General features: G+C 43.8%; 1 protein-coding gene, 1 long non-coding RNA gene and 1 other non-coding gene across 4 annotated transcripts; 1 reads left to right on the top strand and 2 right to left on the bottom strand.

Annotated features, from left to right (window-relative positions):
- Positions 1 to 17,181: 17,181 nt before the first annotated feature.
- TRNAS-GGA (transfer RNA serine (anticodon GGA)) lies at positions 17,182 to 17,253 on the bottom strand. Its single transcript has one exon. It is a non-coding gene; the product is annotated as a tRNA-Ser (tRNA).
- Positions 17,254 to 21,870: 4,617 nt separating this feature from the next.
- On the top strand, positions 21,871 to 38,070 carry LOC135318629 (uncharacterized). Its single transcript, XR_010376909.1, has 3 exons — positions 21,871 to 21,967; positions 31,338 to 31,478; positions 37,660 to 38,070. It is a non-coding gene; the product is annotated as an uncharacterized LOC135318629 (long non-coding RNA).
- Positions 38,071 to 44,413: 6,343 nt separating this feature from the next.
- On the bottom strand, positions 44,414 to 104,540 carry TNFRSF21 (TNF receptor superfamily member 21). Of its 2 annotated transcripts, none has more exons than XM_031434573.2 (6): positions 104,047 to 104,540; positions 83,381 to 84,029; positions 81,339 to 81,836; positions 66,202 to 66,467; positions 47,606 to 47,834; positions 44,414 to 45,864 (listed from the first exon to the last, which is right to left on the bottom strand). In XM_031434573.2, exons 1-6 carry the CDS (start codon positions 104,131 to 104,133, stop codon positions 45,635 to 45,637), a joined length of 1,959 nt encoding a protein of 652 aa, XP_031290433.2. In that variant the 5' UTR covers positions 104,134 to 104,540; the 3' UTR covers positions 44,414 to 45,634. The 2 variants fall into 2 exon arrangements, with proteins under 2 accessions (XP_031290433.2, XP_064332637.1); XM_064476567.1 differs by lacking the exon at positions 104,047 to 104,540 and adding an exon at positions 92,719 to 92,825.
- Positions 104,541 to 130,040: the final 25,500 nt, after the last annotated feature.

Consider the following 130,040-nt stretch of genomic DNA (forward strand, 5'->3'; position numbering starts at 1 on the left):
ACACAAGACGTCAGAGGAGGGAGAAGACCTTTGAGGAGGTTCAAAGATGTCCCAAGAGAGGGTCCTGAATAGAATATTGCAAGAGGCACAGACAATGCAAAGGGGGAAGGTGGCAGTGGGGCCAAGAAAGGGCTCCAGAGGGGGTTAGCTAGAGGCTGGGGATACACAGCACAGGAAAATGAAACTTGGGAGCACGGAGGAGAGCTTCAAATAGAGGATGCGTGGCTGGGAGCCAGACTTGCAAAGTCCAAGCAGCACACCTCTGGCAAGGCAGTTTGGTAAAGCAGAGAGAGTGGGTTTGCAATCAGAGCAACCTTGAACCAGAGTGGTTGAGGAGTCGCTTTCATTGTAAGTTGCGGTGGTAGGTAGGACAAGACACAGAGTTTAAGACAGGGGCTCATGCGACAACCCCCACTTCTCTCAACCCACTTTCTCCTTCCCGTCCTCCTGTGTCCTGTGTTCTTTCACGACCCCCTCCTTTCCACCTGATTTAGTTCTGTGTTCAGTTCTCAAGGTTCAATGTGATGTTTTTTTCCATGAAGCTAAATATATTTAACTTTTTATTGAGGGAAAAAAAAGAACAACATTGAATCCCATGACTAGCCGTCTTGGGTTGGGCTCAGTGCCGTGCCACTGTGCCTTTGTTTGAAGTGGGATAAAAATCCCTGTCTCAAAGGGTAAGAGACATAGCAGTGAGCCTGACAAACGGTGAGATCTTCACACAAACGCAGTCCCTTCCCTTGACCTCCAGATCCTTAGATACACACGCACGCACACCCACATGCACACACAGCTCCCCAATATGCTAGGAAGAGAAAGGAGCCATTCACCATATGCTCCTGTTTCACTTTATCCTTAAGTCAGTTCTGTAGGGGAGTGGAGTACAGGAGATATAAAAGGACACTGAATAAATATTCCAGGTTGAGTTTTTTAAGAAAAACCACTATTGGGAGTAGGAGAAAACAGACATTTTATATGTAACTGGAATTGAGAACATTCTCTGCGGTTAAAGTTAGCAGTCCATGCGTAAGAATGCTGTTAGTAAATTAAGAGTTGCACAGAATGGGGTGGGAAGATCCAGCTCCATGGTAGAGCACTCCAAACACATTTGCATATTGTCTAGCAAGGTGCTGTTTAATAATGCATTAGATGTCTTCAGAATGTGTGGTTATTTCTAATTTCTCATTTATAAGTATATCCATGATTGATGATGGTTGTTTCTTTCATCTTCTTCATTAAGCTAGGAAGGGGTCAGCATCCGGGTAAGATGTAAAAGTCTCTGAGAAATACCTGGATTCAAATCCTGTCTCAATTACCATTTGTCCTTAGTGTCTTCATCTGTAAATGAGCGTATCCATTAGGCCAGGTTGGGAAACCTGCCATGGAAACAAACAAGGCCAGCATCTCCCTGACTTGCTGCTCCATCACTCACATTACACGATCGCTGCAGGTCAGCTTCATCCCCCCTTTGTGGCCATCCCCCCTCTGTGGCCTCAATGGAGCAGCCTCTTTGTGGGCTCTCGCCTGACTCTTAGCAGCGAGGGAGAAGAAAAGGACACAGGGGCTCACATGCTGGCTCTTAAAACTTCTGTTCAGAAGTGCTGCACATCACTTCTGCTCAGATTTCACCACCAGCCAAAACAAGACCTGGCTAACCCAACATCAATGAGGCAGATAAATGTAACCCTTCCAAAGAGGGACAGTAAATATCTTGAGGGAGTCTACAGCCTACCAGAGTAGAAGGTATTAATGAGTTTTGTCAGGATAAACCCATACAACTTCCTAGGCACAGTGCTTAACCATTTTAAAGACTTATTAAATTATTCCATTCAACAAATACCACAGAACACCTGCTATAGGGATATAACATAATGACAGGGGTTCTTAGTTAGGAATTTATTCTAGCCAGGTTAATCCGAAGAACTGAACAATTCATGTGTATTGGCTATCTCCCAGAATCTGCAGGGAGGGCCAGAGAATCTGATTTAGAGGCTACTGACCCGTGAACCACTCCCAGTCCAAGCGTGGGCTTCCACCAGGCAGAGCACACTGCCCCGCAAGGGGCATGAACACAACAGAGTGTCCCGCACGTTGCTGGATGTCTGATGCCGGAGCCTCCACCACTACGGTCCTCTAAAGGCTCGATGCCTTCACCACCATCCCAGCCCTAAGATGCATTTCCCGTGGACCCTGCTTCTTCCTATGGTCGCTCCTCAGTCACTCTCACACAGGCTAGTGTGGCTGCTAGAGCCTGGGAGACTCGCCAGGACTCTAGTTGCAAGGGGAAGGCACACGAGTTCTGCATCCTTTCTTAAAGACGCAGGACTCGTAAATGACGAGAACTGACCACATTTTAAAAGGTGGTTCAAAGCTACTGGATAACCACCTGCATGATAAACATCGACCGACCACACAGGATAAGGAAAAGAGTATAAGGAAAAGGCTTTACCCCTTCGGAGTTTCATAGGTCATAGAGTCAGTAGAGATACTGATATTCATCAGAATTTATTCAAGCATGAACGGAGGAGGAAATGTACACGGTTCTATGAGAGCTTACAATATTCCGGCCTTGACAGGTGGTCAAAGGTTCCCTGAGGAAATGGTAACTGAGCTGAGATCTGAACACGGGGTCCGATAGGGGTTTATCAGACTGAAGGTGAGGAAAGAGAGGAAGAGGCAGAGGGAAGGATCTGGGCAAAGACCCCTCTCAGGAAGGAGCTGGGAACCTCGTGAGGGATTAAAAGAGAAGTCCCCCAGTCAGGTGGGTGGAAATCTTGCAGTGAGAACCCTGGAGAGGCTAGGCAGTGCTGCACATCTGAGAATCTCTCCTTGCCGGGACCCACCCCCTATGGCTGTGATTCAGCTAGTGGACAGGGAAACAGCAGTGTGCATCATACAAGCTCTCCCTGGGGGCTCTGGTGCACAGTCTGGATTTGGAAGCATCAGTCTGGCCAGCATTCCCCTTCAAGTGACTTTTCCCAGGGTTTCAGGAAGGCAGCGAGAGAAAAAGGGTGATCGTTCTTTAAACACCTGCCATTGGCCAAGCACTGCACCTACCGGCTTTACAGAAATGACCTCATAGGTGGGTGTGTTTACACACAAGGGAACTAATTCCCAGCAAGGTTAAGTAACTCGCTCAAGGTCATCCAGATAACGAGGACTAGGAGCAAGCTTCGCGCTCATACCTCTCTGGTTCCAAACCCCATAGTCCTTCCATCACGCTGTGGAGCCAACCCCGGGTTGAGGAAGCAAGGCACCAGGCTTCCCCAAGTGTGGCCCTCAAACCAGCCACATCAGTGAGTTTAACAGGAACCTGTTAGAAATGCAGATTCTCAGACCCCACCCCAGACCCTCTGGGGGTGGCCCCAACGAGTGATGTGAGTCTTACCCAGCCGTCCTGGTGAGCCTGAAACACACCAAAGTTTGGGAACCTGTGCATGGGGCCAAACGTTCTTAAGGGTATTTAATGAAGGACCTCTCAGCCCACATCTACTACCTCCCTTGCCTCTCTTCTCCTTCAAACGGGAACAGCAGTCATAGAAGGGCTTTCTAGGAAGGACCTGGAGCTGCTGCGGTGACTCTGCCATCAGCAGCATCACGGTAAGTTCACACCAGTCCACATGGAACAGGGATGTTCACAGAGGCTCTTGCCCTGATCTGAAAATGGTCCCACAGAGCCTGCCCCAAGGGCCTACTAGGAACAGCCTGTGCTTGTCTCCCCTCCCCTGGAGACCAGAGGCCATAGGAGGGCTATGAAGAGAGACTTCCTGTCCCTTTGTACTTGGCAGAATGTAAAAGAATGGGGGAGTGGATTTAGGGCTCCAAAAAGGGCTGTCACCATCCTTAATAAAGGAAATCCAGCAAGAAGGTCCCTAACTGGGCAGTTCCCCAGGGAAGCACGATCCATCACTTGCTTGTGCATTTTTAAACAATAGTAGCAGCTGAAACTTTCTTTAAAAGAGAGTCGTGGCTGTGGAAATCAAGAGAGTGACATGTGGTCTGTGGGGTGCCTGGAGGAAACAGGAGATGGGGATGCTCGTCAGCCCACCTGGCTCTGCTGATGGAGGGGTTTGGGGCTTTGCAGTTTACCCATGAGACGCTGCCTTCTTCACACCGGCTGGTGCAGCTTCCTCCTTTCTGTCTGCTTCCCCAGCTTCAGCCATCACCCTCACCTGCCAGGGCCCCAAACAAATTGCACGTTTCCCCAAAGTGTCCAGCTCAGGAGGAGTGACCCAGTTTCCTGTCCCCAGAGACGGCATCTGGGAATTGCAGTGTTAGGTCACACTGCCCTTTTGTCATTTGCTCAAGACGTGTGTCAAATGTCAGCTTAGTGCCAGGACAGAGCCCAGGTCTGAGGGCACCCTGGCAACACCAACCGCACACACACGACTTCGGTTCCAAGTCCTAGAGCAGAAGGATGCTGACCCAAGAATCTTCAAACAGGCCATGGCGAAGTTCAGAGGGTTGGCAGAGGAAAAGAGGAGATTAAATAGGAACCAAAAACCATGAATTGCTTCAGTCAGCCATGGTGGGAGGAAAAGGAAAACTCACTCAGTTACGCCCGTGGGACCGGTGTTGTGGCTCTGCTCACTGCAGAGCCTGGCCAGCTCATGAAAACTCACAAGCCTCTTTAATGCTCACAAAAGAAAGAGCGAGAAGAAAAATGTATTTGCTTTTCACTAAGCAGATGCCCCAGGTGGGTGTCAGGTGTGTCTCTTTCTTTTCCTGAAGAACAGGGTTTTTTTGTGATTTGTTTGTTTGTTTTTACCAGATGCTGGTTACAGAGGAAGGACCTGGATTCTCAACAAGTATTTTCTTATAGCAAGGCTTGTATAGCAATGCACCATTTGTGAGTTACAATGCAATGTTCACATGAAGAATGGAAGAGGGAACTAAGTTGATGCTAAACATAAGTAGAATTCTTTCGTGGACTTAATCATCTGCCTGCCTCTGCGTACCCTTAAAAGCTAGTTCACTTACCTCTCACAGGAGATGAAAATGAACAACGAGGTTAAAGAATCTCATCAACATGAATCCAACTCAACATTCTTCCATAAGTGGGGTCCAGAGGCACTGCTCCAATTTCAGTGCTTCCCCCAGCCCACAACTTCATCAGAAGACCTGGGCTATCTCACAGTTAGCTTTTTTCTCCTTTCCCTCTTCCTACCATTTCTTTCTTTCTTTTTTTTTAATTGAAGTATAGTTGATTTGCAATGTTGTGTTAGTTTCTGGTATACAACATAGTGATTCAGAAATGTGTGTGTGCGTGTGTGTATGTATGTATATATGTATATATTCTTTTTCATTATAGGTTATTATAAGCTCTTGAATATAGTTCCCTGTGCTCTACAGTAGGACTTTGTTGTTTATCTGTTTTATATATAGTACTTTATATCTGCTAATCACAAACTCCTAATTTATCTTCTTCCCCTACCCCCTACCCCCTTTCCCCTTTGGCAACCATAAGTTTGTTTTCTATGAGTCTGTTTCTGTTTTGTAAATAAGTTCATTTGTGTCTTTTTTTTTGTAGATTCCACGTATAAGTGATGTTATATGATAGTTGTCTTTCTCTGTCTGACTTACTTCACTTACAATGATAATCTCCAGGTCCATCCATGTGGCTGCAAATGGCATTATTTCATTCTTTTTTTTTGGCTGGGTAGTATTCCATTGTATATATGTCTATACCACACCTTCTTTATCCAATCATCTTACCATTTTTATACAACTAAAATGTAATTTAAATGAAAGCACTATAGATAACATTTCAGTATGTGCATCTCAAAATCAGCACGCAGCCTGTGAGAACCCATGGAAGAAAGGAGGTGCCTATTGTTACCAGGTACCCCATTTCCATCTTGCCTGCTGGTGGGGTGCTTCAGAGCATGATTTTTCCTTTAGCCACTGTGGCTTGCTGCCAGCTACGTCCACCTCTTAATGTAAACCTGTTGCAGCCTCCCTGAGTCACTCAAGTCTCCTTGCCTCCAGGGAAACTCAAAACCTTCTTCCCTCCAAACTCTTCCTGAGTGCATCTCCTTCAGGCTCTGCTTGCTGTCAGCCCTGGCAATTAACCCCATGACAGACGAGGACCAAGGCTGTCCTAAGCCCCACAGCGGAGCTGCAAATAAGCTTTGCCCTCCCTGGTGTCCCGGGTGGAGCTGGCAGCAGTTGCTAACTGCCTAATGTGAAGCCTGCGTTCTAGCTCCAGCATCACCAGTCACAAGCCACTGAGACCTCCTTGCAGAAAATGAGGCCGTGGATCATGTGGTGGGCACACTAGGCTCCACCTCTCCCACCTCCACCCATTTGCTTTCCCTCTCTCAGCTCTAGGGAAATTTGGGGGGTTCATGCTCCTCAAAGTTCACCAACCTCACAGGGTCCTTTGGGGTTTAGGATCCTCTCCGTGGAATCTTCCCTACTAATGAGCACGAGGTGGTGACTACGAATGAGACCAGCCAGGAATGGCAGCAGAGAACATTGCGGTCTTTTCAGTCACTGCCTGTCATGCAGATGTGGGTATGAGCTGCAGATGTGGGTATGCGCTGCAGATGTGGGTATGCGCTGCAGATGTGGGTATGCACTGCAGATGTGGGGATGGGCTGAATGTCTGTGCCCCTCAAAATTTACATGCTGAAGCCCTAACCTCCACCGTGATGGTGTTTAGAGATGGAGCCTGTGGGAGGTAATTAGATTCTGATGAGGTCAAGAGTGGGGCTGCCATGATGGAATTTATGTTCTTGGAAGAAGAGGAAGAGAAACCAGAGTTTCTCTCTCTCTCTCTCTCTCCCTCCCTTCCTAAGTGAGGACAGAGTGAGAAGCCAGATCTGCCAGTACCTTGATCTTGGACCTTCCCAACCTCCAGAACTGTGAGAAATAAACATCTGTTTAAGCTACTCAGTCTACAGTATTTTGTTACAGCAGCTCAAGCAGACAGGCAGATGTCACCCCATCGTGACCATTATTGATTCATTCTTCATAGAAAAGAATAAAAAGAGGCATGGGAAATAAACAACTAACATTTCCCAAGTTCCCAGTATGCGCTATGCTCTGTGTTAGATAATTTAAGTTTTTCCCTTAATTCTCACAACTCTAACATAGCATCTCTCTTGTTTCAGTTTTAGAGATAAGAAAATTGAGCCAGTAAGAGAACAAGTCATCAAAGTTATATAGGTAACATCTAGCAGAATTATCGTTTAAACCCGCAACCCTTGATCTCAAAGTTTCTGCTACGGTAAAATGAAACTTGTGAACAAGATCAGCCTTCTCAGAACACACACAACATCACAAAATGCAGCTAAACCAAGATTTTATCTTTTAAAGTCCAGGGTGTTTGCTTTTGCTTTAGAGTATTTAGAGAAATGTAGAGGATGGTGGCTTTTTTCCTTAAACCAGTTCATTTCATGTAGTCCCTTGTAAAAATAATTTCCTTAGCTGACAAGCCTAGAGATTGAAGCACAGACTTGTCTCATTCATCTTAATATATCCTACAGTAACACCACCAGCAGAATGCGACAGGAAAATCACATTCAGCCTTGGAAGGCCTTAAAATGTGGAGCAAAATGAAGGAAGCACAATTCTCACACTGTCAGGCATGGTTTGTTAGACAAACTTTTCCCGGGCTATAAATGAAAAGCCTGCAGCCAGAAAACACAGGGAATTCCAGAGTCCTCCCCCAAAATTCAGTGTTATCCCTATTTGCATAAATCAGGGATTTTTTAAACAACCGCAACAGCCCAATGTCATGCATTGAATCAATTTCAACACTCTGGGAAGAAAACAGAGAAGGAGGCTTCCTTTCAACTTTTTTCTTTTTTCACTTAAGTGTGTTCTGCCAAGATCTCACAATTCTAGGAATATGGAAGACGGTTTTGCTATACAAACCAACAAACAAAAACACGAATGCTGACTCACTCCAGATCTAAAAAAGCAACAAAGAAATCTTTTACTCCTGGTGAAGAAATCCAAACAGAGAGACTTGAAGGAGACTGAGACAGAAGTATGCCGCCTCTGGGATCTTACGGTGGGTTTTTCTCCCCTTCATCTGTGACATCTTTCTCTCTCCGTGTTCTTCTGTATGACAGATACTCAACACATTAAAGTAAAAACTGCTTTTCCACCACACCTGGAAATTTAGGGGTATAAACTATACCCACTAGGTGGGTTTGAGGTCAGCTGATTGGCTAATACTCAGCTTCTAAGTCCTTGGTACCACGCCAGGTGCTGCAGAAAATAGAGATGTTTAAAAACCGATCCTTAACGCTGAAAGAGTTTCTATATTTTTATGGAAAAAGATGATCACCAATGAGACAAGAATGAGCCAATTAAAATATTCAATGATTACACTTTCTAGCATTACACCTGCAGGTGCTGTAAGGTTTCCGAGTGGAGGGGAATTGATTTAAAGGCTATGGGGAGGCCGAATCGGGCTCATTAAATTCCTTGGCCTCAACCTACTTCTTCCGTAAAGCCAGCTCGGAGCCTGAAAGCATCCCTGCCAGGCCAGCTGGCACATTCCTTTGGTGTTAACTGTAAAGACTCAGACATTCACTGCTCACTCGCTCCCAGTTCACATAAGCAGACATGTGTCGATAAACGACCAGGTGCAAAGTGTTTCCTGTCTTGTGAGGACACAGCCATCACTAAGACACCAGCATTTTTCAGCACTCACCTTCAGTCTTTGGGTGCGGGCTGCTGCAGAGAGCGTGTGCCCACCTCTCTTGAGCCAAGGTAAATATTGCAAAGGGCTGAACGCTGAGGGTATCTGCACACAGCACTCCCAGCAGGTAGAAGAATAGGCTCTTGACAGCTGACGGGGAACATAAGCCGTGCATCACAACACACACTCATCTTTCCTTCATGCCGCCTGCATCCACTACTTTTAAGTTCTGGAAGCATCTCCCCTAGAATTCCAGGGTGGGTTGTGAGTGGTGGGGGGATTCTTTTGAGGAAAGCTTAGAAGAGGATGGTTAGCCCAGAGCACTCTGGCTGGTTTCAGGATCACAACCGAGACTCATTATTTCCTTCCTCTTCAGACATTATAGATTCTTCTGCCTCCTGGCCTCCACTTCTCAGGTCTTGGTGGCTTACTCCATGGCATCACCTATGTCCTCATCCTTGAGGGATCTTGGCCCCAGTCATCCTGCCCTTATCAGACCGGCTGCTGCCCTCTTTTATCAATAAACAAGGGAGTTTCTAGAGGCACCGCAAGGAATTACCTCAAAAGCCATACTTTCTCCTGATAATCAGGGTCAATCTCCCCTGTTGGACTATGACATGAGCTCGCATACACAGCCACCTTTTTTTTTCTTTTTTTTTTCTTCTTTTTTCTCTTTTTTTCTTTTTTCTTTTTTTTTTTTGAACAATATAACATTATTTTATTGATTTATAATCGTTTTACAATGTTGTGTCAAATTCCAGTGTAGAGCACAATTTTTCAGTTATACATGAACATATATATATTCATTGTCACATTTTTTTCTCTGTGAGCTACCATAAGATCTTGTGTATATTTCCCTGTGCTATACAGTATAATCTTGTTTATCTATTCTACAGTTTTGAAATCCCAGTCTGTCCCTTCCCACCTCTGCCCCCTTGGCAACCACAAGTTTGTATTCTCTGTCTGTGAGTCTGTTTCTGTTTTGTATTCATGTTTTGTTTTTTTTATATTCCACAAATGAGCGATCTCATATGGTATTTTTCTTTCTCTTTCTGGCTTACTTCACTTAGAATGACATTCTCCAGGAACATCCATGTTGCTGTAAATGGCATTATGTTGTTGGTTTTTATGGCTGAGTAGTATTCCATTGTATAAATATACCACATCTTCTTTATCCAGTCAGCTATTGATGGACATTTAGGCTGTCTCCATGCAGCCACTTATCTTTGAATCAAGGTTTTTGCCTCATTCGTCAGCTGGTTGTCAGGGATCCTCCGTACGGTGATAGGTATGTGCTGAGAGAGATTCTGTTGCAACAGTCATCCTTATTATCTCCTGTCTGGGCTACTTGCTCAGAAATCTTTCTTGTGCTTTCTGGCCTTGCTCATGCTCCAGCCTTTGCGTGCTACCTCCATCTTGCGATGGATGGTTGTTGGACCCGTCCAACCCTATGGCTTAGTGGGTACAACAGAACTGTGCTCACGATGGACAGTTTTGACTCTGCAATCACTGGTGTCTCACGACCAGTCATTTCCATCACTGACTACCATGGCTCAGTGGCATGCCAGAAGCTATTTTTCAAAAAGGTATGACATTGTTAGAATAGGCATGATCTTGCTCCAAAATCCTAGGGTCTGGGTTGTGATTCTCCTTGGGTGCTTAGCATAACTTCTTTATGGAGTCGTTTCCCACCACTGGGAATGTGTCTAATATCACAGGTCTGCTAGAGCATACGGCCAAATGCCAGGGCCAAATAATGCACAGTAGCCTTGACCTGCTGCAGGGCCCTTTCCTGTGGACCCCAGTCAAAATTGATAACCTTCCATATCACTAGGCTGGAGCATTATTCCATGGTGTGGACTGTGCAGCTTCTCAAACCTCAAGAGACCCATCAGATGTTGAACATCCTTCTTTGTCCCGGGAGGCACAAGAGGAGACAATTTGCCCTTTGCTGCAGAGATGTTTTGGCATACCCTAAACAACCAAACACCTAAAATTTTTACTAATATGGGGTCCCCTAAACTTTCATTGTTTTTTTTTCCCCTATCCTCTGAAGTGAAAGGGGCTTCCAATGAACTAGCATTATTTTTTCATTTGGTCCAATTAGCATGATTCCATCCAAAGAGTGGACAAATGAATGTTCTATGGATTGCCCAGCTGGTCCAGATCTCTGAGAGTTAACACAGCCTTAGAGCAAGACTGTAAATGTATACATTTGTCTATCCCAAGTAAATCTGTAGTGTTCCAGATATATTTTTCTGTCTGGATAGATACAAAAGAATGGGTTGGCCAGACTACATTTCATGAATCTGAGCTATGCTTCTCTGATCTAAAAAAAATGCACTCTGGGAGCAGCTGTAATTAGCATGAGCACTTGCTTGAGCTTGTAGTATCTACAGTCATCCTGCAGGAGCCATCTGGTTTTTTCAGGGCTCACACCGGTGAAATAGATGGAGATAGGATGGGAAAGAATTTCAGGGATGACATTCATTTCTTTCGTTCCCCCAGGATGTAATATTCCTTTTACTTACTGCCCTGCCAGGGGAGAAGGGTGCAATTTCGGAGGTTTTCTTCCATCCAGCCTTCCTGTTATGGTAGCTTTTGGTGCACAGGCTAAGAAACCAATGTCAAGGTTGTGCCTATTACCAAGTACATCATCTCCAGTTATACATCAGGGACCAGAAAAAGGACTCCTGGCTGAGTCCACACTGTAATCCAGACATGGGCTCCATTTTATTTGAACACTCCCTTTTCCCCAGCGCGTGGTTTCCTGAGTAAGGGTTTGTAGATACCTTTGGGGAAGTACCGGAGAAATCATTATCTGCTAATTCATTGCTGTATTGCAGAATCCTTCCTCCTGGGTACCGTCCTCTGCATCAGTCAGTGGGTTCTGGGTTTGCAAACTGTCTCATATCTGGAACTAGGTGAGAGGTCATGACTTCTTGTTGGAACAGTTGCCGTCAGCATTGTAATCATACAAACCTGATTTCTTTGGATCATACAGATTGCTTTCCTTTTTTTTTTTTTTTTTTTTTTTTAATGTTGGTTTCTCTTCCCTTCTTTATTCTGCAGCCAGGGCATACCATAATATGCCACCTATTTTTTTCCTTTTTTCATGGACAAAGTAACATCATATTGTAGCCTGAAACATTTATTTATAATTTTTAAACCATGTCCGACATTTTCTACAGTTTGTCCTTCAGATTCTTTGAAATGCACCAGTCATTTAGACACTTGCAGAACAATCTAAATTCAGAATCCTCTTACACTTTTATAATTTTTCTCCTCAAACGCTTAATCTGAGAACAGTTTTGTTTTGTTTTGTTTTGTTTTTAGGTGTTACCATTTATGATCAATCATTGGAGATGCTGCAGATAACATGGGGGCATAGGAAGACATGTATTTGACCATCCTGTGACCCCAAGGTGAGAAGTTGCACTGAGGGAAGGCCAGACAGTATGGGGGGACCCTGGTCCATTCTTGACGGCTCAGACGAATGTTCTCTTAGGAGCTGCTGCTCCAGCTGAGACTTGCAAGGTGAATATCAGATGGCATCTCACCTAGAGATCCCAGAAAGGGGGTGGCCAAGTCACCAGAGCCTTGTAGGATTGGGTCCTGGTCACCACTGGCAGAGTTGAGTGACCCAGCCCTCCCGTCCTCTCCACTGGAATACCACCAGCTCTGGGACTAACTGATTGGGAAAGGGAGCTGACAATGACTATGGCCTTTACCTGTCATCACAGCCCCCTGTGTGGCATCTGGCAAGCCTGTGCTTCAGTCTCCTGTTCGGAGACTGGGGTTAGAAAAAATGCCGAGCCTGCTTCTTGCCCAGGACTGTCGGAGGAGATGAGTAAGGTGACCCTTTTGAAATAATTCTGAAGGGGATTGACAGCTGAGAGCTCTGTGGACAGTGCTACCTGGGGCTGGCAGAACAGGGTCCTTCAGTGTTCCCAAAGGACCTAGGTGACACATCACAGCATCCACTACAGCTGGTCATTGTGTAAGGAGATGGGATAACTAACGAGGGCTGGGAAGCTGTAGACGGCAGGCTTTCAACAGCTCACCCTGGAAGGCTATGTGTCCAGAAAAGGGCTGTTTGGTTCAGAAAAACTGTGGAATAAGTCGAGGGAAGTTTGCTGAGTCAGAGAGACAGTGAGGTGAGCTGCAGGAAAGTCACTGCGTGGTGATTCAAGAGACAAAGATTTTGGCCTTTTCTTCCTCAACTTCGAAGTAACTGGGAAAGTCACTCTACTTCTCTGTCCCTCAGTCTCCTCATCTGAAAATGAAGGAGGTACCTAGAAGATAACAGAGGAGAAGATTGAAATGACCTCGGTTGTGGCGATGACTCTTTAGATACAACATGAAAGGTATAACCTTACAACGAGATACCTCTGCACACCTATTAGAATGGTATGCATTCAAAGCACCGACAACACCAAATGCTGGTCTGGAGGATGTGGAGCAACAGGAACTCTCACTCATTGCTGGTGGGAGTGCAAAATGGTACAGACCCTTTGGAAGACAGTTTGATGGTTTCTTACAAAGCTAAACAACTACTAGATGATCCAATAATTGTGCTCCTTGGTAACTGACCATGATGAGACCAAACAAGAACAAGGTGAGAATGGGAATTACTTAGGGGTAGAGGAAGAGAGAATTCCAGGAGGAGGAGGAGAAGGAACTAGCCTGGAGTCTCGAGAATGACAGAGTTGAGCAGGGGCCCCAAATGCGGCTGGACAGGCAGATGGGGGCTGGATCATACAGGGCCTCCAAGGTCACATTAAGGCTTTTAGACTTTAGACCAAAAGCAATGGGAAGACCAGGGAAGGTTCTGAGCAAGGTAAGAGGTGATTGCAGCTGCACGATAAACCTCAGCTATTTTAGGAACTTGGCAATTACAGTTGTAATTTGGCCCTGGAATAGATTATCAACAGAGCTGGGGGGAACATTCTCCCGGAATAAATCGAGTTGACAGTTAAGGAAGATAGATAACTTCACATGGGAAAGTTGCATAATAGAGCTCCAGGGGACTGCAAATGAGGTCAGAGTGGGGAAGCTGGACAAAGCAGAGATGTCAGGCTCTTGTCCCTGAGATGGGAGTCTCCGAAGTGGGAAAGGAAAGGTAGACATTTTGCTCCTTTTGTCACAAGCCAAAAGTCTATTTTGAAGGGATATAGGGGGCTTTAAAAAAAATGAAGTATAGTTGATTTCCAATGTTGCATTAATTTCTAATGCACAGCATAGTGATTCAACTATACAAACAAATAAACACATGTTCTTTTCTATATTCTTCTTTCATTGCAGGTGACTACGAGCCATTGAATATAGTTCCCGGTGCTCTACAGTAGGACCTTGTTGTTTATCTACTCTGTGCAGAGTAGGGAGAGCACCTCCTGATGGGAGATTACCTCCTGCATCTTAGGGTCACTAACATGCAGGATAGTAGGATAAATTTTCAAAAGGGGAGGAATGACTATAACAGACAAAAGAACTGCTCCCCAAACATCTGCAAAGGCTTTTTCAGAGACTTCTCCATCACTTCCATAGATGGTTATTTTCCTAGGGCACCAACTGTGCCCAATAGGTGGGCAACTTGTGAGAAAGAGGAATAGAAAAGGAGGTGGTCTTATATGAAAATGAATATATGTATGTATATGCATGACTGGGACGTGATGCTGTACACCACAAATTGACACATTGTAATTGTACTTCAATATTTAAAAAAAGAAAGCAAGAAAGAAAAAGGAAGGGATCTTCATTTTCAACAAATTCTCCAGGAACTTTTTCCTTTTTCTATCCCGTTTCCCCAATCTCAGACTAAACTCTGGGTGACTCCTTTTCTTTTATTTCACAATTTCTGCTACTCGAGGACAAATAATTTCAATGCCGGAGTGGGGAAGCTCATGAAATCCGTCAAAACAGTGGTCAGTGGGGATCATTTTTAAGTGCTTTCTAGTTCCATTTGTGCTTAATAATAACATTAATGTTTATTAAGCACATACTAAATGCCATGCTACTATAGATTTTGTGTTTTATACACGTAATTTTTAGAAAAGTATTATTTCCAATGTTGATTGAATGACTGGTTGAACAATAATTGAATAGTCATCTGGAGGTAATTGGAAACTGGCAATGGAACTATGTGAATGGGTCAATTAAGAGATGAATGAAAGGGTCCTATTAAGTCAAAAAAAAAAAAAAGAAGAAGAAGAAGAAAGAAACTCTGATTGTGCACATTTATCAGGGAATAAATCTGGCTGGGAAAAAAAAAAAACAACAGGGCTATAATCCTCTAATTACCTGTATTGAGGGATCTCTAAATTGGCTTGAAACCCTGAAAACTCAAATACATCCTGCCTTTAGCCAGTTACTAATTTCTTGGATGGGATTATCAAGTGAAAGTTAAATGAACCAACAGAGACACCTGCGTAAATTCAGATCACCTGTAAGAGATCGTTTGCTTGCATCTAATGGGAGCTTAATGGGTAGCTTAGCTACCCGTTAAGAATCCTTTAATTGACTATGACCAGAGCCAGAAATTCTGAACAAACTATGGAAATTGTGACCGCAGTGCACAGGAGAGGATGTGTCTAGGTATGAATAAGGTATTGTTGGAAATTGAAAATTTCATATCTAGTCACATTTCGACCTAAGTCTTCAACTCTAATGTCTTCTTTGGTATTTAGTAGTCCTCATAACTGCCCCTTCTCAACTCCTTTCTTTCCATTCGTTGAACCCAGGGCTAGAAATTAAAGGAGAAAAGCTGAGAATGTGTTGAATGGTAAAGAGAGAAATCACTGACATTCAGGGTATTTGTTGTTTTATCAACCTGGATCCCTGAGCAAAGACCCTCTGTTGACCCAGAGCTGAGAAAGATACAGCTGGTGGCCGCTGTAACTCACTGAGCGTTTAGAGTTGCTCGTTACTGCAGAATAAATCCAGAGCATAGGCCCTCTCCCAGGAGGAGCTCAGTAAATGTTTTGTTTTGTTTTCTTGAACCAGGCACACAGAATTGAAGCATTTGTAATCTTTGGTTCATGAGACAGTATCAGTAGTCATCCACACGTGTCCCTCTTTCATTTTCTATATTCTCTTGAATTTGATTATTTTCATAATGAACATCCACGAACCTCCAACCAGGCCAAGAATGAGAAAATTGTCAACAACCTCATCTCTGTATGTTCCCTTATCCCTACCTCTCCTGAGATGACCTCCACCCTAAATCTTCTGTTTCTCATTTTCTTGCTTAAAAAAGATTAATCTGTTTTATTATATACATATATAGGTAATAGGTAGTATATTGTTTTGGCTTTTGAACTTTATAAAAAGTATATCATACTTCTATACATTCTCCTGGAACTTGCTTTTTTCTGATCAAATTCATCCATATTCCTAAGTACAGCAGTAATTCTTTAATTACTGTATACTAATGCACCATATAAATACCTCAATATTTCATCCATTCTACTGTCATTGACATTTGAGTTGTCTCCAGAGTCTTTGCCATTATGAATGATGCTACTATAATCATTTTTGTGCATGTCTACTGGCACGCAGCTGCAAGAATAATGAGAGAAATAAAAATGAAAACACAATAAGATCATTAGGTATCAAATTATTTGAAATGTCAAGAATTAAAAGGTCTATCAAGATCAAGGGTTGGCGCAATGAGCATCAATAGGATCTCGAATACACTGCTGGTAGGAGTAGAAGCATCAGCACCATTGACAATAACTTGGCACTGTCGTTAAAGATGAGCATCAGCACGCCCTATATCAAAGCTCCATAAACGCTGAATGAACACATAAGTGACTAAGTGATCATTCAGAGAGTTAGTTGAGATACTTTCTACCTCTCTGCATGTTTGCCTCTTATCAGTCCCCTAGTGACTTTTCCACATTCGTGGATTTTCATCCCTGGCCCGCCATTTTCCTTTCTGCCTCATGTCCTGCCCATCATTTAGGTTAACTTGAGTTCCCAAGTGGATGACTCATCCACCATGCTAGCCTCCTCTTTCCATGACATCGGTTATGAGGACTTACTAGCTTAGTAAGTCCAAAGTGCTTAGAACAGTGCCTAGCATAGTGTAAGTGTTATATAAATGTATTTCCTTCAGCATTCCTACAGAATGACTATTGTCTGGTATGTAATTCAAGGATTCTTGGTTCCTTGGCCAAATGTATTTATATTCTCATTTCCATTTCATTTTTATTTGGGGTTTAGGTGTTTGTTTTCCTAACATACTTTTCCAGATTTTCCAGTGGAAATCCCCCCATAGTCAAAGATCAAATTTCCATGAGTTCTGGGTCTACCCAAATCATCCATTATTCAGATAAGTCACATCTCCCCTTCCCTTCCTTTAGAAGGAGAGCTCCACTCTGATGTTATCTGCTCGTTGTCATTACAACACCTAGTATCAATCTGGACTTCACCCCTTGCCTGTCCTTCCCTTAGTGAGCCTCATCTCCCCTTAGAGTTCTTTATTTTTTTTTTTTAATTTTGATTTTAACTTTTCTCCCCCTTATCAGAGGTAGTGGGGATTGAACCTAGGACCTCATGCATTCCAAGCACATGCTCTACCACTGAGCTATACCCCCACCTCTCTCCCCTTAGAGTTCTGACTTTATAAACTGCTTAGGTGTATCAGTCATTTCTACATCCTCCCCTTCAATCCCACTGACACTTGAAACTTACTTACTGACCAATGCTCAGAAAAGTTTACTCTCATCTCGCTCCTTTCCTCTTCAAACTGTCTCAGATTTCTCTATCACTTTGTAGAGCTGTCCCAGTCGTCGAAGGCAGGTTCCTCTATTGAATTTATTATTGATTCCCTTTCTATAGCTTTAAGAGAACTGCTAGAAACTTTCCTTCATCAGGATCAAACATGTGTGAGGTGCTGCTATTTTTGGATGTAAAGCGTGTGCGACTGGCCCTGGAGTTCACCAACTAGAATTCCCTCTAAGCCAGGGAGGACTTGGAGAGCACAGCGGAGGAGATTTACATGAAGTGGCTACCATCCTGATCATGTGAGCCATCAGGAACAGTCTTTCATTCTGATCTCCATCAGGCAGAGGGCATCAAAACAAGCCCACTTCCAGGGGCTGTGAGAGGACCCTGTCCCAACCACCCTGGATATATTACTTGCAGGCTTCTGGGAAAGGGCTTGGAATGGGTTGTAGGGGGTCTCATAACAGTGCCAGGAGGCAGTGTGCTCAGTCAGGAACTGTAGCGTGAACTGGGATGGGCCAGAAAGAGAACAGAAAGAGAGGTGGATGAGAAAGAAGAGTGGGGGATGAGAATCAGATAACAAGGGTTGGAGAGGGGGCACATGCTAGACCACACATGCCTGAGAATCATTGAGTTTCAGAACTGAAGATGGCCTTGGAACCCATCTGGTTTAACCAGCTCACCTTACAGTTAGGAACACTTGGCTCATAGAGGTGAGCGGGCTTGTCCAAGGTCACAGAACTCTCAGCTGGATGGAAAACCCAGTTGTGGGAAGCCAAACTTTCTGTTTATATCAAGAAGTTTATCATAACATGCCAAAGTGCTTGCTATATCGAAAGCTAAAAATGATGTGGGATAATGTACATAATAAGATCATAATACAATAAAATTAACCAAGGGTTAATGTTGTTCTCCTGGTCAAGATACCATTATTATTATATGTAGGCTTTTAGTCATTAGTGACAATTTACTCTAGTGCAAAGAATTAAAGATATTTTTTTTCTTCTGCTCATCTGTATTTTCATTATCATCACATATTTCCTTCACAATGATTGAAAAAAAATGTTTCACCCTTTTGATTTAGAGTTACTGGTCCCCATCGAGTTGTCCAGAAGGAAACAGCGAATTAGGTAGTCTAACATCTTATTTTAAGATATGGAAAACTTGGCAAATTTCTTTTGGTTGCTATTCTTAGGAGAGTACCAATTTAACATTTTGTTTTACAAAGATTCCCAAACACCTTTTCTGCTCTCTAGTTTCCAAAGCTCCAATGCACAGTGATCTAGGAGCCAGAACAAATTCCCATGGGAAAAATCCCTTTATAGGTCAGTCATATTCAAAACACAAGCCTAGGGGGACAAGAAATAAGTTGGGAATTTGGGATTAACAGATACACATCAGTATATATAGATAAACATCGAGGTCTTATTGTGTAGCACAGGGAACTATATTCAGTATCTTGAAATGTTGCAGGAAAGTGTGTGACAGCTCAGTGTTACAGCTCAGTTGTGACAGCAACCTGGATCCAGGCGAGAGACCAAGCAGCACTCGCAGAGTTGGAGACCTCAGGTTTATTACACCAGCGGGCCCAGAGAAGTTAACACTCCAAGCTCTGGACCCCATCTGTAGGTTTACACAGGCCTTTATAGGCTGCCAGTTTACACTTTGTGACATCATATGCAAATAAGGTATAACAAAAATTGACTTAGGAACAAGCTTTGTAGAAATGGATCAATCAGGACGGAGAGAAATAAGCAATCAGGAGTGAGCTCCATGCAAATGAAGTACTACAAATGGACCAATCAGGAGTTAGCTCAGGGGACCAATAGAATTCTAGAGGTAAGTTCCACTTTCCCAGAAGTAAGCCATTTCAGAGGCAAAAAGTGAGATAAAGCCGCTGGGCCAGGGAACCGGATGGTGCTGGCAGGAGAGTAGTGGCCCTGCCTGGGGGTCCTGCCGGCTTTTTTTATGGGGCTTCCCACCTCAGTAATAACTTATTGTGGAAAAGAATCTGAAAAAGAATATATATATGTGTAACTGAATCACTTTGCTGCACACTTGAAACATTGTAAATCAACTATATTTCAATAAAAATAATTTTAAAAAGTCCCACAAACCTAGGAGGATTCTAGAAAGACGGTGTGTTTGGTTTCAGACCACTGCAATAAAGTAAATTACACAATGTTTTGGTCGACCAGAGCATATTTAAAAGTTATGCTTACACTAAACTGTAGTTTATTAAGTGTACAGTAGCATTATGTCTAAAAAATGTACATAGCTTAAATAAAAAATATTTTATTGCTAAAAAATGAGGATAGAGAGAGTTGAGTTTGGAGGGAGACCTGCCTACTGGTGGGAGATCTGAATACATTGTTAACTCTCTTTGTGGCCCTGGACACAGTTCTCAGTGCATCTGTCTGGGCCTCAGTCTCCTCATCTACAAAATGGGGAAGCTGACATCTACGCTATGAGACTGATGTGTGAAGCACCTGGCGTATATAAAGGCTCAGAAGTGGCTGCTTACAGCCAGGCCTCTTGTCCTCTGACTCCATCCTTGCTGACTCCAAAAGCACAGCGGGGAGAAGAGCACTCACATTCGGGAGACAGGGCGCAGGGGGGCCTTGGACAGCCTGGGTGTGGTGTCTGTATTCAGCGGAACACCCTGGGGCATAGAGAGCCTCTTGCTTTCTTTTCCCCAAATCACTTCCCCCACTGGCTTCCTGTGGCTCATACCACCCTAGGGTCATCTTCCTGCCAGCATCCCCACCCCTCCCTGAGGCCTCCCAGGGCAAACATGTCAGCACTTGGTGTTCAGAAACAGTTTTGAGGGCCGTCCGGATGCAGCCAATGACCACAAAAAACATTTGGCCTGGATCCACATTTGGCAATCAGGGAGCACCGGAGGGCATGCAGCTGAGACACAGGATTCAGGCAAAGAAATCCCCTTCGTCCTTTCCTTCTTAATTTGTTCTGTTTGCGGAATGCCATCCATTATTGCTTAATAGTTACATTCATGAACCACTGTCTTCCTGCCGCAAACCTCCCCACACTCAGGCTTTCAACTCTCAGGGCTCCAGGGCAGCTAAGACGTATCCCCAGCCCCATACATCCAAGTGAAGAAGGTAAGTCCTCTAAATCTCAGGTCTAGAAAAATGCTATTGATGTCACAAAAGGCTTTTCTGGTGGTACTAATGATTTTTTGTACTCTGAATGGAGGAAGAATTAGTAGGAAGTACAGTTACTCACAAAGACTCCAAAAATTCTAGCGAAGCCTCTTTATATTGTCACATATTTTTTTTTTACAAACCAAGGATGATGTATTTCTCATGTGAAATTTCCATTAATATATATTCAAATAATTAGAAAGCTTTCTTAATTGTTTGTATAGTCAGTAATGAAAAAGTTACGTTGAAAATCACAAGAACTACAAAATTTTAGTTGAAACACTACATTATTTATTAACCAGTCTCAGAAAAGTTTTCGTTATAGAGGTTAAAAATTAAATAATTTATTTAGATTTTATGTATTAATATTTGACTTCAGAAAAAAAATTATACTTTATCCTTTACTTAAAAAAAAAAAAGAAGAAGAAGAAGGTAAGTCTTCTGGGTTCCAACCCGCTCTGGGTTGTTCAAAGTGTTCATCTGGCTATATTAATGGACACAGAAAGCCAGCCTCCCGTGTGTTGTGAGACCCAAGACTGTGTCCAACCGAGTCTTCCTTGGCCTCCCTCATTCAACTCCTTCCCGTCCCCCCTCTGCACTGTTCAGCCCTATCTGTGTGGCTGCTTTCTGCACTGTCACCTCGGGCTGACCAAGGGTCTCCCGCGCAAATGCCTCTGCAGTAAGGGTCGGCAAAGCTTTTCTGTAAAGGGCTGGATAGTGAATATTTCAGCCTTTATGAACCAAGAAACAACATCAAAGAAGTCATGTAGCTACTTATGCAACCCTTTCAAATGCAATCATTTTTTAAATTTTTATTAATTTCATTTTCTGTTTTCAGAAGGTTCTCTTTGGTTGTCAAATTGGCCTGCTCATTTTCAATAGTCTCTTATTCTTGACTCATCCATTCGATACCATCTTTTCTTTGCTGAGCATATTAAATAAACTTCAATTTATTCCATAATCAATACCCAAATAGCCGAAGCGACTGTCAGCCTGTGTCTGGTGTCTGTTGTTTTTGTTCACTCGAGGCTTTGTTTCCTCAAGCTCCCTGTGATCCTTTTTTAAATCGTGTGCTTCAATTCAATGAAATTTTATATCTGCAAACCTGTGAGGCCCATGATAATGGTGATTCCTTCAGTGAGGATGTGGTTTTTTTCTAGACTGAGAGTAGAACCAACACGGGGCCACAGTAAAACAAAATTATCAACTAGGGTTTTTGAAACTACAGTCAAAGTGTGAATTTGGCAGCAGACCTGCAGAAAGGTTAACTGGTAGTTATAAATTTTCAGCTTTTTCCTCCTGTTCTCTGGAGTCAAGGTTAAGACAGGCAAGTTTACTTTCTAGCCTCTTCAGTGGGGACATGGCATTGCAGAAATTCCTGGTTTCAACTGCCACTCAGGAGATATCCTTTGAGATCAAGGTACATTATCAGAGGGTCTCTGGTCTGACTTCTCATGTCCCCGGACTTTGTCTCAACTAGGCTGTACAGATATTAAAACCAACTCTCTGGGTCACTTGAGGGTAGAAAGATGCCCCAGGAGAGTCTTTACCTTAAACACTCACTTATCTCTTAGCTTCCTCACCAGCTTGTTTATTTTGCCTCTTACTTTCTGATCGGTGTAGTGATGCATTTTGAAAGATTTTTAAAATAGTTTATTTAGAAATTGTAGCTCTGTGTGTGTGTGTGTGTGTGTGTGGTGGTGGTGGTGTTGTAGCTGTTTTAAAGAAGAAAAACTAGGATATCCAGATCACCACGTTACCTCTCGTATGTGTTTTGAAAGCTCTCATCTCCCCCAAAATATGAATTCAATGGTACCAGCATTTGAGATGGTCCCTAGCGGTCCCACCTTCTGGTATAATTCCCTTGCACCTGTATCAAGGATGGTCTGCGTGACCGATAAAATACTGCCAAAGTGATGCGTACAGAGACTCAGTCTTAAAAGGCATTGAGCTTGTTGTTTGCTCCTTCTTACTTCCATCACTTATTCTGGGGGATCCAGCTGCCTTGCTGTGACAACACTCACACATGGAGAGACCTGTGAAACCAAGGCCTCCTGCCAACAGCCACGTAAGTGAGCTTAGAAGCAGAGCCTTCAGCCCCAGTCAAGGCTTCGGATGACACTGCCCCGGCTAATATCTTGATTGCAACCTCATGAGAGATCCCCAGCCAGACCCAACCAGCTATAAGCAGCCCCTGAATTCCTGACCCTGAGGAATTGCATGAGATGCACGCTTATTGTTTAAGGCTGCTAAATTTGGGGAAAACTTACTGCATAGTAGTAAATATCAAATATAAATTCTTTCTGCTCTAGCTGTAACTCCAAAAGTTTAGAAATGTTTCAGAGCAATACATCCAGAAATTCCTCATTCAAATGTGTCTCTGTTCCATGGGTGCATTGATATATTAAGACTTAACCCCAGATTCTCTTGTGTAACTCACCGCCACCCTTCAGACATGCCATGCATGGGTGGGACGGGTGAGTTCTGCAGAAGAGGTGTTGTGATCTGGAGTGAAGACTGCTCTTCAGAGAGGCCTGTTGTTTTGGGGGAACCAGTGTGGGTGATGTGATGACGCAGAGTGTCTAGGGTCTCTGGAGCGCAGACTCTTCCCACGCCGTCACTCAGTGTCTTCTTTTCTTGCAATCCCGCGTGGTCTTCTTGGGTTTTCTAAGTCCTACCCTGTCTTCACATAACTCAACTCTCACCTCAGGGCAATCTTCTGTAACTGAAGTTTCCTTCTCTCTTGTCAGTTCCTGTTGTCCTCACCGTCCACAGAGCTCAGACAGCACAGAGCCTGCACCGCTTACCTTCAAGGCTAGATCTGAAACGTGTAGGCATCCATGTCAGTCCACACCCTAGAAGCCGGCAGAGGACTTGGCACGTAGCCAGCGCTCACACAATGGTGCTGATGATGGCGCACTCTGGGAATGGTTTACCTCCCAAGAAAAGTCAATGATTATTTAGTTTGTAACCTTAAATATATTTTCATCTTCTAGGACTTAACTTCCTCATTGGTAAAAGGAGGGTACACCTAGAGTGGAGTAGTTAAGAAGTTTCCAAGGCCACCAAGTATAGTTACAAAATATGGTCCTTCTACCAAGGGACCCGCAACAGGGGAGGAGCTGGAGGGTGAAATCCAGCAACCACTCCCCTCCCCAAATCTTGTGCCAGCCCAGAGGAAGGAGCACATTTTGTAATTCATCCACCCAGAAGGTGCCATGGGTATCATGCTCAGGGTGTTCAGTGGCTAGCAGGACCTGGAGCACTTCACAGTATAGAGTGGCATGATTTTGCCGGCAGCAACCTACCCCAAAGCACAAGGCCCTGGGCCCTTCTCTTAGATCCTGGGATCATCAAGGAGGCATCAAAGAACCCAGGCAGGGAGCTGGTTCTGTTTCTTGAACAAACATGAGGAAGTGAGTATTGTTTGCTCTTTCCCTGCGTGATTGACTGTACCTGGCTACGAACTTGATTGGGCTTTTGTTCTCTGGCTAGGATTCCTGCAGGTGATCCCATTACTCGCTCAAGACTCCTGTTCATCCTCTCTTTGTGTGTGTGTGTGTGTGTGTGTGTTTCATGCCCATTTGTTCCCTGGTTGAACCAGTTTTCCGTGTTGATACTGAATACATCTGCTTTTAAAACTAAACGCTGCAGAGTGTTTCTGTTTGTGCATACAGAAGGAAGTCAGATAGCTGGGCCTCACAACTGCTCTTGAACGAGCTGCTGATGACCCAGGGCCCTTTGGTTCCACAGCAGGGGGGGGCTCCTTCCCTCCTTTGTAAAGTCTTCCTGCAGCCCATTGGCAGCCCCCTTAAGGCCAGAGAAGATACTCATATTTCCTTAAATTACCAGAACTCTTGGTTATTTACACGTGCATAAACCTAAAACCTACAGGTTTACGCTGTAGCCAAATTTCCAAACCATTGTAACTTGCGGAAATTTGACACATATTCTCAAACTTATCAGACCTTTCTTATTACATCTTTCCATAACAAGGGGGCGGGGAGGCTTCAAGACTGTGGGCGGAATAGAGGGACACGGAGCTCACCCCCTCCCAGAAATACCTCAAAAATACTTCTCCTTGTAGAACAGTTCCCGCATAATATCCACGACAAGAAACAGGCAGGCCAGCGGTATTGAAGCAAAGATCAACTTCAAATGTAGATCATTTTTTAAACATTTTTTGAATTTTTACTTACTCTTTTTGGAAGGGGAGGTAATTACGTTTATTTGTTTATTTTTGGAGGAGGCACTGGGGATTGAACCCAGGACCTCGTGCATGCTGAGCAGGCACTCTGCCACTTGAGCACTTGAGCTATACCCTGCCCCCCAAATGTAGATCATGAATGGCACATGACAATTTTCTTGGAGGGGAAGACTTCCTAAGGTATTCTGAGGGCAAAAGAAAAGCGAATTCAACCTGCGAGATCCTTAGACCAAAATGGAAACAAAAAAGGAGACAAAAGCAATCGAGCCCAGAAGATGGAGCGCCCAGCCTCAGCCTGTTGCCATCCTGGCCTGGAGAAAGATGTAGAGTGAAAATCAACAAAGAAGAAACAAGTCTCTGAAAACTGGGCAACTTGCAGCAAAAGGTTCCCAAAGAAAGCCATGTGAAATCAACTTGGGTGAAAAAAATCACCAATGAGTCTTTTTTTAAGAAGTCTTTTCACACAGCACAGGAGCAGGCCACGCTGCCGCTCCTGCTTCGGCACTATCTGAGCGGTCGTGTCCACGCAGACACAGGTACGCAGAGCACACTTGCACCTAGGATTAATCACAGCAGCCGAGACAAATCATAAGACAGATTTAGGGCCCAAGTTCTACGAGTGGGGATGATGGGGGATCAAATTAGACTGTGTTTGGTCCTTTTGTTTTACATCCTAGTAAACGGGACAAAGAGACAGAATCTAATTGCAATGATTGTCAAAAATAATTAAATCCAAATCTCTGAGGATGGGGTCCAGACATCAGTACGTTGGATGTACGAATTGATTCTAAATGTGCAGCCAGAGTGAGGAACCACTGGCTTTGGGGAAGGAGCCAGAGGGTTGGAGTCAGGAAACTGGGTTTGAATTGCAGTTGGAAGTTACCAGCACTGTGGCCTGAGAGCAAGGTACTAATCTCTTTTATTCTGTTTCCTCATCCACAAAATTGAGAGAACATCTCCCTGATGAGCTCTTGTGCATATTCAATGGGACACTGTAAGCCAAGTGTCTCACCGAGCCTGATAGAGCTCAGGGGCGCCAGGAAAGTCAGGGAGGGCGGGGTTTGCACTTAGCCCAGTACGTCAGACTTGAGTGATCTTGCTAATGGCCACCCATTCAACTGAGCCTGGGTAATCAGGAGATGCCAACATGACTTATCTCTTCTCCCGTCACACACACACACACACACACACACACACACACACACACACAAATACAATACAGCGTGCTCAGTTAAACTGTGATTTCAGTTGAATGACAGAAACATTTTACTGTAAGTATTCCCCACGTAATATTTGGGCCATACTGATACTAAACCAATTTACTGTTTATCTGAAATTCAAACTTAACTGAGTGTCCTGTATTTTATCTGGCAACCCTGCTGTGTAATAGGCTTCATGGCAGAGATTCAAAGTAGAATGCAGAAGGAGAGACAATTCTGGGAACAATTAAAACCAAGGCATAAACAATGCGAAGAGATGGAATGCTTAGATAACGCCCAAGAGAAGGTCACACCTGGTTGTGCGGCTAAGGACAGGCTGTCAGGCGGTATTTGCACTTGACCTTAAAGGGTGAATAGGGCTTGCCTGCATGTGAAGGAGCGGAGATGGCATTTCAGGCCAAGGTAATGGTGTGACAAGGGCGCGGGGGTGGGGAAGGGTCACACTGTACTTCCCTCTGGTTAAGAATAATGGATTGAGCTGGAATCGAAGCCAGGTTTTTCTGTCTCCAGAGTCCGTGCCTGTTACATCCTCCCAGTGAGAGGAGAACTAGGTCTGCTCCGGGTAGAAGCCAGTGACGAGGGTTGGTTGGGAACAGACGTCCAAGTCCCAGAACGCCAGGCTGAGTCCTATGGGGCTTAATTAAGAATAGGAAAGATGTCACCGTCCAAGGACATGACACGCCCAAGCCGTAGCTAACAGTGGGATTCCAGAACCTTTGGGACTGAGGGTCAGGAGAGCAGCGGGTCAGCTGGCCAGAATCTCTCAGTCGCCACCACCCCAAGCCCATACGCTGTGTGGGCATCCCCAGCACCTGGAACTTCGTGTGACTGGGAACCAAGCAAGCCCATGGCATCCTGTTGGCCAAAGCTGCATTTGGCTTCAGCTCCGTAACAGTATTCCAGGCACCATGTCCATGTTGTGCTTGTTTTTACCTCCAAAGCCACAACAGCGTGCATCTCTGTTGTAAGTCAGAAACAGAGAAAAGCAGTTTAACAAGCTCATCCATGATGGCGCCAACTCTGAAAATGCTTTCCTGATGAGGAGCTGGGTCGTGGCAGCAGTAATTTTAACCTTATCTTGGTTGCAAAAGTGCGTCTTCTCAGTCCTGCGGGGGTGGGATTAAGGGAGACTTTGGAGCGGGGGCAGGAGGGCTCCCCCGGCAGAAAAAGTGGATGAATGTGCATTGTGTTATGTCTGCTTGTGGCCGATGACTCATCCAAGGGCACCTGGTCTCTGGGGGCTGCGTGCTCACACAGTTTCTCATCCTGAAGACCAAACCTGCTGGCCACGCAAATGTTCACTGGTTGTTCATCCCTCTGAAGCTCTGGAAAGGGTTCGGGAATTAGCTTATTAATAATCATACCCACAATCTCAATATTGCACATGATCTTAACCTCACTTAAACTGTTTTTACCCTCACCACTCTGCCGCTCAAAGACATCTGTTTAGCAAAACTTGTGGGCATAGAAACGAGAATGATTACTACCCCTGAGTGGAGGGAAGGTTGACTAGTAAGGGGCACAAGGTAATTTGGGGGGACAATGAAAATAGTCAGGTCTTGATTGGGGTGTTGGTTTCAAAGAATATACATTTGTTAAAACTCATCATTTAAGATCTGTGCATTTTACTGTATGTAATTATATCTCAATTTAAAAAACTTTTTCAAATGCCTGCTCCTGCATCCCAGAGCCCATTTTTGCCACATGTCCTTGGAAATCATCTCTCATCCAGAGCCTGAGCCAGCCCTGTGGCCCCAGGAGGTAATTCAGCAAACTCTACATCCCCAGGAAACAATCCAGAAAACGGCTGGTACTGAGAGACCAGTTTCCAAAGTCTGCTATGTAAATCCTTCACAGCATTTCACGTTTTAATTTTTTGTTTTGTGTTTTAACATGCCTTAGGGCAACTGACCCAGGAAGTACAACCGGCCCATTAAGTGCATGATTATACAAAGAGTTCTTAAGTGAGACTGAGTTAGACGGATCTGGTGGTAGATCGTGCCAGCTGCACAGACTAGCTCACTCTTTTACTTCATTCATCAACACAAGTTCAGGTAGCAATGTTCTCAGTTAAAACTATTCATCCTCCAGGTTCCCTTGCAGCTATGGGTGGCATGTGACCCAGTGCTGGCTAACGAGATGTAAGTGAAAGTCTACTGGATGGGAATTTGGGGAAAACTATTGTTTTCCTGATAAAAAAGAATAAAACAGCTGGCAGGTGCCATTTTTCCTTCCGTTCTCCTCTGCCTCCCACTCCCCACCCCCATCTTCTGCCTGGAAACCAGGTAAAATGGCTGCATGGGTACAAATATCTTGGACCATGAAGATGCTAAGGGTGGGAGAGAAGCAGGGAAGAAAGAGACTGTTTCTTTGAGCCGTTGTCCTTGTCTTGGCCTTTCTAACTGTAGTCTCTTCATTACGTGAAAAACAACTCCCTAATTTGGTTAAGCCACTGTGGTTGGAGTTCTTCTATATCCAGCCAAATCCAATTCTGGTCCTTTATGTTTAAACTTTTCAACTTGAAAATACAAGTATAGATGGCCCATGGTGATGTAGAAGATATAAGTCTGAGACACAAGAGTGAAGAAATCTAACAAAGGATGGACTGGACCAGGAGCTGGTTGGGGACAGAGACCACATCTAATTGTTGTTGTTACACCACATGGCGAGCCCAGAGCTGGAGCACAGTATGTGTGTTTAGTTGTCCACACCTGTCTCCCTGACTACAACACTTGATGATGAACTAGCTATTATTAGTCATCTTCAAACCTCTCATAGTTTCTAAGTGCGTTGGGCCATGTTGTCATCCAAATTAAACTCTACTGACTGTTCTCTGTCTTGCAGTGATGTAAGCACACGATCTTTGTTCTTGGAGACAATGGTTTTTAATAGTATCTATAATCCTAGGATTTGCTACAGTCATCTTTAACCTCTCAAAACCTTTCCACTATTATGCACATGCTTCATGTCTTCTAAATTCTTCAAATCATTATCGGATTGATTCTCTGCTGGAAGGAATACTCTACAAACTGACCTTCTGCTTCAAGAACAACCAACTCAACTTTTCAACTCAGAGGACTCAAGTAGCAATTCATTAATGAAGTTGAGTTAATATTCACACATATCTCTTGTTCCAAAGAACAACCTAGGCAATGTTAAACCAAGCCAAAATGGAAAAGTGACATTGAACTTTTGGCTTTCTAAAGACTGAAACCAAAAGAATAAGTCATCTTCTGAAAGTCTAAGCACCTGACGGTTACTTGGATGTGTCTCACTGGAAGAAAGCAAGGACAAGAGAATGATCAATGAACTTATTATGCTGTAGACAGAAAGACTTTCCAAAACTTTCCAAAATTGTAGTAGTTGGGGAAATTAAGATCTACTTAAACTTGTTTGATTCATACAATTGATACACTCCAGCTTTAAAATATTTTAGATTTTCCATTAACCCTAATTTCATAATTCTTCAGCAACAGAATCTGAAACTTTTGTTACCCTTTCCTTCTCAAAGTTCCACCTTTCACCACATTTTAAAGACAAAGCACAGAAATAGCCAACTCATTTCTAGGCCACTTAATACAATTGGGATGAAAGGACAAAGTGCCATTTCTTTAAAAAACAAAATTCTGAAGCAACTAAGGCTAAATGTTAATATCTGACAAAACTGGCTAGTGGCTACCCAGCTGGTTACAATATTTCCTACCCTCCATTCTTTCCTGTTGGTGTGAAATGTTTCATGCCTTCAAAGGAGACGGAAAATATCCAGGTTGTGCAAAATAACTGGAGAATTCAATAATGGAAAGAATTCCTTGTACTCATTCTTAGTCACCCAATTTCTCTACTTGCCCCGTGAGCGCGTGGGTCAGAGTTATTCCTTCAGTTTCCAAGGAAGAAACAAAAATAAGTTAAGAAAGAAACCAAGTGATTCTGGAGTAAGGGTAAGGACAAGCTCGAGTTGGACTTAAAATTCCTGGAGGATCCAAGGATGAGAGGCAGCTGGCAAGTACTGGGTAGACATTCATTTAGCCCTGATTTGAAATAGCAGGGCCATCATCCAAGTATCAGGGCTGCCGGTGCTCATCCACTCAAGGCTGTCTTAGGGTTCCTCGGCGTGCTCACTCAGAACTCAGTCTGCGGCCAACTGACCTTTCTCGGCAGCTGCGCGCACAACCTGGACTCATCTTTCCAGGGACCGGCTGTTCAGCTCCTCCCCCGTGTCCTTGACTGACACCTCCTTTTCTCTCTCAAACATCATCTCCCACTGCCCACGAAGCTCTGCAAATGGGCAAGCCCAGGCTTGTCTCGAACCTACTGTTTCTCACATGCATGTTGGCCCATGTTCTCCGGGGACATCTCCTGTGTCCAGTCCACGTGTCACGTCCTCCCAGCCCTCCCATCTACACTGCGGGGGAAGCCCTAGGAACCTTCCCTGGACCTGTCAGCCGAGGAGACCTTCTGTGGGACTGACAGCCTCTCCTCTCACTGAATAGTTACCACGGAAACCTCTCTGCAGAGCTGGTTACCTGTCTCCCTTAAACAGACTGAAATCTTCCTTCAACCTAAAACCGCAGCCTGCCCTGGTCTGGGACAGCGCCATGGGTCATTCCAGAGTCTTGAGCACCCGAGGCACCCAGCTCCTGTTGACTATTGCTGTTTTGGAGCAAGAAGAGCAGAGAGGGTCTGGTGATTCAAGGAGATGGCCCAGAGCAGAGGGCCCAGGAGATGCTGTGACTTAGGGACCACAAAATCCCATTAAATGTATAAAATTTCTCTTAGTTTTGTCTCAACCAAGGGCCGTTACACAGTGCAGGGGTATTCTAGTGACAAGGGAACAGGTGATACGTTCACTGAAGCTTCTTGAGGGACGTGTAATTCAAAGTCATCCTCTTGGAGGGAGAGGGGTCCGAGTCACAGAAAGCAAACGTGTGTGTGTGTGTGTGTGTGTGTGTGTGTGTGTGTGTGTCTAGGTGTGTGAGCATGTGTGTAACTGTTGCTCTCAGGGGTGGTTTCTGCATGTCAGGGGAGATTCATGTACCCTCATGGGCAGCCACAGCCCTGCTCGGAGCCAGGATTCCACCCCAGCCAGGGCTGAGAACGGGAAGGTCCCCAGGGAACCCTGAAGGCTGGAGCTGTGAAGGACTTAGAGAGCCAGAAACCCAAGCCCCCATTGCACAGTGGAGAAGCAGGGCTGGGAGACAGTGCTGAGCTTGGACCAGGCTCCGGCTGAGCGAGAATTGCCGCTCAGACCCCGCTCCTGACCTGCGCGGGTGGGGCACAGATGCCTGCCGCGAGCCTTCTGCGTCATCTAGAAAACAGTGCCGATGACAAGGACTGGGAGTCATGAGCCTTACCCTCTCATTCAGTCGCTGACCTAGGCTTGGCAGCATACCGTGTCTTTCCAAACTTTGCCCCTGAGGCTGGCAGTGGAATTTCTCCTCGGAGTCTCCATGGGAAGGAGCCAGAGAAAGTTTGAGAAGGTTTAAACGAGAGCAATGGATGAACAGGTAAGAAAAGGGCCACACCCAGAAAAGGAGGACAGGAGCCCAGTCAAAGGGAAGATGAGGTCAACCATGGACACTCATGACAGAGGCCAACTGGAGCAATGTGTGTTCTCCTTTCTGCAGGGGACGAGGGCCAGGCATGTTCTGGGAGTTGCCTCTGGAATCCCTAGCCTGCTGGGTCCTTTGGGTTACGTTACCTGGAAATGTCAGGTGAGGGGGTGGCAGAGAGGCAAAGCTGGGGGTAGGCTGAGTCCCAGAGACACAGAGTCAGGGCCCTGGGCAATTCCAGCTTTCCCAAGGAGGCTGCCATCACACCTGGGAGGCCAAAGCGGGGCCAAGTCTTGGAGTAGGACATGTCCTTCCAGACTTCTCATCAACCTTTGGTCTGAACTTGCCTAAGACCACGACATCCTGTGCCTCAGCCAGCCTAATCCTCCTGAAAAATGCATTCATCTCACCCCTCCCCAGATCAACTCACCCTCCTGGCTCCAGACTGCCTCCTGCTTCAAGTCCCAACGGGCCTTGCCCTGAGCTAGGAACCCCCAGTCCAGCCCTGACTCTCTCTGCATCCTCAGATCCCTCCCGTTCCCACATTCCTATGTTCTTCAAAGCAGCTTCCTCACTCTTCCCGCTCATTCCTAACTCCTTTGCCTTTTCCCCCCTGTCTCTTGCCCAGGAAATCGTGCCTTCTTCTCTCTCTGTTTAAAAATAATCTGCTTCTTCTGGGCATATATATTCGGAGGAAACTCTAATTTGAAAAGATACATGCAACCCAGTGTTCATAGCAGCACTATTTATAATAGCCAAGACATGGAAGCAACCTAAATGTCCATCAACAGACAACTGGATAAAGATGTGGTATATGTATACAATGGAATACTACTCAGCCATAAAAAGGAATAAAGTAATGCCATTTGCAGCAACATGGAGATCATCATACTACGTGAAGCAAGCCAGAAAGAAAAAGAAAAATAACATATAATATCGCTTATATGTGGAATCTAAAAATAAAGCAGGGGGACACAAATGAACTTATTTACAAAACAGAGACAGACTCACAAACATAGAAAACAAACTTATAGTTACTAGAGGGGAAAGGGAGGATTAAATTGGGAGTTTGGGATTCATAGATGTAACTACTATATATAAAATAGATAAACAGGAAACTCCTGCTGTGTAACACAGAGAACTATATTCAGTATCTTGTAAAGGCCTATAATGAAAAAGAATGTGACAAGAATATATATACATATAACTGAATCACTATGCTGTACACCAGAAAGCTTCACAATATTGTAAATCAACTATACCTCGATTAAAAAAAAAAAGAAGAATGATCTGCTTATCCATTGAAGTGCAGCTTAAGCTTACTTCTCCCATGAATCCTTCTTTGCCAAGCCACACTGATCTCTCCTTTCTCAGAATGTCATGGTGACAAGCCAGTGTACCCCCAGGAGTGTAGACCACGTGCTGTGTAGGAAGCCCAGGCTGTCTCTTAGGCAGCAGGATCAAGAGTCAGTGGTCTGACTCCCAGGCGGGGCAGAGTCACACAGGGGCGCCCACTAGTCCACGTGGCATCTTTGTGCCCAGTAGAAGAGATGTCCCCACATACACAGAGCCACACAGCAGCCCTGGTGCGAACCCCTCGTCAGCTGCCCGCTGGCTGTGGGACCCGCGGCAACTGCTTGACTTCTGCTGGCTGCAGTTCCTCATCTCTGAAGTGGAGAGCCTACTGGGTCATTTTAAGAGTCCAGTAAGAAAACTGATAGAAAGTGCTTAGCATTCAAATCCACCGAGCCGTCACTGAATGTTAGCTATGACTGTCAGGCGCCTCCACCACCTCCTTGATGAGCTGTCTCCAGAAAGAGGAAAGGGTGTCAGTAATTTCTTAGGACAGCAAGTGACTTAAGCAGCTGCTTCCTCCTCTTCTTCTTCCTTTGCCATCCCATCACCACATTCCATAACTGGCAACTTCAAAGATCCTAGAACCCACAGTAATGTAGCTGTGGGGGAAAATTACGTCTGAGGAGTAAGAGTAATCAGATTTAGCCTAAGGCAATCCAGGCATCAGGTATACAAGAGAGAGAGAAATTATCCTCCAAAATGGGAGAAGGGGTGTGAGAACATTGTCCCTAAAGAGAATGAGAAGGTACAAGAACAAATGAAGTGGATGTGGAACCCGAGGCGTCATAGGGCTGACTCAGGCATTTCTTAGTGATTAAATGAATTGGCTTCAGGGTCTGACACCCTAAGGTTCAAATCTTCAATTTGGCCCTTACTAGCTGTGTGAGATCAGGCAAAGTACTTAACCTCTCTGTGCCTTAAATTCCCTAAGGATAGAAGGTGAATGAAACCGTATAAGGGAGATAGCATGGCAGCGGTAAGTGTCCCCATATTTGGTGGATAATTAGTATGTAAGAGGCCCTCTGTGGCATCTGCTGAGAGGACAAAGCTATGACCATTTCTCAGCTGTGAGGCCACTGGTAACCCTTACATCTCCCCCAAAATAAATCATCCCTGAACGGAGTCAGGGGTCAGGATAGCCAGGATTCAGGTTGAGGAGGAAGCAGGAAACACAGGGACAGTTACATTTATCCCAGGGAATATCTGATGCCTTGTCAAATATCTGACACATTTCCTGTGAGCATTACATTTTATTGAAGGCATGTATAAACACGCAGTTGGGATACAGTGTAGCTGCTAAATTACTTAACCAGAGCAGCACCCCTGTTCCCCATGAGGATTTATTTTGTATTTTTTTTATTATGAATAATCTATACAAAAGCAGGAAAGCTTAATAAACCACAGTGTACTCATCACCCAGACTCAACAATAATCCACTCATGGCCTGGCTTGTTTCGTGTATATCCCCCTCTCTCCCCATCCAAACCCAAATTATCTTGAGGCAAATCCAAAACACCGTATCATTTCATGATGAGGATTTTTTTTTTAAAAAAAAGGAGGGGAGGGGATTATAGCTCAATGGTAGAGTGTGTGCTTAGCATGCATGAGGTCTGGGGTTCAATTCCCAGTACCTTATTAAAATAAATTTAATTTAATTTTAAAAAGGAAAGGGAGAAGAGACATATACATTTTACATAAATTTTACTTTTCCTAAAACAAGGCATGGGGTACAGCAATGAGGAGCCAGGATGAGCAGAAAGCGATTAAATCTAGTCATTTTTATTTTATTTTATTTTATTTTATTTTTTAGCCTTTTTTTAAAAAGTCCTTTTTAATTGCTTCTCCACCTTACATTTCCCCTGTTTATTCTTTATCATTGTCGTTAGGTATGTTGCCCTGAAATGTGCCGCTTTAAGGCTCTCACTTGAATTTTCTTCATCAACTCCAATTGAATTGGAAACGTGGTTAGCAAAAACCACTTTTTCTTCTTACTGAGTTTAATGTTGTGTGTTCTAGGGCTCCAGATGGCATCTGCCTACTTTCCTACCTCCCTTTCTTCTTAACATCCTGCCTTCCACCCTGACCCATCTCCTAACCTCCTAATAACTTCCCAACTTCCTTTCACTAATCCCACCCACATTTCCTGGGCATGGCTCCCGGCATACAGTAGACAAAATAAAAATGAGATGGGAACACATCGCAGACCATTGGAGGCTGAGAGCTGACAGGGGGTGGTGAGTGCAGCCGAATCTTGAAGTGTAAGAATGAATTACCTCATGAAGGAGGAGGTGGGAGATGGGAGACAGTGGTGGGGCGAGGCAGGGAGATCATTTTCATTTTCAGCAGAGGAAGCAGTCCTTGCCTGACAAGGGTCTATGAAGGAAATTGGGGGCCTATTTGGGGAGCTGCAAAATGTACCGTGTGGCTGGACCAATAAATTTGAGTGGATAAAGGAGAATCATAAGGGCTGAAAATGTAGAATTAAATACAGTCCAGTCCTTGGAGGACAGGACTGATTGTTGGGGTAGGGGGCTCATTGGAACAGGCCTGTGGGAGAAGGAAGTCCCGATATGATGGAGACACAGCTAAGATCCACTCCCAAGCATCTCTTCATCTTCTACAGTGTTTCCTGGGAGAACAAATTCTCCTTAGACTAGCGTAGTTCTTTAATAGTTTCATAAAGACTGGTTCCTTCCCCCAAGATTTTTTCCTTGATATAGAATCTCCATGTCAGACTAGCCATATTATCCAAGGCATGCACTTTTGTTTAATTGCAAACATGTTTCCCCTGAAAATATTTTCAAAACAGAAACTAGATTCGGCCTTATTATTTTTACATATTTCTCTCACTTGAGGCAACAAAAGAAATTCTAATCGGGATGGAAATATGGTAACGTAGATAAATCATTCTTATGCTGGTTGTTTTTGTTAGGTTGACTGTATCTGCAATGCACCTGTGGAAATATATTTGGAGATGTTTACTTCGGTAGCTCAAGAGCTCTTTAATCGTGTAGCTGAGGCTTTGAGTTTGATTTGTAAATTCAAAATGAGACCTACTAGAGCTGCCAGTTGACCACTGAGTTGGAGTGAGTAGACGGTCATTGCCATGGAATGATCTGTTCTGGCTGCCACTGCCCCAATTTGCTTGGCAGTTGAAAAGCCCACACTTTGCACTTGAGTTGTTGCACTTGACTGGTTTTAGAGATCAAGTGCTGGAGGGATGTTTTTAAGTTTCAAGGGTCATGAATTTGAACAGCAGCGAAGTATGCAATGGAGCGCTTTGGAGTGAGAAGTGTAAGTGACCTCTAATGTTCTATTTGCACATTAGTCTAGTCCTTGGACCACAGATACCTGGAGCCACTAAACTTACCATAATTTTTTTCTAAAATAAAGTTAAGCAAACTTCAGGAAGATGACTCGATGACCAGTTTGAGTGGTAGAGGGAAGACTTTGACCATGTTGAGATCTAGCGGCATATTTTATGAGATTTTGATTCTGGGACCACTAAGAATATTGTTCCAGGACCACTCCAGTTCTCCTGCATCCAGACGTGACTTCATTTCTGCTCATTTGTTCCCTCTTGGAATCAGGGGCTCACTCACCTATTTCCCTTATTTGTAGCCCATGGTTTTTTATGCCGATTGTATTATCTTGCTTAGTTGCTGTCCACCCACCTCTCACCCTCATCTATAATGGTAACTGTGTCCCCAACTCCAGGGGAATCTGATCTTAGGAGAAGAGCGGCTATTTGGGGAATATGTGGAGCCTAAAAATCTGTCTTTAAGTTCCCCCACTCTCAGACCGTCACTAGTGGGGTTTCCATCCCTATTTCCACCCTTTGAGGGGCTGCTTGCCCAACCCATGCTGCTGCCCTTCTCAGTACTAACATCCTGTTCTCTGGGCATTGGCTCATCTCCCACCCAACTCCTGCTTGGGGCCACTGGGTTTTAAACTGGGAGGACTTGAAAACTGTCCTAAGTGACCTACAGTTCTAGATCCTGGGGACACACACCCTGTGGAATCCATCCCCATATATCACATCACTGGGCTCCCACATGGACCTTCAGGCTCTGTCTTGACTCAACAGCTCAAGCTGGGCTCATCATCCCACAGCTCCTTCGTCTGTCCCAGCCCCAGCCGGCCTATGACCCTGGACTTGGCTTCTGACCAAGAAGAAGATGAGGGTGAAATCTCTGGCTTTGCCCAAGCCTTGCCTCAGCTATCAGCACCACATTATCACTTTCTAATTGCTTTTCCCTCCTATCAAGTTTCTTTCTTATATGTCCATGCATTGGTCTCTGACCCAGTACTTGACCTGACCGTGGTAACAGTGTCTGCCTTATGCCTCTTGCTTCCTTGGAAGCTTCTTTAGCCACTGGGATATTATCTTACTCTGATAGCTGGCTCAAATGTGCTCAGACCTTCCGAGTCTTAACCAATAGCAGCTGTGAGCTGAGGACTTCTGACCCCAAATCCAGTGTATTTTTTAGGATGCCACAATGGTATGATTTATATCAGTGCCTTCTAGACTCTGCTTTGCAGAAAATTGCTATTCCATGAGACAATAGGCATTTGCAAATACAAATTAATTAGAAGTGTGTATCTGTATATTTCATGATCACATGAATTTAGGAATGTGTTAAACATGTCACTTCATTACATGATTTTTCAGGTCCTCCAATATGCTAAAGAGCATTGTAATACTCAAGGGATGGGGGAGAAGGGCAGAGATGATGCAGCTGTTTTCAAATTTATTGGCTTACAGAGTGTTTTTCTGCAGAATACTCTAAACGTGTTGCCAGAAGCTCCTCAGAACACCATGTGAGAACTGCTGAGTGGTTTAAGATCCATTCTTAGACACTGACCTGGAGCCACCTGAAGAAATTTCCTTCTGACAGAACATCAATGGATCAAGTCTTCATGATCATTAGAATAAAATTAGACCTTTGTCTTACAAATGGAGTAAGAAAAACTTAAACATAAGGCCTGAAACTATAAAACTACTAGAAGAAAAAACACAGTAGAACTTCTTGGCAATGATTTCATGGGTCTGATGCCAAAAGCACAGACAACAGAAGCAGAAAGACACGAGTGGGATGACATCAAACTGACAGGCTTGTGCACAGCAAAGGAAACAAGCAATGGAGAGAAAAGACAACCAGTGGAATGGAAAATAAATATTTGCAAACCATATACCTGGTAAGGGATTCATTTCTAAAACATGTAAGGAACGCCTACAATTCAATAGCAAAAAACCTAATAACCCAATTATAAAATAGGCTAAAGACTTGAACAGACATTTCTCCAAAGAAGATCTATAAGTGGCCAAGAGATATATTAAAAAGATGGGTTAAACTCACTAATCATCAGAGAAATGCAAATCAAAATCACAGTGAGATATCACTGCAAACCTGTTAGGGTGGTTATTATAAAAAAAATTCAAGGGAGACAAAGGTTAACTAGACTTATTGTGGGGATCTTTTTGCAACATATACAAATATTGAATCTTTATGTTGTACACCTGAAACTAATATAATGTATGTCAGTTATACCTCAATAAAAAAAATAGTCAAAAGATAACACATGTTGGTTAGGGTGTGGAGAAAAGGGAACTCTTGTACAGTATCACTGGGAATATAAATTGGTTACAGCCATTATGGAAAACAGTATGGAGATTCCTCAAAAAGGGATAGACGGGATTTCAAAATGTAGAATAGATAAACAAGATTATACCGTATAGCACAGGGAAATATGCACAAGATCTTACGGTAGCTCACAGAGAAGAAAATGTGACAATGAATATATATATGTTCATGTATAACTGAAAAATTGTTCTCTACACTGGAATTTGACACAACATTGTAAAATGCTTGTAAATCAATAAAAAGTGTTTTAAAAAAAAGTTAAAAACTGAACTACCATGTGATCCACTTCTGGGGATTTACCTAAAAGTATTGAATCAGTATCTCAAAGCGATATCAGCACCCCCATGTTCATTGCAGCACTAGTCACAATAACCAAGATATGGAAGCAAACTAAACGTCCACTGACAGATAAATAAACAAATAAAATCTGGTTTATACATACAATGGAATATTGTTTGGACTTAAAGAAAATTTTGCAGTATGTGACAACTCAGATGACCCTTAAGGACGTGATGCTGAGTGAAATAAGCCAGTCAGAGGAAGAAATTAACTGTATGGGGTATTTAAAATAGCCAAATTCATAGAATCAAAAAGTGGAATAGTGGTTGCTAGGGGCCCCAGGGAGGGAGAAAATGGATAGTTACTAAGCTAAGGGCATAAATTTCAGTTAAGCAAGGTAAATCATGTCTAGAGATCTGTCATGTAACATTGTCAGTTATACTGTAGTGGATACTTAACAATTTTTTGAGAGCAGATCTCATGTTAAGTAATAATAAAACATAATAAAAGGAAAAAGAAAAAAATGAAATTATAGCAATTAAATAGAAGTGAGCATCAGAGAGGTAGCCCTTTTCTCAATTTAAAATTCTTACTTATTTGCGTGTCTTCATAACTTTATAAACCCAAGTTTTTCCCACTACAAATGTATCAGAATGACTAACGCACAAATATTGACAATATTAAGGACGGCAAGGATGCAGAGTAACTAGATCTCTAAGACATCACTTTGGAAATACATAACAGTACTACCACTGTGAAAAGTTTGATAGTTTACTATAAAGTTAAACATACACCTACCATACTACCCAACAATCCTACACCTGGGTATTCACCTTAAATAAATGTAACTTATTTCCTCATAAAAACCTGCACACAGGTGTTCATAGCAGCTTTGTTTGCAATAGCTCCAAACTGGAAACAGTCCAAATGTCTTCCAATGCATGAATGGTTCAACAAACAGTGGTACCTCCCTACCATGGGACATTACTCAGCAGTAAAAATTAACAAACTTGATATTCACAGGTATTTGGGGACCATGCTGAATGGAAGAAGAAAAAGAAGCCAATCTCAGAAGGTTATATATTGTATGGTTCCACTTACATAACACTCTTTAAATGACAAAACTGTAGTGATGGAGAGCAGTTGCTAGGGTGGAGGGAAAGTTAGCATTCTAAAGTGGGGTCAGGATGGAGTTTCTCTGTGGTGATGAAACTTCTACATTCTGATTATGGTGGTGGTTATATGAATCAACACATGTGATAAAATTTCATAGTACATACACCAAAAAAAAAGGTGCATGTGAAAACTGATGGGAGCTGAGTAAGATCAGTAGTTTAATAATATTGTATTCATGTCGATATCCTGGTTCTGGTAATATTATGGACCAAAACCTGGTGTGAAAATGGCTATTTTAAGCTTCTAGAGAGAATGGAAACAATTGTCCTAGGACTATTGTTAATGAGCTACCTTTTTGCCTCTTCTCCCTCACCCATAGATTTCCCGTTTGGCATTTCACTGTGGATAAAGCAGTAGGAGAATGAAGACAGGTCAATGCCAGGGCAGGGCAGAAGCATCTCCTTTGGAAGGATGAAGAAGCCCTGAAAGACCCTTTAGAAATCTTTGACCTTCTTCCTCGTGAAGATGTTAATTACGAGTGATTCGTGTATTGAGAAATATAATGTAGCTGCTATGTTCCCCCTTTCTAAACTTCTACGTCTGAATTCCCTCCATTTGAATTTCGTGTTACCCTAAGATCATCTGGGAGCCAAGTCCAGGAAAAGGATCTAAGATCTCCAAGATCGTGGAGGTTGAGGGTGGTGGTGCCATTTCTCCCCAAGAGCAGGGCAAGAGGCTGATTTTCCCTTTGCAGGTTCTGCTGAAATGGCCCTCGCAAAGCTATCACTAATGTTTCCACTCTGGCTCACATCTTTCTTACCTTGGTCTTCATAAGTGTACATTCCCTGGATGTCATAAAAAGTCTAAAAATGATTTTATGTATAATTTTAAAAATTAGTTTAAATTTATTAAATTTTAAAATTCAACAATATATGCCCGTGGCATAAAACCTAAAAGATTCCAAAGAAAAAAAATCATGAAAAGAACACATCCTTCTTCTCTGACAACCCATTCCTCTCCCTAGAGGCAAATTTCTTGTATAGCTTTGTAAAATATTTTATGAATATCAGTATTTTAGAAATAGTAAGACTCCGGCATCCAGATGTGTCTCACACATGCAGCTACTTGAAGTCAAAAAAGGGTGAAAACTTTTTCAGATTTCTAATCCAAGTAATTCTGGCTCCATTCATTCATTTCATTTTCAAGAGAAGACTACAAAAGAGGTCTCTTGGAATAGTGAAAGCGTGCTGGCGGGGACTCAGAGCACAGGGCTCTGCCGGCAGCTAGTTAGATACGGCCCTAACTTCCCACCTGAAAACCACAGGCCCCCTGGATGACGTCCAAGGTTCCTGACAAAAGTAAGGGCCATCATTCTGCTAACAAAAGATCCCATTTACTTTCCTCAAGTTAAAGGTCAAGATAGGTTCCTGCCACATCCACAGGACTGCACAGTGAGATTGATGCCCCAGTGGCCCAGGTGTTGCAAAAAGTCTGAGATTCTATGATATACAGTCAGTGCAAGTTTTATGACTCATTATATCTTATTTCATTTCTTCGAAAATGGCAAACCTTCAAATATATATAGAACCATAAATCAGAATAACATCACTTTCCAAGTGTTCTTGTTTAATCATGCCTTAATAACTTCACTTCCCAAATATTCTTAATCATACCTGATATGTGCAAAGCCACGAAAAATTGATCAGGTGCAGGTGGCTTCATCAATGCAATTAAGTCTTAAGATGTTGCCCCAACTGTGCTTGGGAGTGTATCAATTCTAGCAGTCACATAAAATTTTACAGCCGGATTATGGGCCCTAAAGCAAGTCTGCAGAGTTGAGGGGGACGGGCTGTGGCAAAATCACCACTGGAGCTCCCCAGCTGAACTCCTTGTAAGATTTATCGATCAGATCTGGGGTGAGACTTCAGAAGCACTCTCTTCACATGCTCTTAAATCGGCAGTTGTCCAAGCTGACGACACACTGGCATCTCCTGGGGAGCTTTAAAAAATGCAAATATCTGGGTCCCATTCCTGAGATTCTGACATAATAGGTTTGGGGTTTAGCCTGGACATTGGAGTTCTCCAAGCTCCCTGTAGAGTCTGACCAGGATTGCCTGACTCTGGGAATCTCTTTGGCTTGCCAGAAATTGTTCCCTTCTCTCCTGTGGAATCAGTGACATCTTGTCCCACATCAGCATCACTCTACAGGAAACCAAAGCATCGTCTCAGGCTGTGCGATGTGATCAGGAAGCTGCAAGCATCCACGTCACCCAGGCACCCGGCCCCACAACAACTGAAACAGAATCTGCGCTTTAACAAGATCCCCAAGTGTTTCATTGAAGTTTAAGGAGCACAGCAAAGTGGCCTCAGACTAGGCATTTCTAACAAGCTCCCAGGTGTCGTGCTTCCGCTGGTCCCCCCTCCGCAGTGGCGAGGATCTAAAGAGCTTTCCTCAAAGTGCAGCCCAGTGAGGGCTTCCCGAACAATCGTGTGGGGCTCATTCTCCACTTCCCCACACACCTCCTGGATGGAACTCTCTGGAACTCTGTCTTTATCACAGCCTGCTCACCCCCTGGTGACTCTTACAGGAAGGGCTGAGAAGTGCTAACGTCCGCCTAACTTCTCCCCGGGGTAGGAATCATTCTCCCTTTGGAAAAGCAGCCCCATCTAATTGTTTAAAAGCTCCTCTGCATTTAGCCTAAATTGGCCTAGAGGAGACACTATGACTCCGTAAAGAAACAATTTCTCTTCCTCAGCCCTTCACATGACTGAAGATGGTTATTACCTCCACAGACGTTCATTGTCAGGTTGAGATTTCCCAGCATCGCTCCCGGTCTGTCTCTTACTTCTCCGGTTATCCCCTCAACCCCACACTGAAAACCTCCCAGTTCACCAGATCCCTCAGAGTAAGGCAGCTCCGACCAGAGAAGACCTCCAAGTGAGCACCACAGTATACAAATGAGATTGTCATCAACTCCGACCAGAACATTCTATGTTTTGATAATGCAGCTGGAGGTTGCCTTTTTAAGAAAAGCTATGTATCATGTGAATTCAATATGAAGCTTCTGTTTAACCATTAACTCCTATGTCCCTTTCCCCCGGAACATCAAGAGACGTCACCCCATTCCTCTACTTTCACAAATTTATTGAATGTATCGAGCTTCCCTTATAACCCAGATCAGCTTCATCACTGTCATCTCTGCGCCCGCTGTTTCAGCCTGACAAACGAGTTCTGGTTACTCGTCCTGAACAAACAGTCTTGGATTCAGATTCAAGTCCGATTGCTAAGCACGCCCCTTAGCCTTTAAATAAATAAGCCTGTTTTTCATCTATAAAATGGGCACAATTGTAGTTCCTATTTTATAGGACAGTTATGAAGATTCAATAAAATAATGCAAAAAGCACTTTGTAAATGATAAAGCTATGTAAATGATTAATAAAAGCATCCAAAGCTATGAATAACTTACAAGCTTAATAACCATAATGATGAGTCATGCATTTCTGATGTTGTCAACCCCCACATAAAATAAGTGGCAGGCCTGAAATCCTTTGGAAAAAAAAAAAATCTGTCTCCTCCACCAGCATCTATGACTCATGCTGGTTGGCTTTCCTTTGGTGAAGAGTTTCCGTCTTCTGTCGACAAAAGAGGAAGGGAAACCTGGCCTGAGAATCATAAAACCAAATCCCACGCTGGCTCTCTAGAAACCAGAAAGCCCCTTCCATGTCACTGACATGGGTGTCGGGGTGTTCAGACAGGGTATCTAGTTCCAGTTTCTCACTGAAAGAGGAATTGAAAATTGCTGAGGTTCTGGTTGTCAGAATTCTGGAGAGTCAGGGTTCCCAAGCTAAGGGGGCATGCAATGAAATACAAAATGTCACATAATATAATAGAGATGTAATAAAATACGATGTAGCATATCGCACCAACATAAGACGTTACCCTGCCGTACTGAGAAGAAAGCCCCCATGAAGTTATTTGGGGGCAATGAGGTTTCATATGAAAGCCGGTGAACTTGTATAGATTCCCCCCCACTCCTATATGTTCACAGTTATTTATTGAACGTGTAAGTATCGGGCTTTCCTTGGAACCCAGATCCATTTCATTACTGTGATCTCTGCGTCCGCTGTTTCAACCTGACAAATGAGTGCTGGTTACTCGTCCTGAATACACAGATGGAAACGAGTAAGAACAGACTCCAACTTCTAATCAGCATGTGTACCTCTCCACCTCCAAAATAAGGACCTTCTCAAAAGCAGAAGCCTCAGATTTACCCCCCAAAGACTAGAAAATGCTTAGTCATCTTCAGTGCTTATCAGTCCTTCACCACCAATCTCCAGGTACTTTTCCAAACACAAACTTTTGCCCATGGGCTTCATTTACAGATTAGCATGGCTGAGGTTTTTAGGATACACACTTTTCCAAGAGACTAATCAAAGAGTTAGACTTTGAGCACATGGCTAAGGTAAGAATTAAATACACTCAAACTACTCAAGTAACAAACACCTAATATTTATTAATAAATTAGTACACTTCAAGGCATTTTTCTGATATCAGTCCCTCTCCACTACCCACAAACCCCGCCCACACAAAGGGAGTCCACACCACCTTTGCATTAGAATCTGGCAACCGAGCATTAGGGAGCACGTCGCTAAACAGGAGTGTAGTTGCAAATACATCAGACAAGAGTTCTTAGAGCTGCAGCCATTTTTAATTAAAGTGATTGAATGAAGGAAACCCACTAAGACCAAAGCCTAGAGGGCAGACTGGAACTATCGACTATGTGTGTATAAAAAAACAAGACATCTTTTAAAGCAAAGCTGGGCAAATCCCCTTTGGAAAAAGGTGCCGGTTGTGACCGCCACTCAGTTGCGACTTTCCAAAGTGCAGCAATATGTTCCAGGACAGCTCGATCCCTAAAAGATGAAGTTCAAGTTCGCTGGTGGCCCAGTTGTCAAGCCACTCAAATAGCAAGTCGTGATGGCTTGTGAGGATTTCATGTCTCCAGCCCAGAGCAGATTAGCATAAGAGGAGCACAAGTAATCAAGCATTCTGCACGGTGTCCAGGTGAAAACGTACAATCAGCGACAGTGTGGTCAAGTTTCGGCCATGAATATGAACTATACAACAAGGCATATTAAAAAGATAACTCAAAATCTAATTGTATTACAGTAACTCAACGGGTCTTATACATTGCTTGAACCCTTAAGAAAATTCGTAAATGACAAATAATAAAATAGTAATAATAATTAAAAAAAAAAAGCAGACGTGGATGTTGAGATGTGAAGACCACTTATAGAATTCACAAGATGCCATGACACTTTTAAGACATTAAGAGCCTCGCCCGCACTGCATTTGTGGTATATTAAGTGACTTTAAAGTGCACAGAATGATTTTGAGAATACGTAAGAAGGCAAAGCAAAGAAAATACGGAACCTTAAAAAAAAACCTGTAGTGGTGGATATTCTGCAAAAGTTACATCTTGAAAAGGCTTATAAGCTAACTTCCCAGAAGGGTTTTAGAAAAGAAAGAATGAACGAACTCAAAACACTGGCCATATATTCTGTTAAACACACACACACATTAAACACACACACACACACACACACACACACACACCCACCCCAAAAACAAAAATTAAGAACAAAACAAAAGAGAAAAAACACCACCCTGCCACTAAACTGAGTAAATTTCCAGAGTGCGGTGTCCCTTGAGTTCTACAACAGGTCGGGGAGATGGCTATAAACAGAGTCCAGGAGGGTCTGGCTGGCTTCCTGGCTCTTGACTCCAATAATCTCAAATAGCCGGTCCAGCTTGTCCTCAGCCTGAGGAATCTCTTCAATCACCCGCAGCTCCTCGGGATTCAGAATGTGGAGCATGTCGTCAAAAATAGGCTGCAAGTCGCAGGGGTCCAGGCGGACCTGTCGCAACACTGTGTCCTTCTTTTCTGCAGGGAAGAGAGGGGCGGGAAGGGGGCAGCTGTAAAGGGACTGTATCAGGGGAAGGAGGAGAGCTCAGAGTGACAGCGACCCTCTCCCCAGGCTGTCACTGCCCCACCCCACCAAGGTGAGTGAGTGAACATCCCGGAAATGCTAAACCACCCAGTTGTTTTTACCCACAACGTGCATAAGATAACAAACAAGATTCGCCTAATAGAGATCAGACAAGGATCTGCTGGAATGGGCTGTTGATGTAACTTGACATTTGCTGAGACTTACATGACTTCTCTTACATTCTTCTGCAACTCAGGAGAATGCTGAAATACTTAAACTTAAAAAAAAAAATTCACTACTTTCCCCATCTGTACTGTGTAAGCAAACACATCAGCTCAGCCCTTCCCTTCAAACTTTCCAAGCCAATAATCAGCTTATCTGACTTTCTAATTACGTTGCCGTATTTCAAAACTAAATTGTGAAGAGTAAAAGCTCATAAACAAGAAAACATTGCTTCTTGGGTCACACCTTGCAGTGGGGTGAGGAACTATAACCTTTACTACCATTATAAAATGCTTTCTCTAAAATAAAATACGTAACATAAATTATAAACTAAAATGTAAATCTTTTATAAACATATAGAGGGGAAGGTATAGCTTAGTGGTAGAGCACATGCTTAGCATGCACAAGGTCCTGGGTTCAATCCACAGTGCCTCCTCTATAAATAAATAAAAAACCTAATTACCTCCCCCCACTAAAAAAAAAACAACTAAAAAATTAAGTCACCTAGAAAATATAAAGAAAACAAACAAAACCAAAAAATATAAAATATATAATATATGAAGTATAAAATATAAACATGTAAAATAGAACATATTTTATCCATATATAAAATATAACAACATAAAACAGAACCTTTTCAGTAAAATATAACTGGTATTATGCAAACTAGGAAATTTCGAATAAAAATCTGTCATCAATATGGTGTACATGCTAATTTCCTACCCTGCTATTAAAAACTGCAAGTGGCAAATTATTTACCAGAAGTCCCAATCCACGATGTTTAAAATATTGTTACTTGCAACCAAGCTTAACAGAGTGAACTTTAATCTGCGTCACTAAAACCTATACTCCAGACTCTGAAGATAGCTTATACTCTACAGCCCTGGATTCTGTAAGTCTGGTAAATAATTTGCAAAAAAAAAAAAAACCTGCCAGACTACATGTTATCGGACCTTCCCCAAAACACACGTTTGATAGCATCGTGAGGATAAAGGGTGACCGATACTCCCGGTCCCAGGCTCCCGGCCAGACAGCCGGGGCTGTAAAGATTTTCTAGGCGGGTCCCGACTGGCTAATGACACGGTTCCTCACAGGCCAGCCTCACCTCAGAGTCCAGGGCAAGTTAATCAAATGACCCAACTCCTACTGGAATGGGGAACTGATGGAGGGAGAAATCCCATGGGCTCTAATGGGGGAGGCTTAAGAATGAATGTGGGGGGAGGGATAAGTCAGGAGTCTGGGATTTCAGACACTACTGTATATAAAGTAGATAAACAACAAGGTCCTACTGTGTTGCACAGGGAGCCATATTCAGTAACTTGTGATAACCTACAGTGGAAAAGAATCTGAAAAAGAATACATACACATACCTCTATCTGAGTCACTCTTTTGTACACTTTAAACACTGTGAATCAACAATACTTCAGTAAATTGTTTTAAAAAGAATGAATGTGAGACAGGAGCCACCTGTACCTTTGGTTATAAAGGAGCCGGTCCTGCTCAGGGCCGAGGAGCCGCTGGACGTGGAGTCGCAGCGCAGGAGAGGCTCGGACTCGTCCACGAAGAAGCCCTTGTTCTTGTCGAGTGGGGAGGGCTCCACAGTCAGGAGCGTGGAGTTCTCAAGTTTCGTGTTGGGGCTGGGCATGGGGCTCGGGCCGAGGGGGCTGGGGCTCATCGGGAGGGCCAGCTTGTCCGTTTCCAGCTGTGGACGGCAACAAACAACGTTCAATTACAGACTTTGAAAATTACAGAAACTATAATGGAAAAGAATCTGAACAAGATTATATGTACATTTGTATAACTGAATCACTTTGCTGTACCCCAGGAACTAACACAACACTGTAAATCAACTATACTTCAATAAAAATAAAATAAAAAAGTAAAATAAATTGTTTAAATGATGAAGGAAAAAAATGAAAAAAAAAAAAGAAAGAAAAAGCCCTCCGCAGATGCTATTTTTGGTTTCATTTAATATTTTATAAATTATCCCATTTGACAGTCTATAACATATTATCGCTAGATACACACACACTGTTAAGCTCTACAAAACATACGTGAGGATACGTATGAACATTAAAAATCAGGAGGCATATGCACCAAGCTGTTACCTGACAGGAGTGAAACTGGACAAGGAAGTGAAGAGGCAGATCTCTAACTTAAAATATAATTTTGTATCACTGGAAATGGTCTCAGATAACACCCAGCATTTATCCTCTGTGACGGGTGGAAATATGTGCCCCTCAAAAATTCATGTGTTGAACTTGTAACTCCCTGTGCCTCAGAAGATGACTGTATTTGGAGACAGGGCCTTTAACAAGGCAATGAAGGTAGAGCTGGGCCCTAATACAATATGACTGGTGTCCTCATAGGAAGAAAATGTTAGGACGCAGACACAGAGGGGAGCCATGTGAAGACACAAGGAGAAGCCCAGGAGAATCAACCCTGCGGACACCTTTATCTCCAGCGTCTAGTCTCCAGAGTTGTGAGAAAATAAACTTCTGACTTTTAAGCATCCCACTCTTTTACAGCAGCCTTCGCAAACCAATATGCCCTCCCTTTACACGTAAGGAAACAGACCTAGAGAGGCTAAGTGACTGTCTTCAGTGCACCCAACCAGGAAGAGGCAGAAAGCAGATTAAACCCTACATCTCCTGACTCCCATCTCAAACTAGCTCAGGAAGTAAATCAAACTGCTGGAAAAAAGGAGGACAGGAGAACACCGGAGGCAAAAGCGGCTGGAAGGAGAGGGAGGACCACCTAGCCAGGGGACCGGCTCGTAAGGATGTAGTGGAGACCATGAAGCTTGCATTGTGGGGTGAGGGTCAGAGAGACAATAACAAGAACGCAAACAAATAAGATGGTTACAGGTGGAGAGAGCCAGCTTCATGGCCACTCTGGCTGGTGTGTGGAGACTGGATTTGAGGGAGGCAAGAATCAACATAGAGAGAGCAGTTAGGACGCTGCTACAGTGGCCAGGTGAGGTATAATCACAGTTCGTACCAGGAAGCCCAGTGGAGACGGGCAGAGGTGATCGGTGGTATCACCCCATTGTACAGGTGAAGTGACTAAGGCCCAGGGAGGGCACACAGACCCTGGAGAAAGCCAGTGCTCTACTCAGGTCTGCTGGACACGTCTGCTTGTCCCTGTCCTTTGACACTACATGTCAGGGCTCTGGCAGACACTCATGGCATCTCCTACTGAGTTGACTTTATCTTTTTATTGGCTCTTCTGGGATGGAGGAATAGCTGGAAGCTAGGTGGCCAGATGACACGGGGCAGGGTTCAGGAAGAGACATACACTCCTCTCGGAGCTGTTAATCACCGCTCATTAGAAACCACATGACTCCCCTCATGAGAAGTCAAGCGAAACATTTTCAAGTTCCTCAATCAGACAGACATTGACCCTCATTTCAAAGCATGACGTTGCCCAGTTGTAAAACACACAAAGCAAAGTGCAATTGCCTTTTACAACCTGTAAGGCCTGAGAAATTCTTGCCACCGACTGCAGATTCTGAAGACCTCTGATGACACCATGTCTAATGTTCCAACAGCGCCTTCCCCCATACCCACATCCTGCCTCTGCTTCCTGTGCAAGTTTAAGACTTGGATATCAAGCATTCCCACCAGCCCCTTCTGATCCACAGACAAGTTTTATGGCTTTTAAGATTTTAATTCATTAGACCCAGGCATGTGCCCCTCCTCCCTGAAAATGCACACAGCCATTCAAGCCAATACACATTTTTCATTCACTCCATGAGACAAAGAGCACTTGTCTACACTCTGGTTCTCAGGGACAGTACACTGGGCGACACGGTCAGTCAATATAGTGCCCTGTTCTTGCTTACAAAAGGAATTAATTCCCGCCCACAAATCACATGCTGGCAGACTAAGAAGTCCACCCACCTATTTCCTGAACTCGGTTCAAACCTTTAAATATTTCATTTCCCCCCCTACCTTTGCCAAAGGATCTTATCGGTGGAAAGGAAGGCCATGATGGCCGACATAATTTGGAGAGACAGAATGCTAAAGTGATGCTGTCTTATAATTAACAGTGAGTCAAATGAATGTGAAAATGCCCGTAGGAATGGTTTTAGCATCTCCACCACCATGAGAGCCAGAGACCATCTGACAACCATCTCTCTAGAAAATCCATTCAGCTACTAAGTATAGCTCTCCATCACTATGTAGAGGACACTCAGGAGTGGGTTGCATCCAGGTTTCTCTAAAGTTACTTGCATTTATTTTCTAGAAGAAAAAAAAAATGCTCCTAGAAACTTAGTTCTTTCCTCTCTTTAACTTAATATTGACACCATCCATCAAAATTGGTTTGCAGCCCCGCAACTCAAGCATCGTGTTAGTCGTGATTTCTCTAATGAGTAACTGAAGCCTCAAGATATGTGGATGAAATTAATTGTTTTTTTTAAATTTATTTTTATTTAATTTATTTTTATTTTGTGGTTGTGGGGAGCGGTTAAGTAGGCTTACTTACTTTTTAATGGAGGTAGTGAGAATTAAACCCAGGACCTCATGCATGCCAGGCGGGCACTCTACCACTGAGTTACACCCTTCCTTGCAATTCTTTATTTTATTAGTTCAGAAAAGTTCATGGTTCAGTACTGAGTTCACAGCACGTAAAGAACACATACAATAAGACTTAGATACTAAAAAAGAAGACATGCGCTAAACAAGAAAGTCCGTTAAAAGAGGGTTTTATCCTCTTGAGCATAAACTTATCAAAACATTCACAACATAGATCATGAGTAACTTAGTTTATTCCTGATTCTTCTTTAAGCTTCCCAAGTTCTCTACAGGGACATATTAACTTTTGTAATTAGAAAAACAATAAATTATTTTTAAAAGCTGTCACCACCGAGAAGTATGCTTTCCCTCTCCTCGCTTGCAAATGTTGTGGCCGCAGCAGCTCTTATTTACAGTGGGAGCCAAGGCACAGGGCAGTTGGAAGACCATCCACTTGGCTGAACTCCCCTCTATACTTTTCCCAAGTGTTCACGGGCACAAAAGGACAACACTCCTCCCCAACCTACTTCAGCGAGGCAAATATTAAGACTTGAAAGAGAGGTCTCAGGGAAAAACTTGGCCAGGGAAGGCAAGATATCTGAAGCTCCTTTGGAGAAACTTGAAAAATCAAGTTCTCTTTGTTCTGCAGAGGTGAGCTAACCATGTTAACTTGGGAGACTCACTTGAGAAATAAGGCAGAGAGATGGTAAGACAGACTAAAAAGAGTGGAGGGTGGCAGGGATAAGGAGGGGAGAGCTCTCTGAGCAGCCTCAAACAGCCCGGACCCCTCGTGTGAACTTCAAGAGCAGGCAGCTTACTTTGGCCAACAACGTCCTCCTGATCAGTTTCCATGCCCATACACTTCGTCCTTCCGGATCCTTTATTAGCCTGAACTGATAAGGGAAGAGAGATAAATGGCTCACCTTACTCGATAGCAGCTGAATCACACCTATCGCTCCATGGCTGACCTGACTGCTTTCCTTTCTGATGAGCAGAACCACTGAGTTAGGAACCAGCTGGAACGGATGAGGCAGACAAGGTATGGATTGCGATTTGTGGGCTTGAACATCTCTGGGCTACCGAGATTTGAGTAGCGTTGATGAGAACAATGATTTCAGTTGTATTTGCGTTGTACTGGAATGAGCCAACTTCAGGTGTGTTCTGGAAACCCTCCATTCCTCCCCAAATTGAAGTGCCCACTCTGGGTGCTCAATTCAGTCACAACCTGAAACTGAAGCTCAAAAATACCAACCCCCCCAAAGCACTTCCCTGTTGACTGGCCCTTCCTAGGATGACTCACTGTGGAAGGCTGGAGTATTTCTCCAGCCCCAGGGATGGTGGAGCCATGGATGGTGGACTGATAGTCATGGCAAAGGTGGTGTATGAAGGAAACAGGGTTTGAGACAACTTTGCTCCTCTCCTATGAGGGAGCAGCAGTCCTGAGCATACTCTGCAAACTGCAAGGGGCAGGGGACTCCGGCCTCAGAAGCCTCTTTTCAGCATGAGTTTCATGTTCTTCACAGTCAGCTCCTAAGAATCAAAGTCATGAAAGTCCTGGAACATCGTTGCAAGGGAAAAAAAGAAATCTACCACCAACTAGCTGTGTGGTCGGGGACAGTGGATACACTCACCACTGGCAGAAAACCACACCCCTTTTCAGCCCTGTTTCCTCATTTCTAAAGAAAAAGATTACTCTAGGTCATCCTTCCTCAAATTATGTCTTACATATTGTTTGGCTTATCATACCTGTTTCATGATGCCACCTCCCCACCTGTGGACCCCAATTCCCTTTCTCCCTCCAAGTTACCCCCAATTGGTTCACTCAACTAAGATACCACCGAATTATTTTCAATTACTACCCAATTACAATCTCCCGGTGGTTGCACAATCTGTTTTCATAAAACTAATTAACAACTTTGATGCATCAGTGATCCCCTGAAATGAAGCCTTAATTACCCAGCCCAGATGCCCCTTTGCCAATCTGCTAAAATGGTTCAACTTAACCCCTTGGCTCCTGGCATCACCCATTCAGATTCCACAAGATTCCCTTTCTCTCTGCTCTATCACCAGATATGCCTGATAGACTCAAGAAGAAAGCTCCTTACAATCAAGACACCATTTCAACTGAACTTTCCCTCCAGACCTCATCCAACACTTAGAAAGAAGGAAGAGTTCTTTTGTGACATTTGTGAAAATTTCTATCACTTTAATGATGGTTTTCAAAAACTCATTTGCTAAATTCAGTGGAAACTAATTGCTATTCCATCCGAGTTGACCAGTTTGTTACTCAGATCCAGTAAACAAAAAGGGACTTTAAGAAATAAGCCATCATCAATACTGTGCTAAACGAGTCAGCATGAAATATATGGAATCCAGATGACGTTAAGGTAGCTTTTATTAGCTCCATTTTACAGAAGAGAAAACCGAGACTCTCAGAGGTTTAAGTAACCTCCCTATGGTCACAGAAGCCAGGATTCGAGATCTGGTCTGGTCTAGTTTCCAAGTAATCTTCTTTGCTGAGCCAAGTCACTTCCTTATCTGGACCTACTAAGGTTAGAGAAATTGGCAAACACTGTAAACTCAATATAAGACGTCATCTGGCCACCAGGGGCTGCCCTGGCCCTGCAGCCAGAGTGAAGGGGCCAGAGGCAGGGTCTGCAAGGACCTATAACCCAAAGGCAGATCTTGCATGCTGGCTGGGTGATTGCCCAGAGATAAAGATGAGAGATTATGTAAAAACTTCAACTGGAGCCAATAACTTTGTTTTCTATTTGAAAATATTTCAGATCCCAACAGACCGGTGACTATTTAAAAACAAACAAATTCAATTCCCACTAAAGGTTTATCTCAAAAGAATTACAGTCACAAATAAAGACACAACTACAACTATTTAAGGATGATGTTATTACCTCAAGCTTGTTTCCCGCATCCTCCCAACTGCCTGTGTAATCGAGACAAAACTGGATTTCATGACCTCCAGCAGGTCCATGTAGGTATGTAACACTGGGCTGATAAAAGCAAGCACTAGCCTACTTGCCAGATAAATCTCTCTTCATATCAGAATCTCCACATGATACGGTCCCTACGTTTAGAGAAAAGGAATTCAGATAATAAGAAATGCTATATTGTTCCAGGACTTCAGATCTAAATGAGGATTCAGATAATGAAAGTTACCAGGCCTATCTCCAAAAATGTATCTGAATCTATTCAATTCCTAAGTTCAGATACTAAAGAATACCTGTATACGGTGATTTCTTCTTTAAAAAAATAATTAGAACAAAAACACCACCCCCAACAAAAAGGAGAAAAAGAAGCAGGTTTCCTTAAAGCTCCAGATGATACGAAACAATGACTTCATTTATTCTTCTGAGAGTGAGTTCTTGTTCAAGCCAACCTGAAGTAAGGGGACTTGAAAAGAATAAATCTAAATTGACTCAATAAAAAATTTTGCAAACAAAAAGTAAAAAAAAACTAAGAGAAAAATGAGAAGACGCTGATTCCTAAACCTTTAAAAGAAGGATTATCAGTGGTTAAGAAACTTGGAGGGAAGTCTTGGAAACAGGAACAAGGACTGAAAATATTAACACGCGTATATAGATAAAAGCAAGGACGTCAAAAGAGGAGTAATTACTGAATCTAGGTAGTAGGTTGTGGGTGTCTGCTGTACTGTGTTTTAATTTTTGTTTCCTAAGTCTTCTTTTCAAAATCCAGGAAAAGAAATAAAAAAGAAGGGCTTAGAGCCAAACAACCTTAAGACAAAAATTCCCCAAACTTTTCCTAAGCGTCTGACTGTTTAGTTTTTTGTTGTCCTTCTTTCTTCCTCGTTCTCCTGCCCAGACTACAGGAAACGGAGACAAAGAGGTGCTTCCATTGCATGCTTAGGGGACAGCGCTAACACGTAAATCTACGTTGTCATTGGCAGGTGGGTCTCGGCTGTCTAGATCTCCCTGGGGTCATGGGAGGTCATGGGACAGAGCAGGAACAGGACTTCAGATCTTCAGATCTAACAAGGCCAAGACGTCCCATTCAGCTTCCCTGGGAACCCACTCAAGACCACAGAGGTAACAGAGCTGAGTGAATGCTGACTCTGCACTGCTCAGGGGAGCTGGGGGCTAAACAAACTCCCCGCAGGAGGCTCACAGGATTAACCTGACCAAAAAATGCCAAAACCACTGGGGAATTATTTTAAAAGACACCCCACACCCACCCTAGGTCTGCCCAAGCATAGGATAATTGGAGGGCTTAGTTTCAGCTGCAACTTTACCGAAGACTGTATTTAAATATTAACCGGGGCTAGCTGGCCAGGGTGTGTTTCTCCTTGAAGTACCTCGAGCCCCCATTAAGGCAGCTGCTAGATAGTCTTGTGTGTATGTGTCATCGGCTAATTCTGATCACGTCTAAGAGTTAAGTTTCAAAACTGAATCCCAAAGGCTACCAATCCATCCACGTGTAAACCAGGGTGTTGTTGGTGGCCAGTCCCCGCCATCAGCAAGAAAACTTAAGGCAGGAGGGTGCACAGGGGACAAGCCACAGGAAGTCAGGACAAGTCGGGCTGTGCGAAGTGGCCGAAGCTGGTAAGAACCAGCTGGCTCCGGAGGGCAGAGAGGAGGGCGTGCCCTGCCCGTGCCCTGCCCAGCTGCCTGCGTGTGTCTGCAGGCTGTCCCCACAGGCTGTCCCCGCAGGCTGTCCCCGCTGCTGACATCAGCCCTAAGGCTGCGGCTCTGGGCTGACTCACCGACTAGCTTCCTCAAAAAGGGAAGTGAGGATAGTGGGTCAGGGGCTCCCTGGGTTCAGGGCTGGAGCCCACTCAGTCAGATACACTGCCAGCCCTGCTAAGAGCTCAGCCTCATCCATGCATGAGGAGTTTCCCTAAATGTCACTCAGAGACCTATTAGGAAGCCTTCCCCACCCCCACCCCCACACAACCTTGGACAATTCTAACCATGAAAAGAGGTTGCACGTATCTTACATGCTTGCCTGAAGACAAGAAGGGAGATCAAACTGTATAAAAGGAGGTCTTGTGTGCTCCAGGCTGGCACCTGTGTACTGAAGATAAGACCTACAGAGACCGACTGTACAGTAGCTCCGCCCCGTTCATTGGGGCACATGAATCTTACGGTATTTATCCAGCCAACTCCAGACTAAAGGCTTTAGAACGTTCCAAAAAACAGTTGTGGAGGATGGAAAATAATTTCATAGGAAACTTTCTTGAGGTGAGAAAGCTCAGGCTTATCTTTGTGACTCAAGTTTTCTGAACCTCCCACATTGGATTAAATTAGTGTTATTCCTAAAAGCCTTAGTTGGAATTCTGCCATTCGAATGAGAACATACGTGGCACACAATTCCACAGGTACCAGTGGGGACTTTGAAAACAGGTCTCCCTTACTAACCTGACTTCGGCTACTCAGCTCCCCTCAGAGTGTTAAATTTTACCAACTCCCCGTGTATTCATCCAGTAATAGTCCATCCATACTTACGCCAATTAGTAGGTACAAATAATTCTCCACCCCACCCCAGCTCTTCTTTTTCACCCTTAACAATTTTTTTTTTTAACAACAGGGTGGCACAGTCTAGGTACACACTGTTCTGCACCCTGCCCTTTCCCACTTAAAAACCCTTCTTGAGGTTAGCATGTGAAGAGCTGTCTCACTGGTTTTGACTCGTGCATGCTGTTCCACTGTGTGGATGTTCCCTCACTTACATAACCCGTCCTCTACTGAAGGGCATTTGTGTTGCTTCCACTCTGTTGTGATCCCAAGTGATGCTACAGTGGACACTTGGACTTGCATCATTCTGCACACATGTGGGATGCACGTAAGAACAGATGCAGGACATAGTCCTAGGAGTGGAATGTCAGTGGTCAGCGGACACGTACTGTGGGAGATGAAGCCAGATGGCCCTCCGTGGCTCACGTACACATGGACCAGCGATGGGTGCTGTTCTTAGTCCCTCACGACACAACGATGGTGTCGTACCTTTTCCTCCTTGCCAGTAAAAGAGGTTAAAATTGTATCTCAAATAAATATTTACATGTTTTAAAAGATTGTATCTCAGTGTAGATTTCAATTTGAATTTTCCTTATTCTAAGCAAGGTTAAAAAAAATCTATATACCTTTAAGAGCCCTCAGTATTTCTTTTCAGTGCACTGTCTTGTTCACAGACTAGCTATTTTTTGGATGGTTGGTCTCTTAATTAATTTGCAAAAGCTCTTCATCGTTAAAGGAAATTAACTCTATGAGGCCAATAGCTTCCCCAGTTATTATTTTGTCTTTTGATTTGCATATGGTGTTTTGTGGCTTGTATACTTATTGTTAAGGAGTTGAATATCTTGCATGAATCTTTCTCAGAAGAGCCTTACCTCCTGCTGTGATTATTAAAAACGAAAACAACCTCCCTGTTTTTCCCCAGCACTTTTCTGGTGGTAAGTCATCTTAATGGTTGGTCATTCCAGCCTGTCCCCTGACTCAGCCCAACTGTGGATAAACCAAAATTCCTTCTGAAAAAAAAAAAGGAGGGGGGGAGTCAGGAGTGACAGCTGTCTCTCCCAAGGAAACGGTGACGAATAAGTGTTTAAAGTGTTGAAATTAAATGGTGTACGATAAAACCTACTGCAAGGGGGAGGGTATAGCTCAGTGGTAGAGTGCGTGCTTAGCATGCAAGGTCCTGGGTTTGATCCCCAGTACCTCCATTAAAAATAAGTAAATAAACCTAATATCTACCCTCCAAAAAATAAAAAATAATTTTAAAAAATTTAAAAAAAAAACCCTACTGCTGACCACAGTGTAATTCCTCATCAGTAAGCATACATGCTTTTGGCACTTGGATTATAACAGATCAAGACACAGTCTCAAAATCATAGGACCAAGATGCTAGGACAAAACTTACAGCTACGAAGCTTTATCTGAAGAAGAATTCTGGCTTTAAAACAAAAAAGAAAAAGAAAATATGATCTCCAGCACTGGTGACTGATGGAGAAAACAAGCTTCTTTTCACAATATGGATTCTGATTTCCCTCCCATGCAGTTTTTGAGAAAGCCAAGAAGGGGTGGATTAAAGGGCTGGATATGTCACCAACTAATAGACTCAAGCTTTTCTGAATGTTGAGACACGGTGCCTCAGGAAAAAAAGAAAAACTCACGGCAACTCCTCTACATGGCGGTTTCACAGAAATATATTCTAAAGTTCGGCGCATGTGCGCAGCCTTCCTGTAACACTGCCGGTGTCTTCAGGGATGATCCCGTTTTTGTGTTTGTGTGTGTGTTTATATGCAGTTTTTAAAGGTTACACTCTAAGTACAGTTGTTACACAATATTGGCCATATTCCCCATTATATAATATATCCCTCTAGCCCTGTCTTACACCTTGTAGTTTGTACCTCCCACTCCCCCACTCCTGTATTGCCCCCGCCAACCCCCACTGGTAAGCACTCATTTGTCCTGACTCTGTGAGTCTGCATCTTTTTTCTTACATTCACTAGTTTGTTGTATTTTTTTAGATTCCACCTATGAGCGACATCATACAATATTTGTCTTTCTCTGATTTGTTCCGCTATGCGTAATCCCTCCAAAGTCCATCCACGCTGCTGCAAATGGCAACATGTCCTTCTTTTTTATGGCTGAGCAGTATATACTGTGTGCTTTCATTTAGGATCTCCAGTGCCTGGTGCAGGGCTCAAAATGAAATAGGTGTCCCATTAATGTCTGCTACAGAAATTGCTTGTGTCAAACCATCTCATCTTTTTCTTTTTTTTCTTTTTTAATGGAGATACTGGAGATTGAACCCAGGACCTCGTGTGTGCTAAGCATGCACTCCACCACTTGAGCTATTACCCACCCCCACCCCTAAACCATCTTATCTTTAAAGAATACTTGGGAAAAAAAAAAAAAAGCACGTGTGAGTGTGTGTGTGTTGGGGAGGGGGAGTGTGTCAATACCAGGATCTCAGTCATCTGTGTCCCAGACTTTTCTCCTTATAACCCGTTCACTTCAAGCGCAACTACCGTATTTCATTAATTCCATGGTGCATATTTTTTTTTCACATTTTAGCACCTCTGAAATAGGGATGTATCTTACAACTGTTTTTATTGCTTTCTTAATGGTACCCATAAAAACGGTACATACACAATGTACATGGCATTCAACAAAATACAGCGATATATCTTGATTCTAAAACCTACTGCTGTCTCACAGGACCATGAAGCTTTCTAAATAAAAGCAAACGCAAAGCACCCAGACAGTGCTTGGGACACAACAGATACTCGGCCAACACTGGCTCCCTTTCTCCTTAACGTGCATGTACAGACAGTAGAGTGATGTTGCTCCTGGGTCAAAAACAGGAGAGCGTGGAATTCAAATGCCAACATAGAAAACAGTAGCTAAGATTCCCTGAGCCCCCTAGTACATGTCAGAGGCAGGACTGGGCATTTACAACCATCATTTCTAGCAGACACACCCTGTCTCTAATCTTACCAGATGCTTCTAAGACAGTGAGCAGTTCCAGAAGCCAAAAGTCAAATTGTTGGCTATGTCAGTTCCTTCGATTAGTTCCTGGGGATTCAAAGTTCTAACTCCAGCACTTGACATGAAGTGGGACATTGGAACCTCGTTCCTGTACCTTTAATATTGTAGAACAGTGAGCAGTTCTGATAAGCTTCCTCCTGAAGCAAACAAAACAAGGTGCTAAGTAAAACAGACGTTCTTTGCCAAGTCAAAATTCTGAGATGCCCTTAGCGTGAAAAAGCAGGTGGCTCCCTGGGCAGAAATCAGATGAGAAAATCTTGCAGAAGACCACAGTACAGTCTTGAAAGAAGCTATAGTCTGTTTTTTTAAGAAATGACTTTCCAATGGAAATACATACATGTGTTGTGTGTGTTATTTTCTAGGTCTATTTTGGTGGGATGAGTGTCCCTGCCTTCTGGTGCCATAATTCCTCGTGCACACCTCTATTATAACATTTGCTTATTCCACTGAACTGTCATTATTTGCACTCATGTTTCCATCTCGGTGAGTGAGCTATTGAAAGGCGCACACCTTCCTTCTTTACATAGTACCAGGCACACAGCTGGTGCTTGACAAAAGATGTTGACTTACTGAATGAAACTTTGGAAAATGATAAGTTGAATGGCCGGAAATGTCATTAAAAGTCTAAAGGCTTATTCATACACATGGCTTCTTTGTACACAACCACCACCTTCAACACGAGCATCACTAAATGTACCCGGGCCTCTCGTGTGTCAGTAATCTCTTTACGTCCCCTTCTCACCACCACCCAAGTCCCCCAGAGCCTGCAGTCACACCCTGCAAGTTAAGTCACCTTAAATGACCCTCTGTGCTGTGGGAACACAGCAGAAGGCAGGGCCTTGATACATGCGAGTTTAGCTAACATCTTAAGGCCTTATGACAATAATCCCTATTTCCCAAGAGCCAATCAACTGGCCAATTAAAGACAAAGGCAAATTTGAATAGCCCAAAAGCCAACAGTTAAAGGCACAGCTGGTATTTGCTGCAATTCGCCCCCCACTATATTCCATTTCTGAAAATATCTGATCTCAGTTGGACCATTGATAAAGACAAATGCAGCTGGGAAAGCAAAGGATGAAGCGTCTCTAACAAAGAATCATTCTATCACACAGACATTAAGGAAAACAACAACACTGGCTTCGGGTCCACTAGTTATTATATTACAGCATAGTCTGAATCTAGCTAATCTCATGGAAAGAGGGAGGGAAGGATGAGGGCTGAGATACCCAAATCCCCTGCATGATCAACACCAATTCTTTGCATTTGTGAATCTCTGGTCAAAGGCAGATAGGTAAAGTAACACTTCATATTCTTTTAAATGATTGTGGCTGTTTTTGAATATTATCATTTTTAAATGTACATAAAATTCCTTTTTCCTCCTTTTTTCCAAAATGAAACTAGAAAGGAATGCTGGAAAATTCGTATCACCACTACTTCTGAACCTAGCCAGGAAGCATCACTTTAATGCCTCGCTTTTTCATCCCCTACAGTTTAACAAGTGATTCCCGGATTTCGTTCTGAAACACTTGAATGCCCATTTTAAATAGAAAAATCTGAGTCAGAGAAATCATTTGCCCAAGGTTTCCTATGGAGAAAAAAATCAAGTCCAAGGTGAGGGTATCAAGAAAACAATTGCACTGGGCAAGGCTATCTGAATACACACAATCCTGAAAAGAGAAAATAGAAACTATAAAAGGGAAACCTAGAAATCCGGTTGCTCAATTTAGTGTCCTTTTTCTGACAGCTACTGGGAGAGCGGACCGTTGTCCTCACACGTACCATCACCTCTGTTTCTTTGCTTGAAAAAACATCCCTGGAGGCCCAGGAACACTCACTCAGGCAGTAAGGAATAAATATTTACAATTCGCTGGAATTTCCAGTTCTTGGGCACTGAACTCGGATGGCAACCCTGCGCTCACCCGTCTGCGTGAAGCAGTCTTGGAACTGGCGGTCCGTCCCCACCTGACACCAAGTAACCCTTGGCGCTCAGGATTTGAAGGCTGTTTTACGTGAGTTGGAGCTGCTCAGGAACACTATTCCAGCCCGCCTGCCTCTAGAGCCTGGGAATAACTGCAGCTATTCATGGTAAACATTCACCAAGTGCTTCCTGTGGGTCACGTTCACATTGGACAGGTGCCAATGGTGTTCCCATTCTCTCAGGGAAAAACTGAGGCAAGGAGGCCGAGTAATTGACCATCACATCGCCAGTGTGATACACTGCCTGGACAGGAACTGAACCGGGCACACGTCTCCACCCCGACGTCCCTATTTGGAGCCTCAGCGCTGATGAGTGGTACGTGCAACACTGCCCTCCCCTCCCCTTGTGGATTTACTCCCTTAGATGAAAGATACACACGTTTCTTCCCCTCCGTGGTGAGCCTCCCTGACAGCAATGACTTTGCCTTACCTGTCTTTGCATTGCCCAAAGTGCCCGGTATAGGACTGTGCGTGTAATGTGTTATGCAACAGAATTTTAAAAATAAAACCGCATCCTCTCCTTGGCTGTTTAGCAGGGGGAACTTAAACCCAGGCGAGAAAGTGCTGAAAGAACAATAACCATCCAGCTCAAGCTCGGTTCCCATCTAGCCTTCAAAAACAAAAAGGCAAATCAGGCAATGTATTCACTGGGCATTTTCCAGACAAAGGAAAACAGAGCTTATTGCTGGAAAACAACATGAAGTATTCTTTAGGCCAAAGACAAAGGATCTCGGGTCGAGGTGGAGGCTGCAGGCAGGAGTGAAGAACAACAGAAAAGATCAATAAACAGGTAAATCTATGTGCATCCTGACTGTGTAAAACCATGGTAATTATGCCTTTTGGGGGTTAAGAAATGTATAGCGTCAAAACGTATGACAACAAAAACAGAATGCAAGAGAAGGATTAAGCAGAATTAAAGTCTTTTAAGACGGTTGTATTGTCTGGAAAATAGTAAAAAGGACACATTTATAAAACGGCTCATAACTGAAGTATGCATGTCCTCATCTCTGGGGTATCCATCAAAAGTAAAGTAAAAAATGTATAACAAGTTAATAGGACAGGAAAAGTAGAATAATAAGAATATTTTATTAACCAGAAAGGAAAGGAAGGGAGAGAACAGATTGGATGAATACAAAACAAATAATAACATGGTAGATTTAAACCATTTAAACCAAATATATAAGCAATTACATTAAAATGTAACCTCACTGAAATTCTCCAATTAAATGACAAAAACTATCAGAATAGATTAAAAAAAAAAAACCTTAAATATATGTTACTTACAAGAGACTTTCTTTAAATAAAGCCACAGGAAAAAAAGTCAAAGTGAAAGGATGGGGAAAAAAAGGGAGGAGGGTATATAGCTCAAGTGATAGAGCGTACACTTAGCATGCACAAGGTCCTGGATTCAATCCTCTGTACCTCCTCTAAAAAACATATAAATAAATAAGTAAACCTAATTACTTCCCCCCAAAATTAAAAAAACATAAAAATAAAAATTTGTTTTAAAAAGACGGGGAAGAAAAGAGCTAACATACGATTTGGAAAGCTGTATTAGGGTTTTGCTTTGTTTTTTAAATAGTTTTGGCAAAGTCCCAGTAACTTCCGATGATTGTCCCACTGCTTTGCTACTGGCCCCCAAAAGCTCATACCCTGGAGGGGAAGAATAGGTAAGACTCTGGAAGGCTGGGCTCAGTTTGGATGTTGAACTTCAAAGAAGAGCACACTGAAAAGTCCAGCTCATACCTCAGATAAGGAAAGAGTCAGGCAGGTGAATGGATGAATAAACAGTGGTGCATCCAGACAACAGAATACTATTTAGTGCTGAAAACGAGTCCACTGACAAGTTCTTAGACAGACATGGAGGAAGCTTAAATGCCCAGCACTAAGTCAAAAAAGCCAACTTGAAAAGGCTGCCCACCCTATGATTCCAACCATATGACATTCTGAAAAAGGCAAGACTACATGAGCCAATTAAATGGTTTGTGGTTGACAGTGAAGGGGTGGGTAGGGAGGAAGAGAAAAATAAGTGAAGCGCAGAGGATTTGGGGGGCAGTGAAAATAGCCTGTATGATATTATAATGATGGACATATGTCATTACACATTTGTAAAACCCATAGAATGTCCAACACCAACAGTGAACCCTGAGGTAAACCATGGACTTAGGGTGATTATGTTATGCGTCAGTGCAGGTCTACACTTGGTAAAGAATGTACCATTCTGGTGAGTGACGTTGATAACGTGGGAGGCGACACACATGTGGGAGCAGGGAGTATATGAGAAATCTCTGGAACTCTCCCCTCAATTTTGTCTTAAACCCAAAACTGCTCTAAAAAATCTGTCTTGAAAAAAATTCCAAGAACAGTAGAATAGTACACTAAAAAGTGAATTTTACTATCTAATTTGTTAATGCATAAAATTAAAATTAAAAAGTCAGACTCTGGATGTGTTTAATTAATGGCAGATGAGCCACTATGGTTAATAATGGATGAGATGCTCCTGCCAGAGGTAACTGGAAGGAACACTGGCGTTCGTCCTTTGAGTGGAACACAACATAGGTGTTCTCAGGCTCATGAATAGGAAAAAACATTAACTGCTTTAAACACACACACACACACACGCACACACACACACAGAGTCATTTTTACACATTAAGAGTCCATTAACTCCTGGGGCAAAGTCTCAAGTCACCAGCAGTACCACAATACACACAGAATACAAATCCACCGTAAGATTATGCCCCCCGCGTTCTGATTCTCTTGTTTGACTCAACAAATCTCAGAGATGAACTATGAACAAACTGTGATTAACAAGAGCTGGCAGCCAGAAATCCATGTTCGCTGGCTATTAAAATCAGAGTCAGAGCTGGGTCCACAGCGTTGCTGCACAATGGTGGACAGTACTGAAACACGGAACAAGAAGCTTAGTATGTCCTTCATCATAACAAGGTCTCCATCAAGACACACAGGCTACCCAAGGAGAAAGCTATAGGATGTCTTGATACCACTGTTTCTTACAAAATATATACTAGAATCTTTTTGTATACAGAAGAGATAAAGGGAGGAAAGAACTAAAGGGAACAAGAGTTTGGCACTTGGATATATCCAGAGAAAACTCTATTTGAAAAGGATACATATTCAATAACATGACATTAATATTTATGCATTTTCATTTTCCTATGCTTGTATTTGTTTTTTTCTAATGAGAAAGCTTCTTTTGAACCCTTAACAATAACATCACAATCATCCTTCCACTTTATTAAATATTCCATTGAACCAAACCCTAACATTGCATCAGTTGCATTTTATCTTTCTTGTAGGCTTTATCAAGGAAAGCCAGGGGCTTATTCTCAAGTGTCTAAATCCTTCTTCAAATCTGCTGCTTGCCCTACCAGCTTTTTCCTTTAAAGCCAACACTCCAAGGAAGCACAATAATGTTTTGCCTCTGGAGTCCCTTTGTTTGAACTGCAGCCATTTTATTTAACTGGAGGTCAGACAGCTCCCTTTCCTTTCCCCAAATCCAGCTACTTGAAGCCTTGTTTTTGTTGTGAACCATACTTCATTGAGTCGTTTCTCAAAAAGTCACAAGACACCGTGCCTTTGAATGTTTATCCCTGCATCTATTAGTAAATTTTTTTTCTGAAATTCCACATTTCAAAGAAGTTAAAAATACACCAGGAGCTTGAAAGACTACCTTCAGAGTCAATTAGCACCTATAAATTTTTATCCAGTCACTTAGATAAAAGACTTACCTGATGAATGTTTACTTCAATAATGAAGAAACACAAGACTGTGAGTATACAAAGATAAAAGCACTTGGACTTCCTAAATCTATAAAATTGAGTCCCTTGATATACAAAATTTGGTGCAGAAAGATAGTGGGTTAGAGTTGATGGGGGAAAAAATTTCTCCCTCGCTCTCCCTTGCTCTTTTTAGGCAAGGAGTTTGAACCACTGGAAAATAACACAGGCAGAACGGCCTTTTAAATTTTAAGTGGGTTTTATCAAGTCTCAGCGGTAGCGCTTTTACTTTGGAAATTCGCTGCAAAACTTTAATAGAAGTTTGTGGGAAATGATTCCATAGCCAAATTTGTACCTAATTCATGGCCTTTCAGGGAAGCACGTTATGATTAAGGAAAGGCTACGTAAAACGAGTTACGTCATAACCATGACTACGACTGGAGAACACCTTCAGTGCATCACGCACTGCGTATACTTTATTCCTAGTCTTAATTAATCCTCTAAATGTGGCTTACAAGTGAGATAACAGAGGCAGAGAAAGTTGAAGGAACTTACCCCAGCCATCCAGCTAGTTAAGTGGCTGTCCGACTCCAAAGCCAGGGCTCACTGACCAACAACTATGTATAAACCACACCCCTGGTCCCCCTGGTTTCATCAGAGGTTCTGATTGAACGAGCCCAAGGAGAAACACCAGTCCTGTTACTATTGCCAGCACCACCTGCGTCCTCAGGAGGCAAGATGGAGCCTTCCTAAAACCACATCACAGAAACCATCCTCCGGAGGGGGAAGGGAACGCAAAAGAAAAAGTCTCCTTCTTGCTTCGGTTCAAAGTGCGTCATGCAAAATGAGACTGTAAACTGGGTAGCAAAGAACAGAAGAAGCTGTACAGTCTGACGCCAGAATCTACCCCAAAGACAATGATTCTTAACTTTGCACACTGGAATTCCTACAGAATCTAACACAACCTTGTAAATCAACTGTACTTCAATTAAAAAAATAGACGAGTAGCCTAATTAATCAGTTAATTAAAAAAATACTGATTTCTAAAAATTCTGATTCCTAGTCCTCTCCCTAGAAATTCTAATTTGACTGGCCTACGTGGGGTACAAATATCAGGATTTTTAAAAAGTTTTCGAGATGATTCTAATGGAAAACCACAGAGAAGCACTGCTCCGTAAGAGAGATGCGGGTGTAGGTGGGTGTGTGAATCTAAACGCCTTCCACCAGCTCTTTTTCCTTCTTCCCTATGCCTGGACACACCGAAGCACGGGGCCCTACGGGTCAGTGGGAGAGGCAGCCGGGCCGGGCCGCGTTACCTGGGCCGTATCTTCCATCAGGCCTCGGATCTTGTCCACGACGTCGTTGCGCCGGTGCTGGCGCAGCGCGCTGATGAGCTGGGCCAGGCTGGCCTCGGGGCCGCGGATGGTCCAGTGCTGCAGCGCCGCGTACGCCCGCTCGTGGTCCGCCGTGTAGCCGTTGGAGAACGCGGCCACCTCCCTCTCGCTGGCATTGCACAGAAACTGATAGATATCCTTCCACTGGCTGCCCACTTGGGCTGCTACAAGCTTCAGGATGTCAATACCTGTACCGGAGACAAAATCAAGCCGAAAACAAACACAGGCGTGTGAGGGGAGGTCTCTCTATCAGGCCGCTCCGTCTGCACGAAGTAAAAGCAGCCGGCTTTCTCACGGCTACCATCTGTCGAAAGGATGCAGTGCTTTTAAAAACATTTGGCACACGCAGCTCATCCTGGGGACTAGTTTGGTACTTTCCAGCAAATGCAGAACCAGAAGAAGGAGAAACCTGGAAGTATATAGTAATAAATGTACATAAAATGATTTTTTTTAATAGAGATACTGGGGATTGAACCCAGGACCTCCTGCATGCTAAGTGCTCGCTCTACCACTGAGCTATACCCTCCACCCCGCCAGAGGATGTTTTGAAAGCCAAACCCAAACCACTCAGAGTGATTCCTTTGTTGCTGCTAAAAACAAACGGAAGCAAATAATTTAGAGGCTCCCCAGATTTAGAAAGTGGTGACTTCACAAAATCTAGAAAAAAGTAAGCCACAGGTTAAAACTGCGGGGAGTTTATCCAGCACTGTCGGGGTAAAGGGTGTCCAGAGTTTAGCTATAGTGTCCATTATACCAACTGACGAAGTACCCAGCTGACCCTGCCCAGTGAAGGCATTCCTGAAGAACATCTAACTTCTCAGTCTCTAAGATACAGTGCGTGTGGGGGAAGGAGGGAGGGGTAGATAGCTCAGTGGTAGACCGCATGCCTAGCACTCACAAGGTCCTGGGTTCAATCCCCAGTACCTTCACTGATAATAAAATTCAAGAAATGAAATTCTCTGCTCAACAAGCACTTTTCTGATCTAGTATTCAGTCTCCTAAGTTGACGTGCACAGTTATAACGAAGACAACCACAACATTACAGTACATAAACAATAGCTGTTATCTCCCAGGTATTTCATGAAGGCACTAGCTCATGGAACATCTTTCCAAAGCATTCACATTCCAATTGCTCAGGTAAGGGGACAAAAAAAAAAAAAAAAAAAAAACCACAGAAAATGTAGGCTATTTGCCCAATACCACCAAGGCATGTGGGTTGGGTTTTGAATCCAATGTTCTATATTGTTATTGTGGCTCATCTGCTCCTTGTAAACTCAGCATGGCTCTGCCGTCCCCAGACCTGATGAACAGAGGGGGAAATGCCAAAATCGTAAGCACCTGGGACTCACCCTCCGTGAGGTGAGGGTTTCCCTGAGTGTCACCCTTTAGTGTGTCTTCCTCTTTAAGATGCCTTCTCCGTGCAATGACGCATTGGCTTTGCCCAAATTAATCCATGAGTGCATATATCACATCACAGTAAGAGCTCTGGTGTTTTTTTATCAATAGGTGGATAAGTCTTCATGAGTCAATACTATGGCTTTGGATGAGGCCATACTTACATGCCCAGATACCAGAGTTAGTATAGTTAACAATGTCTTGAAAACATTTATTACTCCAACAACAACAACAACAACAAAATGGAGTCAAGTTCCCAAGTGAAGCTTAGGAGAATAAAAGAGAAGGATAAAGGAGTTTGTTGTGATGGTTAACTGAATTTTTTTGATTTAACTAGAGGTTAGTCAGGAGGAAAAAAAAAAACTTTTTGCTCCAATCCTTTGTTGGGGAAAATATTTATTAAATGAGCTATCAATTTTTGCCTAAGAAAGGAGCACTAGGAATTCCAGAAGTTTCCTTGTAAATGGAGGATTTTGTGGTTCCTCCGTGGAAGCCCCTTCTCTGCTGTGCAATTTTACTGAGACACATGGTGTCTGGAGGACGGCGTGGACCTCCTGAACCAAACCCCTGCAAATGGTTTCAGAAAGGAAGTTCCTGCTTTCTTGTCAGCTGTAAAAGCAGAACGCTACAAATTGAGACATTACTGTACTTCCCACACTGTTTTCCCTGGCAGTGCGAAACATACTTGAACCCGCTGCTTTTTGGTTTTCATAGCAATGTTTAGCCAGATACAGAGCTTTTAATTTCAAGCAAACAGATTCCTAAAAAAAAAAAAAAAAAGCACTCTTTAAAACCCCACAGGTAACTTTTCAGGAGTAAGCCAGCTCTCTGTGGTTGATGTGGTAGATTCTTCCAAACACCAAAAGGCTTGTTAGTCCCTGGATCTTAATTTAGGTCAATTTAACGGAGGCTCACAGCGTCCTGCATGACTGCGCTTTTTTTCTTGTACATGGGACCTTTGCTTACATCTTCGTAGTGCCAGTGACAGTGCGGCTTTGGGCAAACCACTAACTGTCATGTTCGTTTCCTCATTGGTACAATGGAGATACTCACTCCGGGCCCTGGGGAATGGGGCTGATTAACATTTTCTATAGAGTCGATTTATTTTTGGAAGTACCCCATCATTACAAATGCTCCATATACTGGGCACCAAAATTGAAAACTACATGCATTTCTGATGCAAATGCACAGCCTTTATAGAGTAATTACAGCGTTTAAAAGGCTTACGCTTAACAATAACTCCTTCTTCCATAACCCAGTATTTTATACTCTTTTTCAGCCACAAATTTTTCTCCCCAAAAAAGGGAAAAACACAAAGAATGGATACAACGAGATTTTCCTTCAACTAAAATTGACTGGAAGCTAAATTTAAGGCCCACACATCAGGTTTCATCTTGTTCTTTTACTATGTAAACATGGAGTCAACTCCTGGGAACCAGCCAGGGGTCCGCAAGGTTCCTGGCCACTGCCCCCTCCCACTGCAGAGCTGATCAATCTAGAGATGGCAGAGACCCCAGCCTCTCAGCCTAGCACATGATCACAAACCTAGGCAGGAGAAGGGAGGACCAGTCTGAACTAGCCTATGAGTTTGCCCAGACCTGGTCCCCACCACACCACTGCCACCAAAGGGAAAAGAAAACCCTTGTGGAATAGTTCAGGAGTATTTCTTGGGCAGGCACTGTGTGTCCCTGTGTTTGCTGGACTGAAAACTGATGAGATTTTAAGACAAAAGAGTTTATCACCAAGAGAATGAAGGAACACCAATGAAGCACAGGACTGGAAAGTGTTCTCTGTTGAGAAAAAGGTTTGGGGCAAAACTAACCAGTCCAGCTACAGGGAAAAGCAACAGAATGATTAAACTACACTGAGATGCCTGCCTCGCGGGAGGGAGGGAGACGTTACCGGACAGGTGAGCAGAGGGGACGTCAAAGGTCTTCACAAGGTTCCATTTCCTAAGCTGGATGGTGGGGAAATGGGTCTTCTTTTTATTTTATTACTGTATTTGATATTTATTATTCCTTTTAAAACTATGCATATAATATATATATGACTCACTGATATGTGACATGTATGTATATATCCTTTATATATACATACTATTATGTGGGATATATAATTTTTTTTAAGTGTTTAATTTTATTGAGGAGGAACTTCCTGTAGAAAGGTTAGTGACCAGTTCAAGGTGGCCCAGCGAGTTAGTGGTACCTCTGTTGTGGTTAATGGGGGATGTGGTATCGTAGAGGAGCATGATTATGGTCCTAGGACACAGCCATCTAGTCCACGTGTGAATGCACTCTGGGTTGGCCATGATGTCTGTGCTTCTTCCTGGCCTGTTATTACTGACCAAGAAGATGCTGGGTAAGTTTCTCTCTGGGGCTAGCAAGTGTTGTTCTTTCCTTTAAAACTACGGTCCCTTTAAAAAAAAAAAAAAAAGAAGAAAGAAAAAAGGAAGTTTCAGCAAGCTTTTTCTGTACAGGTTAAGACTATATATTTTCAGTTTCTGTTGGAACGTGAAAGCAACCACAGACAACACAAGAGGCCCAGGTGCTACAGCCCCTGTAACTAGCAACTTAGAGAGGCCATAACTAGACGATCAAGTGGCTAAAAGATTTAGAAAAGCATCATGTTTAAAAAAAAACCAAACAAACACAGATACCCTCAAAAATGAAAGTTCCCACCCAATTATAAACCTCAGTGTGAAATGACAGTAAGTGAAATAGGGAACAAATCTCTGCTTGCCAGGATGCCCTGATCATCCGCCCATCAGAGTTCTGAGAATTTTCATCTAGAATGGAGACAGACACTGTGCGGAATTAATCTGACTTGTTTAGCCTAACAGGATGCCAAGTGTCTGTTTTCTTAGGTTGAAAAGCAACACAACCCTCAACTCAGGGAAATGCTGACTGACGGGGCGATGAGCCTAACTTTGCTCTCCTTGTGATGGCAGGTTCTGAAGCTCTGGGGAATGGCTGGGATTTCTAAAGAAGTCACTGAAGGAGCCAAGCCCTCTAAACCAGGGGCTGTACTTGCCGGGAGCTGTGTCTGAGAAGGTGGCCCTGTGTCAAGGGAAGTGACTTGTCACTTCCAAGGTGCAGGTAGTAGGAAGATCATGAACTTGGCAATCACAAGATATGGTTTCAAACTCCATGACTTGTTCGTTGCGCAAGTGACCTCTAAGATTTCAGTGTCCACATGGGTAAAGCGAAAGTACCACCTCTTATCTCATAGGCTGGGTACAGAGATGTATGGGGTCAAGCCAAAAAGCATCATGGTTCTCTTTCCTTGGTCCCCTCCATTTTTGTGTGGACAAGAGTCACTGGGGCAAGGAATCTGAAAGGTGGGAGGAGTTCTGCATACACATTGGTTTTTGCACGATTACAGGTGCTGAACAGTGGAGCCAGGCACCAGCATCCTAGCCTCACTAGCATGTGTCTGAAGGGTCATTACTGCACAAGAGGCATCACCCAAAGAAAGGCACATTGAAAGGACAATGTTGCCCCTCTGTCACACGCAGGGCATCATGACAGCACCCCTCTGGGTGAGCAGACACTGCCCTGATCCACCACGAGGGAGCTCAAGAAAAAAGGCATGAGGTGAGCAGCTGGGCTATCACAGAAGGCAGGGCATTTTCCCGTGCGTTAAAACACCCGAATCAGATCTAACCTGGGCGATAACCCTCCTTTGAGGTTCATTTCTTTTAACACTCACTGTCAAAGCCAGTGTGCAAAAAAAAAAAGGATTCCTCCTCTTTTAATAAGAGCTTGAGTTGACCTTTATAACAAGAGAAGATATTAAAGCTCTTGCCTTTTGGAGATTAATATCTGAAATGAGCACCATCATTAAGAACCCATATTAAAGCCTTCCCCGGAAGGTGCATGAAGGACAGTGATGAGGACGAAGGCCACCTGGAACCCACAACACAGCCCGTTGGGCTTCACGCTGCGTACAGAATGGGTGCAGGGAAGAGATGGATGTGTTTATAGAAGCTTTTTGCTAGTACCGCGTTCTCATCATTTAAAAGGTTCAAGTATTCCCACTGCATCTCCCGTACTTGTTAAACATAATGGCAGTTCTCATTATTCTTTTAGAAAAAAAGAAGTGGAGGGACAAATAATGAGAGAGAACTCCCATGGAGGCAATTAATCCACAAACTCCTCCCAGGACAGACGACTCCACAGTTATCCCCGCGCTGGTTTCTACACAAACACACACAGACACACACACACACACACACACACACACACAGCAGTCTCCCCAGACGTCCATGTGGAAAACAGGACACATGAGCTCAAAAACGCTTTCCTTCTGCCACCACCCTGACCCCCCATCCCAGACATGCTCTTCATCAGCATGTGCTGTGACCTCCGGCTTGCAAACTACAGACACAAGGGCAAAGATGGACACAATGCATAAAACATAGGTCAAGTTTGGAAATCTGATGAAAAGCCTGGCTTGAGCATCCCATGACGTTCTTCCCTGTATAGCAGTCATGTCCTCAGAGATGCCTTTGCTGACCACCTCCTGCCCAAGCCTCATATCTACTCTGATTATCTCCCAGAGCCTAGCACACAATGAAAGTACAAAGAGTATCTGTGAATGAATGAATGAATGAATGAGAGCCTTTTTTGTCATCCTTCCCCTCTTGCCTAACCCTCCCCCCATTTATCATCCGTTAACTGAAGTTACATCCTCTGTAACTGAAGCCCCTGAGAACATGAGGGACCATATGCATCACACCCTTGTCGCTTGGTCCTGCCAGATCCACAGTCTCTACGATAAGGAGAAGGCAGACCCACGGGTGGCCAATGTGGGGAACCTGGGCTTCTGGTGCAGGAACCTAGCAGTTGTGCAAGAGCCCCTCCCTCTGCCGGCGTCCTCTTCCCATTGGTCCACTGTGTCCATCAGGGCCCAGAGCTCACCAGGCAGAGACGTCCCACCCCTCCCTGCGGCGAAACCCTTCTACCGCCGTCTGTCTGGCCTGATAACGTACTAAATGCTCCTAAAAGCAACCAACCCCCACGTCTGGGTGTTTTTTGGGAACCAGCATGTCACAGGATGGTTCAAACACACTGTATCTCCAGTGATCACTCCTCAGGTCATCATGCAGGAAACTGCATCCCAGCACCAGGAACTTGGTTTGCCCCAAGTTAAAAACTCTTTTCTTATTGAGGTGAAAAATGGAAGGAACTGCTTAGTTTTCATTTCAAACCCCTAAAGTCATTTCCAGAGCAGACTGAATCATGGTCTTGTTGAAGGCTCGGTGGGCAATCAGAGCAAGCTCAGACCTCAGGAGCCACCAAAAAGCACCACGCAAAGGTCTCGTGGTTCATGGACGGACTGCTGACCGACGGCAAACTCTATCAAAGTAGGAGACAGTTTTCCAGATGGGAGACATAAATTTCACTGATGCAGTGAGGAAAACTAACCACCTTTTATTTCGTCCCATGGGAGAAAACACACAAAAACCCACAAAGTCAAAAATGCCTCCTCCCTCCTTGTCTTAGTCTGTGTTTGAAGGTGTTTGTTTATTCATTCGACATAGATGGACTGAGCAACACAGCAGTGAACAAGGCAAGATGAAACCCTTTCCTGGTGAAGGCTGTGTTCTGGTGCGGGATGCGGGAAGTAATCAAGTATTTCATCTGTTAGTGGGGAGGGCCAATGACAGCAGGAGAGCAGGGGAAGGGGATGGAGCGGGCAGGGCTGCAATTTTAGATACAGGGCCCCCTTCCCCAAGTCTAAGAGAAGGCTCCACTGAGCTAACGTGGGAATCAAGCCCTAACGGGGTAAGGGAGTAAGCCCAGAAGAGGGAACAGCAGGTGCGGAGGAGGCAGGATGCTGGTGGAGATAAGGAGGAGCAGGGGGGCCGGTTCAGTTGGAGCAGGTGAGCACTGGGGACGCATGGTATGCGTCCGAGCTTGGAGACGAGGGCCGGGAGGGGAGTATAGATGCACTGGGTTTTCCAGCTACTGCTTTGTGTGCCAGTGGCAAGTCACCGGGGATTTTGACTTTTCAATGACAGGAATGACACGATCTGACTTACACTGAGCAGGATCACTCTGGTTGTTGTGTCAAGAATAAACTAAAAGGGGCACAGGCAGAAGTGGAACAATCAGTTAAGAGGCCATGGCACCGATCCAGGAGGGAGGTACCAGTAGCTTGGGTCAGGGTGGTGGTAGCGAAAATGAGAAGCAATGGTCGGCTTCTGCACCTATGTTGAAAGTAGAGGCGGGAGGGTATAGAGCTCAGTGGTAGAATGTATGCTTAGCATGCACGAGGTCCTGGGTTCAAGCCCTAGAACCTCCACTAAAAAAAATACAAGAATAAATAAACCTAATTACCTCTTCTCCCTCACCCCAAAAAAAATTTTAAAAAAGGAGAGCTGATGGGATTTGCTAATGAATGGAATACAGGGTGAGAAAAAAGGAAAGGAGTTAAGGATGGTGCCAAAGTTTTGCTCTGAGCAGCGGCAAGCCCCGAGGACCCATTTTCCACATCGGGTAATGGATGTGGAAGGATGGTTTGGGATTCAGGTTTACGCAGCTACAGTGGGAGGCACCGGTTGGACACCTGGGTCTGTCAGGCAGGTGGGAGGCTATCTGTGTGTCAAGGTCAGGTACAAGATCCAGGCTGGACAGGGAATTAGCAGCAGACAGGTGGTACTTAAAGCCATGGGTAACCCGGGGATGGAGACCGCGCAGGTAGAAGAGAGGTGCGAGTCCTGACCCCGGGCTCTCCACTACTTAGAGGTCGGGTCGGAGAGGAGGAACTAGCCAGGGAGCTGGAGAAGGGACAGAAGGAGCAGGTGGGAAGAGAACCAAGACAGGGTGGTGTCCGGGAGGCCAAGGGAAAGTGTTTCCAGAAGAAGGGAATCCGGGCTGCCAGTGTGTCAAGTAGAGGAAAACCCAGAACTGAACAACACAGTTAGAACTGTGTTGTCAGACTATGTAGAAAAGAGGCAAGACTGGGGCTAACATACTGACATGTTTCACTGATTCTAAGACATCTGAATGCCTTTTTAATCAACGCCCTTCCATAGCTCGATTGCAGTGTTTTTTTCCCTTGTTGTGTATATATAATAAAAGATCCATCTCACAATCAGTGGTGTCTTAGATTTGACAAACTATCATAAGAATTATTATTTTTCAAATTTGTACCCTTGAAGCCACCTACTTTTTACCACTTGCCATATTACCAGCCACCTAATATGTCAGATTCTGTACGTACACGGCAACGGTCACAACAAATTCCTTGTGAAGAATGACCAACAGAATTCTAGAAATTCCTCCTCCTCTGCAAAATCTGCTTACGTAACACCTGACCAGGTTGATTCAAGGACACTAATTTGCAAGAACTTTTTTTTCCCTACATGTATTTTAGCCCTACCAGGGGGAAAATGCTGATGTGTTTTTCAACATCCCAAATAGCTTAAATTCAAAAGCTGTTAGTTAGATAAACTAGGGAATAAAATATACATTAAAAAAAAAATCTGCCCTCTAAAGCCGAGAAGAAGCAGCCCGCAGTGGGTACGCCTGGGGACAACAGCAGCCTCCCACGGGCAAAGGCCACGTCTCCTGAGACTTGGTGCACAAGATAATGCTTTTTAGGCCGTCGAAATAAGAGGCTTTTCTCCTGCGATGGGTCTGCGGGCTTTATAACCCTCAAACATCCTAGAGGTGGAACCGAACGGTGCTGTCTACTGGAAATAGCATTACTGGAAGCAAAGGTGGAAAAGCCAGGGGGTGGGGCAAGGGGTGGAAAACAGCCCGCCTGTCCCTGCCTATTCTCTGTAAAGTGACAGAAGCCCCACGGGCAGAGCAAGAACCCGGGAGCCTCTTAAAAGGAATAATCTGCTCCCTTCAGCCCAGCTTCCTGGTGTTAACACTTCAAGGCTACTTCCCCTAGGAAATTTGGGCTGACAGACAGGATGACTGTCTGGAATTTTTAGTCCAGGAGGCTTCTGGCAAAGGAAGGAAAGTTTCTTTGGTTGCAGCGGCTGCTGCTGCCGTCTGGGGCTGAGAAAACCCCCCAGTGCAACAGATGTGAGTTCCGATTAGCAGGACTCCATCACCTCTGACTTACTTGAAACAGCCTTAATTTTTTCAAACAGCCCTCAGCGCCTTCAGCCATTGCGTATCTGGCTTTAGAAGTTTTTCATTTCAAGCATTCCAAGAAAAAAGTGAAAAAGGAGGAAATCAGAGTGAATTCTACGGAGGAAAACTCACCATTTGATGACAGTGTTGTCGTTGTTTTATTTCAGAACAAGTTGGGTTTTGCTAAGAGAAATAAATTTTTCTTGATGGAGCATGGTTACAAAAAAGAAAAATCAACCAAGGACACCTAGAAATTTCTAACACTGAAAAATTAAAATCCAGATGTTTATAAATCCAGATGCTAAGAATCAAGAGGCAGTGTCTAGAGTCAGACTGGTGTCTGAATTTAAAACCCAGCCCTGCCTCTTTCTAGCTGTGTGCCCTTGGGCAAGTGACTCTCTGTACTTGTTTTCCCACCTGCAAAATGGTGATGATTGTGGCCAACCTCATGGGGTTCAGAAAATTAAGTAAATATTTATAAAAATGCTTAGAACAGCCTACGGCATTTAATAAGTATGAGATTAAGTCTTTGTTGAAATTAAGTAGGCAATGAAAACTTAATGGTAGCAGAAACCTTTCGCATGAGGTTAGAAAATTATATTAGTAAGTCATCATCTTCTGTCCCCCCCAGATCATCTATGGGCAGTAGCAGGCTCCCAATAACCTCACTCTAGGAAAAAAATTAAGTGGAGAAGCACTTACTGCTGAATTCCTAACGCACTTCATTTGCTCTGTATTCCTGAACACTGCATATGGTGGTGAAAAAATGAAGTGTTTTCTTAAGCCATCCCTGAAACCTGATTGGAGAGTGTATTGCTATTGTTCATATACAACAAGGACATAGTTTCCAGTTACTCAGCACCTGTCCCTAGTTAACCTTTGCAACTTTGGGGAAATATCTGTACTAGAAACACAATCACAGCTCCACTCCTACCATTAGACTGCACCTTGCTGCTTCCCCTGGAAGGAGGATGAAGTCTGCAGAGTTGTGAATCTGGGAGATGCATTTCCTTCCTACGCCCCAGTAAAGGCCAGTTCTCCCACACTGGATCAATCATAGATGAGGAAGCACAACTGGGGAAAAAAGGAAACATTTTTTCTCAACCTGTTGTTGGGATGCGTAAGGACCCAGAACTGAGAACAGGGTTGTTACTGAGTAAAATGTAAAGACAACAGAGATCAGAGGAGGTGCGTTTCTGCTTGTTTGCCAGGTAGGTAAGGTGGGATGATGTCATAGTGGATAGGACGGAAGAAATAAAAAATATCTTACCAGAAACTCAAGGTCTAAAATATAGCTCAGTGCAAGCAAGCACAGTGCCAGAACCTTTTAAGTAAGTGCAGTAAGCAAATTATGTCCTGTTTCTTAAGCAGGATTGCTTTCCCTAAGAACAGTCTTCACGTACAGATTAGAACATCAAAGTTATGCAAATAACATGGATAGACCCAGAGATGATCATACTAAGTGAAGTAAGTCAGATAGAGAAAGACAAACATCATGATGTCACTTATAATGTGGAATCTGAAAAAATGATGCAAATGAATCTATTTACAAAACAGAAACAGATTCACAGACATAGAAAACAAACTTATGGTTACCAAGGAAGAAAGGAAGGACAAGGGAGAAATTAGGAGTTTGGGATTAGCAGACAGTAACTACTATATATAAAATAGATAAACAACGAGGTCCTACTGTATAGCACAGGGAACTATGTTCAATATTTTATAATAAACTATAATGGAAAAGAATCTGAAAAGAACATATATTTACATATAACTGAATCACTATGCTGTACAACTGGAACTAACACAACATTGTAAATCAACTACAACTGTTTTAAAAGTTATGCAAATAAGAGGTTCAACCACTAAGCCAGCTGGTCTGTAATTCAGTCTTCAGGTTTCAAGCCTGAGATATGCAAAGGAAGGTTGTGGGTTGTTTTCAACTTCACCTTTCAGGTTTTGCATCAGTGAAGAATAGGATTTTAGAATGGAAGGTTAGAGATATCTGAATCCAAGACCTTCACTGGACAGGTGAGCAGAACCAGGCCCCACAAGGTCCCCTTGGCACAGCCTCCCTCTCCCAGCCAATCGCGCTTCCTCCTGAGGTTTCCGGTTTCCCCTGTGCCCAGGGTCTTTCTCTTCCCCTCATTCTCCCAGGCTTCAAAATCAGCTCAGCAGGTGCTCCTCATATTTGCAAGAGCAGGTAAAGTGACCAAAGGTTCTTCCTTCCTAGATCAATTAGAACGAGACTCCATGGGCCACATTTTCTATTCTAGCTGGTTCTGTACTGGTCCATCAGACCTCAAGGCATTTTATGGTCAAAGTTCCCAGCACAGGTTTTTCCCTGCAGCCATTTCTCCCAGCCCCTATAACTCATTACATGTGACCCTTAATGGATTTCTACTTGGGTTGAAATAGATAGAAATCCGATCCTCCTGGCCACATAAGGTCTCATCTTGTGTTTCCACCACTAGGATTCTGTGAAAGCAGGGTAGCAGTTTTGTGGAATTCGACTTGAAAACCATAAATCCAGGGAGGGAGGGGAGAGATGAATCAGGAGTTTAGGATTAACAGATACACACTACTATATATAAAGTAGGTAAACAACAAGGACCTATCATATAGAACGGGGAACTACATTCGATATCTTGTACTAGCCTATAATGGAAAAGAATCTGAAAAAGAATATATATCTGTTTATGTATATGCATAATTGAATCACTTTGCTGTACACCTGAAACTAACATAACATTGTAAATCAACTATACTTCAATTAAAAAAAGGGCAAAAACCCCTAAGTTCATGGAAGGCAGAGAAGGTAGAGTGGAGCCAAATAAAGAGGCTCTTGTTGGCAAGGAAGATGGGGACCCCTGGCCTGGCTTCAGAGTGCCAGGGGTCTAGATGGCATTCAGGAACACAGCACTGTCTGCTTAAGGTGAGCAAAGCTAAGTGAGGTCTTACATGACCTCTTATACAGAGCACCCACATCTAGGTGATTTTAACCCCACCTTCACCCTCATGAACAACTCAGTGTGAAACAGGTAAGGACCAGAGAAAGATCTTATTATACAGGATTCTTTGCTGCCCAGAACTGAGCGCAATCAGATCAACAAGGTATTGTTTCCAGAGGCCTCTCTGAGTACCTGGAATGGTTTTTATTAAACAGAACCTCTCTTTGTGATGGGATTTTCACCTGGTTGTACCTTTGAGAACAGCAATTTGGAAAGAAGAGAACTTCCTTTAAAAAAAAAAAAAAAAAAAACCTTAATTATAAACATCCCAATACAAAAATCTTGGGGGGAAAAAGTTAAACTACCGGAAGAGACCTGAATGAAACAGCTGTGATTTAGCTGGAAAAGTGTGTTGCTGAAGGAAGGCAGGGTCAGGTTTTGTTTGGCACTTTCATTCTTTCTACAAAAGAGAATATTGTTTCAAGGACACAGGCATAGGAGTTTACAAGGTTACAGTGGCCATGACTATGCCTAAGACCGTTGTGTGAAGTTGCTTTCTGAGGCTGGACCAGATTTACTTCTACAACTCCCTGTGGTCTCAAGAAATCTGAAAACTACACTGCAAGGGAATACAGCTGACCGTAACCTAATCCATAAATGCAGCTACTAACTGACTGGAGTGGCTTCTTTAATGAACGGAATAATGAGAAGAGTGTTCCAAATACTCACATATTTGAGCAAGATGTTGATGCTGCCATAATTTTCTTAGTCATTTCCCTAAAACTGGCCCTTTGATTATTTCCAGTTTCTATTTATTATACGTAATGCTGAATTAAAAGTTCAAGATCTTCAGGGGAGAGAAGGATAAATTAAGAGCTTCAGATTAACAGGTAAACACTACTACATATAAAATAAATAAACAAAGACCTACTGTATAGCACAGTGAACTACATTCAACATCTTGTGACAACCTATAATGGAAAAGAATCTGAAAAATGTGTGTGTGTGTATATATGTGTGTGTGTGTGTGTGTATATATGGATGGATAACTGAATTACGTTGTTATACATCTGACACTAACACAACATTGTACATCAACTATACTTCCAAAAATAAAAAATCCCAAAGCAAATATATGGTTACTATCAGAAGACAGTATAAGCAGACCAGTAAATAGTCTGAGGAATGGAATAAAAGTACAAGGTTTCTCAAAAAAAAAAAAAAAAAAAGTTCAAGATCTTTGTGCTTAAATATTTTGTGTGTGTTTCTGGTTTTTATCTTTCTGATAGATTCACAAAAATAGAACTGCTGGGCTGAAAGGTATAAAGATTTTTAAGGCTCAATACAAAAGGCCAAACCACTTTTCAGGAAGGTAAGCCTCAGCCTTCATCTTTAAGGAGAAAGATCCCAAACGGAATTATCAAAACTTTGGGCTGAAATCTCATTCAATATTAAGGAAAGGGAAGTTACTGCCACAGTCTGAAAACTGCAGCCTTCAACTCAAACTTAGCTGCTAAGACAAGTTCTAGAAATTAGTTTTTGCTTTCAAAAGAGGAAAAACTGAGATTTTCCAGCTGGACCCACCACACACACTGACCACTAAGGAAAAGATACAGAACCCAGCATCAGATGATCATCAGTAAACTAAGGTTCAGGTGTCTGAACTCCAAGAGACCTTCCTATCTTCCTGATGGAAATGGGGTCCTAAAAATGTAAGAGGGGAAAAGTACATGTGAGAAAAGGGCTAGGAATCTAAAAGCAAGGTTCAAATTCAAAAAGGCAAACTTAAGGCAAACTGTATTTATTTTTGCCTCCCTCTTATTTTCTTAGCAGACTCGTGGGAGGAAGTGAGGACTCCAAAGTCGGGAGACACGGAGTCAGTCCCATCTGTCCTGAACCAAAGACTACCCTGGGTCACATGACATCACTTATATGTGGAATCTAAAGAAGTGACACAAATGAACTTACTTACAAAACAGAAACAGACTCACAGACATAGAAAACAAACTTACGGTTACCAAAGGGGAAATGGGGGGATAAATTGGGAGTTTGGGATTAGCAGACACAAACCACTATACGTAAAACAGAAAAATAACAAGGTCCTACTGTAGAGCACAGGGAACTATATTCACTATCTTATAATAGCTTATAATGAAAAAGGATTTGAAAAGGAACGTATATATATGCATAACGGAATCACTAAGCTATACACCAGAAACTAACGCAATATTGTAAACTGACTATACTGCAATTAAAAAAAAAAAAAAAAAAAAAAAAAGACTACCCTGGGTCAGTGCAGCCAAACCTCTCTGAACTTGATTCCCTCACTTGTTAAATGACAAGGTCGAACAAAGCCCCTAGAGGTCATTCACAGGTCTCTGATCCCACAACACTCTCTTTTAAACGTGCCAGGAGAACCGGGGGCAGAGGGGTGATTCTCCCTGAACGCAGGGCGTCGAAGGCTGACCACCTCATCTTTCCTAACGCAACTAGATCAGCCAGCACTTGGTGCACAGAAGAGATTCCAGAAACTCTGCATGTTCCTTCCCTTCTGCCAACGGGGACTAGGGAGGGAGAGGCTGGGGCATCGGGAAGTGAGGAGAAAAGACGGAAGGCTCACCGTGGCCGTTGCAGTAGTAGATCCACTTCTCCCGCTGCGGGGCTGGGGTCATGGACTTCTTCAGCCCGGCCTTTTCCACGATGGCGCTGGGGTCCTGCCGGGGCCCCTTCTTCAGCGTCCTGGAGCTCTTCCGGACACTGCACACCACTATCACCACAAGCACCAGCAGCAGGAAGAGCACGATCATCCAGGGCAGATGCTCATTGATATCGAAATGCTTGTGGGGGTTCTGCCTGGGGTGGCCCCTCTTGAGGCCCTTGAGGGGCGTGCTGGACTTCTCGCCCCCCGTGGCCTCCATGGACGGCAGCAGCTTCAGGATGTGTCTGTGGTGGGGGCCTTGCTGGTGGCTGATGACCTGGAGGCTGGGGAGGGTCTGGTTCCTGCCTTCCTCCTGCTTCGCTGAGCTTGTGTTGTCAGGGACGGTCCCCTCCTGGATGCCGCTCGACGGCACCTTTGGTCTAACAGAGGCAGAAGAGTTGGATTCTGTTGAGTTCGTGCCTAGAAAAAAGAGTAAGGAGTGGGGAAGAGCTTTTCTATAGGTGGGGTCTACACACTCCCTCCTCTGCCTCGTCACCTCCAGACCAGGCCAGATAATCAAAGAAGAGATGAACTTCAGAGCTTAAGAATAAAGGACAATGCATGTTTTCATAAAGACCCTAACAGCACCTTTATGTGGAAGGTAGAAACTCAACTTAACAGCTAAACTCATGTCCTCATGTTAAAGCCAAGGGCATCCTTGAGGAATCCAACACGTGAGCGTCACAGCAGCTTGTCCTGCTCTGCACACACTGAGTCCACTCTTAACTGTTTCGATTATTCAGAGAACTAGTTCCAGCTGAATTCCTTTGTCCTTTAATTCCTTTATTCCTCCTCTCCCACCTTTTGGCTATTTCATGACCCCATCATGAAATAAATCTCCATCGTAAAATGGAGAATGTAACTAAGCGTATAGAAAAGAGCTCAAACTCAAATCCAAGTGTGACCAGCGGAAGGTGTGGTGACACAGGTCGGTGAGGCAAGGCAGGGCTGGCTCGCTATGTGCTATTATTAGAGAAGCAAGATGGGGCCGGCAGCTTAGTGGACTTTCAGAGAAGCTTCCACAAGTGTTCTTCAGAAGGGGTGTGAAAGCCAGGGATTTCGAGTCCCAAGGCCTGTCCTGCATCAGCCCCTGAGGAAACCTGGACAGGTCACATAAGCCCTCCGAGCCCGTTTCTTCGCTTCCAAATGGCGGTCGCAGGAAGGCCCTCCTTACACGACCGTCAAAGGTAACCACTCGTGAGGGCTCGCTGGAAAGCCCAACCACACGCTGGGCTGCTATCTCATGGAAACTCAATCCAATCAAAAAGGATTTAAAAATAAAAAACTACATTTTATTCTTGCCTGTGGTTCAAAATGCATTCTGGGGGAAACCGGGATATACTTGATGGAGAACATAAAGTTAAAATCGTCTGAACAAAAGAAACTATTTTCCAGAGAGTCACCTTCAGAGTGACGCAACTATGTTTGTTTCCTGAAGCGTCTGCCCTAGTTTGCTTTTCTCTGCCCCACCTCACACCCAACAGTCATCCCTTCCCTTCCAGATGTCATGGTGTTTCTCTCCCCTTCTTTCTGACCTTCAGGCTGTGTCTCTCCAGGACCTACTGGGTGTTGGAAAACTTTTCAACTGGAAGGGACCTTAAAACATGTAAACCACTCATTTACTGTGTCTTATGATTGCCAAGTTTGAGACCAAGGCCTGAGGAAGTTCAGCGACTTACATGAGGCCCCCCACTGACCTTGTTTCTCTGTGTTCTTATTTTCTAGCTGGAGGTAACCTAGTTTTCAGATACTTGATCCCCCCAATAGATAACTTCTGAGTCTAAATGTCTCTAATGGGTCCAAAGGAGCCAGAATTTAAAGAGCCACAAAATGCAAGGCCCTTCTTCAAGGAGTGACTTTCAAATAGACAAAATGGAGAGCACATCCCGGGTCCAAGCCCATCCTGGGCACCTCCGCTGGGCTCGAGGCCTTCCACAAACACGTAACTCACGAGGTTAAGTTACCTTTGGGAACGTAAGTGGAGGAAGGGACGAGGTGGGGTTGCGTGCGCTCGGGGCGTGAAAAGATGGCTGTGCCCGGGGAAGGCGGGGCTGGGCTGGAGGACGGAAGTGGGCCGCAGACGTTGTCTGCTTCCTTGGTCCCCGGTTTGATCACCACCAGGTTCTGACTCAGACAATCTGTGTGGGCTTTGCATCGCATCACACTGGAAGGCACATCAGAGAAGGTACCCCGAGCGCACTGCTTGCACCGCACGTCCTCGGTCTCCGTCCCTTTCTTCCGCACCCCCCAACCCACAGGGCACACCGTGTGGGGGGCGCAGGTAGCATTCGCCTGGAACATGCCAGGTGGGCAAGTGCATTCTCGGTCAGTCAAGGCAGCACAAGGTGATTTCTCCACCATCGGCCAGGGGCATGGCAGAGTACACTCGTGGCATCTCTCTATGCCATTCTCGTGTCTGGTGAAGGTCCCCACGGGGCAGCGGCTACAGACACGCAGGCTTGTGTTGGTACAGTGTTCAGACACATAGGTTCCTGCCGGACACTTGTCACAGATCAGCACCTGGCCGGTGACACGGTCAACATGGTGGTATTTGCCAGGGATACTCGGGGCCTTCTGTTCCGGCTGAGCCATGGTGGTGCTGAGAAATCCAAGCTGGAAGAAAGAAAGGGACGGGGGAGGAATAAAACCCAAGAAGGTGTTATACAGGAAGAGGAGGAGGACAGATGGGACAATCCCAACCCCACCATCACCCTTCCTACTAAAGGTCTGACCAGGACCGTACCCTCTTGACACTAGGGCTGCAACAAAACAGAAAGCGAGAAACAGAAATTCCACCCAGTTCCATATGGGGCCTGAACTGCTGGCTGTGGAACTTTGGTTTTGTTGCCTTTCGACCTTAGCCTCGCTTCCCTTTTTCCAGTCTGTAAAATGAAGCGGATGGTACCTCTCACGTTAATTAGAATTTCAACTGAGAATGTGAACGTGAAAGCACTTTGTGACTTACATTAAAAATGCTACACGTTTTTAATCCTAATGTTAAATCCTATTGCAAGAGAAAATAACTTGCCAAACAGGGTCTTCCTTCCGTGGCCCAACTGTTGCCTTCACTCTCTCTCTTTTTTTTTTTTTTTTTTTGGTGGGGGACGGATGTAATTAGGTTTATTTAATATAAATATAGTAAGTAAATAACTAGGTTTATATATCTATATATATAGATAGATAGATACACACACACACATTTTTTAATGGAGGCACTGGGGATTGAACCCAGGACCTCGTGCAGGCTAAGCACACATTCTACCACTGAGCTATACCCTCCCCCCATGCCTTGCCATTTCTTGATACCAGGACAAATCAACCAAGAAGCAAGATGGCAAATACTTGAGCTGCTGCTTCCATAAGACCAGGTGGCCCATTTGGAGTTACCCAATAGACATGGCAGGATTTTTTCAAAGGTTTCGTCTTTACAAAGCTGAATCCTGCTTGTTTTTGCTTTTATTTTGTGAAACAGAGGCAGCCCCTTGGCATTCTTAATGTGCTTTAAACAGCAGAATTAATGCTTTTAGAAGCACATCCTGTTTGACGAGCCTCTGAAGGCCGTGTCATCAGTGTGGATGACCTGCAGCTACCCAGGAGCCCAAGCCCAAAACTGGGCTCGGCAAGAATTCAATAAATATTTCGATTTAGTTCATAGAACAGAAATTTCATCAGCTAGACAGGATTTTATACTAGTTTCCCGAAAGAAAATTTGAGGGAAAGGAAATTATATCTGTGGTTCAAAATCCTGAGGTCCTGCAGAGCAGGGGCGGGGGAGACATTTAAGAATGAATATTAAAAATGAGATTTTCTGCATGAGTGAAGACTGAGAGGTTCCAACAAGAAAGTCTGCACTGTCCTTTTCAAAATGGAGAAAGGTTATATGTCAAGAAAATAATGCCTGTCTCAAACTGCCTGCCACCCTACGAGGCAAATTCCTTCCAAATCTGCCGCTATACCAGCCACTGAGAGGATAAAGCAAAAAATAAAAATAAAATTTTTAAGTGAACAGAGTTTCTGTCCTCTCAGCAACCTGAAACTTAACCCAAGATTCAAGTCCCCTTCGCCTCAAAATTTAACTATTTGAGCCCCAAATTTTTCCCGTGGAGTCCTTCGGCCTGTCCCAGCAATGCCTCCAGTCAAATGACAATATTAAAAACAAACTTTCGGCTGATAAGCATAGATTCATCTTTTCTTTAAACTGAGACCAAAAAAAAAAGGGACAGTGGCTGATTTTCTTGGTAAGAAACTTAACTTCATCTTGGGCTCTAAAGAAAAAGGATCTTGCTCTTGCTTGATCATAATAAATCCTGTATATACAAGATCTTGTGGTAGCTCACAGGGAAAAAGAACTGTGACAAAGAATATACGTATGTTCATGTATAACTGAAAAATTGTGCTCTACACTGGAATTTGACACAACATTGTAAAATGACTAGAACTCAATAAAAAAAAAAGTTTAAAAATAAATAAATAAATAAATTCTATAATATCTTCCCTTTCTCTGGCTTTATCTTTTCTTTTTCTTGCTCCTTCTAGTTGCAAAATCAGCCCCAGCCTCCCCTTTCTGGGCACAGCAGACGCATGAGATTGAGGGAAGAAAACCTATTACCAGCTTGGGCTCCCAAGTGCCACTTGGCAAGTCCATGAGGACACATCTTGTCCCAGTCTCCCCAAATCTAAGGACCCAATCCAGAGGCTACAAGAGTGGCTCTGTGCCGCACTTCTGCTAGCCGCTTAGAATCTAGTTCTAAGTGTAAAAGCAGTTTTGGATAACCACAGTGCTCTGGAAGTTTGAGACATGTAAAAATAACAGGTTATTCCACTTGCGCAGATTACATGAACGCAGAGAATGGAACGGCCAATCTGGTCAGAGAGCAGTGATCGGGGACCAACATCAATCTGATTCAGTGTGGGACTGGAGTCTGGCCCCCTATCTGAGCAGGAAGGCTGGATAGTCAGCCAGTCACACACCCAGGGGGTGGCTCGGCAGAACACAGAGGTCATGAGTTCACTGCAGGTGTGCCTGGGTGTGGGGATGGGGCTAGGCTTCCTGCAGCTTTGTATGTCTCCCCAGGGTACACATGTCTAAACCTAGTCTCGGGGATGTTACTAGATTCTGCATCAGTCTCCTGATGTCTGATTCCCAGAGGTTGCCCTCGCCCCACACAAAACCCACCTCCAGATCCCATACACCTACACGTTTCCCCACTCAATTCCATGGATTTTTCAGTTCTTTGTTCATTTAGAATAACTGGGTAAGTTTCTAATTAAAGCAAAGCTCAGGGATCTTTCAACTGCATCCCACTAGGTAACCCACTTTAGACAACGTGGCTCTAAAAATGGACCTTTAAATCACCTCCTGCTACCGGAGGCAAATCCAGCGCCTACAAGTAGAGCTAAGATGCAGCCAAACCCGGGCTGAACACTGGAAATGAGGTTTGTGTAAAAACTGGACACTTAATTCACTGGACAGATATTTACTGAAGACCTACTATGTGTGTACCAGGCACCGGGCCCACGAGCTGACCACAGAATCTTGAGAACTCTATTCCAGCCCTTATGGAGTTGAACTTACGGAGCTGAAGGGTGGAGAAGCCGTACCTAACTCTGGGCAGGGGAAGCAGAGGAGATGAGGCAGAAGGAGCCTCAGAGTGAAGGTCTGAAACAGAAGGAAATTTCTGAAAGCCTTTGAGGAAACCTCAAGATGCACTACAGTGGCCATAGTTAAAATTGGAGAAGTGCCACATTTTTTTTTTTAAAGGAGGTATTAGAGATTGAACCCAGGACCTCGTGCATGCTACGCATGCGCTCTACCGCTGAGCTATATCCTCCCCCTGGTTCCACATTTTGATCTTAATCCAAAATGCAATGAGGTCATGACATGTGTATATTGGAGGATGGGGGGAAGTGGCAGATAATCACATCTGTGAATAAAAATGCTATCTGGCTGCAAAGAGGAGAGTGAAAGGGGTTCTAGGGTGAGCGGAGTAGATAAGAAAATCCACTTAAAAGGTGGAGACCAAGGTGAAAGTTGGGGGTGACTTGGACTCAGGTGGTGGCCGTGAAAAGAGGCGAAGGCAGCAGGCTTGAGAAGTCAGATCAGCTGGATATGGGGAACAATGGCCAATGGAAGAAGAAAGGGGAAGAAGTCACCGGTTTTCAAGCTGGACCCAAGACAGCACGTCGCAGAGCACAGCTCTCAGGGCTTTCCCTCGGGCGGGGACGGGAAGGAGGGCTCTAAGCGCCCCCATTTCTGCCTCAGACACAGCAGCTCTGATTTACCAATCTGCCGGGAGGGGGGGGGGTCCAAGTAAGAATTCATTGGAAGGAAGGTTCAGTCCTAAAACAAGTTTGAAAACCATTGCCCTGGAGAGACTTCTAAGAGCTCTCCCAGCTTCAATGTTAACAGCTAAACCCATCTGAGCTACAAAGCTAGAGAAACTGCTCCCTGGGCTCTTCATTGTCACAGAAACCCTGCTGAGACGAAGAGGTGGCAATGTCCCCTTCTCTTAACAGAGATGCAGGTGGCACCCGAGAAAAGTTATTTTCCTAAGGCCTTTTAGTCAATTTAAAATTAGAAGAATATGAAAGAAATATATGTATATGTATGTGTGTGTGTATAAATGAATCACTATGCTGTATGCCAGAAATTAACATGACATTGTAAGTCAGCTATACTTCAGTTAAAAAAATTAGAGATTTTCCCACTAGATGGGTGGCAACCCTCTGGTTTCTAAGAAAATCAAAATGATGTAAAAAATCATCCTCAAAGACGATTCTAGGGGTGAACAATGGGCAGATGGGGGGACAGCAATCAAGGTCAAAAACAATATTGAAGAACATTTCCTGTAAAATGTGAAAACAAGTTCAGATGATACTTAAAAGCTAATCTTGGGGAAAACAAACCTGAATCGGGAGATAGAGTCACTGAAAAAAGTTCAAGAGAATAGGAACCAGAATTCCTGAAGCTCGTTCTGCCTGATCAAGAGCCCTGCTTCCTCCTTTGCACAGAGGCAGGGAAACTAAACCAGAGTTTTAAACAAAGCCTCAGGCCTCAAATGCAGATTCAAAAAATTGAGAAGCTTTTCTAAACATCCACATCTCCAGCCCATCACCTGAGATCATGTGACTCTGCAACGGGGCCAGGAATTCAGGGTTTTGGTTTGTTCTGTTGTTAAGTTTTCCAAGTGATTCTGATGCCCAACTCAGTTTTGGGACCCCCCTGAACTAATATGACAGCCCTCCTCGGTCTCTAATGACCTCTGATTCTGGGAATCAGAGCCCAGTTCCAGGGTCAGAGCCCCTCCCTCTGCCTCTCACCCAACGTGGACCTTTTTACTGTTTTCATATTGCTCTTTTTAAATTATCATGTCTATAACAAAAATACACATTCTTGTAGCAATTCTCTTAATTGTGAAATAGAGTAAAAATGTTTAAATCTCTGCTCACATGTACCCACTCCCCAGAAACTCACTGTTCATTTCACTGTGCATCTTTCCAGACCATTTTCTGAGCATTTACACATAAAACACACATACACACTTCCGGTTGGCCATTCCAGCCACTCTTGGTTTGGTTTGGTTTTACACATATAAAGGGGACAGGTCATACACACTGTTCTGTGATCTGCTTTTGTTCACTTCCTAATACTACATCACTGAAACCTTTCTATGTTGGAACACAGAGGCTACTTCCTTCTTTATAACAGTCAGGTGCTCTTCAATAGTATGGCTATGACTTTGAACATGCCCATGTTGAAGAATTTAGAGCTTCTTCCTCCTAAGGCCCCATGGATTGTTTCCTTGTCCATGTGTTGGTGTGCACAGGAATGTTTCTATAAAATAAGTTTGCTTCCTTCTGCTCCCACTCTACATCCCAGCTTCTCTTTGCTTTCCTTCTCATCCCAAATGACAGCTACACCCAGGCTGCTCTCAGTCTTTTGAGGACCCCTTTCCTTCAAGAACAAAAGAAGTCTCCATTCAACCCTTAGCTTGGAACCTCTCCCTCCTCCTCTATTATTATTATGACTCTACTAGATACATATTTCCAGCCTGCGGGAGGACCAGACCTGAAATAAGAAGAACAACTGGGCAAAGATCTAGAGAAAAGAGGACTTATATTCTTATCCAGACTCTCTGCCTTAAGATCAAATGGACCTGGCTTTACATGTGTGTTAAATTAGCAGGTTGGACTAGGTTGTATTCAACTCAAACCTTCCAGGTATCTGTGATCATTTGTCAAGTTCCATCTTCTCCAGGCAGCCTTTACAACCATTCCTAGACACTCAGATTCCAAGCCAATGAGCAAACTCTCCATCATATTTCCTGTTTTTGTCCATCATTTTGGTGCCTAATTACATATTGCCATGTAATGTCTGTTGATGGCTTCATAACTGTATATATTTATCTTCCCGTAATGATTATAAGCAGCTCCAGGCCAGGGACAACCACATAGACTGCACTTCCTCCCTTGCTCAAGTACCTCAATAATGAAGATCACAGAAACGATAAACAAAGCATCCTCTGAGCCAAATGTCGGCAAACGAAATCCCGCACGCCACCTGTTCTGGTAAATAAGTTTTATGGGAACCGAGACATTCATTTAGGTATTGTCTACGACAGCTTTCACGCTACAACAGCAGAGGTGGGTAGCTGCAAAAGAGACCATATGGCTGCAAACAAGAGTATTTACTATCTAGCCCTTTATAGGGGGAAAAAAAGCCTGCTAATACCTGTGCTGAGCAGTCAAAAAAAAAAATGTCAAAATATGCAGGGACCAGGAGCTCACGCACAGGAACATTCAGACCTCCTCAGAGAGTCTAGCAAAGAGTAGTGAGCTTGTGGCTTCCTTTTTTGATGCCCAGTCCAACTCACACGTCACATCTGATCCTTTCCTCCCCTGCGTAGAACTCTCAGTGGCTTCACTCATGACTTAGGATGAAATGCAAAATCTCACTAGAGTCAGGACTTCTTCCGAAATGCCATCCCTGCCCTCCCCTCCCCAACTTAAAGCAGGTGTCACGTTCTCCCCTCATTCCCTATTTTTTCCTATAGGACTACCATAATTTTGTAGTTACACAATCATCTGTCTTAGTGTGTCTTCCCCTCTGGAGCACAAGCTCTGTGAGGATAAGAACAGAATCTCTTTACGGATGCTCTCCAAGCCCTCGAGTACAGTATCTGATGCATAGTGTAACTGACAAGGGTTTGCTGACAAAATAAATGAATGCATTTGCAGACCATCACTAATTAGAAGCAGCACATTAAAGGGTGATGGTGGAGGAGGTTGCCGGGGATGACACAGGTATAGAAGCAAGTGTGAGGAAGCCAAAAGGCCACCATCATGTAGCCACAATAATGTAGGAGATTCAGCAGGCTGGGATCCTTCAGAGTAAAAGCAAAGAATTTCACCTCCAAATACTCTGAGGATATCACTCTGTTTTAACAGAACCATAACTGGCTTACAAGAATTATGCTCAGTGTGGAGCTTGAGGTGACTAGCAAATGTAATGGGGAATTTAAAATATCCCCTCTCATTTGATAAAAAAGATTACACTCAAAAAGATACATGGACCCCAAAATTCATAGCAGCACTACTTACAATAGCCAAGACATGGAAACAATTTAAATGTTCAACAGAAGACTAGATAAAGAAGATGTGGTATGTATAATGGAATATTACATGGCCATAAAAAAGAATGAAATCATGCCATCTGCAGCAACATGGATGGACCTAGAGATTATCACACTAAGTGAAATAAGCCAGACAAAGACAAATATCATATGATACCACTTCTATTTAGAATCTAAAAAATGATATAAATGAACTTATTTATAAAACACACAGATGCACAGACATAGAAAACAGCTTATGGTTATCAAAGGGGAAGATGGGGGAGGATAAATTAGGAGTTTGGGCTTTGCGGATACTAACTGTTATATATAAAATAGACAAACAAGGAACTACTGTAGAGCACACAGAACTATATTCAATACCTTATAAAAACCCATAATGAAAAAGAATATGTATGTATACTTGAATCATTTTGCTGTACACCTGAAACTAACACACCATTGTAAATCAACTATACTTCAATAAAAAATAAAAAAAAGATTACCCTAACTTGGTGCTTAGAATTATAAGCAGTATAAGGAGATTATTTTCCAGAAGTCATCTACATTCCATCCTAGTTTAAACTTCAGTTATTTGAAAAATTTCATTTACTTAGGACACTTATTTCACCAACAACAATGGATAAATGAACAAATATCAAGTGTACCACCCCAAACTGTGCGGGATATAGGAGCACTACAAATGCTTAGTGAGTGAGTCAAAGATAAAACACAGGAGAAAGCAAATTTCCAAGGGCAGCTCCAAAATGACCAGCAATAAAGACTTCCCAGGTATCCACACTCACCTTGGTGACCACACCTGTCCTGTTACATCACCTCTACTCTAGGGCACAGAGATGGACTTGACTGAAGCCCCCAGATGTGCTGACGCAATGTAGGATGCTGCTGTCTATTTCTCTCTTAACAAGTCTTATCCCATGACCTCATCCTTCAAATAAATGGGGGGAAAAAATCCTGTGCCGTTTCTAAGTACAACACGTTTACGTCATTCCTGTCCCTTACCAAATTCCCATCATTTCTAATAGAAAATGAGCCCACTCAAGGCAGTGATCAACTTTTGTCTATTCCTCATGGACCAGCAGGAAGACCGCTTGCGAGTCTGAGATAGAGAGTTTTTTAATGCTGCATGAAACTAGTAGGTCAAAAGGAATCTCAGTTACTGTGGATATTATAACAAAGAAAAGGGAACCAAGTTATTCCTGAGATGGTGATGATAAAACCTGCTAATAGATGATCAAAAGGCAAAAGCCAGGCGGCGTAGACACCTCCGGAATTTCTGACCATTTTATTTCTAGCACTGCATTAAATGTGGCATCGCAAGGCATCGGCTGCTGGAAATTCTCTAGATTCGAAGGGAGAAAAGAATGCACGAAGAGGAAGGCGCCCAAGAGAAAGCTTCTACAAAAGCACAGGCAGGGCTGTTTCCAGTTATGTTATATAAATTTGGTTGGCTTTGGCATTTCCTACTCTCCTGTCTGATTTAAAAAAGCCTCTGTTGCTAGGGCAAGAGCAGGGACTGCTGTTTCAAGCTGGTGAAGACAGAGAATGCCAAGGCTGGAACGTGCTGATGACATGATTGGAGGGAGGCAAGCTGTGAGGACACGGGGGAAAAGCGGGAAAAAAACAGGCAAGATGGAACTAAGCCAGATGCTGTCTTCCCTGGAACCTACCACGCAGAAGAGTGTGTGCACTCAGCCTTCGGGCCCTGGACCACAGAACTGCATCCCCCTCCATCCATCACCATGGCTACTGCTTAGGCCAAGACTCCACCTGCATGGAGAAGCCATGTTATAAAGAAGACAGGGGTAAAGGTGTGAGGAGATTACACTTCTGTGCTTGCCAAGAATTTATAGAATCCTTAAATAAACCAAGGCAAAACTGGCGACACCAGCCAGGGCAGCAACTCCAGCTTGAAAGTATAAACAAAACCTATTTTAGTCTGAAGTGTGCTAAGCAAGCCAAGCTCTACCAGGTTCTCACTGGGGAGGAGGGGACAGGGGAGGGGCGTGGGGGAAGGGGACTTGATCTGTATCTCCAGGTCCTTATTTGTATAATGGATATAATAATAACACAATTAAATAATAGATTACATAGATAATTTAAAATAATAATATGATAAAAATAATGCTTAGCATAACAATCCTACGACTGTTTTCAGAATTAATTGTGACAACAGATAAAGCCCGTAGAACACACATGACATAAGGAAGTTCTCCGTGAATGTATTTTAATCATCGTTCCTTCTCCTTATTATTTCACCCGATCTCAGCTTCATTCCCTTGGGATGATACAACCTTTTAAAACAGCCCAATTAAAAACGCAAAATATCCAACTCCTGACACGGGAGTCAAAGACTTCAGATTCTAAAAAACTGTAATCCTAACAACATACGCTACAAGGCTTGGAGCCCATCACAAAACGAAAAATACAGCCTGAACAGCAAAGCGGTAAAAGACAAGCCAGGGCCAACTGGCATTTCCACGTAGATTTAGAATATAAACTTAGTAGATGGCAAATGAGAAAACACAAGAGGAGAAAGGATGTGCTGTTAATAAGTACACTGTAGACAAGTGGAGCAGAAGTTAACTAAGCATTTTCCAGAGTGAGTTCCCCAGATCTAGTCCCACAAGATGTTAATGATTCTAGGGTTTAAAACACGGCTGAATAAACTCCGGCCAGCTGCCTGCTTTTTTTTTTTTTTTTAATAACCCACAAGTATAAGAATGGTTTCTACATTTTAAATAGTTGTTGGGGGGGAAGCAAAAGAATAAAATTTTGTGACACATGAGAATTATTTGAAATTCAGAGTTCAGTGTCCACAAGTCAAGTTTAGTGGGAAACACAGCCACGCCCATTCTTCTGGACCTTGCCGAGGTCTGCTTTCAAAGCACAGAGTGACAGCTGAGTGGTTTCCATGGAGATGGCAGGGCCCAGAAAGCCAAAAACATGATCAAGCTCTTGACAGATAAAGTTTATCAACCCCTCGTCTAAAAGTTTAGGAAATGCTCTAATTGCAGCCCTCTCTTGGAGAGACACAATTCACAGTGGCCTGATGATGGGTCCAGGAGGACCAGCAGGACAGCTGTAGAAAGAGGTGACATATGAAAACACAGATATATATGTACGTGTATGACTGAAACATTGTGCTGTACACCAGAAATTGATACAACATTGTAAACTGACTATTCTTCGTTAAAAAAAAAAACGGTGACTCAGTTGGACCCAGACTTATCTGACCATGAAACCCTTCACTCACACAAGGAATATGACCATCTTGTAGAACAGAGTGATGTAGTGCTCACACCACCCATGCTGAAGTCCAGAAAAGTAATAAGAATCGTTTATTTAGCCCATCTGTAAGAAGATCAATTTTGGACTCTTAAAATCAACAACGAAAAAGAAGATACTCTCAGACATAAAAAAGAAAATGGGTTTAAGAATATTAACCTACACAGGGAACTATATTCAGTATCTTGTAATAGCCTTTAATGAAAAAGATTATGCAAAGATACATATGTATAATTGCATCACTATGTTGTACGCCAGAAACTAACATGACATTGTAATTTGACTATACTTCAATTAAAAAAAGAATATTAACCTGAATTTTTGCGTTATGAAATATAACAATATTAAAAGTAGGTTGCAAAAATACATGCCATATACAACTAATAAAAGCTTATAACTAATGGGAGTTTGAGATTTGCAAATACTAACTACTATATATAAAATAGATAAACAACAAGCTCCTACTGTAGAGCACAAGGAGCTATTTCAATACCTTGTAGTAACCTATAATGGAAAAGAACACGAAAAAGAATATATGGAGGTATACATATGACTGAAACATTATGCTGTACACCAGAAATTGACACACTGTAAACTAAATATACTTCAATCAAATTTTTTTTTAATTTTTAAAGGCGTATAACTGAAAATGTAAAGAATTAATACAAATAAGATTAACACAAATTCCACTCAATAGTTCAGGCAGAGTAACTACAAAGGCAATTGTCACGTGAATACATTTACGACATCCCTAGCAACTACTGAAATGTAAATTTGCACAACCAAAGACACTTCCGTATCTATATTAAAGCAGCATAAATAAATTAAAGTGATAAACTCCAACGTTGGCAAGCTTGTGGGGTAGAAGGAACATTTACAAGCTGCTCGTGATGCTCTAAATGAATTCAGTCTTTCTAAAGACAGTCTGGCAACACACAGCAAGAGTCAGAAAGCCATTCATTCATTTCCTGTGACCCAGCAATCCCGCTTTGGGGAATACACATCAGATACACCTCAGTTTTGGGAACAACCCAAAAGGAAAAAGAGCAATTGTTTTGTACAACGACAACTTTGTTAGTGTTGTTTACTGGCAGTTGGAAGACAATGACAACAACCCAAGTGTCCAACAAACAGTAGGATGACTCAACGCGCTGCCAACCAGAGGCGAGGTGGCATTAAAAAATGGCAGGCATGAGGGTTGAACTGACATTAATCAAAGGACTTCAAACCACATCCAAACTTGGGGTTCCCCAATTCCACCCACCCCTTCCCCAGTCTCCCCTTTAAAGTAATCAGACCACCAAAGGCTCAGCTCAAGAAGCAGAGAGTCGGGGGGTGGGGTATAGCTCAGTGGTAGAGTGCATGCTTAGCATGCATGAGGTCCTGGGTTCAATCCCCCGTACTTCCATTATAAATTAACAAAAACCTAATTACCTTCCCCCCCCAAAAAAAAGTTTTTTAAACTTAATTTTTAAAAAAGCCAAGAGTCAGCCTTGATGACTCCTTTCCTTTCACCTCACTTATCTCTTGTATCTCACCATCAGTAAACTCTCTCCAAAATCCCAAATCTGATGACCCCCACCTTCACTGCCACCAGCCCAGACCCATCATCTCTCCCCTGAACTATGGTAAACGACTCCAACTAGTCTCCTCCATCTATGCTTCCTCTTTCTAACCCACTCCCCACAGAACTGCCAGGGTCATCTTTAAAATTTTTTTATTTTTTTTTAAAAACTATTATAACCCTGCTTCCCACTGTACTCTGAATAATATCCTGACGTGGTCACATCTTTAAAGGTCTTGTACAATCCGGCCCCTGCCTACCTCTTCAACCCCAATCCACACTCCTTCTGTTTGCTAAGCACCAACCGCAGTAGCCTTCCTTCCAGTCTCTGAACACATAGCCTCTTTCCTACCTCTGGGCCATCCCACGTGCTGTTCCCCCTTCCTAGAATATTCTTCCTTCTGCTCTTTAAGTTCAGTCCTTAAACATCAGCCCTTCTGTCTTCCCTGATAAAGTATGAACTCCAAGAGGGAGGGACCATTACTAGCCTTTCACTATCATAAACCCAGAGTCTAGAAATGCCTGGCATTTAACAGATGCACCATAAATATTTACTAAATGAATAAAAAGTAGAACTGTATGTCCGGAGGGTCACAGAAGATAGTTACACAAAGAAACACAGGGCACAGGCAAGTATATACATACTAGTTTTCACCATCCAGAACTGTTTGTATACCATCAAAGCATAAGAATGAACTGGGAAGACACATAAAGAGAATTCCGTACCCGCTAGGTTCCTCCAGCCTGTCAACTTGCTTATGTTTAAAATGCTCTTCGTTAAAAACTGCAATGCCCTCGAGTTGTAGCTCAAACACTGAAAAGGAGATCAAGCTCCCACTACTCCCCCACTTGCCTGGGATGAATGAACAGTTAGTTGAGAGGAAAATCCTTCTGGAATTCATTCAACAATCGTTTATAGCTTAACTACTACATGTCGGGGCATTGAGCCAGCTACGCAAAGATGAACAGCACATTGTCCGTTGTCTGTAAGAAGCTGAAACCGAGTAACACCGTTGGCCCTAAGCATTCCATGTGAGAAGGGAAACACACCCAAACTTTGTCCGATTTGGGACTTTTCCTGAATCAGGGATACAGGATGTCAACCAAAGAGGAGAGAGGGGGCCGTGGACTTCCAGAAGTAAAGGAAGAACAAAAAGTGACTAATAACCAGTTAGATTATTCTGGGAACCCATCACCATTTGCCTTTGAACCTTTTGCCCCCTTCAACCCCGCTGCCTCTCTTAAGCCTGATTGAGCCGACCTGGACATACCTATGATGAAATCAAATAATGGTCTTGTCTCAGAAGGGTTCTTTAGGGAACCAGAACCAATGATGAAATCCCTTCTCGCCCTTTGCCTTTCTCAGGTCTCCTCAGCTTCTACAGTCTGTGAAGATATATGCTGAAAAGCCGGCTCCCGAGAGCGCTACGGCGTGGTAAGCCACACACAGGCACATCCCACATCAGACTGTGCACATCATGGAGTTCAGCCGGCTTCTGAGACACCCGCAATGAGAAGTTCACAAAGAAAAGACTAGTCACGGATGATGCAAGCCCCTGCCCTAATCCTACACAAATAGTCAGGCTGGCAGCAGAGGATAGCCTGAGAGGCCCTCAGGTTCTGAGGATGAGTTGAAACTACACGGCTCAGCAGAAACCCTGTCATTCTCTTACTCACTAAGCAAATATTTTTCAAAATGACCCAAGTAGCAGGAAAGCAAAGCCTCTGTTCCCTATTTATAACACTTCAATTTGCAAGAGTATCTTTCCATCTTAGCCATGGCACCATGGCCCCGTAGAGTCACGCCAGAGGAAAACGCATGCCAGTAGTTCCACGCTCCCCCGTCAACGCACGCACGCGCACACACACACACACACGCACACACACACGCACGCTGCCCTTAATTTATAATCTTCCAGTGGAGCAGAATTGCTCACCTGATGGAAAGAGAATATTCAACTCTCAGGGAAAATCATTCCTTGAACGGGAAACAGAATTCCAGTAAGTGCAGGTTCCTCGTCTCCTCCCCCCACCTTGGCAGGCATAGTGGTGTGTACAAAGCCATGCTGACCAAGATCTGAATCCTCTCTCTGGCACTTGCCAACTGCCTGACTGGAACCTCTCCCCAGCCTCATCTCCTCACCTGTAACATGGGGCTAATGACACTACCTCATGGACGTGAAGATTTCCTGCCATCACTGGTGGAAGGCGTTCAACCAAATGTCAATGCACGTGCTCAGGAAAGAGGAGCTTACTAGTATCCATCTATGATTAATTTAACAGCCATTAATACTCCTCCCTTTTGGGCTGTCAGGGCCAAAGCCCTCTTGAATGCAAAGCTGCTCTCACTTGGATCCAGGACTCAAGGGCTCGCTCTTCTCCTCTCTCCTAAATCCATGAAACCCATGTTCCTTCTCCCAAAACAGATTTGCAAATGGCACCCACCCCGGGGACAGAGCCACCAAGCAGTCCTGGTGGCAGAAGAGCAAATGGGAGATTTTATCACGATCATATATGAGGCTTGCTGTGATTTTGCTTACTAAGCCCCCTCTCCTTTCTTTAAATTTTGTTTCAGTTTCTAGTTTAGAACAGCACCTTAGACAAAATGTTTGGATAGTCTCAAGAGAAGATGGGGCTATAGCTCGGGGCCCTGACTACCCACCCACCCATCCACTCCCTGCCCAATCCCACTCTGCCTGAGGGCTCTCTTAGCACAACTCTCCCACCACTGCACGCATCTGTCACTCCAAGGCCAGAGTGCTGACACGTGGGAAAACTCCAGATAGCCAGAATCCAAGTGAATGGACCATTCCCGGTGGCCTTCAGCATCCCTCAAGAAGAGTGAGGTCACCACTGCTCTGAATTAAGAGTCTAAATCCCCGTGAGCCCCACATCTCTGCAGCCCCGTGAGTGTTCAGCACACACTGATGTCTGCCAGGTTCCTCCCTACTTCTAACCGCTGCCCGACTCCTCTCCTCTGGGACTCAGGCTGGAGATGGGAGGGGGTAGAGAAGCCAGGTAGCATCACACAAGCCCACTTAGGATGCCTGGGAACTTTTTGGTACTTGACAAATACAAACACGGGGGCGAGGCCAGGATTCATTCATGATGTCACTTCATTCCTAAAGAAGCAAAGCTCAGCAACTGCCGCTCCAGCAGCAACAAAGCCCAGTGTCCTGCCATCACTAAACGGGGACTCAGTCCGGGGGACCAGCTGACTCCTATTGCAACCTCAGTTCTCCTTTGGCCAGGCAGACAGATTTGCGCCTGATGGTCTAGACCGCATCTGCTCCAAACAGTCATCCAGGAAACGCCCAAAGCTGAGGAGAGACACCTGTCATCCAAGAGAAGCATCTGAGTTTTCCAGGAAGTTGCCAGTGACCTGGCATCACTGGAATTTGCCAGGCCTGCTTGGGGGAAGAGGGCCAGCTGAGTGCTAGTGCTTACTGGAAAACAGGCATTGCTGTTTACAAAAAGAAAAGTCACTCAATTCACACTGGCCCCGAATAGTCTAATGATGCATCTGACCTTTTCCCATCACACACACCCCCCGAAAAGTTTACTCAAGCCAATTAGAGTTTACGTGTTTCACAGAGGGTCAGCTGAGGACAAAATCAATTTGTAACTTGTCTATGGAATCTCCAAACAGACTTTACCTCTCTTCCTCACAGATGGAGTCAAGTGTAAAAAAAAAAGTCTCTGCATTCTGATCCATAAGCAGACAGGACACAGAGCACCTGCTGGAGCCAGTCCCACAGCCCACGCCGCTCACCCCATCCACTAAGGGCACACCTGGAGCGAGGGGCCTTCTGCAAACAGTGCTGGCAAATTCAGCATTAACTGCCGCATCCCACTGGAAAGACTTCATCCAAATTTAGCCACACAAAAACATGTAATTTAGCCAGTTGGTGGATCTATGCTGATTTAGTCTCAGGTGTTTTTTCTCAACTTAAGGTAGTATATACATTCCATCACAAGGAATTTTTTTTTTCTTGCTGATTTGGTGTGTTTGTGTATTTCCTTTATACTGTAGGTTATTTGTTTTGGACCAAACCTGAGGCCGATTCAGCCATATGCCTTTAGAAATAGTTCAGATGAGAAAGTTCAATCTCATTCTAAACATTTTGACAACAGAGATGGGAGATTCACGGGGTAAGTGAGAAACTCTGCCCCCCAGTTCAAGTCTGCACACCCCATTCTTCTGCTTGTAAGTCACTTTTCCTACCGAGGCTAATGTATGTTACTCTGAGTCTTGGCACTGAGTTTTCTTCTTCAGACTTTCAGGCTAAAAGCCAAAACTACTTCAAATAATTTAAAGATTTTAACATCCATTACATTTTGTGTATTACTTTGAGTATAGTACATTTATCCACTGATTCTTTCTAAACACGAGAAACCCAACCAGCACGACTGATAGCCATGTACTTTTCATACAGCAGATAAACTGTATCCGCGGGGCAAGATTCAAATACTAATTCATCCCTGTGTGCCCCCACCTAGTCCAGTGCCTCTCTCAGAGTGAGCGCTCAACATAGGTTTGTCAACATGAAAACATAATGTACTTCCCCAATCTAGGCTGTTTTATTCCCTCCAGTTTTCCCTTCCGGCTTTCACATTCTAGGATTGCGGAGTTAAGGTATATAGAAAGGAGAAAATCTTTTGGACAGAACGTCGGCTTGAATTCTGAGCTCTCCTTGAACTTGTCACCAAGTCCATGCAGGACTTCAGTCCTGACCAGCCCCTCCACATCTACCCAAATAGCCAAAGTCAAATGCCAACATACTAGATAACTTTGATGAGCAAAGGTCAGGAGGTGGCACTAAGCTCGACGTCTAAGTCTCAATGACAGTGACAAACATTGGTACTTGGGACCTTCTAGGCTGGCACACAGCTGAAGGCTCAGACTACAACTGTCCTTCTATCTGGAATTCATAAGACGTGCAGGTTAGTGGTTTCCAAAATTTCAGACCTCATTTCCCTATCAGTGGTGACTTCTTTTCCTTCTGACTGCCCCACTGCCAATATTCTATCTGACCAGGCAAAGCAAGCTCCCTGAGGGCAGCAGGCATGTCTGAGTGTGTGTGTCACACCAGGCAGGCCCTTCCAGGGCGTTCCTTCACACTGGCACAGACCTCAAGGACTCACTTATCTGCTCTCCAGACTCTTGGCCTGGAACGCACGATGCTGTGCTTTTCAGTCTGTGGTTTACTCTCCAGTATCCTGCAGACACCTCCACGCCTCAGACCCAGAAGTGCAAGCAGCAAGAACACTTTCGTCCAAAGGCGCTCATGTAAGTTTCATTAACGTTCCACAGCGAGCCAAACCACCCACCTCAACTCTCCCCCAGAGAGCCTTCTCTGCTCTTACGTTTCATCATCCAGCAATTCGGAGTTGTGAAATCACAGAGTGGCCCAGGAGTGAGGAGTGAAGGGGAGGCAGGCAGTCCTAGGTGCCAGTGCCATTATCACTTGAGAGTTGGGTGGCCCAGGACAATGAAGTTTTGCAGCCTCCACTTTCTCATCTGTAAAATGGAGCTAATCCCACCTGCTTCCCAGAGATGTTGGGAGTAAAAGAGATACTCTGTATAAAGCACCTGACATATGGTTTTATATATATATATATATATATATATATATATATATATATATACACATACACACACACATATAATATCATATTATGTTTATATATCATATCTTCTGTAAGTTTTTTAAAGTTTATAGTAAGTTCTTTAAGTTAGCCTGTCATCACAAGAAAAAAGTGTCCAAAATGAGGATAATAACAAATATTGTCACACCAAAAGGAGATATTTGAGAGAAGAGGGGTAACCGAAAGCCATAATAAACAGGACATTTTATTGGGTTTATTATTTGTTAAGCTAACTGCAATGACGGGGTAGGTCGCCACCCGCCACTGGCTCCAGCAGCGGTCTGCACACACTGCGGTGCCTACCTGGGCTCCAGGACCTGGCGTCTGCCATTTTCACATGGCCAAGAATCCCAGTGGGATAAAGAATCCTTATAACAACGTCATAAAATCATCATTTTTATATGCCAACAATGCCTGTCCTGAGGACTGGAACTTGCAGAGCAGGAAAAATAAAAGGCATTGTCTTCCCACCCTGGTGACCCCTGGCCCACCCCCTCCAGTTTCCCTTCAGGGCAAAGAGGTCAGCTCCAGGCCATTCCATGAACTGAAGTGCAACCTTTCTTTTATAATTATCAGGAGAATAAGGATTCTGATTTTAGTTAACACCTGGAGATTGCTTCTAAATTCCACTGTAAATTTCCTTTTTTAAAAAAAAGATAGCCAAACTTAAATTCTCAAGTCTTCAGTTGTAAATGCAGGGCACAATTTTTAGGTCAACTGAACTTAATGATTTAAGAACAAGAATCCTCTTTCTCAGTTGGTTAAAGAGACCCATGCTTTGACTACATGGAGACCTTACTTTAAGCAACTATCTCATGCAGAAACATAAAATTAATGAAATATCGCACTGACTGAAGATTCAACCTAGGAGTGAACTCTGTGGAAAGCGTAGCAATCAGATGTGCTGAAAGGACCCAACACACAACAGGGGAGGTACAGTAGTAGATGTGAGGCTGCAAGGACAGAGCTCAAGGATGACCTAACTCCACTGATACTAGGATCGGTGTTCCCCTGGACTTAGCTGGTCTTCTCTCCCCACCACGACTGTCAATGCAGGTTCACTGCTTGAAGGAGACTGTCCCCTTCTACTGCTCACCACCCACCACCCTGGTTTCACCCATACAAATCTTGACTTTGCCATTACTATAAAACGGGCAGGAAAGCAGCTTTGAAGGGAGACTGGGACTTGCCTCATTAGAAATGCTAACAGCACCAAACTTTTCTTTAGTCTCTCTCTTCCCCTTAAAACACACACTCACACAGGGAACCAGAGTGTCTGTAGGATGAATTCCCAGGCCGTAGCAACTACAGTGCTCTGGGATCTAAGAGCTCTTGGCTGGCCAGGCATTAAGCCCTTTTCGGGAAGGAGACAGCAAGCCTGCCTTCCCCTGACACAGGCCTGCTCTGAAAACAGGCTCTTGCTTTTTGTTTTTGTTTGGTTCTTAGCTAAGAATCTCTTACCTTCCTTGCGGAGACAAAAAGGCACGGGAAGCTTAGGGCAGCTCCTGGGTTTGATACCAAATAAATTTTCTTCCACCTAATTCATCCCATCCCCACCAACATCTGAAAAGCAGCGGAAGAGATCTGGGGAAGTTGGGCCTAAGTTTTGGGTCAAGGGTGCGTTCAGGCTTTGACCAGGTAAGTGATGGAGAGGACTAGCTATAGGGCACGCCCTGGAGCTGAATGCGGCCACGGTGCAGAAGAAGGCAGCTGCCCCACCCTGCAGGCTCACCTGCCTGGCCACAGGTAAGCGAGGGATGGCAAAGACTGGAAAATTCAGCTTCCTTTATGTAGAGCTCTGTCCCCCTCCCCCCACGCAAGTGCCGGCACGCTGGCTGGCTGGCTGGCTGTGGGCAGGCGCTTCGGAGGCGCCTGAGTGGGTCTCGGGGTTCCTCCCTGGGCGTGCGGAAACCAGGACCCACCCAGCCAAGGCGGAGAGATGGGGGAGGGGGCTCGGCGCCCCGGGGGCGGGCGAGGCGCGGACGCACCCCGCGGTTTCGGTGGCGGGCGCGCACCGGTCCCCCACTGCGGTAGCATCCCGACATGACACTGCAGCTGCAACAAAGCGGCGGCCGCCGCGAGCCTCGGCGCCCACCCGCCGCCCCAGCCCCACGCCACGCGGAGGGGGCAGCGGCTGGTGGCTGTGGGGGTGCATGGAGGAGATGGGGGCACTGGAGGGGTCGAGGAAGGGGAAAGCCCTGAAATGCGCAGGAAGCCCGGCGGCCACCTCTAGCGCCTCTCGCAGCGCCGCCGGACTGCAAGGAAAACAATTCGCCTTCATTCCCGAGTCCGGGTAGAGCCCCGCAGCTCCTCCAGATGACCCGATCGGAGCCCTCGGCTGTGTCGCCCTCCCTTGCTTGCAACCCCCGCCGCCCCGCTGGCCCGACCCCAGCCCCCCGCAGCCCCGGCCGGGGGAGCCGCCCCGCTCCCGGCTCGCCGCCGCCTTCTGCTCCGGCGCGGCCGCGGTCCCAGAATCTCCCCCTCCCCGAGCGCTCACCAGGAGAAAGGAGCCCGCGATCATCGCGGCTCCGGCGACGCGGCTGCAGGAGACCAGGGCGGTGCTGCTGCTCGCGGAGGTCCCCATGGCTGAGCCCGGAGCTCGAGGGGCGCCCGGGGCGCGTGGCCCCCCGGCAGCTGGAATCGGCGGCTGCTTCTGCCCAGCGCCGCATCCACCGCCGCCTCCCGAGCCGGGAGCCCATCTACCTCCAACACCCCATGTGCACTGCGGCAGCCGGACGGCCGGGCAGAGGAGGGAGGCGGTGAGGGAGGCTCCGGGGGCGCTCAGCACCTGCCCAGCTGCGCGGCTGCCCGGGCGGGGAGAAGCAGCCGCGGCTGCAGCCCGCGCCTCCCCGTGCTCTCCTCCGACAGCGGCTGCGGAGAACCAGGGAGGAGGCCTGGGCGCGAGAGAGCGAAGGAACAACTTCCCATAGCGAAGCCTCCAGCCACTGCCAACCACCCTCCGCTGCCTAGACCGGCCGGCGAGGGACTAAGTCGGGTGGCTGCCGGGCGCGGGGACACACGTGGTGGCGCCGAAGGGGCGGGGGATCGGCCCTTTGTGATGTCACCTCGAAGGAGGCCGGGCTCTTTGTGCGATCAGAAATGGGAAGGCGTTCCAGGTGGAGCGAGGAGGGAGAGGGTGCCCCTTGCCGTTCGCTGAAGAGATTGCAGCAGCTTAATGACCCAGGGAAAACGCTCTGAATGCATACGTATTTCTGACCCAAATTTCCTTCTTTTTTCTAAGATGATTCTCAGTAAATTATTTCTGCGACAGACGCCTTTCTATTGTTTCTGGCATAATGATTAAAGACAGCCAAAGAACATAAAACATTTAGATCTACTGCGTGCCGTGAAGAGACCACGAGTTGGTTCTCAAACTTGAGTGCGCAGTACAATCTCTTGGAGAGTCTAAAACATACGCTGATGCGTGGTCCCACACTCAGAAATTCTGATTTAATCGGAACAGGGTGTAGCCTGGGCATTGGGATTTTTTTTTTTTTTCAGTTCTCCTGATGATTTGGGGAGATCGTGTGGCAAAATTTGAAACCCTCTGGGCCAAAGAATGCACCTAAGGAAATCCAGACTAAAGATTCCAAACCCAGAGTCCGCGGAGTTAGGTCTTTGGAGGACCTTCCAGAGGCCTTGGAAATCCTTGAAATATGTGGGCAGGTGCATTTTTCTAAATAAAGGATCCCCAGAGTTTTGAATCAAATTATCACAGAGAGAAGAAACACCCTTCTTCCAAAAAAGTGTTAAAAAAAAATTGAGTTGAGTTCCAAATGCCTTTGTGGGATGTGGGTGGGGAGAAAGGGAGGCAGTGTGCAGCTTCAGAAGTAGGAACAGCCAGAGCATTCCCTTGGATGGGCTGGCATCTCCTGCATTTCTGAATGTGAGTGAGGACCTGGCATCCCTTTCTGTCTCAATGAGGGGAGGCAGAGTCTCCTGGCTGTGGTACAGCAGCGTCCACCCTCTAGGTACTGCTGTCCGCCACACACTATTGACATTACCTCTTTGGCCATCTGGTTCACTCCACTCATGTGTGAGCCCTTTGATGCTGCACTTATTCTAGCTTTCCTTGACCCCTTCTACGTCAGGATAACACCCTTTCTCAATTACCTGCTTTCAGACTCAATACCCAGTTCTCTTGAAGGTCACCTACTAAGGCAGAGGTGCCAACTAGTTGTTTTCTTATTAAAATAATGTGCTTTGGTCTTTGTCCTGTGCACACTTGGGAGATGCTAAAAATTAACATGATGGTTAACGTCAATCTATTCTTTCAAATATCTGTCAGTAAAGAAAAGGATTGTCCATGACTATTGGAGCAGGGGAAATTCACAGAAGTGCTAGAAATTATTACTGCTAAATATGGAGTTTGGGGGAGAGGGTTAAGTTTGGACTTGAATTTTTCTAGCTAGTTCCGCAAGTTCAAAAGCAGAAAGAAATACATTACATCTCCATATAGAACAGATTCAAAGGAAAAAGCAGATTGGCTGGAAATAGACTAAAGGAGAGGAAGGAATTAACAATGATTTTGCGGCTGGAAAACTGGGAGGATTGTGCAGCAAGGGCAGAAATAAAAAAGCCCAAAGCTGGGATGTATGGGAGGAGACGGACAATTTTATGGCAAAGATACAGTGAAACTAATCCGTACACATTACTGAGTTTCTATTCTTTCCCAGAAAAGGAATATGTCTACGTGAGCATTCTGAAAAGGTGGCCATGAGCAAATCAACAGTTGAAAAAATTGAAGAATTTTCCCAAGGTGAAATGAAAAGCATTTCTATATTTTAACTCAGAGTAATAAAGTTTTATACTCCACTCAGATTCAAACTACTCACAATCTGTTTATCACTCATGTAGAGGGACGTTTATTTAAATGTTAGCAGGAAACGGGATGGAGGGAATTTTTCCTCTCTCAAAATGAACAATATCAAATTTGTGTGATCAGTGCCACACTGGGAAATGAGGAGACTTGAACGTAGTGGAAGCACAATTCAGATTTCTTTTAGGTTCAAGGAAGACAGTTGAGAAAGGACTTCCACCTGCAAAGCAACCCAAACTCTAAATGCTCAATTTGCCTGACTTCACGGGGAAAATCAGTCAGGTTCTACTTTGAGAAATGTAAGTTTGGAGGGAAGGAGTTAAGTGGACAACTGCTTTGAGTCTCTTTCCCCCGCCTCTTCCTCCCCCCCCCCTTTTTTAATGTCTATGCAACTTCTTTAAAAAAGAAAAAAACTGATGATGGTATTGAACAGTCCTTTGAATTTTTGAAGAAATATAAATTGAATCTGTTATATATGGAGACATAATGCATCTCCATTATCATTTTTCTCAAATTGTAGTTCAAAGTCTTAATAAAACACCTCATTCTGATCTCTGTTTATGATGCAACCCTCCCACTGCTGCAAGGTTGAGTAGACACGCACAAATTTGGCACACGGAGCCTTGCTTCCTATACCCAGCTTAGTTTTCAACCCCCACTGCCTGCCAATCCCTACAAACCCCAGCTTCTGCATACTAATCCCATTAAATCATTGTGTTCCGTAACTACCTTGTCCCTGTCATACTTCTAAGCCTTTGTTGGGTGTTGTTTTCTTTTCAACTCTCCTCCTCTGCTTAGTGAATTGCTAGAAATCTACCCTTTAAGACCAGCCTCAAGGGGTACCTTACCTCAGAAGTCTTTCCTAATGTCCTCTCTCCACCTCTTCTACCCTCATTTGAGAAACCAGTTCTTCCTTCCTCTCATTCTTTCCTACACGGCTCTGTTATAGTGTGTATGACATCATGCTGTCCTTAGATTACCTCTCTGTGCCACTGGCCAGATCTTGAACCCTTTGGGACCAAAGTCTACGTCTTAATCATCTTTGGATCTCCATAGTCAAGATTCAAGATATTCACCTGCCTCAATAAATACTTGTGTAGTGAAACAAACTTGGAAACATTTGACAAACCATGGAACAGTTCACATGCCTGATGAACCTTTTCCTTCTCCAAGCCTTAAATCAAACATCCTGGGTTGTGTTATACACACAATAACAGGCTTGATCTCTTGTTTTGCTAAGGTGCCACATCCCTGATTTGGGTTAAGTGTTTTGTCCATAGTTTTGTTTCCTTAAACTAGCTCATTTCAGAACTTGCCATTCTTTGGCCCAAGAAGGAATATCAGCCCTTTGGCAACAGATTGCAAGATAAAGTGCATGAGCATGGTTTGATCAAGTCTCCACAGTTACGTTTTACAAAGAAGGCATTCTTGGATCAGATCAAATGGGAACAGAATTGCAAAGCAGGCATGATTCTGGAGGCTATCTTGGATGATAAGAGAGGGGTGATTGGAAAAATAAAATAGCCAGTTCTTTTAAGCTATGACACCTTTGTTTCACTCCCAAGAACAGTAAGGTGATTAAATTAGTTCCTTTCTCTGAAGGAAGATTCTGCAGTGCTGTGAGAAGTGGTACTCACCTTGAATTGTCCATCATCCATCTGCTTTAAGAGTTTACACCTGGAGTGTTCCCATTTTGCCATAAACATTTCCACCCAGGGCCCCAAATCATTTCTCACTTCTTGGGAGAGTTGGTGAGAAAATAGACCTCATTTAATAGTTTAATTGAAAGGCAATGGGTTTGGCAGACTCACAGACATAGAAAACAAACTCATGGTTACCAAAGTGCAAAGGCTGGGGGATGGATAAATTAGGAGTTTGGGATTAACAGATATAAACTACTATATATAAAACAGATAAACAACAAGGACCTACTGTATAGCACAGGGAACTATATTCAATAGCTTGTAACAAAAAATAATAAAAAAAAATTATGAAAACTATGCTGTACACCAGAAACTAACATAACATTGTAAATCAACAACTTCAATGAAAAAAAAAAAAGACAATGAGTTTGAAGGGCCACCAAATATAGGATCAAATTTCCATTAGACAATTTATTAATTGAGTAGTCATAGACCTTAATCTTTTTGAGCTTCTTCATTTTTAAGACAGTAAAAACTATCTCATAGTGGTGATCTGAGGAGTAAATGAGATAGAATATGTAAAATTTCCAGCACAGGACTCAACGTTCCTTCTCCAATTCCCTTTCTTGAGAAGATTGTCTTTTATAAATGACTCTAATTAGAGAAGAAACAGTAGGTTGGGAAGTTTGAAATTTACTCAGAGACATATAGAATTGGGGGCTAAGATGGAAAGGAAACTGCTCACTCTGACATGACACTGTAGTGTCAAGACATCTGATTTCTGGTCTCAGCTCGGGCCTGAGCCAGCTTTGCACTGGGACAAGTCACTGCACTCCTCTGTATCTGTTTGGGTTTGTTTAAGCCCCCTGATGTGTAAAATTATAAATGTGGACCATGTGATCTTTCATGAGCCTTTTAACTCCTGACGTTCAAGGATTCTAATTGGCTCCTGTAGCGTACTTTCTCTTGGCCAAGATGAGTTCAAGCTGCTTAAAGTAGGAAGACAGATAAATTGAAGGAAGAGTTCTGGGAGGAGGAGGTCCAAGCAGAGGCTGGCAGGTGTGCAAAGAGCATGAAACACAATTAGCTCCTGTTCCAGAGTTGCCCGTCCAGTTTGGGATTTATCAAGTCACTGGCTTCTCCACTTTTCTCACTAGCTCTCTGTCTGGTCTCCTTCAAGCCACTGAATCACTGAGCGGTTATAGAGGGCAGGCTTTGGCCCAGCACTTGCTAAGAGGCAGGATTGCAGATAGAATATCAAGCAAGTTGTCTGCCTTCCAGAAGCTTCCAATAAAATCAGGTAGATGAGATGAAATGCATGAAAACACATAGGGCTAGACTATAGTTTAGTGCCGAGATGTGTGGCCTGAGCTGTACAGGATAGAAGACAGTAGGATTGTTGAGGGTTTGAGGACGTGGGGCAGGCTGGATGGGCCCTACCCTTACTAATAGTCAGCAACATGTGTTGAACGTTTGCTAAGTACCAGGTACCACTTAAGTCCTTTACATGTGTTATCTCATTTGATCCACACAGCAAGCTTTGGGAGTATGTATTATTGGGATCATTCCCACTTTACAGATGAGCAAACTGAGGCATATAGAGGTTTTTGTAACTTGCCAAGGTCACATCCCTAGCCACGATGGAGGCAGGATTTGAACCCAAGGCTTACGGCTTATAGTGTACCTGCTCAGCCAATACATAGGAGACAGCCTCACAATAGTTAGTCTTTGGTTGAAGAAGATCCTTTGGATAAATACATACCCCAGCGCCTCTCATGAGCCCTTCTTTACGCTTTTGTAAGTGATAAGAGCAGCATTAAAAGCCTCTGACAAATGGGCAGAGAAATAGCTTCATTAGCAAGAGAAAACTGGATTCAGATTAAGCAATAAGATTGCATACCCCCCAACACTCCATCCCACACGCACACCCTGCCTCACCCTTCCAAGAATCTGTAGGGTTTTTTTGGATGTTGGTCTTTGGTGCCCTGCATCCTTCAACTGACCCAAGGAAAAAGGAATTTTTTTTCTCAAGAGGGAATTTTCCTTTCTGATTAAACCTTTTCACTTTTATTCTCCACAGCACTTACTATATATAGTGTTTGAAAAAAGATGTCCCAAAGGTCTTAGTGCAATTTTAAACTTTAATACTTTCAGAAGTATATATGCTACAAACTATAAAAGCCACCTGACACAACATTGTAAATCAACTATCCTTCAATTTTTGAAATATAAAAATTTTAAAGTTTGAAAAAATTTTAGAAAACCATTTGAAAGTTTAGTTTTTTAACTTTTTTGTACAGTCACTACATTTTTTAATTTTTTGAAATAATATTAATTTAATTTTATTTTTTGTCCCTCTAATTGATGTTGGTGAACATTGACCAAAACAAAGAAAATTAAAACATTAATCATTTAGAATTCCTCAAAATGCATAAAAGTAAAGAAATTAAAATACCACTTTCAAATGATTTTTTTGTTGTTTGTAACATAAACACTGTTGAAGTCTTTAAAGCTTAAAACCACATTGAGATTTTGGGGCTACTCTGCTCATTCTGTCTTAGGCTCAACTGAAGTAACTTACTTGTATCTGAAATCACTTCTTAAGCAGCATGAACTTTGCTTGAAAAATAATCATTTTACTGAAATATCTAAAATATTTAAAAGCCTAAATTAATCAACAATGTGGTTGTCACTCTGTGAGATTTTCAGCCATCTCTCTTCATAGCACTAAAGCTAACATTACATTAAAAATTCATAATGATGAATGCAATGAATATTTGTAGCTTAAGGCAGGCTTTTCTAGAACAGATTTATGAATGGTGTTGCTTGAAAACCCATCCTTCTCCCATGTCTACTCCTCAAATCAGTTAAACTCCATCTTTAATATAGAAATGTTTACTATTTTTAAAAATAAGGATTGTGAACGACTTTATTGATTGCTGAATTGGCATTTTATGCAGTTTTTCTCTTAGAAGTGATTGCAAAAAGTAGTTTCATTTCAAGGCATTAAATTCCTGTTACTCTAATAAATTAATTGTATCTGTTTACAAGCAACTAAAAAAAAACTGTACCCTAATTTCTGTTGCTTTTTTTTTCCCCCCAAATTTTCCTGCCGAGTGGGCTGAAGACAGAGAGATTTGCAAGGCAGAGAACAGAATTTAAGGATGGGGAAGCCAGAGGTGTGGGTGGAGTGTTATCTCTGTCAAACTTGAAATTTCACAGGTCATAAACTCTTAGTCTGAGTGATTACTATCTGCCAGGCATTTTCACAAATATCATCCTATATTAATCCTGTCAGGTAAGAATCCTTAATCAACTTTTATAAATGAAGAGACACATTTTCAGAGAAGCAAGCGACTGATCCAGGCTCACACAGCCAAGCAATGGAGCTAGAATCCCAGCTGCGTGGCGGCGACACCTGTTGGCGGCAAAAGCTAGGACCCACCTTGAGAAATGCATCTTTATTCAGCCAAGATTAGAATCTGAGATCCATCTTACCTTACCCTGACCCTCGCTGAAGACGGTTCTCTCAAGTCACTATGTACCCAGCTGTTAAATAGTCAAAACATTGAAAGTTTTTTTTTTTTTTTTGAAAGGTTTGTTTTATTTGCTTGGGTTTTTTGGTTTGTTTGTTTGTTTTTGTCTTTTGACCCACTTCACCCATTTCTCCCAGCCCCACCCTCCACCTCTGGCAAATACCACTCTGTTCTCTGTATCTATGAGCTAGGGGGTATTTTGTTGTTTTTTTTGGTTTTTCAGATCCCACATATAAGAGAGTCATACAGTTATCTGTCTTTCTCTGTCTGACTTAGTTCGCTGAGCATAATGCCCTTGAGGTCCACCCATGTTATTGCAAATGGCAAGATTTCCTTCTTTTTTATCACCTTTTTTAAGGTGACCAGACTACAATTTCTTTATCCATTCATCCCCTGATGGACACTTTGGTTGGTTCCGTACCTTGACTATTGTAAATAGTGCTGCACGTATCATTCTGAATTGATGTTTTCATTTTCTTTGGCTAAGTACCCAGCAGGGGGGTTGCTGGTAGTTCTTATTCTCACCTTTTTAAATTGAAGTAGAGTTGATTTACAGTGTTGTGTTAGTTTCTAGTGTACAGCATAGTGATTCAGTTATACATAGATAAACGTATCTTTATTCATAATAGGTTATTACAAGATACTGAATGTAGCTCCCTGTGCTATACAGTAGGACTTTGTTGTTTACCTGTTTCATATATGGTAGTTTGTATTTGCAAATCCCAAACTCGAAACTTCCCCTTTGGTAACCATGAGTTTGTTTTCTACGTCTATGAATCTGTTTCTGTTTTATAAGTAAGTTCATATGTGTCATTGTTTTAAGATTCCACATATAAGTGATAGCATATATTTTTCTTTCTGTGTCTGTCTTACTTCACTTAGCATGCTAATCTCTAGGTCCATCCATGTTGCTGCAAATGGCATTATTTCATTCTTTTTTATGGCCGAGTTATACTCCATCATACATATACCACATCTTCTTTATCCAGCCATCTGTCGATGGGCATTTAGGTTGCTTCCATGTCTTGGCTATTGTAAATAGTGCTGCTGTGAACATTGGGGTCCATGTATCTTTTCAAATTAGAGTTCCTTCTGGATATATGCTCAGGAGTGGGATTGTTGGATCATAGTATAAGTCTATTTTTAGTTTTTTAAGGAATCTCCATACCGTTTTCCACAGTGGCTGCACCAGACTTCATTCCTACCAGCAGCGTAGGAGGGTTTCCTTTCCTGCAGATCTTCTTCAGCATTTATGATCTGTGGACTTTTTAATAATGGCCATTCTGACTGGCGCCTCACAATTCATTTTCGAATCCAAATGAGATTGATTGTCTTACTCACCTTGAACCTTTGCTATCTTTTTTTCTCTGACTTTATTATCTCAAAATGAATTATCTACCTCTCCCTTGCCTGTCTGTGCCCTGGTCTGGGTCAGGTGCCCTGCTGTAACGCTGAGGCTCTGTTTCAGATCTGGAGTAAAAAAGGTAAAGTTGGACTTGCAGGCACAGCTGTGGTTTTCTGCAGACTGGTTGAGCTGCTTGGAAGCAGGATATAGTCAGTGGAGGGCTAGGTACTCAAGGCTGAGGCTTACAATAGAAGGGAGAGGCAGGGTGTTGAGGGTGCATGCAACAGAGACAGAGAAGGGTCCTGGAATCTACCCTGGGGAAGTGGGGATGTGGGGACAGACGATGGGGGCTTGTGGTAGACTGAAGAACCACCAACTCTCCAAAATATCTATGTCCTAATTTCCAGAACCTGTGAAGTTTACTTCATAAGGCAGAAGAGACTCTGCAGATGTAATTAAGTTAAGGGATCTTGAGATGGGGAGATTTTATCCTGGGTTACCTGATGGGTTATAAATGTGATCACAAGATTTTTTATAAGAGGGAGGAAAGAAGGTCAGAGGATGAAGGAGGAGATGTGATGAAGCAGAGATTAGATCAAGGCACTCAGAAGATGAATGAGGGTCACCAGCCCACGAGTGTAGGTGGCTTCTAAATACTGAAAAACACAGGGAAACAGTTTCTCCCCAAGAGCCTCCGGGAGGAGCCAACCCTGCTGACACCTGGACTTCAGCTCAGTGAGCCTGATTTCAAAATTCGGACTGTACCATTGTAAGAGAATAAATTTGTGTTGTTGTAAACCTCCCTCCTCCCAAAGAGTTCTGCCCTAAGGCTGTCAACTCCAAGGTGTCCCCTGAATTTAATCTGGAAGCCACTTTCATTGCATCATCATCATCACCACCACCATCATCCCACCATCCTCACCATTAACATCTTCTGAATCACCATCACCACCACCACCTTGCAACAGCTCACATTTACTGAGCTCTTACTGTACACCAGGTTCCTTGACAAGTGTTTTATATACACTATTCAATTTCATATCTATAATAAACTTGCATAGAAAATACTATTATTTCCCTTATTTTAGAGATGAAGAAAATGAGATGGAAAGTTAGCCCCAGTCCCTGATTCATGACTCTGGCAATGGGTCCCTGGAAGACATTCCAGTAATAATAATAATCACCATTTTGTAAACCTGCTAAGTCCCCGGCACACCATAAGCGGAATTTCTAACCTTTACAACTATCCTGCATGGTAGGTGTTACGACTGACATTTTATAGATGAGAAAATCAAATCTCAGGTAGGTTAAAGGACTGTCCATGGCTGCCTCGTTCATTAGGGAGTGGCTAAGTCTGATTGAAACCAAAGTGTGATATCGCAGTCCATGTTATTTCGGTTATACTAGGCCACTTTCTAAATCGCAACTCCCACAAGCAGAGCACATCTTGTGCTCCATTCAGGTTTAGACCGACCTTCGGCTTCAGTATCTGGTCTCACCTTCTTGACGGGGGCCTCACTGGCGCTGTGACTACTGCAGCTCAGACTTCTGTGGAGCCGGGCACCTAATGCACAGAGTTCTGGCCTTTGAACCTAGATCACAGCTACCTCAACCTTGGGATCTGTTGCTTTGCCAAGCAAACCTCAGGGTTTCATTCTGAGATATTCCTGGGGCCCAGGGATGTGGCCATGGACATCTTTTATTAATTATTCAGCCACCACACCAGGAAATACAGAAGAATTCAACCTTGGATAGGGGGCCCAGGGTCCTCCCATCCAAGTCTGGCTTTAGATTCTCATCTTACTGTACATTTTGTCCCACTGCCACTGAGATAGGAGGGGAGGGGGCAGGGCACAGCCACTCAAGGAATGACAGCAATTTAACACCAAAATGGTGGAAGATTCAACTCCTAGTTGGCCTTGAGGATTCAGAGGTTTGACTTCTAGTAGACCTTGAGCTTCATTGTATGCTCATTGTAACAGTGTGATCAGTCACATGCCTGCAGGCGCCATGACAGGCCCAAGGCTAACTGCAAAAGGCCAAAGAGTGGTCGGTGGCCCAATTCCTGGTAATCTCAGCCCTTTCTCCAGGGCCGTTGGAATGGTCCCACCTGTGGGCATGTGAAAATACTGAGACTATAAAAACTGGCAACACCACGCCTAGTGGCCCTTCTTCGCTCCCTCTTCTTTGAAGACAGCCCGCACTCTGTCTACGGAGTTTGTACCTACTTTTACTTTAACCTGAGCACCCCATTCTCACATCTCTTTCTTTGCCTTTCTCTTGCCTTACACTCTATGCAGTATGGATCGCTCTAAATAAATCTACCTTTACTCAACGGTGGCTCAACTAGAATTCTTTCCTGCGCAAAGCCAAGGACGCACGCTTGGCAGGGCACGTCCCAGGGGCTCAACCGAAGCCTGGAACACAGCCCTCCTCACGCCCCATATCCGTTTTCCTGCATCACCATGACAGACCAAATTCACCAGAAATTCAACAATAAATAGTTACAGAATGTCTACTACATGCCAGTCACTGTGTTAGGCTCCGGGGATTCCAGAGAACCTACTCTTCCATGATGGACGGGAAGCAGTGGGGGGCGGGGGGGGGGGAAACAAGTAAACAGAGAAATCAGTAAAAGAGTCACAAGTTTTACTAAGTTGTACAATGTAGCAACATTTTGAGTGACACAATCAGGCAAGAACTCTCTGAGGAGGTATGCTTAAAACTGAGTCCTAAGTAAAGAAGGTGGGGAAGAAGATTCTAGACAGAGAGAAAAGACTGAACTTTAGAGAACGTGGCATGTTCGAGACACTGAAGGAAAGGGAGAACGTTGAAGATGGCTGATGGGGTGGTCGCGCCAGTCGTGTGCCTGCCGCAGGTGTGATTCTTGGCATAGTCAGAAGACCACTGGAAGGAGACTGTGCTTTAAGGTGAGAGTGAGAGGTTGTTAACGATAGTAAAGGACTGACTTGCCCTCCAAACTCTGGTTCATTTCTCCAATAGAAAAACAGGGGATGAGATGCCAACCACACATCAAAGCAGGTGCCTGTCTCTGATGGAGGAAACTGAGTGTCACTCGCAGATTTTTCCCTGTACTTGGGAAGAGGTCCTGGCACTGCAGCTTCCTTACAGCTCAGACTCTAAGTTGACTTTTTTTTGCCTTAAAAATCATCATGTTTTTTGACTCACTATTTTCCAATCTAGGACTTTGTCTTAAAGAGTAATAATCAATGCAAATAAACATTTATGTGGAGAGATCCTTACAGCATCACGGCCACAGTGAAAATTTGACAACAACCTAAATATTCACCCAGAGGGAAATATTTACATTACTCAATACTAACCCAACATTGTAAATCAACTATGCTTCAATTTTTAAAAAAAGAGAAAAAAATAAATTATACTATATATTGAAGCGATGGAATGTTATGTCATTATCAGAATAATGTCTTTTGGGAATGTTTCCACATGTTTAGTTACATAAAAATCTTTGTAATATAACATGAGATTAAAATAAGCAGAACATTAATACATAGATGTGCGCGCGCACACACACACACATTCTCAATTTTATTTGAGGCATGAAACCAAGCAGGACGCTGTGAGGTCCTCCTGGGTCCAAAAGCCTTTCCATGTTCCCTGTTTCTTACTCGTAGAAAAAGGCTTTAGTCTCCTAAGCCTTCCCTGAGTTCCAGAGAGCAGATTCAAGCAGAGTCATTCATTAGGGAAGTGAGGGAAGGCAGGACCAGAGGAAAGCAATTAAGGAACAATAGTTCAGCGATAGAGCATCGTCTTAGTTCCTCCTCAAGGGATGCACACAATCTGGTACTGATCTTTGGGTTGCTCTGCAGGAACTAAGGCCCCCACCCAGGTGGGGGATGGTGACAACCCAGGGAGACCCCAGACTGGTTAGAACCAGAAGGTTGATGAATGAGATTCTGGGAACACCACCCTGTTACCTCACCACCAGCCAATCAGAAGAAAGTCATGCTCCCTGCAGCCCTCACCCCCGATGTGGCCTTTGAAATCTCTTCCCTGCAGGCCATTGGAGAGAATTCAGATCTTTGGAGCAACAGCCGCCCGTTCCCCTGCTTGACCCTGCGATAAACCTTTCCCTGTCCTATTCCAAACTCCGATATTTCAATTTGTTTGGCCTCACTGTGTGTCGGGCACATGGACTTGAGTTTAATGACAATATGTGTAAAATGAACGTAAAAATAAAATATTTTTGGTGGCTATCTCCCTGGCTGCTACTTACTCAGTACAGGGCATTTTAAAAATATCACCCAGTCTATAAAAAATACCACAATAATATTTGTTGATTAAAAAATAACTTTCCAGGAATATAAGAGAATTAACTCTAGGTCTGTGACTGACAACTTACCCTGCCCTGCGGGAGAGGGCAATAGGTAGCGGAAAGCTTGAGAATTCTTCAGTTAGACACGTTTTTCCCTTATAAAGGTACCTTGTGTCTTCTAAGCCTTTTTACAACATAAAATGTGTTTAATTTGTGCCAATGTCAGTATCTGTAATCTGGGTAGTGCCCAGAAAATGTACTAACTTCTTAATCTTTGTCAGCAATATAAAGGTGGTGGTGATGGGGGCAGGGGGAGATAATGTAAGTAAAAGAGGCTGGAAGCTGTATTTATTGATATGACGAGTAAGTTTTGTTTTGGTTTGTTTTGTTTTATGGGAATCAGAGTAGCCCTGGGATATCTGCTTCCTCCCAAATCTTTCTTTCCAGCACAGTTTGAGATGTCACATTAGAGACTAATTTGTTCAGCTTAAGAAATTGTTAAAATGTAAATACCCAGGAAGCAGAGCAAGCTGTTCTCAGTTATAATTAGTTTATCGGGTCCTTTTCAATAATTCCGGGACCTGAGCATGGGCGCTGCTCTATGGGAGAGTGGATGCCACGTGGGGCAGGAGACACTGAGGGGCAGGCAGCCGGGGAGGAAAAAGCACACAGGACCAGTCAGACCCCGGGTGAGTTTGGCATAAAGGGAAGGATGCTGAACACCTGGGTCTAAGCCCTACCTCAGCCACTAATCGCTAAGGGACAGTCTACCTGGAAAGGGGGCTCAACACTGCCACCAGCAAGGCCCTGTCTAATAAAGCAAATTACTGCCACCCTGATCACAGGTGATGGGCCCGAGGACAGCTGATCCCCAGGCCAGGTGGCAGTCGGCGAGAAGGTCTGGCACAAGACTTCTGTCCACGAGGAAGAGCTATGAAACTAAAGGAACCAACCATCCCCTCTCTTTTAAGGAGACTGAAGGGAGACAGAGGGGAGGGTGGTGGCCATGAGCACAAGCTGATGATCTACTGAGAAGTGGCAGGCACAAACCACAGCCAGGAGAGGCCAGGAGTCAGCGTGGGCCACAAAGAAGATGGACGAGTGTTTTTCCAAGTTATTAACCCGAGGCAGCAGAAGTAGCAGGAGTTGTAGAAGCAGAGAAGGAGAGGAGCGGGGCTATCACAAGGCATAAGCCTTGGGTGGGACCGAGAGTTCCCTGATGCTGAGGGCATGGCCGGATGGCCTGGATTCTTTGCCCGATCAACCCCTGCAGAACCTAAAGAATGTTCCAGCATCCATGAAGCCTGGCTGGATGGCTGCTAGGATTGCATCTTACCGTTTCCCCTGGCCCACTCAGGCCAGGGCTTCCTACCACACATTTTTCTCCAACACACAGACACACACACACACACACACACACACTCATCGACTAAGGAACCAGGATGTGTCTCTGTTGTTTTCAACTCAAGAGCCTTGTAAACTTTGAATAAGATTCCCTGAAACTGTTTTTTCTAAAATCAAAGAGTTGGATTTCATTAGACAGTCTTTAAGCTCCCATCGAGATCTTGCCTTTAGAATTTCATGAATCCAAGAAAAACGTGACAAGATTAGGATGAAAGCTTGTTTTTGTTCTAGTCCCTTCCCCCGCACTCAGGGAGATAGGGTCTAGGAATTCACCCTTCCCTTGCTCTGGGAATCCCGTGAGTATCGTGGCTTGCCATGACCCGAGTCAAGACAACGGGAGAGAGCCTGAGGTGGGTGAGGCGTGTGTGTGTGTCTGTGTGTGTGTGTGCACAGTGGGGAAAAGGGGGTGAAGAGTGAGGAAGATGGGGAAGTAGGAATTAGCTGGGAAGACAGGCTGAGCAGCAGAGTCAGAAGTGGATCAGGAAAGCCTGAGGTTGGCTGCTTTCAAACTAGTCCAAATTGCATTATTTGAACGTATGTAATGGGTCTGGTGCCTTTTCTCCAAATGATGTTGGCACATGTCTGCTCAAATAAATTAATGCTCCTGTCTCCACTGCGCATTCGGTGGGAATGACAAGCGCACTCGCTGACTGGAACGGAGAGGAGGAGAGGGAAAAGCAGTGGCAGAGACATTGTACGATTTATCAAACCTTCCCCTCGCCGCAGGATCACATCCAAGCTCCCAGTTACGTGCGTGCCTGGCCCAGCCTCCTCTTCCTCCCTCCATCCTTGCCTTCCAGCTGCACATCCTATAAGCCAACCATATTGTTTCTTACCAGTTTAGTTACCTTATTTTGTTTCTCACCTTTCTGTATCCTCCTCTCTCTGCTGCAGGACTCTTAACTTTCTTGCCTACACAGTAGATGCCCATGCTTCCTGCAAAATATGAATCAGAATTCATATCCCCCCAACTAGATTATAAACTCTGATAGGGCAGAGCCCTTGCTGTTTTATTCATGACCATATACCCAACGGCTAGAGCAGTGTGTGACCTTAACTGCCTCTCAGTGAATGTTAGGTGGATGGATGGATGGATGGATGGATGGGAGGATGAATGAGTGGATGGGAGGATGGATGAGTGGATGGATGGGAGAATGGATGGATGGATGGGAGGTTGGGGGGAACTACTGATAAAGCTTTCCCTTAATCCCCACAAATCCCTTTGGGGGCAAGTCTTTTCTTTCCTAAGGTCCTTTCAGCACTTTGTGTATATCTTTATTCAGTATCATTCCTAAAAGACTAAAATCTCCTAAAGGAAAGATATCATGTAATAGTAGAAGCAGAGAGTAATGGAAGAGGAAGAAGGAAGAGACTTGCTACTTACAACCACAAATTTCCACTTACCAAGGCTGGATTCTATTAAATAGAGATCCCCTACTGTGCTGTTTAGCTCCCTCATACCCAGGGAGTTCTGAGACCTGGATACCTCCTCAGAAAGTGAAGAGAAGAATTTCAAGAGGCACGAGGAAGTGAGGAGCAGGATGGTGTGACTGCGAGTCTGTGCTGGGACCGTGGATGGTCGCTGTTAGCAACAAAGCTCAAAGACTTTGCAGATTTGGAGATGTTGCCTTACTGCGCTGTAAATCCTCCCTGTCCCCTAAATTCTCCAGTGAGTCCTGTATCACGTGCTTGGAGTGAATGCTTCAGCAAGAAGAAGGGACAGTGCCTAGAATTCTGCCAGGTGTTTCGTCAACCTGTGAGCTCAGGAAAAACAGGAGCTTGGCTCAGAACACACTGTGAGCCTCCTGGGAGTGCAGTTATCTCGGGCCGGGCTTTGAATTCCCACAGGGCGGGAATGGGTTCAAGACAATCATGTCTAGATATTTGGGATTGGGGAGGTCCAATCGACAGCTAACTCCTAGAAGCCTCTGAAAAACATTTGTTGAAAAAATAGATCAGAGAGGGAGGAAATAAGGAGAGAAGAGACGGAAAGATGTTAGGTTGTTTCCCTATCTTGGCAATTACAAATAATACTGTGAGGAACATTGGGGTGCAGGTATCTTTTTGAAGTAGTCCCTTGGGTTTTTTCAGATATATACCCAAGAGTGGAATTGCTGGGTCATATGTTTTTTAAAGGCAAAATCTTTTTTTTTTTTTAATTTTGAGAATCGCTGTGCAAAAATAATACAAGAAGAGTGAAAGCATCCCAGTGGCCTTCTTCTCTTGGAAACTCTCCTGAAGATCTGGTGCCACAGATTTTTGCAGAGACAGTTTTGTGGAGACAGTCCATCCCAGCGCTAGAAAGTTCCAACAGCCTCTCCATGATTTCATGAGCAGATGGCAATGTTTGGACCATATTTCAGGACTTACAGATTTTGTCCAGGAATTTTTTATTTTCAGTTTCTGCTATAATTCATACGAGCCTTGACAGCTTGCCTTGCTGAAATATTTTCTTTTGAAATGCTACCTCCCCTGACTGAGCCACTGGCTAATTTAAACAAATAAATAGTAATATTTATAATGGTAATTCATACCTAATTTTTACAAAGATACTTCAAGCTATAATTTCTGGCAAAAATTTCATAGTCCATCTTGAATATTTATCTCCCTAATTCTGGCGCTAACTCTGTAAGGCGGACAGAAAGGAGAAGCAGCAAGGACAGCTGCACTGCTGGTCACTTATACGTGTGTTATCTTTCTTGATCACCATCGTTAATATTATGGGCTCTAAGGTGCACAGAATAGGACTGATGGGACCAGGCTACCACCCCCCTCCAGTGTCCTGCCTTTTAAGCAGGGCTGTCGCTCCAAGAGAAGTGTGCCACTGTTTCCAGCTCCAGAACAGGGACTCCACAGTGCCCAGAGGTCAAGTCAGTCCATAAAAACAGAAAGCTCAAAGATTTTCCCAAAGGAACTGGCTTTATTTGAAATAGAGTGTGACGAAGTTCAAGTCTAAGGTCACCTTCAAAAACCATGGAGATTTTGGTGGTAAGCAATTAAAAGGAGGCTGGTAGATCTATTGGGTTAGCAAGTTAAATCTTAAGTTAGCTAGTTAACTAAAAAAGAATTGAAGAAAGATAAGGAGAATCTTCCAGGGTCAAAAGAACCTCAAAGACTTGCCTCCAAAACTACTTCTCCAAATGGCCCAAACTTAATTGGATCAGACTTCAGAGCAAGTTAACACCCACAGCCCTGTCTAAAATAGTACAGCAACCAGCCAGCAATTAGAGAAGCCTAAAAGCTGGGTTTGATACCAGCAGAAGCAGGTAGCTTCGCAGAGAAATCCGGGGAAGAAGCAATCAAAGCAAGGCCTGATGAAATCACTGTCAACCCAGTGTGACAGTTCCTTTTACAACAGAAACAACACGGTAAGATAAAATTCTTAGGCAACGATTTAACCAAATTTTCATATACACTTAAAACTACAAAACACTGCAGAAAAAAAATTAAAGAAGACCTAAATAAATCTTCATGGATTGGAAGACAATACTGTTAAGATGCAATAGTCCCGAGATTCAGTGCAATCCCTATAAAAATTCCAACTGCTGTTTTTGCAGAAATGGACAAACTGGTCCTAAAATTCATATGGAAATGCACGAACCCAGAATAGCCAAAACAATCCTGAGGAAGAAGTATAGCCAAAGCAATCTTGAAAAAAAGGACCCTATTGAAAAAGCACAAAGATGCAGAGAAAATATTTTCCAATCATTCATCTGTTAAGAGTCTAGTATCCAGGCTAATAAAGAACACTTCTAATTTAACAACACAAGCAACATAATTTTTAAATGGGCAAAGAATTTGAATAGATATTTCTCCAAAGATAGACAAATGGCCAATAAAAACATGTGAGCCACAGATGTCATTTTAAATTTTATAACAGTCACACTAAAAAAGGTAAAAAGAAAGTGGTGATGTTAGTTTAATAATATATTTTACTTAACCCACTATATCTAAAATATTAATATTTTGAGATGTAATTAATATAATTAAATTATACAGGAGATAACTTTTTTTTATACTAAGTCTTCAAAGTCTAGTGAGTGTTTCACATTTACATCACATGTCAATTTGGACTGATCACATTTCAAGTGCTTTCCATAGTCACATATGAGAAGTGGTTTATGCATTAGACCACAAAGTTCTTCAACAATCTGTACTCACCCATTTCATCACACTTTTCACTCAGGATTGTCATTCTGCTTTACTAGCCTACCTCCCCTGGCACCATAAGCCCCCTAAAGGCAGAGCCTCCATCTTTACCTGTTACATCCGTGGCATCGAGAATAGAGACTCGTGCACACACGTTTGTTGAGTGCATTTAGTTAGAAGGGAAGTCGGCCAAGCTTACTTTACTTGAGATGCTCACCTTTTCAGTTTCTACATTTCCCAGGTACTCAGAAAAACTGGGACCTGAGAGCCCTTCCCTGGAAGCAATGCCTTTAGCATTTTCTCAAGCTCATGTTAATCTTAATCATCACTACTCTTAGTCATTTTCAGGTTTTCATTATCTTATTTGACATAAAGTCCCTGTGAGTTGGGTAGAATGTATTTATTCTCCTTCATTGAAAGGTGAGGAAATTGAGGCTCAAAGATGTTCAAGTGCCTGGTCAATCCCCAGTGATGTGCCAGTAAAAGTTCAATACGTTTTCTAGGGAGGGGCATAGATGGGGAAGCCCTGACCGATAGCATTTGCCAGTTTCCATGGAGTATATACACCCACGCAGCAAACTTCAAGCTACCAACACGACATCCCTGAACAGGAAATGGGAATAAACTGACCCCAACTCCAACATACCACTGCATGAGACAGGATTCATGGAAAGGCGGTGGCAACTGCAATTTCTGAGCACCTGTTAAGTATTGGGTGCTCTGCAAGGTGCTTCACCTACATTATCTTCCTTAATCACAATAATAAACGTTGGCTGTAAGTATTCATTATCCCCACTTTAAAGCTGTGGAAAATAAGACTTAGGTTAGGTAAGACATGCCCAAGGTTGCTTGTTAATGAATATATGGGATGAGATCTTGGCAAAGCCAATGGCAAACCCTCCCTCCTTCTCCTTTACTTTTCCACTCTCCTCCTATGTATTTGGGTTCTCCATCACTAGCCTTTGTAAAAGTCCTATTTTTACCTGGACTGATTTCCTATGTCAGCTCCTTCAAGGCTCTGCCCAAGATGGAGGTCACACCAGCTTGGCTTACCAAAAATGCCTACTGCTGCATTTCCTGCTCCATTGATCTCTGTGTGTTCTTCTAAAATATTTTAGGGTTTCCACAGAATAGAAGGGCCGTGGAGGTTCAGGAGGGGAGCTTTCAAGGAGGGCAAATACAAGTGTTCCTGTGGTCACCCGGGCTCTAGGGCATCTCTCCGCAGGTTTGGACCCACAGGCAGTGCTGCTGTGAGCAGCACACGTGTGGGGGAAGACAGCATCAGGACAGTGCCTGGGGCGGGAAGAGAAGCCATCAGGACGACTCGGATCTATGTCTCATTTTTAACTCATCTCCAGTAATCTCAGCTACAACCAAGGATGAGTTAATAAAAAAGATGTTTCAAGGAAAAAAAACCACACACACACACATGAAACGGATGGGGGGGGGCAAGAGACTATTTTTGAAGCAAAAATGTCATCTTCAAATTCTATCCATTAGTCTAACTGGCAGACAGCAGTTTCTTTTAGCGTGTGAGGGAACAGGTGGCTACTTCCTTCCACCTGAACTCACAACAGGTGTTATCAAACTTGACTCTATCTCTCTCCCTAGAGTGTCAGGAACATGACATGTACTGGTGGCTGAGTGGTGCCACGCGGCGTATGGTTACCATATGTCTAACTCTTATGAAAACTCTAGACACTTAGTAATATATCCCTGTTTTAACCTTGGAAGTAGACTCAGACATTTAAGAAACTTGCAAAGACCCTGACCTGGGACTTGAATCCACATCTCCCTAACCTCCGAGCCCGTGGTGTCTCGACCACTGCGTCCTGAAATGCAGGACCGGGACCAGAGCTCCGCGTACTCAGCTGCCTCTCCGGGACTCCTTTCCTGCCTTCTGTGTCTGTTGTTCCCCGTTTCCTTGGGTGGCTGGTCTGCTTGATGCCAATCTCAGTCTGAAAGCTGGGTGGGTGGCACCTGGCATGTGGGCAGGCGGGCAATTAAAAGACACTTTCCACCTCTCCTGTGTTCTCTTTGGTTGGGCAAATAACAGCTAATGAAGCTTGCTGACGTCCAAGTGATAGTCCTGTGGGAAGGCGTGGTGCTCACACGCCCATTTCATAGATCAGGCAAACAGAAGACTAGGGAAAGACCAGACCAACTCAAAAAAAAAAAAAAAAATAGAGGGGGGAAGAGAAACCTAACGCTTCGTCTCACTGCCTCGTCGTCAGTACCTGTTCACGCTGATTGCCTTTCAGACAATGTTATTATTCTAAAACTTGACATCGAAAGGTATAGTTCAGAACTTTTAAGGAGGGACAAGTTATGGGAGTCAGAGGAATACTTTTGGCCAAATGGTCCTGCACCAAGCTAATACAATTCCATGCTCCAGTTCATGGCAGAGGATGGATTATGTGCACATGAAAGGCACTTTGGATGTGTGTTTTTTTGCAAAGAAACATGAACTCTGACAGCAGACTGTGGCCCTGGAGAACTTTTAAAGGTAGATGAGGAAACTTCCCCGGTGAGATAAACATTCACAAAACACCCAGCGACCTGTGAGGGTGTACAGTTCAGTTTCAAAGATGCAGTGGTGACCCAGCCTGTGACATAAAGAATAGTGTGAAATCAGAGTATGGGCTGTTCTCTGACTTGTGTGTCAAGGAGCCCGTGTTGTTACCCATCTGTGGTGACATGGCCATTTTGAGTTCAGCTTCCTTGGGAATATGAGGTGATATTCACTGATGCATTTATTTGACAAATGTCTTGAGTCCCTGCTGTGTGCAAAGCACCCTGTTACAATGGGAGGGTTCAACAGAGAACAGGACAGACCGTCCATGCCTTATGAAGCCTATAGTCCAAGTGAGAAGACAGATATTGTTCAAGTAATTACAGAAATACTAGCTTTGTTAAAGACAGCCGCAGCAGATCTCATGGGAGGGAGGCGGGTGTCGTAATCATTTTAGAGATAGAAAACCAAGACCCTAGAAGGCTGAGCCACAAATCTAGAAAATCCAGTTAACCTGGACTTGAATCAGATTTTCAGACTCCTGCATCCAATGCTGTATCCAAATGTGAGAAAATCGGGTTCCATTTATTTCATTTTAAATGACAGGTCGTACCAGGAATGTCCCTACGAAGTCAGTGACAGAGCTGCGCTATTAGTTTGCGATGTTGGGTCAGGATTCCGGGGCTGGGGCCGGCTCGGAGAGGCAGAGCCCAGCTGGGGTCAGGAGGCGGGGGGAGCGGCACGTGCCGCTTAGCCTGACTGCAGGCCAAAGCCAGGTTCTCTTTCTCACTTCCTATCCGGTAGGTAGTTAAGTGGTGCCCACCTGCCACCCTCCAGGTGCCCAGAAAGACAGGTAAACGGAGGGGAAATAGGGAATGGAAACCACCCAGACCTGCTCCTTCTGCTTTCTGCTCTGTCTTCATAACCGAAATCCCAAGGGAGCCTCCTGACCTTAGACATAGTCTGATTGCCGCCTCTCAGTAAAGTTAACAAGGAAAGTGGCTCAGATCGCAAATCACCTACCTCCCGGGATGCCCTTCTTTTCTTGCTTCTTATTCAAGTATAGTCAGTTTACCATGTGGTGCCAATTTCTGGTACACAGCATCACGGTTCAGTCATACACACACATACGTGTATTCCTTTTCATATTCTTTTTCATTGCAGGTTACTACAAGATATTGAATACAGTTCCCCATGTTATACACACAGAAACTTGTGTATCTGTTTTAAATATAGTGGTTAGTACAGAATGCCCTTCTTCAATGCCTCCTCTCTCTGATCCAGTCCTGGTCCATCTTTTAGGACACAGACCAGGTCTTTCCTTGTAGACTTTCCTGACTCTTCTATCCAGCCCAGCTTGATCTTCCTGAACTAATTTTTCTTACAATGATTTCAGACAAGCTCTCTCTTCTCAGTCTCCGTTTACGTGTTGGGCAGGGAAGCAGCAGTGGTCATAATTGGACAGCATTTACTAAGGAGTGGATCGTTAAGGTGGTTGTATAAAATTAGCCCTCGCCTAGTCGTATTTCATATTTTCAGGTGTAGCTGTCAAAGACCGATCACCCACCCCCTTCTGCCAGGGCTGTGAACCTAAGGACGTAACCGGGACAAGCCATTCCCTGTCACACGGCAGATGGGGGACCTCCGTGCACCTACCCAATTGGCAACCAAACTTCAAATACTCTATCTTCTGAATTTGTTTTTAAAAAGTTACAAAAGGCTGGAAGGAAACGATCTTTTAAAGCCAGTCTGATTTTTAATTATTCCAATCATGCCGTCAACAGATAGCTCTCTTGCTTGTTTCCTGCGAACGACTGTTTTCAAGCCCTAAATCATTTCAAGATAAAATTGCAGGTAAGTGCACTGACTCCAGGAACCTTGTGAAAAGTCTCCTAGAAACTCAGGGGTATGGAAAGGAGGAATATTGAACCCAGTGAAAGCAGTCACTTTGTGGAGTCCCAGAGGATGTCAATGCATAAACATAAGCCTTCTGATGTTTGGGAACCACCACAGCCAAGATAAATAAATCATCTGTAAAACGGTAACTTGAAAATAATATAAAAGGAGACAGGAAAATTAAAGAAATGGCTTTTGCCAGAATGTTTCTCAAACAGTGGGAGAGCAGACGAGGGGATGAATAATAGATTGGATGGTTTTAAGAGGCCTTAGTAACAACTGAAGTGCATTTTTGGAAATTTCTGAGTATTTGCCACAGCAAGTCTGGGCTTGCTCAATCCATGTTGTTTGTTTGCCTACCATTAAAATTAACACACAGACACACACACAATTTTTCAAGCCATGTCTTCTTAAAATCTCCTCTTGAGAAGACTTACTAAATGGAAAACAACATTAATGATTGGGTTACTTTATGGGAAACAATGCAAAACGCTCAACTTTTCAGTGCAGAAATATTTCTGGAGTCCTGCCCTCAACTTTGGACGCAATGGTATCAGTGCCGTTCTGTACACAAAGTCTGAAGTGCAGCCTAGGTGACAGTATTGAATGAACTGCCTGCCTTTGACAGCAACCTCAGAAACTGAACAACACAGAAACAATCTCGCTTTTAAGTCACAGGTATGGAATCTGTGATTTAAAAGGGAGATCATTACAATGTTTTCCAGTTTGGGAGAGAAGTAGGAGGGAAGGAATCTGAACGCAAGAAAAGAGTAGACAAGGCTGCTAAGCCGACCACGTTAACTTCCAGCTCCAGAGGGCTGCGGGTTAAATGAGGCTCTCTCCTTTCCCTCCTTCCCTCCTTCCCTCCTTCCCTCCTTCCTTCCTTCTTTCCCTCCTTCCTTCCATCTCATAAATCCCCTGTTTGTAAAGTTCAGGCAAACTTTTAATTTTTTGTCATGTGAAGTATCAGGAAGAGCTCCACCTTTAAAACCTAGAGGCGGAGGGAGGGTATAGCTCAGTGGTAGAGCGCACGCTTAGCATGTACGAGGTCCTGGGTTCAATCCCAAGTCCTTCCTCTAAAAATAAATAAATAAACCAAATACCTTGGCCACTAAATAATTAGTTAATTAATTAAAAACTTTAAAAAAAATTAATAAAACCTAGAGCAATGAATCAATTTGAGGGAAGGATAGAACTCAACTTATTCTGAAGCCATCCGGAAAATCAGCAATGTACTCACACGGCTCTGCTGACAGCCTTCTGAGAAAAATGAGATGTGGTAACCGGACGGCCTTTTACTAAGTAGCTGGTCCATTTTCCAAATATTATCCTAAGAGCTCGAGAAACCATTCAGAATAAGAAATAAGTCTTGCTTGACTTGAATGACGGAAATATGAAAACCACGTGCACCCTCCCCCTTTGGGACTGGTCAATGTGGCAGGTCAAAAGGGTGTATTTTTTTCTTGTCCTTCTAACAACCATAGAGCTGCAAGGTCTGAACTGATTGTGAAGGGTGCAACCCTGAAGAACCCACGCAGAAGGACAAGAGCCTGAGGGGTCAGAAGGGCCAGACATAGCCTGGGATGCTCTGCAGTCCAACGGCTTTCCTCTCCCTGAGATTCCCTTAGCTCTGAAAGTCAGGGGTTTTTTAAACTCAATTTTAATCCAATTACCTCTTTAACTGTTCAAATTTACTCTTGGCCAGGGTAGCCAGGAGCTTTCATTTCTTTCCAAGATTACTTCATTTTTTTAGGAGTGTCTTTAAAATCTCAATGTCTTTAAAAAATCTGCGTGAACGTCAAAATGTCTCTTCTGTTTGGCAAATCTGGTAACATCGAGTCTTGAGAAATGGCTCTCATCTTACAGCGATCAATGTGATCAGCATAAGCACAGCCCAAAGGCTTGACCAAGTGTTCCCAATGACATGAAAGGCCACAGGACGGCAAGGCAGCGTGCACCTTGAAATGACGGTCACACCTTACGTTTGGAAAGTATACAAATTTGTGCTCATTTGAACGAGTCATAGCATAGTGGAAGTATGCTATAAAAGGACAGTAAAAGTATTACTCATCACCTCGGTTCCCACTCCCCAACCCACACGCCCCGCTTGCACATCAACGCTTTAAATGCCAATCAAGCCAAAGGTTCATGAGTACTTGCAAGCATCCTTTAGTGCAGGCTGGAACTCTTTGTTTGTTTGTTTGTTTGTTTGTTTGTTTTAGGGAGAGGAGATCGGGTTTCCTTCTTAATTTATTTTTATGGAGGCACTGCGGATTGAACCCAGGACGCTGTGCATGCTAAGCACGCGCGCTACCACTGAGCTGTACTCTCCCCATTTCGCGAGTCCTTTCTTGACTTGACTTTCTGAAATGGCAGCCCCACCCTGCACACAAATTCCTTATCCTTCTTCCCTGACTTATTCTTCCCCTTAGGGTTTAACATCGTCTAGTACACTATCGTCTAAGGTCTTATCTAATTTTCCTGTGTCTCCATGAGGCCAGGGATTTTGGAGATTTGGGGGGGTTGGGGGGGTTGCTCACCGCTGTATCACCAGCACCTGGGGCAGTGCCAAGCAGCCTGAGAGGCATTCAAGAAACACTTATTGAATGAATGAATAATTGACAAGTTACTCCACAAAATGATCAGCTTTTTTTTTTTTTTTTGCACTATTTAGCATTTCAGTGGGCCACATCAGAACCATGAAGACTTACAGCCAGTTTTTTTTCCACCAGAAGCATCCCAGCTGACATAAGAGTTAAACCTGGGCTTAATCTAGGACGGGTCAAACCCACTGTGCACTTCCTGTGTCAGGGAGAGTCAGCATCCAGGATTGAGATATGAAACAAGCCAAATACTCCCCGGGGAGCCAAGGTAAGAATGGACAAAGCCC

The sequence above is a fragment of the Camelus dromedarius genome, chromosome 19 (assembly GCF_036321535.1).
Source record: "Camelus dromedarius isolate mCamDro1 chromosome 19, mCamDro1.pat, whole genome shotgun sequence".
NCBI classification, from domain to species: Eukaryota; Metazoa; Chordata; class Mammalia; order Artiodactyla; family Camelidae; genus Camelus; species Camelus dromedarius.

What these genes read in the sequence shown, in the direction of transcription:
- TNFRSF21 (XM_031434573.2), bottom strand. Translation starts at nt 104,133, where the DNA reads ATGGGGACCTCCGCGAGCAGCAGCACCGCCCTGGTCTCCTGCAGCCGC. An exon ending in CTCCACTTACGTTCCCAAAG is followed by an intron (nt 81,837 to 83,380) that starts GTAACTTAACCT and finishes TCTTTTTTCTAG; the next exon opens with GCACGAACTCAACAGAATCC. An exon ending in CTACTACTGCAACGGCCACG is followed by an intron (nt 66,468 to 81,338) that starts GTGAGCCTTCCG and finishes TCTCCGGTACAG; the next exon opens with GTATTGACATCCTGAAGCTT.